The sequence below is a fragment of the Pseudorca crassidens genome, chromosome 3 (genome assembly GCF_039906515.1).
Source record: "Pseudorca crassidens isolate mPseCra1 chromosome 3, mPseCra1.hap1, whole genome shotgun sequence".
Classification (NCBI taxonomy): domain Eukaryota; kingdom Metazoa; phylum Chordata; class Mammalia; order Artiodactyla; family Delphinidae; genus Pseudorca; species Pseudorca crassidens.
Genome location: NC_090298.1, coordinates 5,832,512 through 5,976,690, shown reverse-complemented (window position 1 = coordinate 5,976,690; position 144,179 = coordinate 5,832,512). Strand labels below are relative to the sequence as shown.

Below are 144,179 nucleotides of genomic sequence, written 5' to 3'. Positions count from 1 at the left end.
TCAGTTCTGACAAGCTGTGGGTGACTCAGCTTTGCCCTTGAGAGGCTTAAGTTCAGCTCTCTGCACTCCTGACCCCCTCACTCTCAGCCCTCATAGAGCTCAATCCCTGATTAGAGTTTGGAAACTGACCTCCTCTCTCAATATACTTTCACAGTATTTTAGATACAATATCCAGCTTACAGAAAAATCACGAGGTGTATGAAAAGAAAGACCATATGCTATGGGCCTTCCCAGAGCAGACTACCCCTGCCCCCGTGTCCTCCACCCGCCTCTTGTTTGTAAAAATCTGTAGCCTCCTAGGTCTTCCCTGAGTTCCAAAGAGTAAATTTAATCAGAGAAGTGAGAAAATGTAGAAAGAAGGGAAAACAGTCAAATAAGACAAAATAATAGTTTAGCCATTAAACAAAGTCAAGGACCTCTAGTTCTTCCTCAAGAACTATAGATAATCTTCTGAGCTGTGTTCTTTGAGCTGTTTTGCAGATACTGAAACCCCCACCAGGTGGAGGAAGTTAACTGTCTGCTGTCCACAGACACGTAGACCCCAGACCAGTTGGAACCAGAAGGTTGATGATGTTGACTCCCAATTACCTCAGCACCAGCCAATCAGAAGAATGTTCACAAGCTGATCACACACCTAGCAACCCCTTCTCCCTCATCTCATCTTTAAAAACCTTTCCCTGAAAGCCTTCGGGGTCTTTTAAGCACTAGCTGCCCTGGACTTCTTGACTGGTGTCTGCAATAAACGCTGCACTTTCCTTCACCACAACCCGGTGTCAGGAGATTGGCTTTACTGCATGTGGGCAAGCAGACCCACATTTGGTTCAGTAACAATAGCAGACAATTACTTTAAAAATAAGTATGATTAATATGTACAAGACAACAGAGGAAATGAGAGGCAACATACATGAAATGATAGCAATTTGCAATTGAGAACTGCAATTTGTTTTTTCAAATAATGGGTATGGCAGAACTGAAAAATACAAAATCCAAAGTTAAGAATACAATGAAGAGTTGTTACAACAGACTGCACACAGAAAACACACAGAATTAATGAACTGAAAGGTGCTAAATAAAAAATATGCAAATTGAAGGATAGAGATCAAAAAGTAAGAAAATTTATTTTAAAACTTGAGAGATAGGTGTAACATATTCAAAAGACCTAAATTAATATAATTGAATTACCAGAAAGAGAGGAGGGAAAATGAGACAGGAGCAATATTCAAAGAGATAATGACTGAGAATGGCCCAAATTGATGAAAGACATCAACCCGCATGTTCAAGAAGTTCAGCAAACTTTGAGCTAAACAAATACAAATAAAACTACATGTAGGCATGTTATCAATGTCAGACTGCTGAAAATCAAAGACAGAAAGAGAATCTTAAAAGCAGCCAAAGAAGTAACACATTACCTTCAAACAAGTCAAGATAAGACTAACAGTAATTTCTCAAAAGAAATGATAAAAGCAAAAAGGAGGGAGGGGACTTATAACGTTAAATGCATGTATTAGAAGAAGGCAAGCTGAAAAGTCAAAGATTTAAGTTTCCATCACAAGAACCTAGAAAGAAAAATCAAATCTCACTTAAGAAGGAATATAATAAGAAAGCTAAGGGCAGAGCTTTAATAAAAATTTTGTAATCCAATTAAAATATCAACAAAGCCAACAGTTAGTTCTTTGAAATGATAAGTCCCAGCAATATAGAACAAGAATGAAACACAAATGGCCAAATAAGAAAAAATGAGCTAAAACTATAAATCCTACTAACATTAAAAAGATATTATGAACGAATTTACTCCAAAAAATTTGACAATTTGGATGACATCAAATTTCTCAAAAAATACAACCAATTCTAACAGAAGAATAAATAAAAACTATAGATAGTATGATGTATATTAAATATGTATCTTGTATAGATGCAAAAATAAAGAAATTAAAAAATATATATTTATTTTATATATAACATATGCATATTTACAGCAGTGGTAATTTTATTTATCAAGTTGTATGTTACATCCCTAGTACTTATTTATCTGGAAGTTTGTACCCTTTGACTGCCTTTATCCAATTTCTCCTCCCTCCATGCTCTGCCACTGGTAACCACAAATCTGGTCTCTTTTTCTGTGAGTTTGTTTGTTTTTGAAGTATAACTGACCTAAAACACTACGTTAGTTCCTGTTCTACAACATAGTGATTTGGTATCTCTATGCATTTCAAAATGATCAACATGATAAGTCTAGTTACCATCTGTCACCATACAAAGATATTACCTAGTTCTTGACTGTATTCCCCACACTGTACCTTTTATCCCCATGACTCATTTATTTTGCAACTAGAACTCTGTACCTCTTAATCTCCCTCACCTATTACTTTCCTCTCCCCATTGCCCTCCCCTGTGACAACCACCTGTTTGCTCTCTGTAACTCTGTTTCTGTTTTGCTATGTTTGTTCATTTGTTTGTTTTTTAGATTCCACACATAAGTTAAATCATACAGTATTTGTCTTTCTCTGTCTGATTTATTTCACTTAGCATAATACCTTCCAGGTCCATCCAGGTCCAACCCAATATATATATATATTGAGTTGACCAGAAAATTTATTCAGGTTTTTCTGTGTCTTCCTATTCTGCTATCTTGGCTGCTCTCTGTATTTTAAAGACTCTTGATCACACTGCCAGATTGCTTTTCTGAAAAAAACATACTAAAGTACACTCACACAAAGAGATGAGAGAGGGCCTAGGTCAAGACTGATGGATGAATGGATGGATTGGTTGATTGCTTACTTAAATAATAATAACGTGCATTTGTAGAGCCCTTTGCACTTTATAAGTAACATTCATGGTCTCATTTCTAAGAGAGGTGTTAACAGCTCTAACATATGAATAAGGAAACTGAGACAGGAAGAGGTATGATGTGCTAAAGGCACTAATGCAAGTCAGCAGTGTCCAGTAGTTGCTGAAAATCTCCCTCAATGACAGTAGCAAAACAAGCACAGTACGTGCACGAACAGGGCCCGAATAGCTCCTCCACACTCTGGGGTGCAGGGTCCTGCTCGGGCTCCAGAACTGTACCAACGTCATCAGGGCCTTGGTCTCTGTCCAGTTAAGGCAGGTCACAAACTGCAGACATGTCCTTTTTTCTCTTAGTGCCTCTTCTAATACATGAAGCCTGCTTCTCGTCCAAGCTGCCTGAGTGTACTGCCAACGTTTGGGATTGCTCCAGCTGATTTATGGTTTCTGTGCATCTTAGGTCAAATTCCTGACAGAAAGAATCTAATTGTAAGCAAGGGCTGTGCCTGTTGGGTTAGATTTCACCCATTGTTCTATGGGGTAGGAAGGATGGGGTCATAAGGTACATTGAGTGAACTGCCTGACACGTCCACCCAGGGTTGCCTGGGATATTATGGACCGAGAGGGTGAATAAAAATTGGTTTCTAAAGTTTTCTAAAGAGGTTAGTCTTGAATTGCATAGACTGACGGATTTGGTACTTGGGCTATAGGGTGGGAAAGTAGGATCATCAGGAAATCAAACCAGGAGCCAAAATTGAGGAGGGTTCAGATCTTACACATGAAAAGAAAACTCAGGTAAAACCACTTTAAAGAGAAAAGTAGTTTATTTGTAAAGATTTGCAAAGCATCCCAGATATACAAGGACTGGCTTATTAATTTTAAAAAAAGCAAGATTAGATATAAAAAAAGAAGTCATCCCCATAGATAAAGAAGAGCTTTAAAGAAACAAGAGAATACCTCATCCAATGTTATATCAATAAATTTTAACACTGGAGGAAATGGATGCTTTTCTGGTCAAATATAAAAATAAAAATTTACCCAGGAAGAATTACAATTGTTAAATAGTCTATAAAAGTTCTATAATTGAAAAAAAAAAAACCTGATGGTTTTACAGCTGAATTCAATCACTCAAACAAATATTTATTAAACTCCTGCCATAGGCCACTTCTATTCTAGACACTAGAGATAGAGCAATAAGCAAAATTAAATCCTTTGTCTTGTATCATTTATAATACAGTCAGAGAAAACAGGGCAGGAAGAATGGATGCACACCGTGGCAGATGGTTGTAAAGGCTAGAAGGAAGGCAGACATCACGGGGGGCACAGATGCTAGAGGAAGTGCTAGTCGCATCAGCTTTCCAGGACCGTTTGCACGTTGACACCCATCTGCTAGCTAAACGAAGTGACAGAGGGAGCGGTGTAGGCCTCTGAGGAAGGGATTCCTATGTTATCCAAACACAGCAAAGAATTTGCAGCAACATGGATGGGCCTAGAGATTCTCATATTGAATGAAGTAAGTCAGAGAAGGAAATATTGTATGATATCACTTATATGCTGAATCTTAAAAAAAAAAGATACAAATGAACTTATCTACAAAACAGAAACAGACTCTCAGATGTAGAGGACAAACTTATGGTTACCAGGGGGGAAGGGTGTGGTGGAGGGGGAGAATAGCTAGGGAGTTTGGGACTGACATATACAAACTGCTATATTTTAAATAGATAACCAACAAGGACCTACTGTATAGCACAGGGAACTCTGCTCAGTATTACATAACAACCTAAATGGGAAAAGAATTTGAAAAAGAATAGATATGTGTATATGTGTAACTGAAAAAAGAATGTACTACAATCTTAGGGGGGAAAATCACTAAATTGTATACTTTAAAATGGGGGGATTTTATGGTATGTGAATTATATCTCAATAAAGCTGTTATTTTGAAAAGAAAAGAAAAGAATTCCAATGTTATCTAACTCTTCCAGACCATAGACAAAAGTGGAAATCTCCTCAACTTGTTTTATGAGGCCAACATGACACCAAAATGTGATAAAGAGGATTCCAAAGAGAAAACAAAATACCTAGGAACCTCATTCTGAATATGGCAGCTCAGGCAACAGCAGAGCCAAGCTCTGTGGGAGGCAAAGTGGGACGACTGGGGGTCACTCCCTGGGTGGGTCTCAATGAACTCGACCCTGAAGGAATCCAACCTAGCACCCTCTGCACTGGAAAAGCCATCAATCAGATCAACACACAGACAATCTGATGATTTAAATTTCAATGACAGAGAAGGATTATTGATTGCTGAATCCTTATTGAAGGATCATTAAGATCATTAGAAGCAAAGAACACTGCATGCTACAAAAGCTGAGACATGGAAACAACCTAAATGTCAACAGATGAATGGATAAAGGAGATGTAGTACATATATACAATGGAGTACTACTCAGCCATAAAAAAGAATGAAATAATGCCATTTGCAGCAACATGGATGGACCTAGAGATCCATCCTGAGTGAAGTTAAGTCAGAAAAAGACAAATATCATATGATATCACTTATATGTGCAATCTAAAAACATGATACAAATGAACTTATTTATAAAACAAAAATAGACTCATAAACAGAAAACAAACTTATGGTTACCAAAGGGGACAGGTAGGGGAGGGACAAATTAGGAGTTTGGAGTTAAAATATACACACTCCTAAATATAAAATAGATATATTTATCTATTTTATAAGAACCTACTATATAGCTCAGGGAACTATACTCAATATCTTGTAATAACCTCTAATAGAAAAGAATCTGTAAAAGAATATATATATATATATATATATATATATGTAACTGAGTCACTTTGCTGTCTACCTGAAACATTGTAAATCAACCATACTTCAATTAAAAATAAAAAAGAACACTGCATGCAGTAGTGCCCCCAGCAGTTGGCAAAGGAGAGCCATGACAAAAGGAGCTTCACTCTTGCATCTAACGAGGTTTCCGCACACTTCCTTTGTTAAATAAGTGACTGAGGATTATAGAGTAAAGGTCTCTCCATTTTTCCCAATGCAGCCATAAACCTGGAAAACTTCTAGAAAATATAGTCATTAGCTCTAACTATATGGTTTTCAAAATTCATCTTTAAACACTCATTTTATTTTTCAAAAGGCAAAATTGAACTCGAGCAGGAAGCATAGTCTGAGCTGTGGGGTTGCCCTCATGCACTGTGGGCTACACATCCATAATCCACACATGTTCCAGCGGTGGAATTTATCTTCTGCCTTCACCCCATCTTACGTGTCACTTCTGGCTCCAACCTGTCCATCTCCCAGGTCCAGGGGAGTGGGAATAAGCCACAGCAATGCCACAGTTACTCCTTGCTCCGTACCAACTCCATTCGTCCACTTTTTAGTAGTACAACAAAAACTAAGCAGCTCAATTAAATCTGAATGCAATGATCATGCTTCATTCTGCACTTTGCATCAAAACCAAACAGAATTCTTGTGGGCTCTTTTCCTGTACAATCTTCCTAAATGTCCAGACCAGCTTTTCAAGTTCTAATGAAACAAATCCAGGCTAATACTGTTTGCTAAAAATTAGAGATGAATGCAAGAATGTTACTAGCAGCTTTAAAACAGCCCCAAACTGGAAACAACCCAAATGTACATCAAGACAAAGGATAAATCTGAGACTTCCCTGGTGGCGCAGTGGATAAAACTCTGCATTCCCAATGCAGGGGTCCCAGGTTCGATCCCTGGTCAGGGAACTAGATTCCACATGCATGCCGTAACTAGGAGTTTGCATGCCGCAACTAAGGAGCTGACGAGTCACAACTAAGGAGCCCGTGAGCTGCAACTAAGGAGCTCACCTGCAGCAACTAAGATCCGACGCAACCAAATAAATAAATAAAAAGGATAAATCTATTCTGGAATATTCAGACAATGGAGTATGGCATAATATGTTTGTCAGTTCAGGCTAATAACAAAACACAGCAGACTGGGAGGCTTAAACAGCAAACATTTGTTTCTCACAGTTCTGGAGGCTAGAAGTCCAAAATCAAGATGCCAGCAGGTCCTGTGACTGGTGAGATTCCACTTCCTGGTTTGCAGATGGCTGACTCCTCACCGTGTCCTCACATGGTGGAGAGAGAGCAAGAGCTCTGGTCCCTTCATCTCCTTATGGGGGCACTAACCCCATTCAGGAGGGCTCCACCCTTATCACCTAATTAATCACCTCCCAGAGGCCCCTCCTCCTCATACCATCACACTGGGGATTTCGGCTTTGACATATGAGTTTTGGGGGGATACAAATATGGACTAAGAATGCTGCCTGCCACATCAGTAAACAAAGGATGTCGCAGCCATCAGCAATTGAAGCCACCCACAACAGTGAGCCCTGAGGGAACTCAGGATGGAAACAGGAATGCCCACCATCTAGGAGTCATCAGACTGCAGCCACCCCCAATGGGGTGCAGCTTGAGGAAACTCAGGATGAGAAAGCACAGGTTACTGGCCCCAGACAGCTGAGGTGCATCTCAAAGGAACGATTTCAGTAAGCCCAGACTCTTGCATCCTCCCATATAGAGAAAAGTGCTAAATTCCTTAACTTGAGATGTCTGGTTTTCTTTCTGGGGGCTGGCAAAGCTCATATCTTGCTCTGGCCAGCAGATAGGGACATGCATGTTGTCGGTATGCGAAAATGCATGGGGCCGCATGCTCGATGATCAGGGAAATAAGAAACAACACATAAATGAGCTCACCAGGACTTTAGACATTCCCCTGTAGGCCTCTTAATACAGCCAAAATTAAAATGCCATTTGGGGAAGTTTTGTGGCCTCCAGCACTGTTAGGATTCCCATAGCACTTGAACATCAGGATCATAAAACACTGGGACTAGCCAATTCGGGAGATCACAGGATCCGAGAGCCTCAGTTTGCAGATTCATAAGCTGAGGCTCTGAGGTGTCTGTGGATCCACAAATGTTATCTGGGAAAGTAACGCCTCGGATCAGTGGGACTCAGCCCGAGCTGCACAGCAGAAATGCTTTGAAACATTGACACCCAGGCTCAACCTCAACCTGATTCCATCCTAGTCTCTGATGTTGAGGCCCCGCAGCAGTGGTATCACCAGCTCCCCAGGTGAGTGTGATGAGAAAACCGATGCATCACATTCTTACAGCCTGAACTTCGGCTCCTTTCAAATCCATCTGCCAGCCCCTTTGCAGAGCCCTGCGCCGTGGAGGGGTGAGTTTTGTTGGAGTGAGCATTGTGGGAAGTGGAAGAGCTCCACCCACATGGGGGCCCTGCCTCCCAGAGGCTCCTGACCGGGGCGGGGGCGGGGCATCACGATCCCAGCCCCACGGGGTCTGCAGCCCGTCACCAGCGGCCCTGCAGCAGGAGGACAGCTTCTCTGCTCCGTGTCCAAGGTTTCCTCTCACCTCCTTCCATCCCACATCCAGTGCGATGCCAGTTACATAACCCGAGAAGCTGTTTTCTTAAAGTTCAAAGTCGAAATGGATCTGGCACAGCAGGAAATTCTGGATAAATTTAGTCAAGATTGCAGATCTCTCCACAGAGGCACGGCGCTGACTCGGCTGTGCTGCGCATCCTGACACCCAGAATTCCCAGGCTGGAGCGTCACACCTAAACATCCGACTTCAGCCAAAACCCAGCAGTTACGCAGCCCCTGGGCCATGTCTCCCGCTCCCGGGAGGGATGAGCTGGCATTGCCACTGCACGCCATCTCTGGGTTTAGCCACCGGGAGAGATTCCCAGGCCAGGGGTAGCTTCCCTGGGAGGGACCTGCTGGCTGGACCTCTCCTGACTGGCTCAGGGTCCTCACCCCGGACGGGGTTAGGGACTCTGCCGTGAGACCCCTGTGGAGTCTGGTCTCTGGGTTGGGCTGGAGACCCCTTGGAAGCCCCTGCAGAGCCTCCCTGCTCCTGGGGTCCTGAGAGCGACACCCACCTGGCAGGTGGCCCAGAGTCCTCACAGGCTCTTCCACGGAGCCAGGAGGGAGCCGGGCCTGGAGGAGTCGCCCTGGTGCCTCCCCGGCTCATCCTAGCTCCCTGGGAAACCAGGGCAGGTGAGACAGTGCGTCCTTGACTCCTGGCCACCTCTCTGCAGCCCTCCCCTCTTGATGACCTCAGGGAGGGAGGGCTCAGGTAATTCTCCCAGTCCAGTCCCAGCACACCCCATCCTGTGGTGGCATCATTAGAAAACTCAAGGCCTGTTGACTGCACGATGAATGTACAGTGGGCTCTCGGTGGTGAAATTCCAGGTATTCACCTCCTCAAGGAGCTTCTCTAAAGCATCCTCCATCCTCCATCCCCCATCCCCCACTAAGCTCTTTCCACAGGTAGAGACATTTGACCCCTCACATACATCCCTCCTCTCTCAGAGTCACCCCTGAGACCCCTCTACTTGGCCTGCTGGCCTTGAGGGGTTTTTAAAAATTAAAAACTACTATTCCTTTAACACTTGATCTAAGAAAAATGACGGAACAGTTAAAAATCACACAACTGGGGCTTCCCTGGTGGCGCAGTGGTTGAGAGTCCGCCTGCCAATGCTGGGGACGCAGGTTCATGCCCTGGTCCGGGAGAATCCCACATGCCGCGGAGCGGCTGGGCCCGTGAGCCATGGCCACTGGGCCTGCGCATCCGGAGCCTGTGCTCTGCAGCAGGAGAGGCCACAGCAGTGAGAGGCCCGCGTACCGCAAAAAAAAAAAAAAAAAAAAAAAAATCACACAACTATCTCATTAGGTGGCCCTAAATTTAAAACATTCAAAATACTGGCATCCAGTTCTAGTTTTTGTTTTTTGGGGGGTTTTCTGGGCCACTTAATTCCCCAACCAGGGATCGAACCCACGCCCCCTACAGTGGCAGTGCAGAGTCTTAACCACTGGACCGCCATTTATTTATTTTAAATGGAGGGAAATTTATCGTTAAATTCTAAACTAAGTTCATTTCAATGCCTTTTTAAAATTAAGCATTTACTACCTAAACTTCTTAAGATATGCATCTCTTTAAGTCAAACTCCATGCTAAAATACAGATTCACACAAAATTGGGTTGCAATTACCAACTTTGTAAAATGATTTGTATGAAAATTTCTCTCCCTAGGGTTTGTGATTCTTTATGGCAATTAAAAATATAGATTTTATCTATATGCACATTGAGGCAACAGAACCTATATGTAAATCAATGAATAATACCATATTAAAATTCCTTAATATATGAAGCAGCATCTTGATTCTAAATAGATCTGTAAATCACTAAGACTACACTCAGATCGATATTGAAGTAATGGAAAAGGAACCTTCCAGTAGCTAATGCCACCGAATCAGGGGCTAGTACCATTACAGAAATGAATTTAGCCCCATGGAAGAAATCTTTTACGGGTGGATTTTTATGCTTTGGGCACACAATTGTTCAGCACACTTTTTTATTCCACGAAACACGTACTGTCTTCCAGAACATTCTGGCTGCTCCTACCACCTCCTCATCTGTGCACCCTTCTCCTCACCACCATCTGGCAGGCATTTCTGTGTAGCATGTGTGAACACACATCTCGCTAACCGCCCACTGATTTCCAGTCCCGTGGCCCCTGCACACTCAGCTCTGTTGCCTTGTCTGCAGCATTTGTCGCTGCTGGTGACACTCCCTTCCCGGGAGGTAGGGTTCCCTGTCCCCTTCCTCTCGGACCCACTTCCTACACAAGAACAGCTCACCACATAGAAACCCCATAGCCCGTCACTGGTCTTTCCTTTCACTCTGAAGGTCCATCCTCATTCACGCCCCCAGCTTCCACCATTACCAGGACACTCCATGCCCTCCCGGACCACTCTCCTGGCTCCACTCCCCAGGAATATCTCCCCAGCTCTCTCCGGGGCACCTACCTCACACCCAGCATGGCCAAAACTCAGCTCAGATGTCCCCAGAAATCTTGAAACTAGTTTCTGGTTCCTGGTTCCTCGTCTCCACTTCAATGTGTCTGTCACATGTGCACTCACACCCCACCCCCCAAGATAAAGACTGCCCTAAGCAGGGGTGGCCAAGCTTTTTCTCTACAGAGGGCCACAGAGTAAATAACTTAAGCTTTGCTGGGTGTGCAGTGTCTGTCACAACCACTCAGCTCTGCCACCACAGCTTGAAAAGAGCCCTGGAAAATACGTAAGCAAATATCTGTAGCTGCATCCCAATAAAACTTTATTTATAAAAACAAGCAGCAGGCTAGATGTGACCAACGGGCCACAGTTTACTGAGCCATGCCCTAAAATACACCAACAGTTATTAACAGTTATCAATGGTTATCAACGCATGTTGGACTTCTAGGAGGTTTTGGTAATCTTTATAGTGTTCTATATGTTCCAACTGTGCTATTATGAACATGCACATCACATTTACAATCAAAAGTAGGATTTAAGTTGATGTCAGTAGCAAATGGCTGATAACTTGATCAGCTGTACTGATTGATGTTTACTCCCCAGTTGCAGGGAACCAGTATTGTGGATCCCAAACACTGGTTTGTTTCTTTGTTTTATTTTTTGTTTGTTTTCTTAATAAGATGAAGCTATTTTTTTTCTTTTTTCTTTCTTTTTTTTTTTTTTTATTTATTGGCTGAGCCATGTGGCTTGTGGGATATTAGTTCTCCAATCAGGGAATGAACCCGGGCCCTCAGCAGTGAAAGCCCGGAGTCCTAACCACTGGACCACCAGGGAATTCCCCCAAACACTGTTTTACAAGTAGCCTGGGATTAAACAGGTCATACTTGGCTTGTTTGAAGCTCTAACATAAAGATTTTTATTTCTTTCACTTCTTGTCTTTAATCTGTGCAGACACTTGCTCTCTCTCTCTCTCTCTCTCTCTCTCTCTCTCACACACACACACACACACACACACACACACACACACACGCAGTGATTCTCCCGGGGAAGTGAATGAAATTCTCTTTTCCAGTACATTTCCCTCAAATGACTTTCTTGTCTCATTGACAGTGTATAAGTCCAAGAAAAAGAGTTATTTCTTATACTATAAACTCAATAGGGATGGAAAAATGAGACAGACTGAGATGTTTTTTCTCCTCTCCATGGTCTGTTCTATTTCGCACAGCACTGATCAAAGTCCTGCCCGCAGAATTCAGGGGTGGCCACGCCCCCAGTGGCACCTGGGGCCAGAGAGAACTGAAGCTTCTCCCCCAACGTTCCACCGACACATGTACAAAGCAACTTGCTACTCATCCTGTCACTGGTGCTTTCACTTTCAACCATTGCTCCCTGCAAGTCATTGTGTTCACATATAAAGTTTAAACAAATCCTTTGAAACAGTGGACATTTTTATTAAATTAAATGAGTGAAGTAAAATTCCAAAACTGCTCAAGAGGTCAGATCCCCGACCCCAGTCATGTGGTGCTCCCTCCTCTGTGGGTCCGCCTCCCCCCGGGGTAGGGGTGCGAGCCCCTGGGTACCAGGATGTAGCAGCTATCCCAGCTTTCCTGACAGGCTGTGAACACATCAAAGGCAACATTGTTCCTCAAAAGAGGTTAAGAATTAGTGAATTAAACTGACTCTCTAGAGCCCACCAACCATGCTCAATGTCACTGCACTCGCTGAATAGAACACAGACCTATGTGTCACTTCTGCACCTGGCTTTATTACCATGGCAATCCAGGTCATAGCTCTAGATTGGGGCTTCTCAACCTGGGCACCGCTGGAATTTGGGTTCAGATCATTCTTTGTGGTAGAGGTCTGCCCTGTCCATTGCAGGGTGTTTAGCAGCATCCCTGGCCTCCACCTCTGAGATGCCAAGAGCAGCCCCCCAGTTGTAACAACCAAAAATACCTCCAGACATTGCCAAATGCCCCTGGGTGGGAGGAATCATCCCCACTGAAAATAACTGGTGTATGTTGATCAAACCCACCCTGAGAGCATGAAAGCTCTTGTATTTAGTGACGGATGTCTTATTTTTAGGGAATCACCTTTCTTTATACAATACCTGTTCCACCACCACCAGTGAGAGGCCAGGGAAGCCTGACTCATGGGCTTCCTTGTGAGGTCTTCCAATGGTAAATGATTGCACATCATATTGTGACCATGAAGTGTCCTCCCCCTATGAGATGATGCACAGACCTGCCATTGGTCCACTGTGGACTGAACTCGGTTTGCCAGGAGTGGTGATAGAGTATCCTAATCATCTCATTTTCTCACCTGCAACCCATTGAATTGATGGCTCAAATTGATAAGGTTTTCCATGATAACCCAAGAACAAACACGGTAAATTATAAGCCTGGGTTGAACTCTGAGCCGCTATTCTGCTTTGCTTGGCTTGCCAAGGGTCTACAAATGTTCTAACTACAGGCAGACCCCAGAGATATGGCAGGTTCAGTTCCAGACCACTGCAACAGCGAATATGGCAATAAAGTGAGTCACAGGAATGTTTTGGTTTCCCAGTGCTTATAAAAGTTATGTTCACACTCTTCTGTAGTCTATTGAGTGTGTGATAGCATCATGTCTAAAAAAGAAAATGCACATACCTTAATTAAAAATAATGCTATTGGGAAAATGGCATTAATAGACCTGCTCAACACAGGGTTGCCACAAAGCTTCAATTTGTAAAAAACACAGTGTCTGTGAACTGCAATAAAGCAAAACACAATAAAAAAAATATGCCTATAGTTTCTAACACATAAAAATTAGAAAATGTCTCACAAAATTCCAGATTTCAGGCTGTCCTTAAAAAGTGGAAAATTGGTCATGCTTGCCTTACATACAGCAATGCAGTAGTAGAGGTGGGCGGCTCCTGCCCCTTTGCACCCAGCATGCCTTTTCTAGATGCCACATATATGTGTTAATAACAATATTTATTTTTCTCTTTCTGGCTTACTTCAGTCTCTGTGACAGACTCTAGGTCCATCCACATCTCTACAAATGACCCAATTTCATTCCTTTTTATGGCTGAGTAATATTCCATTGTATATATGTACCACATCTTCTTTATCCATTCATCTATCATTGGACATTTAGGTTGTTTCCATGTCCTGGCTATTGTAAATAGAGCTGCAATGAACATTGAGGTACGTGTGTCTTTTTGAATTATAGTTTTCTCAGGGCTTATGCCCAGTAGTGGGATTGCTGGGTCATATGGTAGTTCTATTTTTAGTTTTTTAAGGAACCTCCATACTGTTCTCCATGATGGCTGTATCAATTTACATTCCCACCAACAGTGCAAGAGGTATTTCTCCACACCCTCTCCAGCATTTATTGTTTCTAGATTTTTTTGATGTTGAGCAGAATAAAGAAAAAAGAGTGAAAAGAATTGAAGACAGCCTAAGAGACTTCTGGGACAACACTAAATGCACCAACATTCGAATTATAGGGGTCCCGGAAGAAGAAGAGAAAAAGAAAGGGTCTGAGAAAATATTTGAAGAGAATAGAGTGGAAAACTTCTCTAACATGGCATTGGAAATAGTCACCCAAGTCCAGGAAGTGCAGGGAGTCCCATACAGGATAAACCCTAGGAGAAACACACCAAGACACACATTAATCAAACTAACAAAAATTAAATCAAAGAAAAAATAGTAAAAGCAGCAAGGGGAAAGCAAAAAATAACATACAAAGGAATCTCCATAAGGTTATCAGCTGATTTTTCAGCAGAAACTCTGCAAGCCAGAAGGGAATGGCAGGATATACTTAAAGTGATGAGAGAGAAAAACCTACAACCAAGATTACTCTACCCAGCAAGGATCTCATTCAGATTCAAAGGAGAAATCAAAAGCTTTTCAGACAAGCAAAAGCTAAGAGAATTCAGCACCACAAAACCAGCTTTACAACAAATGTTGAAGGAACTCTTTAGGCAGGAAACACAGAAGAAAAGGACACACAAAAACAAGCCCAAAACAATTAAGAAAATGGTAATAGTTAATTATATTTAAATTTTGGCCTTTGAGAATTTAGTTGAGGAGGACACGTGCAGTTCTATTGTCGCAAATAATGGTTACTTGAAAGTTCCATGTTTCAATTTAGCCCAATCCCAAATACTCTGAGAAAATAAATTCTAAGGTGTCAACAGCAGACCTCTGGTCCTCGGAGACATCTCCAAATGGATTTTCCCCTATGTGATGCTCTAGGTGGTGCAGGATGGGTGGGGCTGCCCACTCATCTCTGCAGCTGTCAAAATCTCTGCCCAGAGTGTCTGGTTCCCGGAACCCTCATGACCACCAACGCACGCACTCAAGAGCTGCACTTTTGAGAAGAAAGCCCTGCATCTTCGGTTAAGTAAGTGACGTGTGCTGGTGGGCTGGGGGCTCTCATTGCAGCAGGAGGGGCTCGGGTCAGAAGGCAGGGAGACATTCCCAGGCAGGTGTCCGTCTTCACCCCGGGGGAGCACACAGACGCGCACAGGGAGGGTTGGGGGGCGAGGCAGGACTGTTTGACGCCAGGGGACCTCTGACCCCACCATTTCATCATCCCATGGCTATAGGCGGCTTTCCAACCCATTCTTCCTTGCTTTCTAGATTGTTCCAATACATCTGTCTCCACCCTCAGCCTCTTCTTTGCAGTGTTTTATATGCACTATTTTCCATTCAGGAGCAGAAATTTGAATAATCATCCATAATTTATGCCGTGCATGGAATGTTTATGTAATTCTCTTTGATTTTTTTTAAGACCAGAAGCAACTGGCATGTAGCCAAGATGAGAACGGCCACTGAGTGTTTCTAGACAAGCCCGGATGACACACATACCACACACCCAAACCACATCATACATACACACACACGCACCGTGGCTCTGCCCTCCATGGGAGCCCATACTCTGCTGTGGCCTAGAGTTAGTGGGCGGGTGGGTGGAGCGGTGCAAAGAGATAGAAAACTGATTTTAAGCCCCACTCACTGTGGGCGCCTGGCATCACTTATTCATTGCCTCTTTCCATGGTATTTTTTAAATTGCCCTATTACAAGTCAACTCACTTTTTGGCAACAACTAAGTAGGCAAATTATACGTCCATTACAGTCTTTGTAAATCCCCTCTTGCACACACTAGGTGCTTTATTTCATTCCTGTCATTTGTGGCATCACTATTAGCACAGCTCAGATGAACCAGATAGCAGTTCTCTGAAACATAAGGCATCTTTTGGTTAATGTGTCATATCTGTCTTATCTTTCAATTTAACCTGTCAAATTACGAATCCACCTTTAAAGTGTCAAAGAGAATGAAACTTAACCCAGGATTTCTTAAAGCGCCGTCCTCAGAATCATCTGGAGTGTGTTTTAGAAATGAAGAGCTCTGGGCTTTACCCCCAGACCCACAGAATTAGTGTCTCTAGAATCAAAAAAGCAAGTCTGCATTTTTCGAAAGTGCTCCAGGGATTCTTCATACTGAGCAAAAGCTGAGAAGTGCAGCCTTAAAGCTGGACTCCGATGGTGACCAGCTGCAGGGTCTGTGTGTGCCGGGGGCTCAGAGTGGGGACAGTAGCAGGCACTTTGCACTCAGGCACTGTGGAGTTCACCCCCAGCTGTCCTGGACAGGCGATGTGCCCTCTCTCAGCCTGGCTCTCCCCATCTCTAAAACGGGGACCACAGCACTGGTCAGTCTTCTGCTTTTTAGCTCTTCTGGAGCCCTGGACAGACATAGCCACCAACTGGGGTGTTTTAGAACAGCTGGAGTCCATCACCTGATGGGATTTCACCCAGCTTCCAGCTTCCTCTTTTGGAGGGGACCTTGATCTCCCTGCTCCCAGGGTGCCCGGCTCCCCACACTCCCCCCACCCCGTCCCGTCTGAGAACCAGGCGTCAGAGGACACATTTATGCCACAGTCTCCCAGTGTGAACTCCCATCTTATCCAGCCCCTCCCTCCAAAAAGGAGTCCCTCTGCTTCCTGCATTCGCCCTACAGCTTTGCACAATGCAGCTCCTTCACCACGTGTGCAAGCCTGACTGTTTGGAGTTCCACTGCCTCGTAAAATCTGCACAATTTCCCTTAGAAAATAGCATTTAAATAGATCATCGTATTTGAAACAATAGCTATAAAGAGAGTCCTAGTCAAGATCAACATTTCTTTAAATATCAAGTTTTCTATACACTTTAAAAAACCAATTAGGTGTGTAATAGAAAGGAACAGTCTCTTGACTAATAAAAATTAAAACAATGAATCTACAAATAAACTTAACAAGAACTGGGTACGACTTCTACAGAGAGCACCATAAGACCTTATGGACAGACATATTTGAAAGACCAGAATATATTATGGGATGGACTGTTCACAAATGAAAAGACCCAACAGTGCAAAGGTTTTAAAGCAACTGAACAAGCTGAGTTTAAGAGTATAATGGGAGGTGGAGTCAAGACAGCCGTGTGGGAAGATGCAGAGTTAGGTCTCCTCACAACTAGGGCGCCTGCCAGCTGCTGGTGGGGGACTCTGATGCCCAAGGAGATGGGAGGAACCCCAGAGTGAACCGGTAGGATGTAGGGGGACTGAGGGGAGATGAGAAGTGGAGGCCAGACAGGATCAGTGCCCCCGAGGCCAGGGAGATCAGGAGAGGCAGGTGGGAAGGACTCCCCGGGAAGAGCAGGGGAGGAGTGGAGGGAATCGCCTGGCCCACTCAGGCCAGGGAGCCTGCTGAGCTCCCAGGTTGGTACCCCCCCACCTCCAAAGCCCCTTCCAGGTAGCATGGGTCCTGGGGGCAGAGGAGGGAGTCTGGGGAGATCAGGAGAGGCAGATGGGAGGGGCCCTCCAGGAGGAGCGGGAGAGGAGGAGAGAGCGATTGCACCATCCACTCAGGCACAGGAAGCCTGCTGGTCTCCCAGGTGAGGTCCCCTGCCCTCTGAGACCAGCGGTGGGGGGCACACATGGGCCCCTTCTGTTCGTTAAGCCTAAGCCCCTCCCCCCACAGCCCCTAGGCCTTTTCCACCCTGTGGGTCCTGAGCATTGGCCCAGTCCACCACCCAACCCGCACCCTTGCTTAGGCCACTCCCTCCACAGCCAAGGTCTCCCCCCGCCCATTTTTTTTCTTTTCCGTCCTCCTCTTTTTGTTTTTTTTTAATTAATTAATTTATTTATTTATTTTTGGCTGCATTGGGTTTTCGTTGTTGTACTTGGGCTTTCTCTAGTTGCAGCAAGTGGGAGCTACTCTTCATTGCAGTGCACGGGCTTCTCATTGTGGTGGCTTCTGTTGCAGAGCATGGGCTCTAGGCACACGGGCTTCAGTAGTTGTGGCTCGTGGGCTCTAGAGCACAGGCTCAGTAGTTGTGGCACATGGGTTTAGTTGCTCCATGGCACATGGGATCTTCCCAGCCCAGGGCTCGAGCCCATGTCCCCTGCATTGGCAGGCAGATTCTTAACCACTGCACCACCAGGGAAGCCCCTACTCCTCTTTTTTACTCTTGTGGTACTGATGTACCTTCCAGTTATTGATTCATCTACATTTTTATTTTTATATTCTTTCTAACATACCTGTTAGTTTCCTAGTCTAATTTTATTTTTTACTGTGCTATTGTTCTCTCTTTTTTTTTTTTTTTTTTTTTTTTTTTTGCCACCCCATGAGGCTTGCAAGATCTTGATTCATGAGCCCAGGGTCAGGAGGAAGCTCCTGCTGTGGGAGCTCCACTGGAGCTAACAGAGAACCACTGGACTAACAGAGAACCTCAGACCCCAGGGAATATTCATCAGAGTGAGGTCTCACAGAGGTCCTCATCTCAGCACCAAGACCAAGCTCTACCCAATAGCCTACAAACTCCACTGTTGGAAGCCTCAGGCCAAACAACCAGTAAAACAGAAACATAATCCGACCCATAAAAAAAAATATTAGATGGCAAAAGAATATGTCACAGATGAAGGAGCAAGGTAAAAACCTACAAGGCCAAATAAATGAAGATGAAATAGGCAATCTACCTGAAAAAGAATTCAGAGTAATGATAGTAAAGATGATCCAGAATCTCAGAGATAGAATGGAAGCACAGATTGAGAAAATACAAGAAATGTTTAACAAAGATCTAGAAGAACTAAAGAACAAACAGAGATGAACAACACAATAACTGAAATGAAAAATACACTAGAAGGAATCAATAACAGAATAACTGAGGCAGAAGAACGAATAAGTGACCTGGAAGACAGAATGGTGGAACTAACTGCTGAGGAACAGAATAAAGAAAAAAAAATGGAAAGAGCTGAAGACAATCTCAGAGATCTCTGGGACAACACTAAACGCACCAACATTCGAATTATAGGGGTCCCAGAAGAAGAAGAGAAAAAGAAAGTGTCTGAGAAAATATTTGAAGAGATTAAAGTGGAAAACTTCCCTACCATGGCATTGGAAATAGTCACCCAAGTCCAGGAAGTGCAGGGAGTCCCATACAGGATAAACCCTAGGAGAAACACATCAAGACACATATTAATCAAACTAACAAAAATTAAATCCAAAGAAAAAATAGTAAAATCAGCAAGGGAAAAACAAAAAAATAACATACAAAGGAATCCCCATAAGGTTATCAGCTGATTTTTCAGTGGAAACTCTACAGGCCAGAAGGGAGTGGCAGGATATACATAAAGTGATGAAAGAGAAAAACCTACAACCAAGATTACTCTACCCAGCAAGAATCTCATTCAGACTCGATGGAGAAGTCGAAAGCTTTTCATACAAGCAAAATCTAAGAGAATTCAGCACCACCAAACCATCTTTACAACAAATGCTAAAGAAACTTCTCTAAGTGGGAAACAGAAGAGAAGAAAAAGACCCACAAAAACAACACAAAACAATTAAGAAAATGGTAATAAGAACATACATATCGATAATAACCTTGAATGTAAATGGATTAAATGCCCCAACCAAAAGACACAGATTGACTGAATGGATACAAAAACAAGACCCATGTGTATGCTGTCTACAAGAGATCCACTTCAGACCTAGGGACACATATAGTGAAGGGATGGAAAAAGATATTCCATGCAAATTGAAATCAAAAGAAAGCTGGAGTAGCAATAGTTGTATCAGATAAAATAGACTTTAAAATAAAGAATGTTACAGGAGATAAGGAGGGACACTACATAATGATCAAAGGATCAATCCAAGAAGAAGATATAACAATTATAGATGTTTATGCACCCACCATAGGAGCACCTCAATACATAAGGCAAAGGCTAACAACCATGAAAGGAGAAATTGACAGTAACACAATAATAGTAGGGGACTTTAACACTCTACCTACACCAATGGACAGATCATCCAAACAGAAAATAAATAAGGAAACACAACCTTTAAATGGCACAATAGACCAGATAGATCTAATTGATATTTATAGAACATTCTACCTAAAAGTGGCAGAGTACACTTTCTTCTCAAGTGCATATGGAACATTCTCCAGGATAGATCAAATCTTGGGGCACAAATCAAGCCTCAGAAAATTTAAGAAAATTGAAATTGTATCAAGCGTCTTTTCTGACCACAACGCTATAAGGTTGGAAATCAATTACAGGAAAAAACTGTAAAAAGCACAAGTACATGGAACTTAAACAGTGCACTACTAAATAACCATGAGATCACTGAAGAAATCAAGGAAGAAATTTTAAAAAACATAGAAACAAATGACAATGAAAACCCAATGACCCCAAATCTATGGGACACAGTGAAAACAGTTCTAAGAGGGAAGTTTATAGCAATTCAAACTCAACTCAAGAAACAAGAAAAATTTCAAATAAACAATCTAACCCTACACTTAAAACAACTAGAGAAAGAAGAAGAAAAGCCAAAGTCAGTAGAAGGAAAGAAATCATAAAGACCAGAGCAGAAATAAAAGAAATAGAAATGAAGAAAACAATGGCAAAGATCAATAAAACTAAAAGCTGGTTCTTTGAGAAGATAAACAAAATTGATAAACCCTTAGCCAGGTTCATCAAGAAAATAATGAAGAGGACACAAATCAATAAAATTAGAAATGAAAAAGGAGAAATCACAACTGACACTGTAGAAATACAAAGGATTATAAGAGACTACTACAAATAATTATATGCCAATAAAATGGACAACCATGAAGAAATGGACAATTTCTTGGAAAGGTGCAATTTTCCAAGACTGAACCAGGAAGAATTAGAAAATATAAACAGACCTATCACAAGTAATGAAATTGAAACTGTGATTAAAAATCTTCCAAAAAAAAAAAATCTTCCAACAAACAAAAGTCCAGGACCAGATGGCTTCACAGGTGAATTCTAACAAACATTTAGAGAAGAACTAACACCCATCCTTCTCAAACTCTTCCCAAACACTGCAGAGGGAGAAAAACTCCCAAATTCATTCTATGAAGCCAGCATCACCCTGATACCAAAACCAGAAAAAAGATAACACAAAAACAGAAAATTATAGACCAATATCACTGGTGAACATAGATGCAAAATTCCTCAACAAAATGCTAGCAAACAGAATCCAACAGCACATTAAAGGGATCATACACCATGATCAAGTGGGATTTATCCCAGGGATGAGAGGATTCTTCAATATACACAAATCAATCAATGTGATACACCATATTAACAAATTGTAGAATAAAAGCATATGATCATCTCAATAGATGCAGAAAAAGCTTTTGACAAAATTCAACACCCATTTATGTTAAAAACTCTCCAGAAAATGGTCATAGAGGGAACCTACCTCAACATAAGAAAGGCCATATATGACAAACCCACAGCAAACATCATGGTGAAAAACTGAAAGCATTTCCACTCAAGACAAGGATGTCCACTCTCGCCACTCTTATTCAACATAGTTTTGGAAGTCCTAGCCACAGCAATCAGAGAAGAAAAATAAATTAAAGGAATACAAATTGGAAAAGAAGAAGAAAAACTGTCACTGTTTGCCAATGACATGACATTATACATAGAAAATCCTAAACATACCACCAGAAAACTACTAGAAGTAATCAATGAATTTGGTAAGGTTGCAGGATACAAAATTAATGCACAGAAGTCTCTGGCATTCCTATACACTGACAACAAAAAATCAGAAAGAGAAATTAAGGAAACACTCCCATTTACCATTATAACAAAAAGAATAAAATACTTAGGAATAAACCTGCCTAAGGAGGCAAATATTGTACTCAGAAAACTATAAAACACTGAAGAAAGAAATCAAAGATGACACAAACAGATGGAGAAATATACCATGTTCTTGGATTGGAAGAATCAATGTTGTGAGAATGACTATACTACCCAAAGCAATCTACAGATTCAATGCAATCCCTATCAAACTACCAATGGCATTCTTCACAGAATTAGAACAAAAAATCTTACAATTCATATGGGAACACAAAGACCCCAAATAGCCAAAGCAATCTTGAGAAAGAAAAACAGAGTTGGAGGAATCAGGCTCCCTGACTTCAAACTATACCACAAAGCTACAGTAATCAACACAGTATGGTACTGGCACAAAACTAGAAATATAGATCAATGGTACAGGATAGAATGCCCAGAGATAAATCCATGCACATATGGGCACCTAATTTACAACAAAGGAGGCAAGAACATACAGTGGAGAAAAGACAGCCTCTTCAATAAGTGGTGCTGGGAAAACTGGACAGCTACATGTAAAAGAATGAAATTAGAACAGTACCTAAAACCATACACAAAAATAAACTCCAAATGGATTAAAGACTTAAATGTAAGACCAGACACTATAAAAATTTTAGAGGAAAAACACTCTTTAATATAAACCACAGCAAGATCTTTTTTGACCCACCTCCTAGAGTAACAGAAATAAAAACAAAAATAAACAAATGGGACTTAATTAAATGTAAAAGCTTTTGCACAGCAAAGGAAACCATAAACACGACAAAAAGACAACTCTCAGAATGGGAGAAAATATTTTCAATGAAACAACAGACTTAATCTCCAAAATATATAAACAGCTCATGGAGCTCAAAATCAAAAAAAAAAAAAAAACAAAACAAATAATCCACTTAAAAAATGGGCAGAAGACCTAAATAGACATTTCACTAAGGAAAACATACAGATGGCCAAGAGGCACATGAAAAGATGTTCAACATCACTAATTATTAGAGAAATGCAAATCAAAACTACAATGAGGAATCACCTCACACTGGCCAGAATGGCCATTATCAAAAAAGCTAGAAACAATAAATGCTCGAGAGGGTGTGGTGAAAAGGGAACCCTCCTACACTGTTGGTGGGAATGTAAATTGATACAGCCACTATGGAGAATAGTACAGAGGTTCATTAAAAAACTAAAAATAGAACTACCATATGACCCAGCAATCCCACTACTGGGCATATACCCTGAGAGAACCATAATTCAAAAAGACATGCACCATAATGTTCATTGCAGCACTATTTACAATAGCCAGGACATGGAAACAACCTAAATGTCCATCAACAGATGAATGGATAAAGAAGATGTGGCACATATATACAATGGAATATTACTCAGCCATAAACAGAAACGAAACTGAGTTATTTGTAGTGAGGTGCAAGGACTTAGAGTCTGTCATACAGAGTGAAGTAAGTCAGAAAGAGAAAAACAAATACCATATGCTAACGCATATATATGGAATCTAAAAAAATTGTACTGATGAACCTAGTTGCAGGACAGGAATAAAGGGGTAGACATAGAGAATGGACTTGATGACATGGGGTAGGAGGGCAAAGCTGGGGCGAAGTGAGAGTAGCATCGACATACATACACTACTGAATGTAAAATGGTTGGCTGGTGGGAAGCACAGGGAGATCAGCTTGGTGCTTTGCAATAACCTAGATGGGTGGGAGAGGAAGGATGGGAGGGAGGCTCAAGAAGGAGGGGGGTATGGGGACATGTGTATGCATATGGCTGATTCGCTTGGTTGTGCAACAGAAACATGGTATTGTGAGGCAATTATACTCCAATAAAGATCTATTTTTTTAAAAAAGAGTACAATAGAAGGGTAATTGTGTAAAAATAGTCAGGACCTTTAAAATAGCTAGGACCTTTAAAAAGAGGAATAGAGAGGGGAGTTTTGCTCTACCATATATGCTCTGCCTAAAAAATTTCAAATTTATATAGTGATGGGTGGACTCAGGAGGAGCTGAGTATCTCAGCGGAACAGATAAAGCCCAGAAACTCATCTATTTGTTCACTCAAGAATAAATAACAATAAAAATTGACAGCCACTGTGTTTTTTGCATTGGGAATACAGCAGTGAAGAAGACACAATCCCTTCCTTCCTGAGGCTTATATTCTAATGCACTGTCTGTGTGAAAGGTGTTACCTCAAATTGGGGGAAGGAAGGGAAGAAAGAAATTGTGGACAGGTAATGAATGGTTTGTGCAAAATTAGCAAGCTATTGGGGGAAAAATGTTAAATTCCTACATTACAACATTCACAGCTGAAACTAACACAACATTGTATATCAAGTATATTTCAATAAAATAAGCAAATTTAAAAAAAAAGTTTCACATCGATTAAAGTCCTAAATATAAAATACAAAACTATGAAAATAAGAAAAAATATTGTATAGGAGAATGATGTTTAAGGTATTGGAGTAGAAAAACCTTTCTAATATATATATATATATATATATATATAAAAGGAAAAAACATTCTAATTTGTCTCCTTTAAAATTTAATTTACACATACATGGTCAGTTGATTCATGACAAAGAAGCCAAGAAATTAGAATGGGGACAGGATAGTCTCTTCCATAAATGGTGCTGGGAAGACTGGCCAGCTACATGCAAAAGAATGAAACTGGACTCCTGTCTTATACCACACACACAGATCAACTCAGTATATAAGTTGCAATGTGTGAGTGTATCACATCAACACATTGTACACCTTAACCTTACAGAGTTTCTGAACAATGAGAAAAAGAATTTACAAACAGACAACAAATCTAAATAGGCAACTCAGATATAGAAATTCAATTGACCAGTAAATATAAGAAGATGTTTAAATAGTAATCAATGAAATGAAGATTAAAAGAAAAAGAGAGAGATGTTTCAACCATCAACCATCAATATGGCCAAGAGCAGGGATGGGGATGAGGTGGGAAAGAGCCCCAAACCAGAAAGAGCCCTGCCTCTCCGGCCTTTCTGGGCAGCCTCGGACCTGGCTAGCAAAGTCTGGAAGAGGGCTATAAAGTCCTAGGGCTCCTGTAACAAAATACCACAAACTGCATGGCTTAAAACAACAAGAATTTATTTTTTCACTATTCTAGAGGCTACAGGTCCAAAATCAAGGTGCAGCAGGGCTGGGTCCTTCTGGAAGCTCTAGAGGAGACTCCTCTCCACGCCCCTCCATAGCCTCTGATGGTCGCCGGCAACCCTTAGCTGGTTGACGCATCACTCCAGGTCTCTCCAATTGCTGCCTCTGTCTTAACATGGCATTCTCCTCTCTGTGTGCCTCTGTCTACATTTCTCTCTTCTTATAAGGAGACCAGCCATTGGATTAAGACCCACTGTAATCCAGTATGACCTCATCTTGACTTGATGACATCTGCAAAGACCTATTTCCAAATAAAAGCACGTCCACGGATTCCGGGAGTTAGGACTTCAACTTATCTTTTGGGGAGCACAATTCAGCCCAAAACAGAGACTGTGGTCTCTACACCAGCCAGACTGAACTAGAACCTGCCTAATGGGATGCATCCTCAGCAACAGGCCCCTGCTCAGACATGAGGAGAACTTCCCCCTCCACACCCAGGAGGCTAGTGTCTACACAGCCAGGGTCACTCCAGTGGGGACAGATGGAGATAAGCCTTCATGGCAGAATCACCCCTTAGCTCCACTTAGGACCCTGAAGGGTCTGGAACACACTGAAAGAGGCACAAGCTGAGTTCTACCCCCAGTTTGGAGACCGCAGCCAACAGAACCCCAGTTGCCAACACACAGAGTAAAAGTTCTTCCTCCAAAAAGAGTCCAGGGACCCCCGCAGACACGAGGAGCAGCAGGTGGTTCTAGGCCCCCAGGTTCCCATACATCTGCAGTCCCTCCCTGGACACCAAGGATCAGCCTTGGCTACCGTTCTGTTCTCAGAGGTGAGTAGCCACACAGAGGAACGGGGCGGACTTCTTGAGTTCTTAGTTAGCCCCGACCCCTGACCTCTGTCTGTCAGTGTCCAGGCAGGGGAGCCAAGCTGAGGAGAGAGGAACACCTTGCAGGGGGTCAGGACCCCCCACAGAAGGATGGGAAGCTGATCGTCTTGGGTGAAGAGAAGGTCTTGACAACTCCCAAGGGAAAGAGTCCTTCATGGGGATTCTTAGGTTGCCGTGGACATAAGATTGGTCCCCACGTTGAGAATCAGACATAATTGTGTGGATTGAGTAGTCACCTAAGAAAGTGGACAGTCACAAACACAGGTGAGCTCCCGGATCCTTCTGAATGGAGCCCCTTGGCCCGCTGTTGGTACACTCCCGCCCCCTCGCCAAACACACACCCAGGGCAAGGCTTCAAACAGCAGGTACTGTGACGTCCTTCAGGGTTTGGAGCAGGGATCTGGGGCACATCCCCTGTGTTGGGGCCGCCAACACCAGGCTGAGGTTAATTTCCTGCAAGTGACAGCAATATCTGTTGTAAAATAGCATAAAGTTGCCGACCTTTTTCTGAATGGCAGCGTGGAGAAAAGAAGTGAATAAAAGTCAACTGCAGGTTCCTTCCCTCAGGCTGTTTGAACTCTGTCGTGGTTTGAAAGTCCAGAGCCCAGTCGATGTGTGTAGCTGACACATCTCCCATGCGTGAGGGTTGCTGTGAGCGGGCACACCAGGCTCCATCCTCACCAGAGGAGACGGGGGACCAGGGACTCAGGACAGACTCCATGCTCCATTCCCCAAACCTGACTAAACCATGAGTCTGTGTCATGTTTCAGAGAAATTATCCCAGCTTACCTGTGCAAGAATCACTTTGGAAAGTGGCATAGATGTTTGTCTCCTAGTTTTAAAAACTACCTAAGGGAAAGTTTGATGTATTCTTTCACAAACACCCCTGCACACTACGTGGAACAATTCTCTCAGCTGAACCGCTGTCCTCTGCTGCATGCATTTCATTTCCTGTTTCCTGCAGAAGATGAGCATCTTGTCACCGAAGCAGCAGTGAGCTCTGCTAAGTCACAGCGTCTCAGGAAGTTGAGCATAAAAAGCACTCTGGTTGTGATGGTGATGGCTGAGTGAAACCTGTCTTTCATCCCAGCATAGTTGTCGTGTGACTGATTCATGCAGCCGGGTGGACCTCACAATTAGTGGAAGCAGACAGCTCGGCCAGCTTCCTGGGTGCCTTCCTGCCACCTCTGTTCTCCAGGGGGAGTGTCTCCTCACTCATCCGTGGGCACCTCCAGCCACCTGGGAAACACACAAGAGCATCAACTCTCCCTGTGGTGCCAGTGGCACTGCCAGGGGGCTCAGCACAGCTGTCAGACACCTGGATATGGTACCCAACAGAGGCTGCCCTCGAGGATGCAAAGCAATGTACTCGGGGCCTCCAGCCTCCATGGTCTGCTTTCAAACACAAGAAGCTGCCGGAGAGGACAAAGGATGGAGTGAGTTGTGAATCAGTCCCATTCTCTGGACCCTGTCAGTGAAGCCAGCAACTGTGCCTCCTTCCAGGCAGGGGAGCTGAGTAAAAGAGAGAGGAGCTCACAGAGGGCCAGGGGTCCCCCTATGTAAGGATGGGAAGCTACTTGTCTTGGGTGAAGAGAAGGTCTTGACAACTCCGAAGGGAAAGAGTCCTTATGGGGATTTGTAGGTTGCCATGGACATAAGATTGATCTCCAAGTTGGGAATCACACATAATTGTGTGGATTGAGTAGTCACCTAAGAAAGTGGACAGACACAGGTGAGCTCCTGGATCCTTCTGAAGGGAGCCCCCTCCACTAGCTGTTGGTACTTGTTGCCCTCTCTCTGGTGCTTCCCCTCATCCACCTTCTCAAACCAATATTTGACCTCGTAAGACATCAGTTCTTATGAGAATTTGAGCTAATTAATAAATTTAATAAATAAACTTAAATAAATGTTTTCCTCCAGGAACTACCCTTATGAAAAAGAATATCTGTCATTGTCTTTTATAAACATTAGAAAAATAATAAGTATTGCAAAAAAATGCATGCTAAATTTAGAAAACTTGAGAAATGAAGTTGATTTTAAAAGATGAAATCACCTTTAATCCCACCACGCAGATAAACACTCATGTATGGAATGCTTAAGACACCATAGCACATGGGTGTTCTGTGGTATTTGACATGAGTTCATCATGGATTTGCCTATTAGACGAATGCAAATCAAAACCACAGTGAGATATCACTTCACACCCACTAGGATGGCTAGAATCAAGAACTCAGCTATTCATACAACTCAGTAACAACCACAACAAAGAAAGCAAACAACCTAATCAAAAACTAGGCAGAAGACCTAAATAGACATTTCTCCAAAGAAGACACAGGCAACATGAAAAGATGTTCAACATCGCTAATTATTAGAGAAATGCAGATCAAAACCACAATGAGGTACCACCTCACACCATTCAGAATGGCCATCATTAAAAAGTCTACAAATAACAAATGCTGGAGAGAGTGTGGAATAAAGGGAACCCTCCTACACTGTTGGTGGGAATATAAATTGGTTCAGCCACTATGGAGAACAGTATGGAGGTTCCTCAGAAAACTAAAAATACAGTTGCCATGTGATCCAGCAATCCCACCCCTGGGCATATATCTGGAGAAAACTCTAATTCGAAAAGATACACGCACGTCAGTGTTCATAGCAACATTATTTACAGTTGCCAAGGTATGGAAAAAACCTAAATGTCCATCAACAGATGAATGGATAAAGAAGATGTGGTACCTATATACAATGGAATATTACTCAGCCATAAAAAAGAATGAAATAATGCCATTTGCAGCTACATGGATGGACCTAGAGATGATTATACTAAGTGAAGTAGGTCAGAAAGAGAAAGACAAGTAAAACATGATATCGCACATATGTGGAATCTAAAATATGACACAAATGAACTCATCTACAGAATAGAGTCACAGACATAGAGAACAGACTCGTGGTTGCAGGGGAAGGGGGTGGAGGAGGGATGGATTGGGAGTTTGGGGTTAGCAGATGCAAACTATTATATATACAATGGATAAACAACAAGGTGCTACTGTAGAGCACAGGGAACTGTATTCATTATCCTGTAATAAACCATAATGGAAAAGAATATGAAAAAGTATATATATATGTACATATATATGTGTAACTAAATCACTTTGCTGTACACCAGAAACTAACACAACATTGTAAATCAACTATACTTCAATTTTTAAAAATTCAGATAATCGCGAGCGTTGGTGAGTATGTGGAGAAATCAGAATGCTCACACATGGCGGGTGGGCCTGTGAAATGCAGAGGCCACTTTGGAAAACTGCTTGGCCGTTCCTCCATAAGTCGTACATCGAATTGCCACATAACCCAGAAACGCCACGCCTAGGTATATACCCGAGAGAAATGAACAATATGTCAACATAAAAACTTGTATATGAACGTCCATAGCAGCATTATTCAAAGTGACTAAAAAGTAGAAACAAACACCAAATCCATCCACCGTTGACAGGGTAAATGAAATGTGGTACCCACACAAGCCAATGTTATTTGGCCATAAAAAGGAACGAAGCACTGATACATTATGCTCAGTGAACTAAGCCAGACACAGAAGGTGACATATTGCATGATTCCCTTTATAGGAACAGGACGTTAGCAGATGGAGAGTGTGTGAAAATAGTGGGGAAAGTAATAACAACAGAAACAGCTGCATTGAGTTCTCTCTCTGAACGGGAATTGACTCTTCGTCCTCACAACACTGGGAGGTGGATATTATTTTACCCCCATTTCACAGATGCAAAAGGTAAGACCCCAGGCCAGGACCCCACCTCTGGGAGATGACGGGGTGGTGAGGATGAACAGGCAGTTCCTGTCCTGACTGCACGTGCCCCGAGGGAGGATGGAAAGGGTCCCACTCACACTGGCCCCAAACGTCTGCACTCACACCCCGATTTCCACAAAGACCAGTCGAGAGGCTAGATCCTGCACCACCATGATCTCTCTCTCAGAGGATGGGAACGCTGGAAACCCACGGGAGCAGGGGAGCGGTCCCCAAGCTGATTCACATGCCAAAGACTCAGACCCATGGTCCAACGCCCGATGAGGTTGACCACACATCACCGCCTTGGCATCACAGACATGACATGCGGAGAGCTGAACAGGTGACCCGCCTCAGCCCCTCGAGACACCCCAGTCCTTCGTGTCCTCCTCTCCATAAGCCCCATCGCTGGACAGTCCCTTCTGTACCGTCAAGGAGGCAAGGTCTACAGAAGCTGGCATCTGGGCCATGCCCACTAGGAGACCCCTGCTTACCTCCTCCGAGGGACAGTAAGCGAGCACTCTGGGCTGCAGGTTTGGGACCCCACAATCCATGTGTGGAACCCTAACCCCCAGTGTGATGTCATTTGGAGGCGGGGCTTTGGGGCATGGCTAGGGTTAGATTAGGGTGGAGCCCTCATGATGGGATTGTTACCAACTCTAAGCTCGTGCGGCTCACGTGAGCAGTTGGGGTGCAGATGATGTGTTGGAGCAAGGAATAGCAACTTTATTCAGAAGGCCAGCAAACCAAGAAGACGGTGGGCTCGTGCCCCAAAGAACCATCTTTCCTGACTTAGGATTCAGCCTCTTTTTATACTACAAAGGGAGGGAGTAAAGTCAAACATTTCCTGGTTCCCATCAGCTTCCGGAGGGGATGTGTTCATTTCTTCCTTCCTGCAGCCATTCACCGGTGGGCCTGGTCAGGATGTTTCCTGTGAGCTAAACAAAGGTATTTCAGCTTCATGCTCATTACATGGGAGGCAGGGTTCCCAGAGGTGGGCCATGATGTGTAATTTAAGCTTGTAGGCGACATCCCTTTAGTGATGAACTTGTAAGAGAATGCAAAATGTTCTTCCTATTACAGGATTAGTGCCCTCCCAGGAAGAGGAAGAGAGAGATCTCCCTCCATGGGCACACACCAAGGAAAGGACACATGAGGACACAGTGAGAGGATGGCCGTGTACAAACCAGGAACAGAGGCCTCCCGGGAGCCAAATCTGCTGGCACCCTCATCTTGGACATCTGGCCTCCAGGACCGTGAGAAATAAACGTCTGCTGTTTAAGGCGCAGAGTAAGCTGTGGTACTCTGTTGTGGCAGCCAGGCTGACCAGGACGGGGGTGAGCGAGTAGTTGGTTGGTGTACTGGGTTGAAACAGTGTCCTCCAAAAATCCAGGTCCACCAGGAACATCAGAATAGGACAATAATTGGAAACAGGGTCTTGACAGATGTAATTAGATAAATTAAACTCATCCAAAGCTGGTGTACTTATAAGAGGAGGGAAATTTGGACACAGACACAGAGGAAAGACGGTCATGTGAAGACGAAGTGATGCTTCCACAAGGCAAGGAACGTGATAATTGCCAGCCGCCGTGAGAAGCTGGAAGAGGCAGGAGGGCTCCTGCCCCGGAACCTTCAGGGACAGCGTGGGCCTGCTGACACCTTGATCTCAGGCTTCCGGCTCCAGAATATGAAAAGATTGCTGTCTGCTGTCTCAGCCCTCCCAGCCTGTGGTGCTGTCACGGCAGCCCTAGGACACCAGCATGGCCTCTAGTGAATTACTGTGCACATGCCCTCATGCGTCTGGACCACTGGCTCACCAAGCCTTCAACCCTGATGGAGCACCAACTTCGGCTGGCGGCATCCCTCGCCCGCCCCGTGGGTGCTGCTGTGCTGGGGGAGGGGGAGGGGTGTTCCAGGGGGCCACGGGAGCAGCCACGGAGCCGGAGTCCAGCCTGGCTTGCTGCCAGCCAGGAGGGGAGCGGTTCATGCACACTTCCCTCCTCTCTCCCCCCACACACACTTCTGACAACTCCAGTGCCCATGTCCTAGGATCTGCTGAGCGTTAGATAAACCGTCCCTTCCCTGGTGCTCGGAGCTGCGCCTGGCGCCTAGCAGCCTCCGTGGAGACTGCCCGCGTGTCCTATGGGGCCACGAGCAGGGCTGTGCTTTTGGCTGAGTTGCCTCTGCTCAGGGGTCTGAGACCCCAAACACCGAGCACCCTCTTTCCATGGCCCAGGGGAGCTAAATGTCCTGTTTGTTCTCCCAAGCAGCGCCTCTGCAATCTCCTTAAATCGATAAGTCAAGAGCCCTAATTTCTTCATTTATGTCAAGAAGGGAAAGGTTAAGTCAGGATGAAAAGGTTAAATTGGAAAGATTAAACGTGTTCCTGTCATTTTCTGGGTTAGATGGGTTTCACTTGGTACCTTGTCAAACAGAAATTTAACTGGAAATTGTTTCGGGGAAAAAAAATGTAATTATAAGAGAATAAAATCAACAGGCCCCATTGCAGGCCCCTGGGTGATTGCCTAGAAGCATCTGCATTAAGTCTAAGGGTGTGTTTTCCTGCATGTGTGCAGGTAAACACACATATACACGCACACAGGCACACACGTGTGTACACACACACATACACGGTTCCCTCAATTCCATCATCCACGCCTTTCCCAGGTTGAGTCGTTACTGCGCGATGCTGTCCCAGGAAGGTGGGGATGAGGGTGCATTTCTTCTCAGAGTCACTAATTCTGTCTGTGAGAGTCCGGCTGGGGCAAGTCCCTTCACAGCGGAGGTGACATCGGGTGGCTCTTGGAGACTCAGTAGAGCTTTGCAGACAGACAAGGAGAAGAGCTCCCAGCACAGGGAAAGAAACTGGGCCTCGTGGTGAAGCCAACATGAGCTCCCACCCAGTCCCCTGGACCCACAGGTACACTGGTCAGCCTTACAACCAGTCCTCATGGCCGTGGTCACCAGCCCAGGCTTGACCTTCCCGTCTCTTTGCGGGTGCCTCCAGTCACCACCCTCAGCAACGTCGGGACTGAAGGCATGCCTCCCCGGGGCTGGCAAGTGCTGAGGGAGAGTTCTGAGAGCCCCCGGCAGCGCCAAGGCCCCTGCCTCTTGCACCCTTAGTGCTGTGGCTACACCAGAGCCGGCAGGAACAGCCCAGGATCCGGGCCACAGACCACCATCCAAACGCCACCCGACTGTGCTTGGGTCCCCCTGCCCCGCTAGGCCACACACGCCTCTGTGACAACTAGGAGGAGATGCCCCTTCCTCTGGGAGGACACAGCCCCGCCGCAGGTTGCCCCCAGCCAGGCCCCTCGTGCAGAGAAGATTCTGTGTAGCCCGAAGCATCCGGAGGAGCCCATCAAAATCCCAGGCTCCCGGGCAGACACACGTGCTGGGAGGGCCAGAGTCGGTCCCAAGGGGCAGGGGGTCTGGCCCAGCGGGGGGTCACCCTTGCAGGACAGGACAGTCAAAAGCGGCCAGAGGAGCCCCGTGGCACCAACGCCCATGGAACGGGACCACGGAGAAGCTGGAGGGCAGATGGCGAGGCAGAGGGAGGCCCGGGCCTGCGAGCTCACGCAACGGACGGCAGCACCCGCTCCAGAGAGGACAGAGCCCAGCGCTGGCCAGCCGTGGCTTCAGCCTCTGGCTGAGGAACAGGGAAGATGGGATTGCAGGTCTCCTGCTGGCAGAGATGACGACTGGCCGGCCCTCCTGCAGCTGCCGACCTCCCCCACCCCCGACTCCCGTCCCCAGGGCTGCTGGCTCCCGCCTCCCGGAACAAAGAGGCGAAAGCTCAAGGCAGAAATCAGCCCAGGCACACTGACCACAGAGGACGGCCAGATGTTACACCCACAGAGCACAATTCTCCCCGGGACAGCCCCACCCCACAGGACCTCTGGTTCGTGAAGGCATGCTCCCTTCTCCCCCAGGCTCCAGGGAAGCTGGGGTCCGAGCTGAGCCAATGGGGACACACCTGCCTCTAGTCACAGAGGACTGGCGCTTCTCAGCATCTGTGTGCTGGGCAGCGTTCAGGACTCAGCCGTGGAGAAAGCAACGTAAAAGGCTTCTAAAGCCCTGCTTCAGGGCTCCCACATCAGGCAGAGGGGGCCGGTGAGTTGAGTGTGGTCTGAAACTCCCCATCCAGCTGGGGCCGGGCCAGAGCCGGGCTTCGTGGGGCTGAGGGATTCTGCCAAGGTGCACGGGTGGAGGAACAGCCCCACGGAGTGTTCTGGAAGCCAGCCCTCTCCCTCCTTCATTCTCTCCCTTCCTGACGAATATATGCTGAGCACCCACCATGCCGGGGGTTTGGGGGGTAGGTCAGGGATTAAGATTCAGGATTAAGTGCCGGTGATGCCTGCTGAGCTCGGAAGGACCAGAAGGAGCCCAACGGCACGTGCCCTGCCCGCTCGGCCCCTGCAGGTACGTTCCCACACAAACAACTCTCCTGAGGGCGGGGACGAGGCACCGCGCCTGCTTCTCCCTGCGTCCCGGGCTGCAGGGTCCCACCACCCTTCACGGACCAGAGGGGCTCACTGTCTCCAGACCATGCCGGCAAGAGCTGCTTCCTTCTGGGGTCTGGAATTTCCAGCCCTGCTGGGCAGTGGGTGCCCACGTGACCAGCCCCCAGGAAAAGCCCTGGGCACCGGGGACAGCTGAGCTTCCCTGGAGGACAGCACTTCTCGTGCGCTATCTCAGCTCCTCCCTGAAGGAATTAAGGCCTCCCCCGCCCACCGTGGGGCTCCCCCGGGAGGGGCTCCTGGCAGCTCATGCCTGCTCCCTTCTGGACTGCACCCCGTGCACCTCTTCCCTTTGCTGGTTTCGCTTCGTATCCTTTTGCTGGAATAAATCTGAACCACAAGTACGATCGCATGCTGAGTCCTGTGAGCCCTCCAAGCAAATCCCTGAGATGGGGTGGCCCTGTGGAGATCCCACACAAGCCCCCCAAAACCCCAGGCAGACAGTGTTAGGGGCTCACAGCGGCTGAGCATCTGGCTCTCAGAGCGTCCCCGTCGGGGTGAAGCCCCACACACTACCCAGCTTAGCTCACCTCCAGCTCGGCCACCGCAGCAGTGCTGGGTGACAAGTGGTCAGAGACGAAGCACATGTGAGCCAGCTCTGCCAAAGCCCCCGGCCCCGCCCTTAGCATCCACCCAGAGGCTCGGGGAAAGCAAGCCGGTCTCTGCCCCGGCAGTGAAGGCGGGCGGTTAGAGGGCAGGGGGTGCGGGTCTGTTCACAGCTGTGCGCGTGCAGAGAAGTGCCGATGTCACAACATAAACCAGCAGCAGACTCGCTGCCTTGTATCTAAAAGCACTTCTAAGACCCTGGGAAGAGCCAGTCTGGACACAAGGGTGATTCCCTTGTTCTGGGTACCGTCTCCTAGACGCTGAGGGGCGGCCGGAGGGCAGCTCCTCTCTGCTCCCCTGGGACTTGCCTCCGTGCCCAGGACACGCCGTGATCGCTCCATCCACGTGGTGGCGCCATGTCTGAGCGAGTGAGGAGAAAACCCCGCGAGGCTGGGAAGCGAGGCAGAGGCAGGTCCCGTGTCCTTGCAGAGTCAGATCAGAGCAGCCCGAGGCCGGCCCTCCGGAGGACACAGGACACACACGGCTGTGACCCCCTCGTGACTGCTGGTGAAGACCAGGCAAGCCGCGTGCTAACTTGTGGATGTTGACAAGTTGTAGGGATTTCTGTGAGGCGGTGGAAGCATCCCCAAGGCTAGAGCTTTACTACCCCTCAGGACATGGCACACTTTTCACCTAAGTGAACCAAGCTCATTCTAGAACCTTCTTTCACTGACTCTATCAGTCTCTCATGTCCTCCTCTGAACCAACCGGATGGAAAAACCAATTTAAAGGAGCAGGTACGCAGCTCCAGGGCCCTTCCTTCTGCCTCAGGAAGAGGAAGTGGTGCCGTATCAGTTCCTACAGCTGCTGTAACAAATGACCACAAACTTGGTGCCTGGAAACAACACAAATTTATTCTCTTACAGTTTTGAAGCCCAAAATCAGTGTCGGGGGCTAACGCTGAGGGTCGGTAGGGCTGGCCCCTTCTGGAGGTTCTGGGGAGAGAGATTCCTTGCCTCTTCCAGCTTCAGGTACCACTAGCGTCCCTCCGCTGGTGGCCACATCACTCCAACCCTTGCTCCTATCACTGCATTGCCTTCTCCTCCTCTGTAGTCAAATCTCCCTCTGCCTTCCTCTTAGGAGAACACTTGCAATTATATGCAGGACCTACCCAAACAATCCAGAATAATCTCCCCATTGTAAGATACTTAATTTAATCACATCTGCAAAGCGCCCTTCACTGTGCGTGGTAACATGCTCAGGTTCTGGGAATTAGGACATGGGCAGCTGTTACGGGCTGAATAATATTCCCTCCCCAAAATCATATGTTGAACCCTGACCTCCAGAACCTCGGAATGTGAACTTATTTGGAAATAAAGTCGCTGCAGATGAAACTAGTAAAATGAGGTCAGACCGGAGGAGGGCAGGCCCCTAATCTGACAAGTGTTCTTATCAAAAAAAGAAGTTTGGGCACAGGGACGGACATGAAGAGAGACACCACTTGAACATGAAGGCAGACATCCAGGTGATGCTTCTGAGCCAAGGGTTGCCAGCAGACCACCAGAAGCTGGAGAGAGGCCTGGACCAGAGAGAAATGCACCCTGCCCACACCGGGATCCCGGACTTCCGGCCTCCAGGACTGAGAGACAATAAAGCTCTGTTGTCTAGCTGCCCCGTCTGTGGTGTTTTGTCACAGCTGCCTCAGGAAACGGACACAGCATCTTGGGGCCATTCCTCAGACCACCACTGTGTGCCCAGCACTGGGCAGCCAGCCCAGCATGATCTGGGGCACAGGACCACCTTGCCCCGCCCCCAGATTTTATCCTCCACAAGCTGAGAAGCAGGGGCTGTGCTTCTCCAGCATCTCGACCCACAGACTGCACTCCAACTGCCGTCTCACCTGGGCCAGTGTCGGCACCAGATACAGAGCTCAAACTGCATCAGCACGCAGAGATTCCCCACTCAGGAAGCTCCGTACAAGCACTGAGCGTGGTGGGCTTGCACCTGTGCCTGTCACTGAAGAGGAGGCCCACGGATAGCCCCTGATGACAGTGAGACCCCTGCACTTCACCTCCAGAGCCCCCGTCCCTGGAGCTGGGCCTCCCTCACCAAGACAATTAGTGGTTGTGTCTCTGGAGGAGATGGCTGGACCCCCAGGAAATCCCTGCATCCCAGCAACATGGATGTCAGTGTGTTTGTGCTGAACCTCCTCCCTCACCCGCCTCTTCCTATCTGAAAATGACAACAAGCAGAAGGGTCCCCACGTGTCACAGCGGTCCTCAAAACCACCTTGAGGTTCAGTGATTTGCTGGAAGGACACATGGAGCCTGGAAAAGCTGAATTTACGAGAGCAAAAGGATACAGACCAAAATCGGCAAAGGCAAAGGCTCCTGAGAGAGTCCAGGGCAGACAACGCATAAGCCTCCAGCTGTAGTGTCCACGGAGCTGTATAGACAGTGCTGAACCCTCCCAGCAGTGACAGGGGACCACAGTGTGAAGTATCGCCAACCAGGGAAGCTTACCTGGGCCTTGTGTCCCAGGTTTCCCTGGGGGTTGACCTTGGATCCTCAGTCTCTGGACCCTCTAGAGGTCAAACTGATTACAGCGTGAACCAAGGACCCCAGGAATCACACTGCCAGCCCGACAATCTACCAGGGCCCAAAGCCCCAGAGAACCGAAGACCCCCTCATCAGGCAGGACATAGGGGCTTAGAGGTGACCCCCCTAGGATGGTCAAGGACCACAACTTTTGGAAGGATGTGCTCACCCTGCTGAGTGAGCCTTTCCCCGTATACTGAGCCTGTGCGTCTAAAAGCCCTGTCACGGCTGATCCTGCTGGGAGATGCTCTCCGCAGAGCCCAGCTCCAGAGCTTTTATTGCCAAAGCCACGGCCACCAGGATCCAGCCCCCCAGATGAACCACATGTCCGGACCTGCCCAATTTAACCCCCTGTGTTTCTGTGGATGTGAGGCACCGACTGGGCTTCTAACATGATGGAACCTCAGAAGGTTTCTTCTTTGGATGGAAAAGAAGCTCTCACCCACCCGGGTCCTGTGATTAGAGCCTTGAATAGCAATCTCACAGGTAGTGAAAAGTAAACATGCTTCATAGCTTCATTAGTTTTCATCCCACATCAGTTGTAGATTTTTATAATAAAAGCAGTATAAATATAAGGTTAACGTAAAAACTCTTATGAAGCTGTGACCACAAAACTCACTGCCCTCTAGGACAGGGATTCCCAATACTGGTGATAATCAGAGCAAATTCTGAGTCCACAGAAACTATTACTTCACTGTATTTTTATAGTACGTTTGGGTAAACTGGAAAAAATTGGGGGCATCGACATGAAGTGTGGCAAAAAAGTTTTTCCCTTTTGTATATCATTATAATTTTACAATGAAATACAGTATATGGAGATAATAAATGTTGCATTTGTGTGAAATTTCCAAATAAAAGCTTTTACTATGTTTGTAATAGAAAGTTGGGATGGATTTCTCTGAGCCTGACTTTTTTATATCAAGCTATGTGTTTGAAATGGTTGTGTGATCCCTGTTCAGGACTTTTTAGTGACGATGTCTTCAAATTCTTTTTGACCCCATGGGTGAGACACTTTGTTAACGTGATTGGGGAACAGAGTTCAGGAGGGCATTCCCCATCACCCTTCAAACGGTGACCACCCTTGGAATGAGGGTGAAGCACCTGACAATCCTTCTGTCCCTTCGCTGATAAACGTAACGTGAATTTCTCATGTGACGATGACTATGATCACTGAGTCCAGCGGACTTTTCGCAAGTAGGGATTTGAGTGACAACAATGCTTTGGTCCACCTAGGCTCTGCCTGGTTAGGATAGTCTCCCTGAAGCTGTTTTTGAGCCACCGTGAAGACACATCTCCTTCCAGCCAGTGACAGAAGCGGGGTGGGAGCCCCTCCCGGCCCCTCCCAACCAGAGGCCCTCAGGCTGGGCACCAGCATCTCGGATGTCTGGAACTCACCCTGTGGATTCCAGCGTCACCTGAGCTCACTGCCTGTGGGGTGCGCTGGCCACACAGACCCCACCCTGCCCTTTGTCATCCAAGGAGCCCCCAGGCCAAGGGAACCGGTGTCCCCAGCGTGCTGGTCCTCGAGGGCAGCACTTTAGCCACAGGTGGGAAGCCTCAAAAGAAGCTTGGTTCAGACAAAGGGTCAGGCCACACTCACTCCCGCCACTTACAGGGTCAACTCCCCCTCCCCCCTCCCTCTCTCCTGGGTCACCCTCCCAACTGGCATGCACCCCCGGGGTCCTGGGTGCTGCGCCCACCTTTGTCCTGAAGTAGGGGAGGGAGGAATGAGGCCGGCAGGGGGAGGCCGAGAGGCCGGCCTGGGCTGTGACTTCGATAACGTCACCAAGAGCAAGAAGAAGTTGGACATTTGTGAAGTAAGATAGCTTTCATAGGGACTTCCCTGGTGGTCCAGTGGTTAAGACTCTAAGCTTCTGCTGCCGGGGGCCCGGGTTCCAGCCCTGGTCGGGGAACCAAGATCCCACATGCCAGGCGGTGTGGCCTAAATAAATAAATAAATATTTTAAAAAAAAATAAAAACACAAACACTGTATATTAAAAACTAGCTTTCATAGTTGTTTGCTTCAAACTGTCAGATACACAAAAAAACTGGATTCCGGGATGAGCTGGGTTTCTGAGAAGAAAGCAGGACTTCCTGGAATCCCTCTGGTGGACTGGGGGTGGGGGTGGGGGCTGTGCCTGCTGGGGAGGGGAAGGGGCTGGGAGGCCCCGGCCCCATGGAGGCACCTGGCCTGTGGGAACAGGGCCTCCAATGCGCCCCAGAACTTAAATAGGCAGAGAGAGGCGGAGGTCCCTGAAGGAAAAGCAGAGAATAAGAAATATTTCTTCCACCAGCTCAGGCTCTGAGCATCTATTTGCAGAGTGTTTGCCGACGTGGCTGTTCTCAGAAGGGGTTTTTAACCTAACAACTCCCCGAGTTACCAGCCCCCAGCGTCCTTGGCTGCAGGTCGGGGCCACAAGCAGTCCCTCCAATGGGGCCGAGTGACCCTCCCCTCCCCGCGGTGGCGGCCGCAGCTCCAGATACCTCTGTCCACCCGCACTGCCCACGGGCTCCCCAGGGCCACGCCACCCCCAGGGCCAGTGCCCCCTCTCTGCGTGGGAAACTCTTCTCCCCCCAGGAGATGCTCCCCGCTCTGCTCTTGCGGGGCTGAACGCCGTCTCCACTACGGATCCCTCCCCGAGGTCCAGCCGCTGTCCTGCGGCAGCTCCCCCCTCCCGGTCTCCCTCGCAGCACATCGTCGCCGTCGGGGACCTGTGGACAGCAGGGCCACCAACCCCCTGCCCGGGCCAGACACGCCGTCGGGTCTGCACGGAGGGTGGACGCCTGATTTCGGCAATTCGGGGCGCCCCCTGTCGGACCCGACGGGCATCCCCGGAGACGCAGGAGCGGCCGCGGTCCCACCCGCACTGTCACTGCTGGGAGGTCCCAAACCTCTCTTGGTCGCGGTAGAAGAAAAGAGCTGCTGCCCCGCTTCCCTGTGCTTTTGTAAGACCTGGGCACGTGGTTTCTTTCCAAATATTAACTGAGCTCACAGCCCGCCGCAGGGGGCCGTCCTCCGTCGGTAAAGGGACCCTCCCGCCGGGCGGAGGGAGGGAGGGGCCGCGGGGTCGCCGGGCGGAGGGAGGGAGGGAGGGAGGAAGGGGCCGCGGGGGTGCTGGGCCGGGGCGTCGGCTTTGAGCCAGCAGCGCCCCTCCCTCCTCCGCGGGGCGAGGCTCCCTCAGGCCTTGCGAAGGGCCGGCAAAGCAGCCCCCAGGGGACAGTCCCGGGCCGGGCACGACAGCGAGGCCCGCCCAGACCCCGGTCGTCGCACAGAGGTCCCCTCGCCGGGCAGGCGGCGGCGGCAGGACGGCAGGAAGCCCTGGAGCACCTGTGAGGGAGGCAGATCGGCCGCCAGTAGACACCCCACCCCGGAACTTGGAGATGGGATGGGGTGAGATGGAACAAAGCGGCCAAACAAAACGTTGACAATCGTCTGGCTTCACTGTGGCTCCAGCTTTTCTTCCTCCGGTTCGACTAGCTGGCAGGCAGGGTATCAAAGAACCAAACAAAACTCCCCAGGACAGGAAACACCGCAGTGAGATGTGTTACAGCTAAAGGGAGGACTTGACATTCTTTTAAATTCTAGTGTGCATCTAGACTCCAATTTTCCTAAAATGAACCTGGAGTCTTACTATTTATTTCCTGCTGCATTTTTCCACATAAAAGCATTTTTTTTAACTCACTGAAGCTTTGCTGTCTATTTGCTTCTTTCCTCCCTGTGTAACAACAGAAGCAGGGAAGAAGCATGTGCACCTCCCCATAAACCGGTGAGATCTCAGCAAGCAGTTTCGCGATGTCCCGCCTGGCACTGAGGCTGTGAGGGACACACACAGGCACGCACACACACTCACACACCTCAGAAAGCTCACGATCTACTGAGTAAAGAAGATAAATTTGAAAAAGTCAAGTAACAGCCTTCTTACCATGGCATAGTAAATATAGTAAATATCAGAAAGCAAGTTGACTGACTGACCAATGACAATTACGGGACCCAGCAAGGTGCAGACAGCCCTTCTGACCCTCCAGGAGGCTCCAAGCAGAGGAGGGAGCCGCTGGGTGTGGACGGAGGAGCCGGCCCTGGAATAAGTGCACAGAGAAGAGGAGGACCCAGTCACCCCCAACCACAGCCAACATTTCCCTATGCCAAAGAGGGACCTGGGACACACAGGTGGAGGCCAGGGGTGTCAGGGCCTCCCACACTCAGGAAGGCCCCCCTGCCCTGCACCAGACCTACCTGGGCTTCTACACCTTCACAGCGAGCTGGAAATTCAGGACATGAGGAGGGAGGGAAGCCAAAAAAACTCCCAACTGCTCTTTGTTTTGCACCCCAAACAGAATTCAGCAGCATTTAGACTGTGACCACAGTGTCACCTCCAGCCAATGAGATGCTTCTCAAAGGGCCAAGCCCCTCAGACCCCACCCAGACAGTTTCTCTTGAAAGCAGCACAGGGGATGCTGGTCTGGCTCAGGGACCCCAGGAAGGAGCTGCATTCCGCTGGCTTCCCACCCTCCTCGACCGAGGCAGCTCGTGTCCTCTCTGGGCTCCAGGGTCTTGTGCTTCAAATGATGGGTCCAGACCATCAGGGCTGGCGGGAGAGATGCAGTGGGTGAGGCCACCAGCACTCTGTTTTGTTTTTATTTTTTAATTTTTTATTGGAGTATAGTTGATTTACAGTGTTGTGTTAGTTTCTGCTATACAGGAAAGTGAACCAGTTATATATATATATATATATATATATATATATACCCACTCTTTTTAGATTCTTTTCCCATATAGGTCATTACAGAGTATTGAGTAGAGTTCCCTGTGCTATATAGTAGGTCCTTATTAGCTATCGATTTTATATATAGTAGTGTGTATATGTCAATTCCAATCTCCCAATTTATCCCTCCCCTTCCCCCCCCCTTTTTTTTTTTTGCGGTACGTGGGCCTCTCACTGTTGTGGCCTCTCCCGTTGCGGAGCACAGGCTCCAGACGCGCAGGCTCAGCGGCCATGGCTCACGGGCCCAGCCGCTCCGTGGCATGTGGGATCTTCCCGGACCGGGGCACGAACCCGTGTCCCCTGCATGGGCAGGCGGACTCTCAAACCACTGCACCACCAGGGAAGCCCCTCCTCTTCCCCTTTTGTTTGTTTGTTTGTAATGAGCTAGAGCAGGATAGAACAGAATCGATCCCACATGTAAACATGGGCAGTGGTTCATTTAACTTGTAGAGTCATATGTACGTGGCGGCAAAGTAACATGTATTCCTTTTGGTGAGGTGGTCGTAGAAATAGGACACGTGATGCTCTGGGCAATGGGTCTCATCCTGACCCTACAGGAGAATCCCCTGAGGCTTAAAGCTGGTGGGCACAGGCTCCATCTACACAGTTAATTCAGATCCCTACAGGTGGGGCTCAGGCAGCCAGCCTCCATGTAGACACCCACACAGATCTTCCAATCACTTTTGTCAAGAGCAGTGGTGTAACGTGGGCACTTGATGGCCACCCACAAGAAGGAAACACCACAAGTCGTGTGTTAAATAAGTGTCATGGGCCTTCCCAAAGGATAAATGCTCCCCAGGAGGGCCGTGGAGAGACCTGAGGACAGGTGGGAGCCGTGGTTCAGAGCAAGGTGAGGGACCAGTTGGGTCCCCAAAGCCCAGCCACGGCCACATAGGGAGGTATGAACATGGATGGGAACAGTTAGACACCCGAACACCTGACAGCACAGCTTTGGTCTGACGGATCCAGTAACGAACCACATGAGCTTTTAATCTGTATATTTATAAGCAGGGTTTTGTTTTTCCACTTTTCTTTTCCTACTAACTCATTTTTTATTGTATTTTACATGACTATTGGTAATGGCTGACCAGATATTAAAAAATAAACAACTCACAAGTCCTTCAGTACAGACCATTTGAGAGACAAGTGTTCAGAGGTCATCGGAAAGGGCAGCCTTCTCTTCAAAAGGGCTGCCCGGCCCCCTACAGGGGAGCCAGGGTGGTCCTACCAGCCAGCCACGACTGTCCAGGGCTCTTGAAGGCTCAGGCCGAGCTCTAAGGGAAACTTATGCGGCGCTGTGGTGAAGCCAGTGCCCCAGCGCCCGGGCTGGCCAGTGTCCCCTAACTGAGAATGAGGAGGCAAACAGGAAATGAGAGGTGACTGGCTTCCTCCCTGTTCCTCTCTGGACCAGGCGCATTTGGGGGTACAGAACCCCAAGAAGCTCCCAATTCCAGTCACAGGATACAGTGCTCTGGCCAGCCCCACAGCATTTGTACGACCTGCAAGTCTCAGCCCCAAACCACTTAAGGGGTATCTTTTCCTTCCTACATAAATGGACCTGCGTTAAAAAAAGGAGGTAAGTAACATTTCAGGAACAATTCAGGCAGTACACGCAGAGAGATAAAACTGGGAAGGAACTATTCAGTACTATAAAGCCTGATGTTGGGGAAGGCCGTCCTGAGGACCCCGGAGAGACATGCCGGGATTTGAGAAGCAGAGACAGGGTTGAGGTTGTGTTTTTGAAAGATGGTGCTCCGTGGAGGGAAGTTGGAGAATGGACTGAAGGCTGACCCCTGGAGTGGCGTCCAGGAGAGGGAGAGGGGGAGGGGAGGGGGAGGGGACGGCCGGGGGAGGGGGAGGAGAGGGCGGGCCCAGGGCGGGGCGTCCGGGAGAGGGGTGGGGATGAGGGCGGGCCCGGGGCGGGGCGTCCGGGAGAGGGGCGGGGATTAGGGCGGGCGGGCCCGGGGCGGGACGACAGGGAGAGCAGGGAGGGGGAGGCGGGTAGGGCAGTCCCAGGCAGTCAGGTTGAGAAGGAAGGGATGGGTCTAGGTCCTGAGGAGTTGTAGGTAGCAGATTTAGAGGCCAACAGATGCCCAGTGGGTGAGGTAGGATGATCGAGGAAGGCTGAGGGCAGCCACCGTGGAAGCAGGTGAGGTCACAGGTAGAGGAGAGACCAGTGTGGCCTTGGGAGTTGCTCCTGGGGAATCCAGCCAGGGTACAAGCAGAGCTGGGAGATGGGAAAATGCGGAGAAAATATCGTCGAGGAGGCCAAGGAGGTGAGGGCGTCCTGGGAGCCCAGCCCAAGAGAAGCAGAGCTGAGGTTGCCCCGAGGTTTCACAGAGTCGCAGGGATGCGAGCCCAGAGGGGAGGCAGAGGGTGGAGAGAGCCATGCAGGCAGCTGGTTCCAGAAGAGGCCAGGAGCCTCCAGAGAGGGAGGAGACGGGGGAGACCTGAAGGGTTTGGAGGCTGGTGGGAGACAGAAGCAGGGGTCTGAGACAGAGGACAGGACAAGTGGGCCCAGCAAAGGCCGGGCTGCACTTCCTGTGTTTATTTACAACGTCGGCGAAGGAGCAGGGCCGGTGCTGCAAACACCCTGGGGCCCCGGCTTGCTTTCTGACCCAGGAGGCAAGGCCATGTCTGAGAGGGGAAGGAGGGGAGCAGGGAGGTGGGGTGTGGATTTGAACCAAGTAGGGGTCGAGACCCTCCTCGCTAAGAAAGTGGGAAGGACCACCTGAGCCCTGAGGGTACGGGGAGTTGTGTCCCATCTCACCCCACACCTGTTAAGTGACCCTGGCCGAGTTCCTTAACCTCTGCACCTCCCCTCACTCACCTGCAGATGGGACGTCACCTGTGCCCAGCGTGGAGGCATGCAAAGCCACAGCGCTGGTGGCGTCACAGGGTGATCCGGGCCCACTAAGTACTTAGAACGTCAGCCTCGTCTCTGCGGGGCCCTCGGCCCCGGCCTTAGCGGACCCCCACCCCCGCCCCCGCTGTTCCTTCCCCTGCGCAAAGGGCCGAGGGGTGCGGGTCTTGCCAGGAGAATGCAATTGAGAGACAACGGTGAGGGATCTGACCACGAGGGCCTGAGTGCGCTTGAAGCTGGATGAGAGAGGAGGCGCCAGGGGCAGAGGAAGATGGGGTCCGTCAGGAAGGAGCCGAAAGGACCAGAGGGCGGGATGAGAGCGCACTTTCCAGAATCCGTCTTTATGAGGGCCACTATCTTACGACATAAACACTGGCCATGAAAACCAAGTCCAGGTGGTTTTCTCATAACCATTTGAACACATCAACCCAGGGGGCTTCCGGCTGGCCCTCAACACCAGTGTGAGGCGAAGGGGTTCAGCCTGAAGTCAGCAGTCTCTCGGGGGATCACGGGAGACCTTGAGGCGCTCCGGGCTGGCACGCGGCTCCAATGAAAGCAGAACTCACCCTACCTTCTGAAAACCCCACTAACGAACACTGGGTTTATCCATCTTGCCCACTCTGGGGCCTGTGAATCATGAATTGGTCCTTCTCCAGGACCCTGTGATGCTGGGAGACTGACAGCAAATGACACCAGCCGGTGTGGCCAGGGTGCCTTCCTCATCAACTGCTGGGGAACCGCCCTGCCCGCACGCAGCCAAGGAAACACAGTAATGAAACCTATCCTTGAGTCGCCCTTAACCAATGGGAAGTAGCCCCAAGGGTGGGGTGTTTGGGGTTCTGTGCTTCATGGTAGCCACTATCCACTGTAATCAGCTTGCTCTGGTCATCTAAGTCGCCTAAAGATTGGCAAGAGCTTTGCAAGTTCTGAAGTGTAACGATAAACATCACACCCTCCTCAAAGTTTCATCAAATCATCACAGGGGGTGAATGCAGCCAATATTTCATAATAACTTTAAATGGAGGATAAGCTACAAAAATACTGAAATACTATGCTGCACACCTGAAACTAATATCGTTAAGTCAACTATACTTCACTAGAAAAATAAAGAATACGTTTTAAAAAATCATCACAAGGTGACTGAAACAAAAACGTGTACGTGTGTCTGGATTACCAATGTCACCGCCACCGTGCACACAGGCTGTCTGGGGGCAACGTGCCAGGCACCTCGAACGGGGATAAGACAGGGCACGAGAAACCCTGCAGCAACTCGAAGAGGAAATCCTGGAGGGAATTCCCTGGTGGTCCAGTGGTTAGGGCTCCACGCTTTCACTGCTGAGGGCCCAGGTTCAATCCCTGCTCAGGGAACTAAGATCCCACAAGCCACGAATCTCAAACAAACAAACAAACAAACAAACAAATAAATGAAAAGGGAAGTCCTGGAGATGTGGCCGCGAGGGGTTTATCTGGAAGCCTGGGAGTCAGCGCTGATGGGCCCTGAGACAATGTGCTGGACGGGCAGAGGGTCACACTGAGGCCGAGCTGCAGTGGGACCCTCACGACAGCCAACGCTGGCTCGCCAAGTCCCGGGAGGACGCAGGGCCCCGCCGGGACAGCACAGGTACTGCCTCCCCGCTGAGCTCCCCGAGGCCCTGCTTACACTTCAGGTAACCGCAGTCTCCACGCCCCCGGGTTCCAGGCTCCCGGTGCAACTGGCCTGTTCAGCCCCTGCTCCTGGGGAGGCCTCAAGTATCTGCGGTCACACCATCCGAGCTCCCGGGGAGAGCTGTGGGCAGAAACCCCGAGGCGGCCAAGGGCGACCCCGCCCCCCACCCATCACCCCGTCCACCAGGCGGCCTTACCAGCTCCACCTCCAGGTCGACCCCGGATCCTAAACCCGCACTGCAGCCCGTCCAGTGCCCCGAGCAGCCGTCCTCTCTCGCCTAGACCATCCCAGCACCATCCTCCAGAGGTGGCAGCAGTGGCACGGAGAGCCTCCCACCTCCCCTCGCGGCCTCCAGGCGCTCGCCCAGCCCACCGCCCTCCTATCTAGCTCCTGCACCCCGCCTCGGCCATCAGGCCTCCTGCTGTGCCCCTGATGCACCCAGCTCCCTGGCGCCACTCAGGCCCCGGGCTCCAGGCTGCCCCTGGCGGTCCTGTTAAGAAAAACACACCCGTCACTCTTCACCTCCAGCCACGGCATCCTGCCCTGCTGAGGCCACGTGGCGTCGGCTGCTCTCGGAGGTCTCCTGCGACCTCACTGGAACGTGGGTGCCTGAGGAGCAGGCCTGGCATCTCCAGACAGCACCTGCCCAGGGCACCCTCGGAAGGTGGAAGGACCCGAAGGAACACTGGACCCGTGACACCAGCCTTACAGCACGCCAGGCTCTACCAACCAGGTCCTGGAGCACCCCACTCGCGGGCCTCGCAGCCCGGGACAAGCGGCTCAGTCACTCGCCGGTAAGAACTGTTACACGTTTCCTTATAAATCCTAATCATCAGCTACATTAAGCCGCACCGTGATGTTCGGTGGTTTAAAATGCGTTATTCTGAAGTGATAATAACGTTGACCTCAGAGAGCCGTGGAAGAAACAGATGAGTCGTCAGGAAGTCAGTACAGTGTCACAACGCGCACAAAGAGCATCATTTAAGTGGCTTTGGTGCACCCTGCCAGCCTAGCCCGTGGCGGGTCTGGTTCTCCTGCGCTCAGCCTGCAACCTCACCAGGTTCTGAGTTCACCGAACCAGTGGTAACACGACGGCCCGCCCTCCGAACTTAGAGAGGTCAAGGACATAAACTGCAGGAGCCGTAACGTAACATAGACCCCGCAAGGAAAGACACACTCAAAGGCGACACCTCCTGGTTTCCAAAGTTTATTAAAAATCAAAGAATAGAAAAACTTTACATAAAAATATGTCAATTTTAGCTTCCACATTGTTGTCCACACACACAAAAAATCGAAACATGATATCCTGTTGTCAGGCCCGCGGCGTGTGGCCACAGGCAGCCGGGCCAATTCATTGGTTCACCGTGACGGGGCTGGAGCCTGGCGCCCGGGTCAGGGACTGAGGGTTCCGAGGCACACCCGAGGGCGCTCCCACGGTACCCCGCGGTCCCCCGCAGCGTTTCCTTGGAGGAGGGTTACAGTCAATATTGCTAATGCGTAGAGATTAGTACAGGCCTACGGATCAGTTTTTATAAATATTTCTTTATCAATAGGTTCATGATTTAAATATCTTTAAATACTTTTGATAACCTCCGATCATCAAGAACTGCAGACAAAGTGTGCTGCTCGGCTCTGGGAGCCTCCCAGGGAGCCCTGCAGGCGCGGCTGGCCACTCTCAACGCACGGGGGCCAGTCCTGCTTCCAGGGGGCCCGCAGATGCAGTGAAGCTCTCTACACTCAGACCCCACTTGAGGACGCCCCGCTTCTGCATGTCACTGGGGTCACGGCAGTAAGCTTCTCGTCCCAACCTTCTCTGCTAGTGGACTTCAAAGACCACCCCACCTGTAGCGTCAGCAGGGCCAGGACTCCCATTTTAAAAATGGGAGTCGGATGACCTAGAAGAGGCACCTAACTCCCAGGACACCTGTGGTGCTCCAAAAACTCAGGGTGAGGCAGGATGGGTATATTAGTGTTCAAAAATGGGTAACAAAGACAGTGGCTGTCATGGCGGAATACACTTGCATAGTATACCTGTATGCTTCTCAAGCCGGGCGCCAGCCGCTCCGGGGCCCGACACTGGGCTGTGCTCTCCTGTGATGTGTTAAAAACCCCTCCACAGCGCACTGAGCAGCTCAAGTGCTTCTCCTATATTTGCTCTTAACAGAACGAATGCATACTGCTACAGATTCCACAATGGAATCAACATAATTCCTTTCTCCACATTCCTAAAACTGGGTACCATTGTCCGTGACGCTGTTCACCAGACCCATCATTTACAGGCTATGTTACTAAAACTGAGGCGTTTCAAAGTTCACATTTGCTTAAGATTTCATCATGTGACAACCTTTCCTCCCCATAGAAAGTTATACACTCTGGCACTCTAAATGCTGGGTCTGTTGTCTAGTTTAAAAGAACCAAACCCAAAACATTAAAACTCCACGGTCAGAGCAAGACAACAGACAGGCCGGACGGCAGAGCCGGCGGGCAGCTGGTCAGAAGGCTTCGGAGCCAAACCCCTTCGGAAACCCGCTGGGGGGGCGGGTGAGGGGGAGACTCAGCTCCTTCACCACGAACTGAGAGGCCTCACGTCTGACCAAAAGAAGGAACATAAAAATAAACCCCAAGCCCCTCGTTCGTGGTGTTCGTAACAACGCTCATCAGACAACCAGCCGACAGGATGAACCCAACTTAGAAAATGCAACTCGGGAAAGGATCTAAGCTCGTTTAAAAAAATTCCCTTCTCCCTTAAATATAACTTATGTGAAAATATGAAATTAAATAAAAAATATCTGAGTTATTGCACAAATCATAAATTTCCAATATTTACATAGAAAAACAGTTCTGAAATTTGAAACAAAATGTGAGGGCAGTAAAACAAGGATGACCTCCCAACAAATAACGGGGTTCGATCTCCGTTGCTCTGACAACGTGGAATGAAGTACCAACGCAAAGGACAGACACGGTACCGAGAAAGGCCAAGGCCCCGTCCGTCCCCGCAGCTCCTGGTCCAGCACTGAAGGGAGACTCCTGGGAAGGCAGAAGGCAGCGTCCACGTCCAGTGAGGCTCCACAGACGAGCACGGGAGCCGTTCTTCATGACGGACGTGGCCACCGCACAAGGAACATGCAGAGCGAGCAGCCGAGGGCGCCGGGGGCCCGGCTGGCGTGCTGGGTGCTGGTCTCAGGTCCCGGGGGCGCCGAGGCCACCCGGCTCCAGTCTGGGAGGTGTGGGCCGGGTGGTGCCACCAGGAGTATTATCTGCTGAGACTGACGGGCAGGCTGTCCCTCGTGTGTGTGTGTTTTCTCCTCCTCCAGCCGGCGCGGTTATACTGGTGGTGCCCCCGGTTGCCCACGGGAGGCCGCACCCCTCCGCTGCCCACCGCACTGTAGCTGCCACCTTGGCCGTGGCTGTGGGAGCCCTTCATGGACAGTTTCATGCCGCTGTGCTGCTGAGGGGACCAAGAGGGACACAGGGTTGGAGGCCATCCTGGACAGGGCCCACGTGGAGACCCGCCGCCTCCGCGGGCTGGGAGCCCGAGCGAGAAGGAGGCACGACCCCGCTGGGGGGTCTGAAGGGCGGCGGGCCCGCGGGCAGGGCTGCAGGCTGCGCACGGTGGCCCGCTGCGCGTGTGCACGTGACCCCAGACGCGACGGGACGGACAGCGAGCCTCCGCTCGCGCCTCACAGGGACCCCTGTTGCTACCTCCAGACACGGAGAACCACCCCTGACCCAGAGCTTTGGCAACACGAGGACTGTGGGCCTGTGTCAAACCACACGTGTTCATATCCAAATACGTCTGGAACCTCACTTCTAGCTGCTTCTACGTGTCCACAGAGATAAGAGGGTCCCTCTCACTTTCTCCCCCAGACTTCGACCATGACATTCTGGAAACACACGAGCGGGTTCCGTGTCCGTGGGGTGTGTGCAGGCTGCTCCCAGGCCGCCAAGCCCCACGCACAGCAGACCAGGGAAGACATGGCTGGTCTCAGGAAGGTTTCAGAGCAAAACCAGCAAAAGGGGGTTAAGAAGGAAAGCCAAAATGCTATTATTAAGGAAGAGCACTTTTGCCCTCTGCAAAGTTGTAATTTCATCCTGAGTATTTCTAACAGATCAGCGTAGCAAGCCAGGTAGCGACAGGATGGGTAAATCCAGGAAGGAACGTTCTATTACTTAACTCTAAATGAAAAAGATAAGCAGGACTCAGTGACATAGGTCCAAAGAGCCAACCCTCAGGGATCAAAACTTACTGGCAAATGTGATTAGACAAGCAACAGAGAGCGCTGACCAGCGCGGAGGTGGACAAGCGCCGTCAGCCTGGGCGCGTTGGCCTTCGGGCCTCGCACCCCAACCCCCATGCCTGGACACGGTCATGGCTCTTTCCAACATCCTGGCACCTTAACAACGACCTGTCTTCCTGATACTAAGTTTCTAATGTGTGGGATCTGGACTTAGAGCAGCCACAGAGCAATGGACAAATGCATTCACAGGGACCACCCCGCCCCGGTCACTAGAAAACCAATCGCACGCAGGCCCTGCCAGGCCCTCTGCCCAGGGCACCCACGGCAAAGAACAGGGAGGGAGGGAAACTGTGGGAAGACAACACTGCTCACGGCGTGATCGTTCCTGGTTTCATCATCTGCTTCTTGAAAACCAAAGTTCTTTTAGCGTGTAAATTAACAGAAAAATGGGAAATCAAAATATTCTTCGCTTCAAACATAATTTTTATGCTAACAAATTCAATAGAAAAAAGAGATGCATGATGAATTAAACTATACGAAATTTTAAAATAATTTCTTAACACTTGTAAAGTTTTGTTTGTTACAAGGGAAAGCAAACATGAAGCTGAATGATCAGAGAAGAAAAAAAAAAAAAGAATCTCTGTGGAATTCCCTCTCTCGTGGAGAAAGCATTAAGCACCGGGCTATCACAAACCTGCTTGGTGGGAACCCAGGACCCGGGCGGACAGGACTCATACCTTGTGATACAGGTGAGGGCTGGAGAGCGCGTTGGGCGGCGCAGATGGGACGGCCGGGGAAGACACGTGGTGGACAGCTTTCAGCGCTGGAGCTCCTTCGATGCCAGCTGGTCTACAGGGCACGGGGGCCACCCCGAGCGTTGGTGGAGGTATAGTAAACCTGGTCTGGGAGAGAACGAGCAGAGACGTCCGTGAGGCACCAACGCAACACAGGCTAAACCAGCCCGTCCTTACCATGGGTGCCGACGAGGGTGCCATTTGCAAACAGGCCCCTTAGCTTGTGCCCGACTACAACATCTTATTTTGAATCGGACACATTCTATACTCTGAAACAGCAGCGACGATGTGAAGTATGTCCAGTCACCCAAGTCGTGAGGTTTTAATATTCACTGAAGACCAAACAATTCAAAAACATTACCTGTACCCCCTGGTCTCCAGAAAGAGCCCTCAGCAAGGCAGATGACAGGCGTGAGGCTGGCCCGAGCGAAGGCCCACAGACGGGGTGGACACCCTCCCCGCTCTCGTCAGAGTCCCCAACGCTTCCGTCTTTGCATCACTGGCCCGTCACGGGGCAGAGGTGCTGGTGGGAGCCCCTCCACTCACTTTCAACAACCTCACTGCTCTCGTCTTAGAAGTGGATGCATTTGCCCCAAAGACCTCTGGAGCGTGACCGTGGCCACCGGGGCAGCGGCTGCAGCAGGAGCTGGGGCCTCAGGGGTGCGCTCGGGGGCTGCAGGGCACACACAGTGCCCCTTCCTCACACCTCCTCCCCCCCCACCCCGGGGCCTGAGCACACCCGCGGCCTCTCCTCCGTGGGGGCTCTGCGGCCCCAGCTCTAAGTCCCCACTGCACCCCGAGTGGGCAGGGGAGACTGTACACGTGAGGTTTTCAAGTGGGATTTCCCTTAGTTACCCCACTGGAAGTAATGTTTGAAGTTTGGGACTACAATGAGAAAGTGGGCTTTGAGCCTCGTCTTAAAACTTGAATGACCTTAGCTTCTGCCTCACTCACTGTCCGTGCGGGTGACAGATGGGACCCGGCACAGCATGTGGCCCTGACCATCCCCCCGACATCCCCAGCGTCCTGGAGGGAGAGCACTGGCAGCACGGATCGGCACGCAGCTCTCGAGGGAGCTGAGCCCGAGGAAAGGTTAGAGCCAAGTTCATCATTTGTGGCAGTTTACTTTCCCAGCGCAGGCACCTGCCTCTTCATTTCACGCTTACGCAGCAACTGAAGGTTTCTGGGGGTGCTATGCTGACGGCCGCCTCCACGCATCCTGGGCCAGCTGCCCTCAGTCCCCGCGGCCTGAGGCGTGTCCCGAGAACGCCCTGCTGGATGGAGAGCCAAGCAACGCAGAGGAACCTGGCAATACGTTCGCACGCACCCGCGTTGCTTTACGCTCAGATCATACCCCACACTGTGGAAACGGGTTCTACTGTAGAAGTCAATTAACGGGACGGGCTTTATATACGTGTAATTGATGTATATTTGGGAAGTAGGTACAAATTTAAAATATTTAAAATTAACTTTTACGCTCTAATTTTGTCTGAATTTTTTAAAAGAGGACATATTCAAATAGAAAAAAAAACCTATAAATACTGCCTAATGGATAACGTGGAGAAGTCAAAGTTTATATCAAAACTTAGTAAGAGTGTAAACACTGAGAATCTAGGGGAGAGCAAGGGCAGTGTCCGTCTCTGCCCAGGGACGGCAGCGGAGTCCCTCTCTCAGCATGGCCCCAGGGAGGTGGCCTCACGCTTGCAGAAAAGCCACCTCGGTGCCTGGGAACCAAGAGTCCCCTCGCTGCAAACACAGGGCCTGGCGGGCCTCAACTGCACGGACGTCCCTTGAACAACAATTACATCCTATCCACCCACAGAAGATGAGAATTTCCTACAAGACAGAAGCGGAACTTCCAGAGACTTCTAAAGTTGCTTCTGTAAGTTCTACCATACCAGCCAGTCCTACAGCGCAGGCAGCAGCTGGGAGCTGGTCCCGGGGCTGTCACCAGCCACGTACCTGGGTGTTAGTTGCCATGACCAGCGTCCTGGGCGTGGCCGACTGAGGTCTGCCGCTCGGCACGGGCAGGGCGGCAGGCAGGCTGGCCGGCAGAGGGGCAGGCACCTGGAGGCTGAACTGGCGCACGTTGGGTGTCGGGCAGGGGGGCGTGTCCGAATCCTGGGGGTGACAAGAGGATGGCTGCACCCGAGGCCCATGCCCCTAACATCGACGGGAGCGGCCAAGGGTGAGCCCCCAGGGTCCTGGGATGTGGGCAGCCCCAGTCTGCCCAGGTCTCCCCCGAGTCATAAGACGTGGGCAGAAGAATGTAAGCGAAGAAGAACGTAAAGGAGATGCAGAAGAGACGCCCAGACTGCAAGGTCTCATCTCCCAGTAAGTGGGTGAGACACGATCCGCGGCAGCCGCGCTGCGCGGGCCCACCGCTCCCGAGGGGCCACGTGCCCGCCACCTGAGGCTCTAGGCACAGCGGGGACCGCTGGGCGCGCACGCGGGGTGGCCTCAGGCACACAGAGCAAGCGATAAAGCGAGGGGGCAGAGTTTAAACTCACTGCTGCGGGCGTTTTCCACACACACACACACACCCCCCAGCAGAAACACTCACGATGTCGCTTCCGGAGAGCGAGGACACAGAGGAGGCAGACGAGCCGGAGGACAGGAGCTGGGGGCTGGGCAGGGACAGGGCCAGGCGTGGGCCGCAGGGCGACTCGGGGTCCCGGCGCGGAGGCTGCTCCCCCTCGCACGTGCCCGTCCGCTCGGTGGTCTTAATCCTGTCGTCTGTGGAGGGAAGACAGAGCTGTCACGCACCTCAGCCCGAGGGCCCCGCCGCGCCTTAAACGCTGCTCAGGGGCCTGACAAACCGCATTTCTAATTTACTTCGTTTCGATTAATTTTTAAAATTACACTTCAGTTACTGGAGAACATTTAAATAGGCCTGGAACAACGTGGATGTACAGTTTCATCTGGAAATTGCACAAACCCTGATCACGATGTGCTCTGGGTATAAAAACACACTGGATTTCAAGGGCACAGTACCGAAAAAAAAATCTCAGTAACTCTGTGTATTGACTACCTGTTCAAATGTTAATATTCTGAACACTAGAAGTTGAATGAAATATATTATCAAAATTAATTTCACCTGCTTCTTTCCACGCTGGCAATGCAGTTACTAGGAGCTTTAGAACTGCACGTGTGGCACACACGTTATTTCTACTGTACAGCACTGGCCTAACCTTAACAGTTTTAAATGAAACTCTCACAGAAAGCGAGGTGCCCCTGGAGTGAACAGTTTACCACCAAGGGACAAAGAGACACTGCTGCACCGACGGGTCAGGCGGCGCAGCAACGGCCCTGGGCTGGCCTCTCACCGGCGTCTGGCGGCGCGTGGGCCCGGCCGCCCCACTTCTCCTTGATCCACGCCCGGTAGTCGATCACCTCCTGGGTCACCTTGATGATCCTTCCTAAGGTGCTGCAGCAGGAGGACACGGGCAGTCAACAGTCCTTCCCAGCAGCTACTTTACATTTTAACACAGAACCTCACTAAGCGAAAGGCGGGCAAAGAGCTGAAATAATTTTACAAATCTGTATGACTTCCGGGGTTTGAGCCCAAACATACTTTGCAATCACAGTACAGAAAAAATGGGTGCTCTTAGGCAGAAATCCTTGGACCTACGTCTATCTACAAAAGACCGCTGAAGCCCGGGGCCGAGTAGGGAAGCCCGCCCTCCCCAGCCCCAGTGACCACAGGGGTCCCGTTTCCCAGCACTCGGGCGAGACAGCGAGATACCAGCACGGGCCCAAAGCTCTGCCTGCAAACGCTGAGTGGACTGAGGCCGCAGAGCCCTGTGCCACCACCGCTGGGGCCAGGCCTCAGAGGCCACTGTCTCCATCACCTGCCAAGGATGGAGGTGCCGGTCCTGCTGCGGTGACCACTGGTGACCATCACCTCAGCCTTCCTCTCAACTCCCCCCCCCCCCACCAAGTCCCTCCACCTCCACCACAGCAGCAGCATCTGGGCTCAGAAAGAAATATTGCTCATCGCCAATCAAAGCATACACCACGAGGGTGCACACTCAAAACGGGGAATGGGGGACAAGTGTGCAGGAAGGGGCCGGGGCCGGGGGCAGACGTGTCCCTCGGAGCTGAGCACCCACATTTTGAAGACGGCCTGAGAAAAAGCACCACGTGCCACAGCTTTAAAAGCCAGAAATGAGCTCCCCAAAAAACTAACACCTGAGAAAATGTTAACTCCCTAAATAAAAAATTTTCCACCCTTGAGCACGATGACCATCCTGAACTCCTGAAAGGCCTTCCTTTACCAGTATTTCCCAGTTCTCCCAAGATAGGGTGGCACACCCGTCAACAAACGACAGAGGCCAGGGCGCCGGTGCTGCAGAGGCTGCGGCACCCAGGACAGGGCTACCTTTCGGAATCTCTGTTGGGATAGGACCTGGCGAGCGGCGACACGGCGTGGCTGAGAACGATGTAGGCGTAGTCGAACACCTGCTTCACTTGCATGGCCCCGTAGGAGCTCCGGCCCACGTCGTTCCCTGAAACAGAAAGGTTGCCGTGGGAGCTGCTACCCAGCCGCGTGGTCCTCTCGCGTGAGCCTTTCCCACACAGGCTCCCAGCCCTGAAACACCCTCCAGACCCCCCAGCACAGCTGGATCGGGCGCCAGGAAGTGCACAGCGCCCACCGCCGTGGGCAGCTGGGGGCGTTGCAGCCCGAGGGCCCCTCTCACCATCAGATCAGGATCCATGTCCGTTAAAGGAGCCGTCATTCATGGAGACGGAGTGACAGCTCCTCAAACGGTAGGGTCACCCCCCGGATGGCAGGAAGCACAATGGAGCCAAGGCACAACCTTAACCAGACGGCCAGGGCCTGCCCGAGAGGACAGGTCAGCCTGAGCCCCGCACCTGTCAGCACTGAGGGGGCCTGAAGGAGCAAACCCTCGAGGACAGAAGGTGCCAAGCCGAACTCTTGGGTGGATGGCAAATAAAGACGAAGCCGCCACTGAAGTCGGCAAGAGCCACAGGCAAGGAGCTGACTCTTGTTAAGAATGGCAGGGTTTCCAAGTTTAATTTTGACACGTAACTCGTTCTTCACAATTCAGGTGAGGGTGTTTTTTAGGAGATATATCCTTAAGTATTGGAATTGTCTCCTTTCCAGGTTTAATAATAATGTAACCCAGTTAACTGTGTGGGTTTTCATTTTTCAGTTATATTTCAGCAAACACTGAAGACCAAGGAATTGCCTGCCATTTAACTGATCCAAACAGACAAACCGGTGAGAGAAACCTGTCCTGCTGGGCTGAGGGATAAGCACCTGTGTGGACTACAGCGCTTACAGATCACAGAGGAGAGTCTTTCAAAAGATTTTTAAGAAATAAATTTCATACCCCAGAAGCCACAAAACAAAACAGAAATCATAAATTTGAGGATGTTGGAAAACATATACAGGAGCAAAACAATAAAAAATACCAAATACAGACACAAGAGACAAAAGTACAGCGTGTCAACAAAGAAAGGCTTCCCTGACGCACAGAGGGCCTTACAAAGTCAGTGAGGACAGGCCAGCAGACAGATGGACAAAGCACATGAGCTCACACAAAAAGTAACACAAAGGGCAGTGGACCTGGAGCTAACCATCTCCACCACCCTTCCTGTCACTTGTCTGTCACTGACTTGATCACCAACAGTAAGTACACTGTGTCACCTAATAAATGCTCGATAAACATTTTGTGCAATTGATAGTAACCATGTGTTTAACCTCACTCATCATTAAAGAACTGTAAGGTACGTGACAACGTGTACTGCACGGTCTCATCAGATCGGCAAAGATTTAAAAGACGGTCACCAAAGGTGTGGGTGTAAAGCATCCTAACCTGCCTCGGGGTCTGCAAGGAGGAAGCCCTTACAACGAACACTCCCCATGCACAGAGGAAAAGGGTCTCGCGTGCATTGTTTAAATAAATGACAAGCTGCAGTCTGTTGGTATTATGTGACGCCATTCCATTAATAAGGAGGCAACAATCAATGTTAATATCCACGTATGGAAAACTGGAGAAAAACACATCAAAAGGGAGGGGATTATGGCATACTTCACTTTTCTATGTGACAAACTTCCGGGAAGCAGATGGTTTATGATGGATACGTAACACTTTTCTATTCAGAAAAAATAAATTTTTTTTCTTAATTCTCACTTTCTATGTTCTTCTGATTACAGAAAGTAAACAAAGTTGCAACTTTACAGTACGTTAATGAGAAGCATTAAGAATGAATTCTGAACGTGCCACCATTGACTCTGTCAGTACAGCAGGAACCTACATCAGATCACATGCCCTCGGCTCAGTGTGTGTGTGTGGGGGGGCGGGGGCCTGTGGATGCCCCTCCACACCCGGCTGGCGCGCGATGCCTCCAGGCTGGGGCGGGTGCAAGGCGAGGGTCCTTACCAGGCAGCAGGGGGTCCTCAATGCACAGCATCGACGGCCTGTACCCGCTGGTCATGGCTTTCATGATCTCCTCTTTGGCGATATAGGCACCTCCTTCTTTTATTCTAATACCAGTTTTCAAGTAATTAAAATTTCTTCCGTAGAGTTCAAAAAATTCTACAAGAAGCATTCCAAGGTTTTCATCAGCTCTCCGGGCATCAATTCTTGGATGCAACTGTAAAAGCAAGGCATCCACGGTTTGTTCGGATTCTGGTCACTCTCTAGGGACAGCTGCGCGAGGCGGCCTCGGCTAGCCTGCCAAGGGCGCGCACAGTCGGTGGCCCTCCCTTGCGCACCAGCACCATGAGGACACTCGCAGAGGCAGCCAGGAGGCACCAACAGAGCCTGGATATCTTTTGCCAATCAAGAGTGCTCAAAAGAAATAAAAGTTTCTCCTCTGAATTTTTATATTATACTTTAATTCTCTGAAATCTGTAACCCATATAGCTACCTCCTACACAGACATCTGATGAACCGCAAATTCCCCAACACTGATAAATAAGTGGACCACATTCTGCACAATTTAGAGTCACCCAGATGGTGGAGGTGCTTTCACGGATTCTAATCTCAATTCCATTGTTCTGAAATACAGCCAACAGGGGGCAGTGTGAGACTGAACAGTACCACAGGGCAGCGTGAAACGGTTAATGTTAACTGTGTATGGTAGTCAGCACCGCACCAGCACCGCATCCTGATATTTACAGCAAACTCACATCCCTGCCCGGGCATACGGGTGCGCGTCAGCCTCAGCTCCACACCACGCTTTCTTGAAGCAGGTAATGGATTTATTCTGAAGCTCCAAGCCCCTGTCTACAGACCCCACCCAAGTGTCACTAATTTAAGAGGCTCACGAATGTGAGCAACAGGGACCTGCGCTGCCCACTGTGACGGCCACGAGCCGTACGTGAGTGTTTGTATTTAAACGGATTAAAACAAACAAACTAAACATTTAGCTTGCTGGTCTGCTATAGCCACACTGCCAGCGCCCCGTAAGCACACATGGCCATGCTGCTGGACCGAGCAGACAGCACTGCCCTCACACAGCAAGTCACACTGGACAGCAGCAGTCAAGAAAGGACGGTCAAGTCCAAAAGGACGTAAAGGTCCGAGTCCTAGCAGTAGCACAAGGGCTGAAAATGTTTATAACACAGGGCTCCTCAAGGAAATACGGTTCCTAAAGCCTGCAGGTGTTTTCAGGGTTCGGAAGACCTTACAAAGGCACAATGCTGCATTCTTACTTTTGCCTTACCTTCTCCCTTCCTTATTTTCCTGGCCTTAGTCAAAAATCATCCAGCTGAGAGCCCACCCAGGGCAAGGCTGGGCCTCCTGACCTCAATGAGCCGTGAAATGAACACAGACGCTACAGCAGTCACGGCTTTGAGGCAGGGCGGGCAAGGCACCGAGGGATGGGCAGGGGATAGCGGCAACCCCGCCCCGGCTAGGTGTGGCCTCCATGGTCACTTCAGACGGGGAGCCCAGCACCACAGAAGGGGGCAGTGGTCTGTTACAAGGCTACTGGAAGAGTTTCAATCAGGAAAACAGGAGGAGATAAATTAAGCGCACAACGTCGTGCTTTGTTCAAAATAATGTCCGGGGCTTCCCTGGTGGCGCAGTGGTTGAGAGTTCGCCTGCCGATGCAGGGGACACGGGTTCGTGACCCAGTCCGGGAAGATCCCACATGCCGCGGAGCGGCTGGGCCCGTGAGCCATGGCCGCTAAGCCTGCGCGTCCGGAGCCTGTGCTCCGGAATGGGAGAGGCCACGACAGTGAGAGGCCCGCGTACCGTAAAAAAAAAATAATGTCCGAAAACTCGGGAAGAACGGCTACAAGGGCAGCATCTCCGAGGTGAAAGGGGAGGCCAAGGCAGTGTCATTAGAACGGTAAAAAAATGGGCGCGGAACTCCATTTTCACTGTTCTTACAGCACCTCTGCAAAAACATGCCAAGGAAATCAACATGGTGAAAGGCGCTGTGACCAGCAATCCTACTGTCAGCTGTGCTAATGACACTGAGAATAATGACCAAATTCTGGACATAAAACCACAAATGCAAACCTGCTGATAAATATGGAGGACGGTGCTGTGCAGCTAGAACACAGGCGCAGTCCTTCATTCCAGTAAATTTAAACGGGGCAATTCATGTCTCCGTTAACTTAGAGAATATATGTCTAAAAAGTAGTATAAGTATAGTTTATCACAGCATTTAATACTTAGGCAGGTTCTCTCTTGATTGATTTTTCCATGGTACTCAACAAAATAAGCACAACAGATAATTAAAGACAAAATACTGACTTTTCATCACTCAGAAAAAAGCCCTCTTCAGTATTTTTTTACCTTCTGTGGTAGCCAACTATTTTTCTGAGACAAATTTTGCAGTATAAATCATAGTCAAGAACCGAGAAAAATAGTGTTTAACGGTCCCTCAAGGCATGAAATTTTTCTAAATATAAAGAGTGTTTCTTCCAGGTTAGATCAATATACACCCGATTGACAGAACGAGATAAGCCCTCCCTCCAACAGTCAAATCGGATACAAAAATAAGCTACAAAGGAGCAAAGGAAATAGTATTGATCAAAACAGAGTTTTATGATGAAGACTAGAAGTCAATTTCTACCACACCAAACAGAATACCGAAGGGACAGCGAGGAGCTGGGACCCATGAAGCAGCCGGTAAGAGCGTCAAGGAAGGGCACTCCCACGGAAGCCTCAGGGTCAGGGGTTCTCTCGCGAGAAAGCACACTCACCTGCAGAAAGCTGATGGCCATTAAAATTAGGCTGTACGAGCTAATTCCACCTGTAAAAACTTCATTCAGGTCCCTCTGCAGGAGGAACTGTTTCAGTACTAAAATCAAGTAAGGCAGCAATGAATATTTCTGCAAATTCCAGAAGAAAAACATCATCTGGTTAGACTCTGTAGCTTTGAAGACTTCTCACACAGCAAATTCCACATGGCAGACAGGAAGCTCCCTTCATCCTCTTGCCCCTCAGAAGGCTCGAGGCCAATCATCCTCACACCGTAGGGGCCTGAGAATGAATTATGTGAGGGGCTCGTCAGGGCCACGCTGGGCCCCCCCCCCCAGGTTATGGCTCAGCAGGGGTGAGGTGGGGAGCCTGCATGGAGACCCCAAGCCCAGTGGGGCTGGGGAGAGAATGAGCCTCTCCTCCCAGTGTCTCCCCGCTCGCCGGCGCCCAGCGCAGGGCTCTGCGGGTGGGTGTGCGGCAGTGCGCAAACGCCAGCACTCAGAAGCACCCGTGAGAGGGGCAAGGGGGGCAGCAGGAGGCCAGCAGAAGGCAGCATCGCCAAACGCAGGGCGAAGGGTGGAGGGCAGAAGGGCTGAGAAGTGGGTGGAGGGATGTGGAAGCTCCTGCTGCTTTTCCTGCTCTGCTGGGGTAGAAATGACCCTTCAGGCAAGCGGGATGGTGCAGAGGGAAGGGGAGCACGTGGTCCCGAAACTGTGGGCAGAGGCAGGGTCCAGATGATGGGGCTGGGGTCGCCTCGCCACCTCCACGGCAACAGGAGGGAAGGACTCTCCATTTAACTGCACCACACACCTGGTCAGAGTCCAGTGAATGCGTCCCACCCTTAGGCACTAAGACCACCCAAAGTAAGCAAATCTACATACACTCCACTATGATGTACTCAACTTGCCATCGGGCACGCTGAGCTACAGGGATGGTCATTTTGTAATAACTAGAAAGAATATTTCAACAAAGTGCTCTAAAATAATGCTCGAGTGTATGAAATGGTTAGCCAAGGAAGGCAAATCTGCAAAACAGCTCTGTAGTTTCGAAGTGTCTCTGGAAATAGTACTGCAGGATAAATTCAACTGCTACAGTCTTTGTCATTAAAGATTATCACCCCCTGGATTTTACTGTGCTAACTTGCTGAGACAGCACCTTCATGTAATTCTTGATGAACTCTGCTGCCCGGACCCCAGTCTCCATGTTAAAGCTGATGTCGACTTTAACTTCCGTCTCCTGGTCTGTGAGTTTTATTATCGGCACCTGCAAGGAGTTAATTGTGCTTTAGAAAACAGAAAATTGTGCTTTAATAGGCAACGTCTTCCACGGTCAGGCATCAGATGTTTCCCAAGTTGTACAGAGGGTTTTTCTCCTTATACACAGAAGGGGCTTAGAGATCATGAACCCCAGATTGTAAAGATGAGAAGAAAAGGGACTTTCCCAGCATCAACCCCATGAGCCCCCAAGGCCGCCCCCTCATCCGACAACAGCTAGCGCTCATCTCTGCCCGGCCCTGCTGGCCTGACCCGGCGCCTCGCTGGTGACCGAGCGTCAACCACGGGCTCTCTGCAGGACCTGTGCTCCCCAAGCCTGCCTACCGCGAGGGGAAGCCAGCTAAGGCCCTGTCCCCCCATAAGGGCCTGGGGATGGGCAGAGCTTTTGGTCCCCAAATCACATTTGCTAGAATTTCTGAAAGCATTCAAAGTAACTTCAAAGCTGTTTTTTAAATTATATTTTGTACTGATATTGTTTTTCCAAACAACTCTATTGTGGGTTTTCATTCTTTAAGACAATTTAACTTAAAAACATTTTTTTCCCCTGAAAATCAAGTAAAAGGCTATTCTCTAAATGCTCTCAGTAACAAGAATCATCACCAAAAGGCACCCAAAACCGGCCTCATAAAAGCTGCCCAAGCAACCACTCAGACCACACCTGCCCCACACAAAACTGTTCTTCCAGAAAAAAGGCGCCTCTAAGGACCAAAAAAGGACGTTCCCTCCGCCAAAACAATCGGGGTCTCACGAAAGGCTTAAAATGTCTGGAAGTCAACAGAGGAACACGCTCTTCAGTGCACACCTGCTCTGGGCTCTAAAACATATACACCTGGGGGCAAACTGCCCAGGACACGTGTGAGAGGGACAGGCAGCAGGTGGTGACAGTCTCTCCTGGAGATCACCTCCACCACCAGGCAGGGCGAGGTCCAAGGAGGCAGAGGAAACAAAACACTTTCCCAAAGAACCGATCAAAACTGCTTCAGAAGGAGCCTGTGGTCAAGGGCCCACACCTCCCGGACGTGGTAAACTCCTCAGGAGCCAGCATCTTCCCCGGCACCTCTGGACACAGCTATGAAGCCCCTTCTATACGCACAGACTTTTCTCCCCAAATCACTCCTGGCACCCTCCTGCCTTACACACACACACACACACACACACACACACACACACACACACACACACACTCCCCCTCTCTCCCTCCCCCTCCCTCCCTCCCTCCCTCCCTCTCTCTCTCTCTCTCCCTCTCTCCCTCCCTCCCTCTCTCTCTCTCCCTCTCTCCCTCCCTCTCTCTCTCTCTCTCTCTCTCCCCCCCCCCACCCTCGCTCATGTGTTGAAGCCCCAGATTCTGGAGATTAGTAGTAACACCGCAATACTTATTTTGTGGTGGTTGTTCAAAATAGACCAGTTTCCACCTTAAACACAGCTCTCACGCTGGGCTCAGGGCCCGTGATGAGATGCCGGTGAGGCTGCCCGGCAGAGAGGGCTGCCTGGCAACAGCTGACACTCGTGGAGGCCTACGACGGGCCTCCAGCAGCTGAGGAGCTGTGTGACAGCAATGAGGCCACCTGACCATGCAGCTCCTGCAGCATCTATTCAGCACATGGTCTGTCCTCCAGAAAGTTCTGGAACCCAAGACATTCAGGCTGAGCCTCCTCAGCTGCTCTACACCTAAACAAGGACACCTGGTCAGAGACCACCGGCCACCCACCGTGCACTCTTGAGGGGCCAACACGACGGGGCAAACGGCAGAGCCACAGAAGGGCAGAGCCGAGACTCTGATAACCCGCACACCACAGGCAGGTAACACGGAGCTCCTGAGCTGTCGGCGGCCCTGGACCAGGGTGAACCTGGGCCCGCGCTTCCAAAGCCGCCTCATCTTCCATCTTCTCCCGAGAGAAGCACAGTTTTCACGTGTGTACAATTTTGGAACGATGAAAGGAACAGGCAAGCTTCTCTCTCTGAAGTATAACTTGGCAAATGGTAATCCTTTTCTACGTGATAAATGCCACAGTCTAATCATTCTGCCACATTCTCCACAAAAGGCAGCCTCTGAATCTGTCTCGTTTCGGGTATTAATATCTTTTCTTTACGCGGCCTCACAAGAGACGACCCCATCATGCATTTTAGAGCAGGAACAGTTTGGTGCTCTCACAACTTGTACTTCAGATGGTGTCTAAACATACTCAGCTTCAACTCCTAACCACAAAAAAATACAAGCGCGTTTACACTACAAGTAGGGAAGTCTTCAAACACGCAGCCAGAAACCGCTGGCCACATCAGCTAACCCCACGGGACGCAGGCTGCCTGCAGGCGCGCAGAGCCCCTGCACCGGCCCGGGGCCCAGAACCCGCGCTTACCGTCGCCTTGTCGAGGACCTTGATGGAGCCCGGCTCGGCCACGCTGTGTTTCCGCAGGGCCTGCTCCAACAGCTGCAGCGGAGGGCGCTCCCATTTTCCAAAGACCACTAAGTCGATGTCGCTGGGTGGGAGAAAAGCGAGTGTGAGCCCTGCTCGCCTCCCCACACAGCGGCACACACGGCCAGCAGACCCGCGCCCCGGCACAGGCCCGCAGGTCCTCCGAGAGGCAGACGGCGTGCCGGGAAGCCCCTCCCGCTCGGTGAGAGAGCGCAGCTGACGAGCCACTCATAACAGAGGCAGAAAGCAAACGCTGACCGAGTCTCCCGCACCCCGAGGCAACCGAGGCCCTCACGGCTGCACTGGCCCGGGCTCCGGGACACCTCGAATCTGTCCAGCTCCCCGCTGGCCCTGCCGACGCCAACCCAAATCCTGAGACTGTGGCCTCTTTAACCTCCAAGCGTTAACAGTGGCTTGGGAGAATATAAGCTTTTAATAAAACGATGCACATAAAACTAAGATACTGAAGCGTCCTTGACGAGGGTACACTGGAGAACGGCTTTAGAATGCAAACTTCTTTGACGTTTTTCTATCCAATAAAAATCCTTACAAAATACTGTTCAAGTAGAAGTTTGCTTGAATCTTCATTAAAACATAAGATGAACTTTTCAAAAACAAATCCAAAAGTCTCAGACCATCTTCTACCGCGCTTGCTCCCACGGCTCTCACTTCCCCCCGCTCCTAGGAGCCAGCGCTCTGCATCCCACCACATTAAGTGCAAGAGGAAGAATGCAAAGCAGTCAGTTACCACAACGGTCATTAAATTTTTATTTCCTGCAATCTCCCCTCCGTGCTCCACCGTCTCTTCCTTTCGCTCGCGTCTCTAGCCTTAGCTTTGAATGCAAGGAACCTACTTTAGCCTTAACACGCGTGCAGACACCCACCCGGCTATGCAGACCCAACCCTGGTCCTCCGCGCGGCGGTGCAGCTGGGCCTCACCTGGTGGGAAGATAGAGGCCCGTGCTGAAGCTGCCAAATATCTGCACCTGCAACAGAGAGGGAGCGTCTCAGACGCGGCCACGCGGACGGCCCTGCCCCGCCCCTTCTCACACAGCAAAGCTGCGAGGGCCCAGCGGTCAAACAAACTCCTCTCGGTCTGTAAGGTAAACGCCAGCCCCGGAAAGGAATCTTCAACAACTCAGCACTAACGGGCGTAACAATTCCTGGCCTCGCCCACAGCCCACAAAGCCAGGGCCTGCTGAGAGCCCCGCAGCTCAAGCCCGTGGAAGGCACAGGGCAGGGCTCTGTCCCAGGGCACCGAAGTGCAAAGCCGGAAGTGCCGTGTGTCCCTGTGCCCTGGAGGGGAAGCCCGGGGCCGGCCAGAGGGCCGTCTCCCGCTGGCCCCGCACTCCAAGTGCCCACGGACCGCATCTCAACGTACACACGTTCGCTCTCTGGAAAAGTAGTGTGTAGTTTCACAAAATGAAACACACACTAGGATGTGTGACGCAGGGAAGAGGTAAAACTTCTCATCTTAAGGTAAACTTAAACCAGGAAGAATAACCACACTGTTCCAAAAAGGAATTCCCTCGGGCCGATGGTCCTCACACTTGAAGGTGTCAGAACCACCAAAGTTCGGCAGAGATCCCACCTGGGCAGGCCCAGGGTTTCTGACTGGGCAGGGGCAGGGCGCGTGCGTCTCTAACCAGCTCCTCGGTAAGGGCGGCCACCCATCTCAGGACCCCCTGGAACCTGGAAGCATGGCCTCGGCCACATCTGCACTGATCCACAGACACAGGCGGCCACAGGGTGCTGACATGAACTTGTAGCGACACAGAAGTGCAAAGGGTATACCCACATCAGCCGTCGGCCAAAGATCTTTAACCACAGTTTCGATCCTTTTCACCACCTCTCTTCTCATGGCTGCTTCTTCAGGACAAGGGGACATGAAGTTATAAAAGTCAATTATTTCCTCATGAAGTCTAGTGGACAAAAGAGAAACAAACTAGAGTTACAATTAAGCTTAACCACACTTCTCATTCTGCTGTTAGAGCAGCATGACACTAAAATATATTTCTGCCCACTTAAAATCCAGTTTCTTGTTCCCTCTGAAAGTATATAATGAAATGAACACTCTGTGGTGGATGAAATTCCACGGTACGGTTTAGCACCACAGAGTAACACGAGCAAATTTTGTTGATATAAATATCAAAACTTTCAATTGGCATTTAAAGGCTTATTCAAAAGAAACATTTCAGGGACTTTACATGAACGAACTGAGAGAACTCCATCCGTGAAAGATGGAGGGTGATCCCAACTGAGGCAGCGCAGGGAAACCCAGTGGGTTTCTCACCCTGTCCGGGCTGTGCTCTGCACCCGTGGGCACCCTCACTAAAGGTTCTGAGACAGGCCAGGCCAGGAAGACGTGTGTCCTCGGGAGCCTGGCGGCCCCAAGTCTCGACAGCCAGGTCTGCCTGGCCCACCAGCGGACAACACCCTAGACCCCGCACCCAGGGCCCACGACCACATCTCTCGGGCAGAGAGCCCCACTCAACTCAGCACTGGAGCAGCCCCTTCACGATTCCCGCAAGGAGGCCAGCACCAAGGTGTGCAGGGACACGAGTCAGTTCGGCCCTCTCTCCCTCTCGGTCTTTCCTAACAAAGGTCTAAACAGCAATGGTTTCAGGAGAAAGGAGCGGGCTCCAGAAGCTGCCTCACACCCCTGCCCCAAAACTCACGTCTCCGCCAGTCCCCGGAGGCGGTGACGGGGAGTTAAGTCTCAGCTGAGGATCTGGGCCGCAGACCCAGGAAGGAAGCACAGGCCGCCCTCGGTTACTTTCAGGGATTTAAAGACGGGCAAGCAAATAACGCGATCCTAGGAATTACGTCAAGTCAAAGCTAGCTGCTTCCGTTCTAAGTTTGATCATCAGCACGGAAAAGAGAAGACAAAATGAAATTTGTTCAATAATACTACCATGTTAGTTAGCTCAACAGCTAGCAAGACAGTCCACCCGACAGCAGACAACACTTAACAGGACCTTCCAGCACCAAACGACAAAGGTAAGGACAGGAGGTCTAACATCTCACCTGCCCTTGGCTCTTGTTTGAGGCCAACCTCACTCTCTCACCTTCAGGACTGCCACCCCCACTACTCACTTGAAGTGACCATCCTGACACTCAGTTTAAAAGCTACTCGAAGCCGCTGACAGCACACATGGGACACACACAGGAAATAAACGCCCGACACGCTTGTTCACGGTGCATCTGCAAGGTCAGTGAGGCCATCACTGATTGGAGCCCTGACGTTATCACGTTTAATTTTTTAAAAAAAATCACGCAAAACTTCACCCCAAGCGTGCTGCTGATTCAGCCATGAGTCCCGTTCTTAGTAAGCCCAAAAAGGTAGAAAGTCATGCAACATTAAAATGCAGTAATTTTTCCAAAATATCTACCAACTCCACGATTTACCAGGTCGAGCTTCTAACATCTCAACAACTACCCAGTGCCGACTACATCCTAAGTCTTCAACTGCATCTCTTCCAGCAGCTCAGCAGGCACGTCACGTCCGCGGCGTGGCCGATGGTTCCCAGCGCTCGGCAACGTCGTCAGCAGGACCAGATGTGTCACGTTAGTGACCACACCGGGGACCTCCCCCTGTTAACAAGTGACAGTAACACTGTCACCAGGCAGCTGTCAGGAGACAGCACAGGGCTCCTCGGGGCAACAGCATGTGCCACTGGACCAGCCGTCACCTCGCTGAGAAGTCAGTCCATCAAAGCACTAAGAGCACACGCTCTCCTGCAGCTCAGCGCTGCTCTGCTAACACCAGGAGTACAGAAGCATAGAGACGTTAGATAAGGATATGGGCCTAGAGCACCTAAGCAACTGGCCCAGAGACACGGAAGAAGGACAGCAAACCTGGTGTGGCAAAACCCTATCCACACCCCACAAATGTAACACATTAAACCATCTAGGAAACAGGCCATTCCGATTTGCCAAAATGTCACTGCCAGTCTGCGCCTGCAGGGTGGAGAGAACTGTCACATGTGAAAGAGCAACATGAAAAGTCGCCCGTCAGCTTCCCAGGAGGCACGGACACAGCCCAGTGTGACAGTGTCAGTCTCGTCAGATGTCTGTTGACTTGCCTGTCACAGAGAAGGGCGCCCCTTCTCTGTGACAGGCAAGCACGCCTCCCCTCCTGATTCAGGAGAGATGAGTAACGAGGCCGCGGCGTGCCCACATCCCAGAGCGGAGTGCCAGCAGAGCACACGCCTCCTGATTTCAGAGTTGGGTTCCACCAATAAGATACACTAATGAAACGCCTACCTGAAATTTGTATTAAACTGCATCTAAAAATTAGCAACGGCTGTAACAAATATTAGGAAGAGTATTTTTGCTTTGCCTTCTGGGAATGGAAGGGATCCTGCTGGCGGCCTGGCTGGACAGGGTGGCTCTGGCCCAGCCCCTGCAGGCTCTTACTCAAGGCAAGCAGGGACCGGGAGGCACTGCGCGACCGCTGGGGCCACCTGAGGACCGCGTGGCTCTGGAGGGTGATGCACCACTGGTGCAGCAGAAAGACACGAGAAGGTCTAACGACCATCATGAGGCCCGGGCAGATCCAAAGAGCCCTGCTGCTGCCTCCTCCGGCTCAGGCTCTTGGTGGAAGGAACGCAGAGAGGAGAGAGGAAGCACAGAGGGCTGGGAAGGGTGGGGCAGGCAGTGCAGTTGTGGGTTGGGGCAGCCCAACAGAGCCTGCAGGCGGGAGAAGCAGCGCCCCGCCCTCCAGCCGGTGTGGTGACCCGCCCCGGGCTCTGTCCAGGGAAGGTGACCTCCAGGGCCCTGATCTCAGCGCCGAACATCGCTTGCTTACGGTGAGCATTCAACCAGTATGTGTGGGATGAATCAAGTTTTGATAAAATGCATATTTTGCTTATGACTTTGTCACTTAAGATCTACCTTCCCTGTACAATGTCATCAAAAATCAACACCCAAGAAACAGTTTACCCCTGTACCGGATAACTTGCTTTGTTAGCAGAAATTACTTAAATGGCCAACTGTCCTTTTAAAAAAATGTAAACGGTGATAAATAAAACAGCTGGGATTATTTATTCAGTACCACATTACAAGTAGTTTCCTCACTTTAAGAAACGACCCATGATGGTTAGGACAACACACTTTCACAGTAAGTGCCAGCGGCCGCGTGTGCGGCCATCGCCTCCGGCACTGAACATACACACGCGCTTGGTTCTCCAAAGTGCTTTGCTGAATTATGTCTGTGAAAAGTTTTGATCTTTTCTACTTGAAAACGAGGACAGTTACTCTTCTCACATATCAGAACCTCAGAGGAAGCTCACAGATGACAAGACGTCTACATAAAACCACACCCAAGTCTCCTCCATGGCTCACAATTTAGTCACCGCATCTCCTAGAGCTCACGTCACTCCACTAGCTTTCAGCCTCCAAATCTTCCCAGGAAATTTCTATGCTGTGACCACCATGGAAAAATTCCTCCATCATGGGTCAGAGAGGTGGTATCTCAAAACCAGCAGGAACAACGATCGCCTGGAGGGCCCAGGCCACTTAAGAGGCCAGGGAGCACCTGCCAGGCCCCAGCAGAAGGCCCTGGGGAGACCTTCTCGGAGGGTTTCCTAAGGGGAGAGCTCCCACAGCCCTTTCCCCTTCCCCTTCCCTAGTCCCAGCGTGCTGGCCTGTGGCCGGCCTCCAGAACCGTGATCCCCGCAAGGCTGAGAAATGCAGCAGAGGGAGAAGGTCGGCTGGTCCCCTGGAATCAGGGCACCATCACTCTGTTACTTTCACTCTTTGTAGCCAAGCCTAATCCTGACACAGCAGCGGAAAACCAATGAAGTTAGCTTCCTGCCTTGTTCTACATTTGAAAACATAACACAGACGCAGAGTTAAATTACTAAATGAAAACATCAGATAGAAGAAGTCAGGGGAAAAAAGCAAGGGAAATCATCAGCTACCTCGAACTTGAAGGAGGCCTTTCCAGACTCCAACACAAAAATGACAATCGCAACGCAAAGACTGAGAGAGTCAAATAATTACCAAGAAATTCTAACAAAAGACATGCGGAGTGTAAACAAATTAAAAAGCGAACGTCAAGTGCACATGTCAGAAGCAGGAAGGACTTGTTCAGAAAGACCAGGCCTCTCTCGGGCTGGACCTCACGCTCTGGGATCAGCTGACAACGTATCTCAAGAGAAAGGCATCCCTCGCTGAGCCCGGAACCCCACGCCTGGACACCTGGGCTCCAGACCCCCACACACACGCTCGCGGCAGGGCCGTGGGTCAGGACGGGCGCCGTCCGCCCACCAAGAAGAGCAAGGGGAGGCTCTGTGACAGACAGGTGACAGACATGCCCCACATGCACGTAACCCAGGAGAAGGTCTACGAGGCCACGTGCCAAGGCGGCCAGGCCTCCTCCTGCAGGTGACGGATGAGCTGGTGAGAATGGCCACCTCCTACTCCACACGCGGGCGCTGCTGGAATTCTGGGTTTTTACAAGAATGTACTCATCATATGCATAAATTTAAAAGTGAAGTGGAGAAAAGATGATACATTTTAGAGGGAAAACAACTGCCCGAGAGGATATTCATTACACCAGTGATTATATTTAACATTTGGAAACAACAAAACATTAAATACAACACAAAAAAGTCAACTATATTTCTAGATGACAAGATTACTTGTAATTTTTAAATTCTTTTTGCTTGTATTCATCTCCTAATTTTAACAGTGAATATTGATCGCTTAATTTAAAGAAAAGAACATCAAGTTGGTCAGGCTTCTAAGCCCTGACGCCACTCTTCCCATCCCGCCCCTAAACAGCAGCGAGGTTTCCAAGCCCCTCAGTGTACCTGGTGCCGACACCTCTGCCAGGCCCTAAAATCCATGCGGAGTGGGGAGGCACAGGCTGCGGACAGGACTCCTGTGACAACACAACGTTCTGCAAGCGGCTACCGGGCACCTGAGGCGTGGCTGCTACGCCTGAGGGCCTCAGGTTGTAGCTTCACTTAATTCAGTCCCAACAGCACGTGGGGCTCGTGGCTGCAGTCCTGGCCGCCGCTCCCTCGTCTCCACCCCGGTGGCCGAGCAACGCTACGCTCAACACAGGCAGAGCAGGCGGCCCCAGGACCGCACGTGGTCTCTGCAACCCTCACTCCTTCCATCCCGTGAGACGCCACTGTCCAGGAATGAGGGGCGGCTTCCCCAGGGGGCACAGGCCTCGCCTGGGGGCCTGGGGAGAGTGCACCCTGCCCACACACCTTCCAATGGGAGACAAGGGATAAAAACACACCCTGGTCCTGGGGCTCTCAAAGGTTCTCTAAGTAAACGTTTTAGAATCTTAGGGCTAAATGTGGACAAATAAGAGCCATGTCTGTCAAAAGCAAGCATTATAGTTCTTGATATAATTTAAACACATACTCACTGCTCCATTGACGAAACTAGGATTTAAGAGCCCGACAAGATGTTTGTAACAATGGTGCCTGATTAGAGCATTTTCCAAAGTAACTGATGTAATTGTGGAATTGAGCAAGGCTATTCTTTCATCATCACGAAAATGTACTCTTTTTTCCTTAACATTTCAACATGTCTAAAATTGGGATACATCTTTCAATCAATGGCTGAGCATCAAATCAATGCAAAACTAAATATTTTTCTTTCTTCATGGTACATTTCATAACAGTGCATCTCTTTAGGTTGGCTGATCTGCAGGAAGTTGTCTAGATGAAGTTTATATGGGGCTGGCCACAAAGTTCGCTCGGTTAATGAATATGTTGTTCAGTAAAGTTCTTGGTGAAAATGAAAAAGGCGTCTCTTACTTAATACCGAATGAACTTTTTGGCCAACCCAATATTTCTGCCCTGTAAGAAAAAGACAACTTCGAATGGGTTGGGTTTTTGCAAGTAATAGCACCTCAAATCCAAAGAAATATGGGAATCAGAAGCTGACCACAAGGCATCTTGTGGGGAGAGGGCAGCAAGAGCAACAGAGAGGACCCACTGGCATGTGAGGCCCGTGCGGCCACTTTGCAGCCACGAGGCCGAGAGCGAACTCTGGAAACCTCCGCACAACGCAGCCCTCATCCTAAGCTGAGGACCCGAGTGCCCGCACCACCGTGGGCCCTAAAGGGATAAGGCCGGCAAGGAGCGGCGCTCTGGATGGCTTTGTGTGGTGGTGGCTTGAGCCTCTCAAGTGGTCTCATCAGGTGGGGCACGGTGGGAAAGGTCTGCTGTCTGTGTGCAAAAGCAACCCTGCGGGCAGCGGAGGCAGGAAAGCGCCGCGCGCCTGATGCCTTGTCTCCGAGCAGTGGATTCTGAGACACTCTAGCCTTGGCTACTGGCCCATACAGACCACACGCAACTCTGAGAGTCAATCTGGAAGAATCTCAAATTGATACAACGCAGTGGAGCAAACCCTGAACTGATTCACTTCCTGGCTATTTTAAGAAAGATGAAAATGGTGAGACCAGAGTTTTCAGTGCATTTTAGTTTTCATCATGAAACTACTGGAAAACAAACTTCTGAACATTATTACCAAGCATGCTTTTAATCTAGATACTAGAAAATAAAGTTCACTGAAAATGAAAAAAGACATTTCTCATTTACAATCGCTCTCTTGTAAGAGGCCAAACCCATTCAAAAGGTAATGACTGACTTTTCAATTTTTAGTACATGTCCCAAATTAATTTTTGCTTTTGGTCCCAACTTATCAAGATCAGCAATGTTTCCGTATCTGTCTCAGCAGCTGGTATATGGTTGCTGTGAACATTTATGAAATCCAACTCAATGAGCTTTTTTAAAGAGCAAAACATGGATTGTTAAGTTAGAGAACCAAACTATCTACTTTCATAGCTAATAAAGCTATTCATGAAAAGAGATGACCCATTTCAGGAGGATGATATTCGATTTCAGAAGCTGGGCTGGCAGGGTTGCAGGGTCCCCGACTCTGTCTAAATCTGAACGGAAGCCGGGGAAGGCTGGCTGGTTCTGCAGGGGGCACCCACTGCCGGCTTTTCCCTGCCTCCTGGCCTGGGAGCCTCGGTGTCCAGCCCCAGGCACAGCTGCTCCCTCTCCCATTCCCAGCCCAGCGCCACCTGCAGGTTGTTCCACGGGGACGTCTCTGTACGCAAACAAGGAGGACAGGCAGACGCACTACAGCAGGAAAGAGACACGATGACACAAGGGACCAGAAGCGAGGACAGTGAAGTACATTTAAAATAAAACAGTGTGGACAGAAAAGGGGCAAAGCTAACAAGCCAAGCAGTTACTGACGCGGGTCTGCAAGGGGGAAGCACAGAGGGTGGCCTGTTCCCCTAGATCTGAAATCCACACAGCTTTTTCTAAGGAAAGCCATGGTCAGAGGTCAGATTTCATTCACTGCTTTAAAGAACAGAAGAGCCAGATGAATGAACGCAACCTCCTCCGACGTGGTTAGACGTGTCAGCACCCAGTCCTGGAGGTAAGAGCTGTGCTCTCAAGTATTAACTCATCCAACTCTCCCAGCCCACCGTCCCCAGGGCCCCGCCCTACTGCTGCCCTGAGTCACGCCTCCCCTCCACACCCTCCAGGAACCTGCTCAACTCCAAGTGCTTGTGGAAAACCAGGCTTTTTGATTACAATGTAAAATGCCACAGAAAACACTAGAAACTCACTTCAACTGTTAATTTATTCTCTCCCTCTCCCACTCCTTCCAAGTCTTCTTAAAACCCTCAAAAGCCTTGAAAAGCCAGCGGTTTCTCAGAAGCTGGAGCTCCCTCCCCTCAGCTCCACAGTGTTCACTGTCTGCATTTTTGCCAAAAGCAACGGCTTGGGGAAAGTATTTGGAGTTATAACTACTGGAGTTTTACGGTAGATTTTCAAGCCCACATGGATGCACTTACACTAAGACAGCGGAGTCCGAGCGCCCCGGGGGCCCAGGCGGCCCGAGTTAGCAGCTGCCTCTCCACCAGCTGCAAAGAAGGGCTCTGCCGGGCAGCGACCAGTGAGACCTGCAGCGAGTGACTGAATCACTTCTATTTTGGGGATGGACGATCCTTTTTTTTTTTTTTTTTGCGGTACGCGGGCCTCTCACTGTTGTGGCCTCTCCCGTTGCAGAGCACAGGCTCCGGACATGCAGGCTCAGCGGCCATGGCTCACGGGCCCAGCCGCTCCGCGGCATGTGGGATCTTCCTGGACCGGGGCACGAACCCGCGTACCCTGCATCGGCAGGCAGACTCTCAACCACTGCGCCACCAGGGAAGCCCAGATGATCCTTTTTAAAACTCCCATTTCCTGACACAGTTAATGAGCTAATTATAAATCATTTTATTTATTTTTAATTATGTTACAGGCCAATTAATGTCTGTACCACTATTTAGAAAGTCTTGAATCAGACCTTCAAAGGTTGTTTATAATCTAAGTTCAAAAGTGTGAGGAAGCTGACTGAAACTGCAAAGCAGAAAGCCTGTGTGTTTCCAGAGCGTTCCTTCCAGCGCCCCCATCAGCCTGCCCGCGGGGTCTGCACCTCAGCCTCTCTCCGCTCCTGCAGCGCCCACCTGTGCACAGCTCCTTCTCTAGAGGGACAGAGCCTCTAAAGAGCCTCTAAAATGTTAACGGGAGAGGGAGGCCCTCAGAGAAGCTGCTGCACAGGGAGGGGCCTGAGAGCTGAGTGACAGACAAGAGGCGGCAGCGGGAGCCGGGCTGGGGGCGCTACTGCACCCGGCCCAGGCCACGGCCAGCCCAGGAAAGAAAGGGCTCAGACCCACAAAAGAGCCGGGAGCTGGAGCAACCTAGAGGGAAGCACCCCACTCATGCGGTACGTCCTCAACCCATCATGGGCAAGAACGACCAGTGGGCCTCAGCCCCCCAACACTGGTGTCCTACGGAACCCACAGTGCACTCCAGGACCCCCAATCTGGAGGAGCTCATGGCCGGGAGGGCCGCTGGGACACAGGGGTGCCAAGAAGGCACTTGGCTGGGCCCCGTGCACTGCTTCAGGCCACCGGCCACGCAGCCTCGCCGGACAGCCACAGCACAGACCCCTGCAGGCCACGGTGCTCGGAGGGAACCGCCAAGTCTGAAAGCAGGATGGCCCGGCCTTGCTCGCTAGCTCAAGTAGCTGGATCATTTTTGAGATGAAAACAGCTATATCCTCTGTCCTAATTTCCAGAGATGCTTACCCTCGTGAAGGTGAGCTGGATAATCTTTTGGGAAGCAGTATGTGTGAGAGCCTGAAAAGATGACTTCCCTGAGATACTACAATACCACCCATACTACCAGCATTTTCGTTAGTCTCCCAAATAGTCCTTGAGGCAAGTATTATTCAATATTTTCTCCATTTTACAGATTTTAAGATTTTAAGAAAACTATTCATTAGACAGATGGTAAATGGCCCAAGATTCCACGACCAGGACTCAAACCCAGAGCTGTGCAGCTCTCGATCTTGACGTTCAGCCACAGGGCTGTGAAGCCACACTCAGGAAGTGGCCCAACATACAGAAGCATGCAGACACATGCACTATGGGCTGTCTACAAAAAGTGAAAAGCTGTAAACATCTCTCCCTAGTTATTTAGGAAATAATATACATCAATTCCATCTTTAAAAATTGTTTAAAAGAGTTTTTTTTTTGCGGGCCTCTCACTATTGCGGCCTCTCCCACTGCGGTGCACAGGCTCCGGATGCACAGGCTCAGCAGCCATGGCTCACGGGCCCAGCCGCTCCGCGGCATGTGAGACCCTCCCGGACCGGGGCACGAACCCGCACCCCCTGCCTCGGCAGGCGGACTCTCAACCACTGCGCCAGCAGGGAAGCCCTAAAAGAGCTTTTTAAGACAGGAGGAATCACTTATCTAGAGTCAGATTTAAACAAACAAACAAAAATGACACATTTAGGGCTTCCCTGGTGGCGCAGTGGTTGAGAGTCCGCCTGCCGATGCAGGGGACGCGGGTTCGTGCCCCGGTCCGGGAGGGTCCCACATGCCGCAGAGCGGCTGGGCCCGTGAGCCATGGCCGCTGAGCCTGCGCGTCCGGATCCTGTGCTCTGCAATGGGAGAGGCCACAACAGTGAGAGGCCCGTGTACCATAAAAAAAAAAAAAAAAAAAAAAATGACACATTTAAAGTAGCATTGAAAATAAGAGAGACATATGCTTTGTTAAGAACAGAAAAGTGTTAACAACAGGAAAATTATGGGTAGTTTCCTTTCTGTATTTTCCAAGTTTCTTCAGTAAGTACTTTATTGCTTTTATAATCATAGCCAAGAAAAAGTGTCATCACGTCAGCTTTACTGACACTGACTTTACTCCAAAGATCAAAGGGCAGACATCACTGTGCTTAAGTCTTCTTTGAGACTGGCTGTCTTTGGCCTTTACATTAAGGCCAAACCCGCGTGGGCTTTCCCTTTGGCTCGGCCCATGCCCGGCACCCTGGGGGCCCAGGAACTACTCGTGTGACTCTGCTCAGCTCCAAGGTGCAGCAAGGCTAAAGGCCCCTTCACCCCTAAAGTTCTGGTTCTAGTACCACCCCAATTCACTGGTTTAGCATACACGCCCCCCTCAAAAGACAGGGCTCCTGAAAAAGCTAGCCTACAATCCCAGAAAAACCTCTGCAGATGTAGATGACTGAACCCAGAGACCTGTGAGGAAGGGGGTGTTCTCTCAAGTACCCCAACCCTCCCTGGCCACACCACACCAGGGACAGCTAACGGGCTTCCCCACTGTCCCAGCGCCCATTGACGGCACTGCTGTCAGACAGCTGTGTTGAGTAGGATTCTGAGGCTATATTCAGACTTAGAAACTTAAAATTCATTAGTGGTACTATCCTACCAGTATTCCTATTATGATGATAAGTAACTGACACGTACCACCTGCCTGCTCTGTCCAGTCAGCGTACGACACGCTTCACGAGGATGATCCTGAGAACCACCACCACCTCCCGTCTTACAGATGCTCAGAGGCTGGACAACCAGCCTGAGCCTCACGTCTGGTGTGAGACTTCCTGGCACAAACCTCTACAGTGTGTCTGTGCTCACGCTGCTCAGAGTGCGCCCCAGAGCTCCACACCCCATCGACTGCCCCTCCCAACTGCCTCCTGCAGACTTCTGGGGCCTCAGCTCCACTTCCACGGCGCTAGCTGCTCCCTCCCTGGCCCTGACCCCTCGGTGGTGATGCTAGATGATGCTAGACGGTGATGCCAGGTGATGCGAGACGTGCGCAGCCTCTCCCCAAGACACTGTCCTGGTGGGATAAGTCATCCCAATGACCCTCAGGACAGGAGAGCCCATGTGTGTAACGCACCTGACGGAGGGCATGCCAATCACCTTCCACATCACCAAGAGTGGCAAAGCACTCGTTAAGCCTGTGTCCAGTCCCGTGCGGCCTGCAGATGTGACCAGAGTGGGCGCTCGTCATCACCAGGTGCCAGTGCGCATGGCCACACGAAAGCCAGGTCTCCCCACACACCCGAGTGTCAGCATATCTGAGCGTCTGCTATAATTAAAGCTACTTAACGTCCCTGTATCCAATATTTGCATATATATCAAAGCTTGATCTACAGTATTAGAAAAATAAAAACATAACTTTTAATTATCAAATGTTTACTTTTCACTCAATCAGCAGGAATGTCTCCATCCAGTGTAAAGGAGGCCGTAAATCATTTGTACCAATTCTGCTCAGCATGAACTAGGCGTGTCTACCTCTTCAAGTCTCAGGAGACAGGCCAGGCTCCAGGGTTCTGGCTCAAGATGGCAGGAAGAGCACACATCAACCTCCCAAGACCCCACCATGATGACCAGAAAAAAATGTTAAGAAAAAGGACAACACAACAGCGCTGGAAAACTAGCAAAAATAGAAAGGCAGGGAGGAAGGGAGGGCAAAGCAAAGAACTTAACGGATCCAAAGGTTTAAGTCAATATTGAAGTACAGAAAGCAGACGCAAGTCATCACTGCACAGTTATTTACCGCCAACCCACGATGGACCAGGTGGTGCTCTGACACAGGCTATAGAGTGAGCAAGACAGAATCAGTAAGTCCCCCATGCTTGCTGAGCTGGGTTAGAGGCACGGAGAAGAGAGCAAAGTAAATAACCAAGATCAACCCCAAGTATAAGCACACTACGCCGAGATTCCAAATGGTGGCCACGGCTGTCTTTATGGCTACTTTAAATCGTATGGTCAGGGACGGCCTCCCAAAGAGCTGATACTGGAGCCAAGACAGAAGGGCAAGAGGCAGCCAGATGTGCAAAGATCAGGGGACGAACCTGAAGGCCCTGAGAGGAAGTCAGCAGGGCCTAGAGGACAGGGGGAGCCTGAGTCTGACACACCAGCAGCGAGGGTCTTCTGTTCCCCGGGCTGACTTCAGAGCACACGACACCAGGCTTCTGAGGACCCCGAGGCCATGAAAGGACCGGGCCAGATGAGCTGGGCCCTAAGAGGCTGAACTAATTCAGAGAACAGACTTCAGGCCCCCAACAAGGTGGCCCACGGACTCGCCCCAAGACTCGACTCTCCACATGGGGGCCGACGGGTCCCAGAAGGTCGGCCAAAGACACAGCAGCCCCTCAAACCTGCAGCCTGACCTGAGAGTGAAAGTTCTAGGGGATGTCGGAGGGCTCAGAACACCCTCAGGTCGCATCAGCAGAGATGGCAACCCATGAACGTGGCACAGCAAACAAAGAGGAAGAGAAAGGGGCCCAGGACATCATGAGAACAAGGACCCCAGTGTGGGAGCAGACGCCAGCCGGGATCAGGAAAACCCACTCCCACGCTTCGTTGCTACAGAAAACCTCAGTGAGAACGTGGTCGTAAACACAGGGTGAAAAGGGGGCAAGGAGCTGCAGGAGAGGACAGCGAAGCCACTGTGCCAACACCTGAGAAGGGCCCGTTTAAGGAAGACGGACAGAGAGGAAAAGAGAGTCAAGCCGTCCACGTGGAAAAGGTGGAAGATGAAACCAGGGCCGCGCCGAAGGCCCGACAGGGGACCAGCCCCTGAGGTCAAGGCAGAGCCCGGCCTGCGGGTGGAAGGGCAGTTGCGGTCCAGGAAGGGCTGATGCAGGGCCAACGCTGCGGAAAGGACCAGGTGAGCACAAGAGGAAGGCGCGGCCAGGCGGGCATCCAGAAGAAACCACCTCCCTGAAGCGGGATCAGTCCCGCCCCAGATCTCTGACAACATTCGCAGCCAGAGACATCGGGGAGCATGCCAAGGTCGTGAAGCGGGGACCCTGTTCTCCAGGCACCCAGCAGGCTTCGGGGAACGCGGAGCACATGAGCTCTCCTGTACAAACTCGACTCCCAGCACGCAGCACAGACGGAACGCAGCAGGGCCGCATGGACCCGTGGAGCGGGCTGAGGGCTACCAGGCCGGGCCGGTCAGAGTGGAGTGAAGGGCTGTACACAGAGCCCATCCCGCAGGGGGGCCAGGCAGTACGGCCCTTGGAGCCCTGCCGAAGATGTCTATCAGAACGTGGAAAGCTGCCGGCGTCCCGGTGAGAGCCTGGCACACAGCATGAAGTCTACGCAAAGACAGAACCCAAACTAATCGACTGCAAACTGTAGTGTTCAGGGCCAAGGCAGGATGGCAGGATCCGCTACGAAACCCTGCGGGACCCTCAGCTGCTCTGGGCTTCAGTCTCCTCATGTGAAACATGAGGATGCTGATGGTGCCCCCTCACGTGGCACTGTCAGGAGGATTTAATGAATACAGACAAAGTATTTAGAATGGGGTCTAGCACTCAGTAAGAGCTCAACAAATGGTAGTGATCATAATTGCAGAACAAAATACAAATGCCTAACTCATGGTGGCAGACAAACAACATAATGCAAATCAGGAGCTGGGCGGCTACATAAAGGGTTGTCTTAGTCTGCTTGGGCTGCTGCAAAGGGATACCACAGACTGGGCGCCTGAAACAACAGACATTTATGTCTCACAGTTCTGGAAGCTGGAAGTTCAAGATCCAGGTGCCAGCAAGGCCGGGTTATGCGGAGGGCCCTCTTCCTGGCTCGCAGACTGCCGACTTTTCAATGTGCCCTCACATGGTGGAGAGAGAACGAGTGAACTCTCTGGTCTTTCTCATAAGGGCACTAATCCCATGATGAGGCCCCACCCATGACCTCACCTAAACCCATCACCTCCCAAAGGCCGCACCTCCTAATGCCACCACATTGTGGCTTCAACCTACGATCTGAGTGGAGACAACTCAGTCCATAGCAAGGGCTAACATCGCTAACCTACATAGCAGCAGACAAACTGAAGTGATTTCATTAAAACTTTAACTTTTCTTTGCACTTAGCCACATAAGGTTTTTAATCTTCTTTATATTCTTAGTCTCAGCAACATCTCTTAGAAACTATTATTTCTTTTTGAAGTTGAACATTACTTTCGCTTTCAAGCAAAATTAATAATTTAGTAAATTGTATTTAAGGAGAACATAAATTGTAATAGAAGTATTTCTGTTGATCAATGCATGTGTCCGTCCATACAGGGCTTAGAGAGATGCCTACAATGGCAGTCACCTAATGGGTCCATGGTTATTTCTGGGTGGTGGGGTTGAGTGATTTTTAAAGCTTTCTGCTTTTCACCGAAAAATACACACAAATCTGTTTTATAAAAACAATATCATTATTTAAAAATCAGCATAAAGCACAGTCCAAATCAGTCTCTCATTTTAAAGCAACGAGCAAACAGAACCATAGAGGCACGGTGTCACGCAGAGCCGTGCTGTCACCGGTTCATAAAGGAGCCACTGGAGAGCCGCAGGGTGATAGACCAGGGCCTGCTGCTGGCTCTGCAGGAAGCTACTCAGATTCCTCTTGGGTCCATCTGCGGGGTGCCCGAGAGATGTACAGGGATGGGGCGGAGCTTCATGATGTCGTGTGCTACCCCTCCTGAGAAGCCAGTAGTCATTTCTCTTGACCTAGAGACTGGAACTCAACGTAAGCAAGTGTTTTCTTCCTATTGTTATTCCTCTTTGGACAATCCCCTCTTTGCTCCGAGGGTCCAGCAGTTAAATAGACGGGCTGTGGCATCAGACTGCCTGTGCTCCCGTGCCAGCTCTGCACCTATGGGCAGTGTGAGCCTCACACCCTCTCCCACACCACCCCCTGCTACACAGTAAGGAGACAAGAGCCCCTCCCTCTCCTGGGAGGGGCGAGGGCTCAGTAGGGCCAGCGACGATTAACACCATGACAAGTACTGAGGACCATTCACCTGATGGGAGCAGAGGAAAAGGTGAAGCATCCAGCTGCTACGGAAGGCTCCGGAACACTGAGCCGTCTTCCCAGCCCAGCTTTTTACTTACTTCCTAGGGGCTTACTCTGATCCTAAGAGGCCCTTTTTACTCTTACCAATTTTGCAAGCTTCCCTTCATTCCAGGCCTTAGCCTATGACAATTCTCACAGGTCCCCATTCTTTGGAATTTGGTCTCAGTTCTATACTCTTATTTCTATCCATCATATTGTACTTAGGTTTTGTTCGTCTGTCTCTTGTGAGGCAGTCTTCGAGAGGCACCGACTCTTTAGACAGATTCCTCACCCACGTTTTTACAGGAGATAATTTCTAACAACACTTCAGAATTTCTTTGCATTTCACAAGCCTCTTTTCTATTTCAGTCATTTCAGAGTTATACTTCAATTTTTTGATCCGTTTGCTTACGTTTAGAAAAGACGCCAGTAACCAAAATCCTCCTTACTGCGTGGCGCTAAGCCCCCTGCGCCCCTGCCAGTTCACCAAGTTCCTGCTTCTGGCTCTTTTCTCTGGGGGCACCAACCCCTTCCTGGGAGGCACCAGTGAACACAGGGGCTTTCTTGTCAAGCAGGCCTGCGCTGAGGCGCCCGTTCTTTTACCTTCTAGTAGCACCCTGGGCGGGATGCTTCTTCATCTACCAAGACTTAAAACGAGTTACTGTCCGGGGGAATTGGGAGAAAGCAGGATCTGCAGCGAAGGCAGCGCCTGACACCAAGGAGGAAGTCAGCAAACGCTCGTCAGTCCTGTTTCTCGGCCTTTCCACTGTCTTCCAGAAAAACACAAGCCAACGATTCATCGGATGCTTCGTTTTTCATAAAGTGTAACTTCTAAGAATAACCCAGATGGCAGGAGCCCTGCTGCCTCCACCACGACTGCCCCCAGGCAGCTTCGGACGTCTGGGGGAAGCAGGAACTCCTTGTACTACAGCACCAGGATGGGCTTCTGGTCCCCCAGCGCTCCCCCACCCATCTCCCGCATCTCTGTCATTGGTCACCTGACTGGCAAAGTCCTTATGGGAGGACCTAGGCCCCCTCCCCCAGTCTGCTCTCTCTAGGAAGGCAGAAAAGCAAATGGCCCTCAGCAGACACACGAAAGCCAGGTCTGCAGAGCAAGCTGCTAGTTTCCATTCCCGCGTCTTGGGGGCGGCTCCTTCGTTTCAGGAACTTCGTTTAAGCTCTTCACTTAAGAACTGTTTGCAGCTCCCCAATGTCAGAGCTAGACTGACATTTCCACATGCAGCACCTTTGGCCAGATCACATTAGCCTGTCTAGGCTTTGCTTTTCTGTCTCCAAAGCAAGAGAAAAACTACCCGTTTCATGGGCCTGCTCTGAGAACTCAGGGAGGAACCTCGTGCAGAGGGCCGACCCCATGCTGGAGTCCCTGTGCTCTGCTGCTGCTGCCCAAGGACACTGCCCGGTGGGAAGAGGCTGGATTATGTCATTAGCCCGTGTGCACAGGTGCAGAGAACCACCACCTGCCTGCTGGACCAGACACCCCGAGCCGTAGGAACCCATCTTATACTTCATGTGTTACTGAAACAGCAGCCCTCTGAGAAGGATTTACACTAGAAACGCAGAAACAATTTCTGGAGCTTTGCAGTGGCGACTCGCTGAGTAGCACAGCTTTCGCTGCTGTTGGAGTTTGACTGAGTCAAGTAAGGAATCTAAAGTTACTGCAGTTCGGTGCTGTCCAAACATAAGACCATTTAAATTTCAACTAAAATTAAAAACAATTAAACTCCAGTTCCTCAGTCCCATCAGTCACATTTCAAGTGCTCAGTGGTCACACGTGGCCAGCGACTACTATACTGGGCAGCACAGAACTAGAGCCCCCCCCCATCCTCACAGAATGTTCCACAGATGGTGCTGTTCTAGTTCTGACCTTCCCAGGCCCTCACTTTTGCTTCCTGCACTATACACAGAACATGTGCTAAAAGCTGCAAAGAGCTCAGAGAAATAGGATAACATCCACTCCTTCCACTCTGCAGAGAACAAGACCAAAATCCCAAACAACTCTAAGCAAGTTACACAGGGCAGCACACACATACCTGATAAATACATCAGGAAAACCCTGAAAGCTCTGGGAAGACAAGATTCTTACTTAAAAATCTAGAGGACACACGACTCAGGCATTGTTTAAATTTTTAAAAATAGAAAAGTTTGCCTTGGCTCAAAAGGAGAAAGCATTTCCACGCATCAGGTGGGTCTGTCTCCAGCTGTGCCCGCTGCCTGCCCTGAAGACACCAACTGCAAGTCTTCAGCAGTCTCTCCAAGAGAAAAGTTTTGGCCTGAGAGGGAAAGTTGTCCGTATCCGGTTGGCAACAAGAAGTTTGGTTTCCATTTCTTTAGAGAAGAGAGGAGAAAAGGAAAGGAGCAGCCCTCCTAATTCCCCCACGTGACCACTCACACAGCGAGCCCACGTCTCCTTTCTCTAATAAGCCCTGCAAGGGCAATGGGGCAGGCCCTGCTCCACGGGTGGGACGCTGAGGCTCAGAAGTGAGAACCCTCGATGAAGACAGCCATGTCCAGACCCGGGAGCCAGGCTACCCGAGATGCAGGCTAGCCGGCAAGCTCAAGGCCTCGCACATGCTTCCCGATGCTAAAGGGATGGAAGAAAAACAAACGCACAAGTAGTTCGATTTTTCATTTCCCTTTAACTACTAGCATTCTAGCCATTCCTTCAGATTCCCAGGATTCCAGAAACGTTAAGATCACCTGAAATCTCTTTCAAACATGAAAAGATATAAACTACCTACATCCACGTGTTATCACTCAGGAAATTAACTCTGATCTCAAACCACAGAGAGCTTAAATGATTGTTCGGAGCAGCTGATTTGGGAACTAAAAAAGAGCACAAACCCACAATAAAAAGGCACGGTGCTGATCATCAAAGCCACTCCCCACCAGGGAGAACCTCAGAGCCCTCAGTCAAGTCCACCCTGTCGGTGCAGAGAAGGACAAACTTCAGAGCCGAGCCTCGCTGGCCAGGGCGGGGCCCAGCCTCCGTCCCCTCCCACCAGCAAAGGGAACACAGGCCTTGGAAGCCCAGGCCACGTGCGTGCGAACAGGTGACAGGACGCTCACCAGGTACCAAGTTTTCTAACTTTTCATGTCAGGTATTAATTTTATAGTAAGAAAAAGACCAGTTGGAACTAAATGGAGATGCCTTTCTAACGGAAAATAGAATTTTTGTTGAATGTTTTGTTTTTACATTCTGTCACAAGGCATAAAACTGATTTAACCGCACTCTTCAGGAAGGCAGGCAGATACACTGCAAGAGATTTCACTTCATTCTGCATTTAAATAACTTCAGAGTTGGCAATCAAGTCTGCAGAAATTCTAAGACAAACAGCAAAAGTTATTTTTAGCATTTGGTTTATTTAAACTCTGCAGACTGGCCGCACCTCACTTGCCCCTCTAAGCTGCCAGCGTCCTTCTCTCTTCCTTTCCTTCTTTCATTCACTCACTCACCAGACACTTACTCAGCAGCGGCTTGGTGCATGCTTGGCACTGGGAATGCAGGCTAGGCTGCAGCCCATCCTCCCCCGAAGAGACCCAGCAGAGCAGGGGTCAGTTTTTAAGAGTAGTGGTGACTCCACAGAAAGGGACAGAGCTCTGAGGCGGGGCTTCTGGGCAGGACACCACTCCCATTAACCTGCGCTGCAGGGTCTTCTGCAAAGCAAGGATGGACTGTGGGGATCCACGTACTGACTACGGAGGCGACTTGGGTGAGTCACCGACCTTCCTCCCCCAGCACAGGAACGGCACCTTTCCTAAGCTGACCAGTGCAGGATACCTCACAAACGGGACTTTTCAATCACTGTAATTTCCGTATGTTCATCCCCATGGCTTTCACATAACCTCTTCTCAGATGACATATTTTAAGAAGAGTCCACGTGAGAAAGGCACAGAAAGGCACTCGCAGCTATGATCACTCTGGCTGTCCCTGAGTTCAGGGGTGACAACCAGGCCAGAGGACAGACAATCTGCAAGAGTCATCGTGATGGGCTGGAGTCCAGTCAGAGGAGAGAAGTGCTGGAAAAGAAAAACACAACCTGTGTTCCCACAGCATAGAAGTCTACGTATGAGAGAACACCTGCACGCGCAGCAGGCAGCCCCCAGAAGATTCTGTACCCTGACCCCCGGCACCTGCGGCCGTGATGAAATTGTCACTGCTCCTGTGATTATGCTGTATGACTACGTGCCCTAAACACAGACAGTCACTTGGGTGGACCTGACCCAACTCCATGAGTCCTTAATGCAGAAGGCTTCCTTCAGCTGGCAGCGCCATCTAGAGATTCAAAGCCCTGTGGTGGGTTTGAAGATGGAAGGGCCTCGAGCCAAAGGATGCAGGTGGCTTAAAGGAGCTGAGAGAGGCCCCAGCGGGCATCCAGCAAGAAATCAGGGGCCTCAGTCCTGTAACTGCAAGGAATGGAATCATGCCAATGACAGGAGTGAGCTCACAGGAGGACCCTGAGCCCCGGCAGAGAACACAGTGGGCAGCCCCGAGACTTCAGCCAGCGGGGTGCCTGCGCAGAGAACCCAGCCCCCAGCGCCAGCCTCTGACCCACAGAACCTGTGAGACATCAATGAGTGCTGCTGTAAAGCCACTGAGCCTGTGGACATTTGTTACACAGCAGCAGCAAACCAGTGCAGCGTGGAAATCCTAGCATAAGATATTTCCTTTTTAGTGCAAATCCCAAGTCACTGGGGAGAGGCACCTGTGAGCACCTCACTGGGAGGCTCGTTCATACTGGGGGCAGATGTCTGGGGCACCTGTCTCGACTACGGAGACCACCCACCTGCCCTTCCTCGGGTGCCACACCCACTCAGCACCCTTCTGAGAGGAGAAATCCCTGACAAGCTGACCAGAGTCTTCTAGGCAGGCCTCTGCACAGCTGTGCTGGCCAGTGGCAATTTCCAGGTGACGCCGTGGCTTATGACAACCTCCTATGACTCCAGTGAGAGATTCAGTCACCCCTCCCCGGTGACCCTGCCTTCTGGCTGTACCATCAAAATCAAGTTTCTAAATCTGAACATCACAGGTTTTTGTTTGTTTACTACAACCCTCTTCTACTTCACAACCCAAAACCCAAATCTTAAACCATAATGACCTAACCGTGGCGCACAAATCCTTATTTTCCAAGGATGACTGTTATCTCTCCTTCTATTTACATGAATCCATTTAAAATGGGGGCCAAAATTTCATATTAAACAGCAACCAAAAGAAGGTCTGAGACTTTACTTTGAAAAACAGATCTTAAATTCTGAAAAACTTGTTTACTTTAAAACACTTAAAAATACGTTTAGGAGCAATCAAGTCACAACCACGTGTCACATCTAAGAGGCCACAATGGCACTGCCTTGGCACTGCTTTTCCAACCAGAGCTCACAGCAGCAGGACGTCCGCTTTATCCCACCCTGACCTCCACAGCAGGAGCAGTCGGGAGGCCATTCTTCACAAGATCATTCGAGAGTCCACTTTTCAGAGGACTCCTCATATCCTGACCCTCCACTTCCAGAGCTCCGTCCCGCCCCTCCCCCTCCCCCTCCTGGGCAGCCCCGTCTCAGAGCGTCAGCTGTGCTAGCTTTGCCCATCCTCCTTTACCAGCACCCAGGCATCACTTTCCCCGACTGTCACAGCCACCATCTTGTGCTAGATTTTCAATTTCACTTTGCAGAGAGACTGGTCATGGCGCGAGGGGCAGGGACAAGGATGCAACTTTCACACAGGGAGGAGTGTCCGAGCAGGAGCTAATTTCATGAACGGTCAGTGCAGCAGCAAACTCGTGCCCAGCGCGTCACCCTCGGGCCCTCCAAGGATTAAACACTCAGAAAACAAGGCCCACGTGTGCCACCATCTCACAATAACCATTCCTGTGCATCCCCGGATGTCTGCAGGAAGACATGAGAATGAGACAAAGGCAACAAGAGTGGTGACAGCCATGGTCCATGGCGGGTCCTGCTGGCCCTTCACCTGTGCCCTCCCACTGGTCCCCTAAGGACGAGCCGTGGGAGACCATTCGTTGGACTGTAGGTAGTGCCACGTCAGGCTGGAGGCACAGAGGGAGAGAGGAGGGATCCTGAATCTTCTCCAGGCACTGACTCGGGAGAAAGAGGAAAAGAGAACATGTGTGGAGTTAGAAAGAACCCAGGCCGGGGCCCAGCAGGGCACGCTGGCCTCTCCCCAAAACAACATCTGTCGGCTTCTCACAAACTTCAGGCTAAGTGAATTTTCTCTGAAGGAACAGAAGATGTTAAAAAAATGAAATACTGTCAAGGGACCTGCAGGGAGGGTGCTGCGTGTGACTCTGCACACTGCAGGCAGGCCTCAGAGGACAAACGCTGAACCTAAGCCAGGGCAGGGCCCGGACTGCAGGCATCCGCCAGGGCGCTGGGTTCTCTCCCATTCCAGGATCTCCTTCCTGGGGGTCTGCAGGCACCAGGAAGGATGCGGCAGAGTACCTGAGGTCCACGCTCCCACTCTCACTTATGCAGGACTTCTCTTTACCTTTGATCTGGGAAGGTTTCTGAAGCTGTTGAGACTGACCCAGGCAAAGTCACAAAGTACTGCTGGGTCAGGAGACAAGGGCCAGAGAGAGTGGCGGCAGCCAGAGGCCGGGACACATGCTCAGGGTCAGTCTCAAGACTGAGAGCTCAACCAAAGAAACTGACTAAGAACTAGAACCAGCGGCAGCTCCAAAACAAGAATTTGACCTTCTCCACTCTGAAGGTTCTCGCACTAATTCCTGTGCACTTTCACCTGCTTTTTCTTCGTCTTAGGATGCAAACAGGTTGGCCACCTTACAAGGCGGCTGCCAGGCAAAGTTCCCAAGGGCAGAAACCCCCCCAAGAAAGAAGGGATGGTGCCAGCTGCTACATGGGCTACCAGGCAAAGGCCCAGTGGGGTTCAGCTGACGCTACTCACACCCCCCCACCACCAGCAACTGCTTACCCTTTCTTGAGGACTGCAGACACTGTCTTTCCAGAAATGCTGTCCTGAGACTAGATGGGCTGAGCAACATCTCATCAACAAGATTTTTTCCTGCTGGCTGGCCTAGGCGATCTCTTATCCTCAGTTCTTTCCCTGTCTAAGCCACAAGTGAGGGACCTTCTGGTGGCCTTCCTCATCACTCTGGGTAGGCTGGAAGCCTAAAGAAAGTTCCAGACACAGCTATCTCTTGATACCAAAAAGTCAGTTGGAGAAGCCCAGCAGGCCCGTGGCAATGTCTTTTCACGAAGGACGACGCCTCCCTCCGGGGCACTCTTCCTCCGCTCCGCCCTTCTAGATGGGCAGTCCGCTAGGATTCAGAGCAGCGAACCAAGCGTAGGGTATTCACCCTTCCAGGCAAGTGACAGGCAATCCTAGCAGACTCCTCCTCTAGGCAGGGATGGTAGAGAGTGGACAGGCCCAGGGCCACCCATAGAGGCGGGCAAGAAGGGCGGCCAACACAGCCCGCCTATTTAGGTGGGCCGAAACACAGAACTCCTGGCCGCTTCGGAGCCCACTCTTCAGCCCTACACGACTTGGAGCCGACTTCTAACAGGCTGATGGGGGTGGAGGCGGGGGACCCTGACAGAGAGGGAGTGGAGACCCCAGGCAGGGCCCAGAGAGGCAGCACCCGGGAAGCAGGCCGGGTATCAGGCTTTGCCTCTAACCTAAGGGGGGCGAGGGAGGTGCCCGGGGGTGGGACCTGACCCAAGCTGCTGCCAGAGGAGAAAAGCCCACTGGCCGTGCCGGGAACAGTCCAAGGGGGGCAAGAAGGCGTGATGACCACCTCGGGGTTCATGAGCAACCTCACTAGAGACGACGACAGGCCACGTGACAGTGAGGAGGACAGGCAGAGAGAGACTTGACAGGCAGGGCTCATGGGCCCTAGGTGCGGGCAACCCGGACTCAGGTTTCCAAGTCAGGGTCCTGAGGCTGTGTCTCCCATGCCGACCCCATCCCCAGATCCCAGGGCAGCACCTGGCAGGTAGTAGGCTCATTTATTAAGGAAAGCGACAGCAACCTATGTACTGAGGCATACTAGAAACTATGGGTGAGGAAACAGCTTCCAGAGCCTGAGGAGTTTGCACAGGGGTATCACACTGGCACTGCTGGCAGCTCATGAGAGGAAGAAGCGGGACTCCAGACGGTCTGGGCCCAAAAATGCTCTACGAGCAAAGACCACGCGCCTTCTGTTTTCCAAGTGCTAAGACACAGAGTCAATTCCAGTTACAAGACAGGCTGGAAACCTACAGGTCCCCCAAAGAACTCTTACGTTTAACGCCATACATCAAGAAACTGTGTCCGGGACTTCCCTGGTGGCACAGTGGTTAAGAATCCGCCTGCCAATGCAGGGGACGTGGGTTCGAGCCCTGGTCGGGGAAGCTCCCACATGCCGCGGAGCAACTAAGCCCGTGTGCCACCAACTACTGAGCCTGCGCTCTAGAGCCCGCGAGCCACAACTACTGAGCCAGAGTGCTGCAACTACTGAAGCCCACGTGCCTAGAGCCCGTGCTCCACAACAAGAGGAGCCACTGCAATGAGAAGCCCGCGCACCACAACGAAGAGTAGCCCCCGCTCGCCACAACTAGAGAAAGCCCACGTGTAGCAATGAAGACCCAATGCAGCCCAAAAAATAAATAAATGAAAGAAAGAAAAGAAGAAAGGAAGAAACTGTGTCCCCACCACCTCTTCTTAGAAAGTTCTACAAGTAAGAACTGTAGAAAGAGAGGGAAGAGGAGTCTGGGCTCCTCCCTGGGGCTGAGTGCATGCTCAATGCTTCAAGGAATTTAAGAAAGTAATGCTTCCAACCCACACCAGGTGAAACGAGTTGCAGAACGCAGCTATTACTGTGTATCATACACTCTCTAAAGTAGTATCAACTTAAGTGTTTTACAACACACTTCAAAGCAGAATAAACACAACTATGAAAAGAAGAAGTTACTTGAAGAGATAATTTTAATACCAAGCAATTGAGGAATTTCTAAGCCTCTAATGTTTTCCAACCCTAACACCCAGGAAAATCATTAGATGCCCTTTAAGTCAGCATGAGATTGTACAAGGAGAGTTTATGATTTAAGTCCTGAAATACCAACATAAAACCTACATACAGATATCTTGTTTCCAGTGCTCAGTAAAGCACAGGAAGGTAAGAGGGCTGGGTAAGTAGCACTCACACCTGAGCAGCGTCACCTGGGACTGCACGCACGCGGACACACACACACACACACACACACACACACACCTCTTTTTCACCAGTCCTTGCGTCTGTAATTGCACTAACACACACACACACACACACACACACCCTCTTTTTCACCAGTCCTTGCGTCTGTAATTGCAGAACTTCTAATCCCCTTTAGGCTGATGTGGAAATACGTAAAGCAGAAGTGACGCTTTCCAGAGAATAAGTATTTGCTACAAACGTTTTTTTACTTTCTTTGAATGATACTAACTTGTTTAAAAAAAATGCAGATGATGCTATTTGTCACTTTCGGCACAAAATTAAACTGTAACATTGAAACCCCCTCCCGAAAATGTAATTTTTAAATTCGCTGTTGGTTAAATTGTATCGTTACAAAAAACCTAATCCTCTTTCAAATGTATTTCCGCGGAGAAACAAAGTTAACATTTAACCAATGTTTACCTTCCACTTAATTCAAATTCCTGGCAATACTATAATTCTCTGCAAGGTAACAAACTCCACACCTATCTGCACCCCACTTTGACAAAAGGTCCCTAACCTGTCGGGGTGGGGTGGGAGGAGATGGAGAGAAAGTTAGGCGACCTCCTTTCCAGTTTCGCCAGGGAGAAAAGGAAAACATCTGCACAAATCGGACTCAACGGTCCCTCTCCTACACTGTTAGTGCAAGAATCCGGACATTTCACTCGTTTGTTAAGAGGAGTTTAAAATGGAAATAACAACCTCCCAGGGAGTCGGACGTTGGCCTCCAACATCCACCCTCGGGAGCCCGGATGGGGACCTCCGAGCTCCCGCGGTGCTGCCCGGGGAGCCGCGCGGCAGGGTGGCGCGCCCGGCCGGGCCGGGATCCCCACGGGCGGGCGCCGCCCCCCCCCCCCCCCGCGCCGCGCCGCGCGCACTCACCCCTGGATACCCGGGCTGTACGCGCGGCTCTTCCACGGCGTGCCGGGCCGCGGCGCCTGGGGCCCGGGGCCGCCTCCTCCGCTCAGCGCGGCCGCGCGGCTGCCGGACAGCAGGTAGTTGAGGCCGTACGTGCTGGCCTTGTTCTCGCGTTTCCGGCGGCCCGGGTGGAACTGGTGCTGCGGCGGGGAGCCGGCGGGCGCGGGGCCGCGCGGGCCGGGGTGCCCGTTGGCCGCGCCGGGGCCGGTCGAAGGACCGTCGGCGAAGTGGAAGAAGGCGCCGCCGCGGCCTCCTCCCGCCCGGCCGAGCGAGGCGCTGCTGGAGGACGACGAGGAGCAGCCGGGGCTCTCCGTGCCCGACTCGGCGTTGGACGAGGACGACGACGACGACGACAGAGACGGCGACTTGTGCAGGCGCCGGGCGCCCTCAGCCGCGGGCCCGAGCGCCGTCAGCAGTGCGGGGGGCAGCGCGGCGGGGCCAGGCGCGGGCGGCGGGGGCGACGCGGCGGGCAGCGCGGGCCCCGCCAGGCCGCCGCCGCCCAGCCCGGCCGTCCCCGCCGCGGCTGCCGTGTCCAGTGCCGGCGAGTTGAGGCAGAAGTAGGACGCGAAGCCCGAGCCGCCGCGGCCCACGCCCTGCGAGGTCTCCCAGATCTGCATCCACAGGGCATTGGCTGGCCCCTTCTGCTCGGGCTGGATCCAGGCCACGCGCGGATCCATCCACGCGCCGCCCCGCGGGCCCGCGCGCCCGTCCGCCCCGGCCCCGCCCCCGCCGCGCCCCGAGCCCCGGCCGCGCCGCGCACGGACGGACGGACGGGCCGCGCGCGGCCGGGCGGACGGACGGGCGGGCGGGCCTGCGCCGCGGCTCAGGCCGGCTCGCGGGCGGCGGCTCCCGTCGGGGTCCCGGCTCGCGGCGACCTGGAGGGGCCCGGGCAGGCCGCGGCGGGCTGCTCAGGCCTGTCGGGCTCCCTTCACGCGGCGCGGGGCGGGCGCGGGGGCCGCGGCGGCGGCGTTCCACTCGGGCCGGCGGGAGAGGCCATCGGAGGGGGCGGGCGGCAGGGCCGAGGGGGCGGGCCCAGGCGCCGCGCAGCCCGGGACCCGCGGGAGGGCCGCCGCCGTGCGCCCGGCCCTCGGTCACGCTTGCGCCGCTTGCTCCGCGTTCCTGCAGCGGCGGCGGCGGCGGCGAAAAGACACTCTCAGCGGCGACAGGGCGCGGGGGAAGGAGGGGGCGCCGCCGCCTCCGCTCCAATGAGGGGCGGGGAGGGAGCGGGGCGGGGGCTGGCGGGGAGGAAGTGCGGCCGCCCTTGCCGGGACCGGAACGCCAGTGCGCACGCGCTGCCGATTTCAAATCCTCACTAGACACCGCCGCCTTGGTTACCGCGCCTGCGTACTGGGGTTCTCCTCGGCGAGGGCCGGGGGGGAGCGGGGGGGCGCGGGGGGCACCGCGACGGAAGGATACGCGACAGGGAGGGGCTGGAGTGGGGCGGCGACGGCGGCGGTTTCGTGGGCCTTTCTAGACCAAACTGGGCTGCGGTGGGGCACGGAGAAGCCGCGAGGCGGCGCGCAGTCCTCGGCCTGGCAGCGGCCGACAGCCCCACCTCCCTCCGCCGCGCAAGGCTGAGGCGTGGAGACATGCGCGCTGGCCTTGGGGTACCGGCAGCCGCCTAGCCGCGCCGCGCGTGCGCAGGGACGGGAGGCCGGCGCTGCCGGTGGACGTTCTGCACCCCCGTGCGGGGTCCTCGCCCTCCGCTGGCCGACCTTCCAGACCTGCGTAGGGAACTGACAGCCCCCACTGCGGTCCCGTCGCTGCTCCAGGGAAAGGACAGAGATGCGCGAAGCCCCCTCCCGTCCATCAGGGTCCTGCGTGCCGCCGGTCACGCTGCGGTCCCTCGTGTCGGCGCCCTCACAAGTGCTCGCCGGCGTCCTCCCGGAGGAGCAGGTCTTACACCCTGCGCCCGGCCGGCACTGGCCCCTGAGCGGCTGCCAGGAGCGGGGCCCAGGGGTGCCCTGGCAGAGCCCTAATCTGCCTGTTTCCTCACAGGCTTTTTTAGTTTCATTTAAAAATGACTTTCTATGCAGAAACGGGTGTTAAAACTTTCAGTTTAGCTCACTGGAGCGATTTCCCGAGGCAAGCTTGGCAGTGCTGCCCATCAGAGAAACAGCCCGTGTACGTGGGTGTCGGACGCGTGGCCTTGGCTGTTCGAGCTGGCACGGGTTCGCAGGATGCATTGGAGAATTGCCCAGCTGTCTGCTCTTTGAGTTCCCCATGTCCAGAGGATGCTCTGAGCCGGGTCTGACAATAGTATTGTTTGGAATACAAAGCTAACCACGCAGTCTGTGAGATCCAAAGCAAGCCTGCCTTTGCCATGGCAGCCCAGACTGCCTGCCGGACCCCGCGGACCGCGGCCCCCCCGCCCCCGCGCGTCCTGGTCTGAGTCCGGGGAATGCGTTCCCGGGCCAGGCGACTTCACGGCACCGAGCCAGGGACCTGAGGCTGTGTGCCTCACTCCCACAGCGCCTGGGCGCCATTCCTGTTAAATATGTGGGAATGAGGCGAATTTCAAATGGTCTGTTCCTCGTCTGTGTCAGAGGTGAGTCGACGTTACCAAGTGCTTGACGCCTCAAACCTTGTACCGACATGAAAAGTCCGTGTGTTGCATACTAAGGTTTTTTGCCAGATGATAAAAGTGGCTCTTTGAGTTCAGACGTTTTTCAGTACCTGTATATTGTACATGTGGAAATTATGATCAAGTATTAGAACATGTCCAGTTAAATAAACTACAGAAAATCGCACACAAGCAAGTTAGGCGCCATTCTGGAACTCCTTGCTTCCAGTGCCTCAGGCCAAAACCCCTGGAGTCATCCCAGCCTCCTCTGTCTCCATAACCAATACGCCCTCTTGGCTTCACCTTCGGAAACAGCCAAAGCCCTACAGCTACCCTCAGTCCACCCTACCCCCTACCTACACCCCCCTTCAAGCCACCAATATTTTTAGCCTATTTTAAACAGTGCCTTCTAGCTGGTTTCCCCTATTCCATTCTTAGCCCTTTGGCATTGTCTCCCTACAGCCACTTGAGTGGTCCTTTAAAAAACGAATGTGGACTTAAAAAATAATAATAATAAGATCATGCCACTTTTCTGCTCAAAACCCTCTGGTGGCTTTCTTTCTCACTCAACCTTACTGTGATCTACAAGTCCCTGAATTGTCTGGTGCCCTATCCTAGCCTGATCAAGTCACAAGCCAGTGGGCACACTCCTACCTCAGGGCCTTTGCACTTGCTGTTACATCTGCCTGGGATGCTCTTCCCCGAGATGTCCCTCCCCACTCTCAGGTCTTAGTGAGGACTTCCAAGTGGCTCTGTTTAAACTACAAAGCTAGCCTTCAACACTCCCTGCTACCCTACCCTGCATTATTTTTCTTAGCATTTATCTCCGTTAGTTTCCTAGGGCCACATAACAAAATACCACAAACCAGATGGCTTAAAACAACAGAAATTTATTCCCTCACAATCCTGGAGGCTGAAAGTCTGAAATCAAGGTGTTGCCAGGGCCGTGCTTTCTCTGAGGGCTCTGTGGGAGAACCTTACTCTTAACTTCTGGTGTTGCCAGCAATTCTTGGTGTTCCTCGGCTGGTAGGTACATCACTCCAATCTCTGCCTCCATCGGTGCATGGAGTTTTCCCCGTGTGTGTGTCTCTTCTCTTCCTATAAAGATACCATTTACATTGGGTTGGGACTCACGCTGTTGACTTCATCTTAACTTGACTACATCTGCAAAGACCCTATTTCCAAATACAGTTACATTCTACTGGTACCCAGGGTTAGAGCTTGAACGTATCTCTTTTTTTTTTTGGTGGGGGGGGCGGACACAATTCAACCCGCTATACCATCTAATCTAAATTTTGTTTACCGTGTTTGTCGTCTGTGTCCCCTCACCCCATTGGAATATAAGCTCCACAAGGAGAAGAAGTTTTATCTGTCCTTTTCCCTGCTGGGTGCCAACTCAAGGACGGTGTCTGGCACATTACAGGTCCTCAATGAACGCTGGTGGGGTGACCAATGTTCACCTAACCGACCCAATGGGAATGAAAGCAGGAAGTTGCCTTGCCGAGCTTCCAGGAACTAGTACACGGGTTGTCGTTGTTTACTTGTTTTCAACATTTCAACCTCCCCCCCATGACCTCCCACTCTGTCTTTGCCTCTAGCTAATCCCCCTTAGTTTGATTCATCAGCCACCAGTCAACTTCTTGTAATTATATCCAGATTTTGATATTTATGCATTTGATCAGAAATCTTTTATGTAAATTAGAAGCAGTATATTACTTTATGTAAATCAAGAAACAACACTGAGGGCAAAATGCAGTCTCTGAGACTCTGGGCAGGGGAGGTCTTTCTCTTTGCTTATCAATTTTCACAGTAAGCCCAACATTTACCCTTTTTGGCCAAAACCCACTCTTCTCTCGCTCTCCTGATATTAAAGGAGAGGTGATATTTGAGATTACATTATGGTTTTAGTGTTCTCACGAACAAATGGTTTCCAAAGTGTGTTTCATGGGCTTTCTGTACCAGAATCAGACATGCTGGTTAAAATGCAGGGATCTGGGGCTCATCCAATCTACTGAAACTTTCTAGAAGTGAAACCCAGGAATCAGTATTTTAAGTAAATTCCCTGAACAATTCTTAAGCACGGTAAAGCTTGAAAACCTCTGCCTAATCCAAGATTTCCAAACTCAATTGCTCACAGGAACTGACTAGGTAATATAAGTAACTGACAAAAAAATCAGTGTGTGTGTGTGTGTGTGTGTGTGTGTGTGTGTGTTAGCTACTGCTGAGTAACAAACCACCCCCAAACTCAGTAGCTTAAAATAAGTGTTTGGTATAGCTCACAAGTCTGTGGACCAGCTGAGTGGTTCTGCTGATCTGGGTCAGACACAGCTGAAATTGGCTTAAGGTGACTTAGGTGCTTCAGTCAGCTAAAGGATACCCCAAAGCCTGGCTGACCTAGAGGGGCCACACGCACAGGGCTGGCAGTTGGCTGGGTAGCAGTTGGCACACCAGGGTTGACTGGCCCATGTGTCTCTCATTACCTCTCAGGCTGGCCCCAGCTCATTCTCAGGGTGGCTGAATAGGATTTCAAGAAAACAAACGGGCATGCACGAGGCCAGACTGGCATGCCTTCACTTCCTCCCAATTCTGTGAGCCCAAGCAGGTGACAAGGCCTTGGCAAGATTTAAGGGGTGGAAGAGTAGCCTTCACCCCTTGATAGAAGAGCTGAAGTCACATTTCAAGGGTCATGGGATGCTATGAAGGGAATAATTAGGGCCCCAGAGTGACATGAATGAGGAATGGTGGGAACGAGGGGCCCTGGAGAGCACCTGCCTGCCGTAAAGAACCACAGATGCTGCTCTCCAGCTGGCAGGAATACAGGACTCACCCAAGGTACCAGAGATGGCCTTTCTCACAGGAAACTGGAAATGCAGACGTGAGCCTGAAATGTCCTGTTTTGAAATGTCAACCTGTAGGCGAGTGCTGCTGGTTGCCCATTCAAGTCCTTTGGCCCTGCTGCCCCCCCTCTGTTGTAGCAGGCAGAGCCCCCTTTCTGCCCAGGTGTCAGAATGGCCAGGTAAACAGGAAGGGCCCACCTTCCTTGGATCAGAGGCTGAATCATGCCGCGTCTACGTCACTCCTGGGGGTCTCATTCTTCCTGCCAGCACCAATATAAGCATGACACATGACTCTGTCCTAGAGGACAGGACCTGTGGGAAAGGCTGCTGGACACTCCTGGGAAAGTCTTCAAGGTGAACATAAAAGAGACATCCAAGAGGAAACTCCCCTCTTCACCGCTGGACACAGTTATATAGGATGCCTGGCACTGCTGCAGCCACGCTGAGGCCAGTAAAGAGAGGGGACCAACGCTCTGGGGGCCGAGCAGAATGATGGAAAGAAGATGCCCTTGGTTGCCTCACTGAGCAACAGAATGAGCCACAGCACAGCCTCCCTCTGCAGACCCCTTGGCGTCCGAGGTGATGACCACCCTCACTAGTTGAGGCATTTTCTGGACGGGTCACACTTTGCTGCAGAAATCACCTTGATACAGCAATTTAATTCAGAAAATGCCACCATACAGTGAGAGCCAGACTCGAATAGTCAGTGGGTTACATGTAGCTTATGGGTAATCTCTGGTCCCTGGGAGGCAAATAATATGATGGAGAAAAAAGAGGTGAGAGAAAGCGAGAGAGCGATCCACCTGTGCTGTGCCCTAGTGATTCTGTGTTCGTGAGCAGAGGTTTCCTTCAAAGAGCTATATTCCTGCAAAGGTGAGTGCTGGACTTTTTGAAAGTTGCAAGCACTGGGGCCACTCATTAAAGGAAATCTAGAATATATATATATATATATATATATATTCTATATATATATAGATAGATATAATGGAATATATATATATATATATATAATGGAATCACTTTGCTGTACAGCAGAAACTAACACAACATTGGAAGTCAACTATACTTCAATGTTTTTTTAAAAAAAGGAAATCTTGGAAGTGAGCATTTTGGTATAATAAATGACCTTCTTCTTATCATTAATTATGGAAATTTTCAGATTTATACAACAGTAGAGAGAATCTATATAATGAGCCCCTGTATACCCATTACCCAGATCCAGTAATTATCAACTTGTGGTCAACTGTGTTCACTCATATCCTCACGCACTTTCTTCCCTTCCAAATACGTTGAAGCAAATCCCAGCTAATATATCATTTCATCCATAATATTTCAGTAGGTATTTCTAAGTTATAAGCACACTTGCTTTAGAACAAAACTATGATATTGTCCCATCAAGGTAGTAATAATAATGTCTTGATATCATCAAACGTCTGATCCATAATATAATGAATATCTTTGATTATCTTACAAAAATTTTAATAGGTTGTTTTTTCCCCAAAGTTCTGTATATTGCAATGGTTGATTTGTGTCTTCCCAGGTTTTTAATCTATGATTTCTCCCTCATCTTTTTCTCTTTTCTCCTGCAAGGGTTGAGGGGGTTACCATCTGTTGTTGAAGAATTTGGTTCCTTTGTCCCATGGTCTGGATCTTGCAGTTATATCTCCCTGTGGTAACATCTAACGTGTTCCCTGTCATCTCTCTTTTCTGTAAATTGGTCTGTTGGATCTAGAATCTTGATCACATTCGGCTTTGGTCTTTTTTGGCAAGTGTGACAACGGCGGAGGTGGATCTGTGTCCCTCAAGTGCCTTTGATGAGCATCACCTAAGACCCTCCGTCCATTATTCCACCAGGGCGGGGTCACCACAGTTCAACAGCACAGCCGTCCCAAGATGCCCCTTCCCACCTGAGACGCAGAAGGTGCCTTGCAGATCGTCTGGTCTAACTCCTCACAACCCCGGATGAGGACTCTGAGGCTTTCCTGAAACCCAAACTTCTAATCTTCTGGCCCAATCGGGTCGACTGGAGTGGGGGGCTCAGCAGAGCAAGTCCTGGCAGTTAGACCCCATAAGAATTAACTTCAGTATGTCACGCAAATATGACATAACGGAATACGGAAGTATTCCTGTGGAAGGCATATGTAACAGAATTTGGGAAATGGTCTGTAGGGAATCTATAAACAGGGAGCCCCATAATCATGCTGTGACTCTCTCTTGTCCCAGGATGGACACCCTGACCCTGGTGGACACACATGGTCCTTCACCATGAGATTTGAGGGGGGCAGGGAGATTTTCAAAAGGCTACACCTAAAAAACCTAAGGTAAGATGAATATGTCAGCTTGGCTGTAGCAATTATTTTACTATGTACAGGTGTATCCAATCACCATGCTGTACACCTTAATATGCACAATTTTTCCTTAAAAGTAAAATAAAGAAAGAAATGAGGTTGAATTTTTAAAACTTTATACGTAAGTTCAAGCATATTGAAAAAAATTTGGTTTTGAGAAAACAGAAAATATACGTTTCAGAATGCTTCAAAATTAACACTAAATAAATGTATAATTGACAATATTAGAAGTGTGTGAGCATAAAAAGTGGTAAGCCTCAGTTTTCTGCAAAATCATTTTATGTGGAAAATCTAACTTCCTCACAATGTAAGATAAATGAAGTGTATTCCATGAATGTTGTTCTCCACCATTTTAATGTCTCTATGATAAATAATAAAAAATAGATCAGTGGTAAATATTTGGAGCCAATTTTTTTTAAAGGCTCCACCTAGACATGAAAGAAACCAGCTTCATTTTCCCTAGAACAACAGCTGACCTGCTCCTCTCCTTCCCTTGTCTTCAAACAAGCACCCTGGAAATTAAATCTCCCAGTGTGGTTTTTAAGTTGGTTTTTCCATCCATGTCTTAGTGTATTCATTGAGAATAGTTTCATCTAAATGGATAAAGACGATGTGGTACATATAGACAATGGAATACTACTCAGCCATAAAAAAGAACGAAATAATGTCATTTGCCAACAACACGGATGGACCTAGAGATTATCATACTAAGTGAAATAAGTCAGACAAAGAAAGACAAATATCATGTGATATCACTTTTATGTGGAACCTAAAATATGACGCAAGTGAACTTATCTGTGAAACAGAAACAAACTCACAGGCATAGAGAGCAGACTTGTGGTTGCCAATGGGCGGGGAGGGATGGATTGGGAGTTTGGGGTTAACAGCTGCAAACTATTACATATAGAATGGATGGACAACAAGGTCTTACTGTCTAGCACAGGGAACTATATTCAATATCCTGTGATAAACCATAATGGAAAAAAATATGAAAAAGAATGTGTGTGTATGTATATATAAATAAAACTGAGTCACTTTGCTGTACAGCAGAAATTAACACAACATTGTATATCAACTATACTTCAATAAAAAAAAATTTTTTTAATTTTTTAAAGAATAGTTTCATTTAAAGCAGCAGAAAATTTCACTAACAGTGGCTGTATTTGTTTCCTGGGTCTGCCTGTAACAAATCACCACAAACATGGAGGTTTAAAACAAGTGTAATCCACTCCCTAATAGTTGAGGAGGCCAGAAGCCCAAAATCAAGGTGTCGGCAGGGCCGCGCTCCCTGCTTCCTCTAGTTCCTGTGGCTCCTGGTGTCCCGTGGCTTGTGGCTGCATTGTTTCCTTCTCTGCCTCTGTCTTTCCACGCAGCCCTCTTCCTGTGAGTCGCCCCGTGCTCTCTCCTCTTCTTATAAGGACACCAGTCACTGGATTCAGGGCCCACCCTAAATTCAGTATCATTTCATCTCAAGATCCTTAACTAATTACAACTGCAAAGACCCTATTTCCAAATGAGGTCATATTCTGAGAATCTAGGTGGACATTAATTTGGGGGTCAGGGGAAAGATACTATTCAACCCACTGCAGGGTCTTACATGAAAACAAAGAGTTCTTTTTCTCCCATAACTAAGAGTCAGAAGAAAAAGCACCCCTGGCAGGGTGGTTCAGTGTCCGAGGATGTCCGAGCTGACCCACCCGTGGCTCCGCTGGCCTTTGCTCCAGGGCTGCCCCAGGCCCACTTTTCATGTTCACAGTCAAGGATGGAGGGAGGTGAAGCAGGGAGGTGTCTCCTGCTTGTGGCCCTTTTTATCAGAAAAGCAGACATTTCTAAAAAGAAACTAGATTTTGCCTTATATCTCGTTGACTAGAACCAGTTATAAGGCCACCCCTAACTGCAAGAAAAGCTGGGAAATTATATTGAGACACAGAATGATCAAGAAAGGCCTAGACTAATCGTGAGACATTGCTTGTGCTGGGCGTATGGCCGTGTTGACAAAGACCGGGGTCTGTTAGCTCAGAAGAAGCAGGCAGTGGGTACTGTGTAAGCCCAGTGTCTGCCACCCCAGGCTCTTCTGAATTTGGTCCCTTGAGAGCTTGTTTTGATAAAATCCAGGTTCAGGTCAACATTGACCAGGGTGAGCCCACCGAGATAACGTGCCCTCTGATTTCTTGTCAGGATCAGCAGATGGTCCCTTCTCCCACCTGACTCAAAGGCAGGGCTTCTCAAGTGGGGTGGATTTTGCCTCCCAGGAGACATCTGGCAACGTCTGCAGACACTTGTGATTGTCAGGTCTCAGGGGTAGCTGCTGAGCCTCTGCTGTGTGTCAGGCACAAAGATGACCAGCACAGTCTCTGAACCACATGCTCTGGGTGGAGAAAACACAGTGATATGCGTGGCGTGCAGGTTGTTGAGAGGGATACAGAAAAAGGGAGCCTGGAGCAGGTGTTGCCAGTGGATCCTGCGGGATGCAGAGAAGTAAGCCAGCAGAGGGAGGTAGAGGCAGGCAGACGAAGGATGTTCCAGGCCTGGGGAGAGAAACAGCCCTGAGGACAGACACGTCTGCCGTCCCTGCATCCGGGCCCAGGGGATGGCCACAGAAATCTCACACGAGGCTGGCGCTGTAGACCAAGGCCAGGCCTGGGAAGACCGTATTCCACGCTGCAGCACTTTGGAGGCTATCGGAGTCCCCATGAAAAGATTTGCACTGAGGAGTGACAGGGTCTGAGCTGTGTTTTAAGAGGCTCACTCTGCCTTAGGAGATGGAATTGTGATGCACGAGGGACAGAGGTGAGGAGAACGTGGCCTGGGGAGAGAACTAGAAAGTCAGTAATGGGCACAGTATTAGGTTTGCACAGGAATATTTAGGAGAAGATAAACTAGTTCGGGTCAGTAGCTGTAGATGGTGTAAGAAACACCCTCAGATCGCAGTGGCAGGACGTAGTGAGTTTCTCTCTCATTCACATCCCCATCCAGCTGGGCCTGATGGGGCCTGGGTGTCGGGAGGGGAGGGACTTCACGGGGTCCCTCAAGGATGCAGGCTGCCTAATTCAGGAGTGCAGCGGTTCCCTGGCTCCTGGCAGGCTCCGCTGGTTCTCGGCAGCGGGCTGGCAGGAGAGGGAAGGAGCAGGATGGCGGGTCCTGCAGGAGGTTTGGGGCCAGGCCTGGGGTGGCCGGCGCATCTTCGGCCCACATCCCAGTGGCCAGAACTCAGGCTCACGGACCCACCTAATCGGAGGGAGTCTAGAAAGTGTAGTCGAGCCGAGAGCCCCAAACCGAAAGGAAACGGGTCTGGTAAACACACAGCACTGACTCTGCCGTAGAATACTTTTCAGAGGTAAAACCCTCGGCCCTGTAATTGATTCCACCTGGAGGAAGGGACGAGGGAAGAGCCGGAGAGCTTCCAGGTTTCCAGCGAGGAGCCTGAGGACAGACCCGCTGACGGAGCCCGGCCCTAACGACGAGTCTGACCAGGGCTATCCTAAAAGCACCGCAGAACACTTAACAGGCACCACCTGTTTTGCTGTGTGCCCTGCATCCCATTGGAGGAGAAATATGGACATAAACGCATGTAAGTCTACGATATAAAAGACACCCTGCATGTGAAACCGGAAAACTCTCGTTTTTCAGGATCTCATTCTGAGCTAGAAGAGGCCCCTTGGCTTCGTTGTTTCTCCCACTCCCTGGAGAAGCCTTTACAACCAGAAGCACCTACTGAGTGTTTATTTTACACACCAGAGTCTCAGACACTTCCCGCAGCTGAAGTCGCCAGGGGCTCTGTCCCCGCCCCTGACAGAGGTCACTGGCAGCCAGGTCCACACGTTACTGCCACAGCCCCTGGCGTTCGTAAGCTACGGCTCCATACAGGGAGGCAGTCGTAGGCAAGTAAACCCAGACGCTCTGTCTCACAGAGTCTGCTGAAACTTCCCTGTGCTTTAGGACTGTAATGGGGCATACAGCCCATTCTTAAACCCAGATCTGTTTCTCTGGTTAAGAACAGGGGCTGTGGAGCCAGCTCACTTTGCAAACACTCTGCCATTTCCTGACGGCTAGGCCTTGGGCAAGCTGATTAACCTTGGTGGCCCTGATTTGCTCATCTGCAGAATGGGGACAATAGTTGTAACCTATGCGTAGGATTGTGTGCAGATTAAAAGAGTCATACATGTGAAGTGCTTACCGGAGTGACTGGCACAGAGCACAGGTGCTACATGTGTGTTCGCAATGTTATTTCACGGAGATTCTTAAAGAAGCTAGAATTTTCCTGGCATCCTTAGTTTCCTAGTTATCTCCTCCTCTAACTGAGGGGAAGATGCAGTCAAAGGCCATGCTCTCTGCTTTCGGCTCTTGGTCAGGATCCAACATCCCTGGTGATGGAAGAGAAGAGTTTATTGCTCTGCAGGTCTGAAGAACTCATTCATTTTTCTATTTCTCTTCAGTCCCAGACAAACCCTCTGGCTGTCTGTTTTGTTCTATTGTGCAAACCAGGACTTGGACGGGTGGAATGGAAGCATCCCTATTTCCAGTCATTGCTAAACCATCGCTTGAGTCAAGATCTCCTGTATATGACATTTAATAGCTAGAGACGAGAGGGGCCTCAGGACCCACAGACACGTGTCCTTCCTCACAGGCCAGGGCGACAGGATTCTGGGCCCAGCAATGGAGACGGCGCCTACACCCCCAGCAGGTCGCCCCGCATGCTCTGTGACGGGCAACCGGGCAGAGGGAGGAATCCAGGCAGGGAACCAGTCTGGCGCCACGGCAGCTCCACGGAAGAGATACGGGCGCTGGTCCCAGGATGTTGGGGGCTGACGGGGACCAGTGGGCAGATCCAGCATGGAGTTTGAAGGTAGAATTATTAGGATTGACTGAGGAGTGAGGCAGAGGGAAGAGTAAAGGGTCCACCCGGGTTGGTGGCCTGAGCAGTTGACAGCCTTCCTTTCCCAGATGGAGACACAGGGAAAGCAAGAAGCATCCCTTTTGGAAACGTTAGGTTTGAGATGTCCCTGCCTGACATCCTGGGGAGATACCCAGGAGGCGGTTGGCCACATAAGTGCTGTGTTTGGAAGAGAAGCTGGGCTGAAGAGGCGTGTCTGGGAGGGAACTTCACTGCTGGCCTGTAGTGCCGATGGGTGAGCTCAGCCCCGTGGGTGTGGTTGGCAGGGCAGCCAAGGGGGGATGGGACCAGCCTGATGGCACAGGGCGAGGCAGCTCGTGTCACTGTGCGAATTCGCTGCATGGCGTTTTAAACCTGTTCAAATTTCTGAGTAGATTTAAGATGTGTGTTGTCACTTTTCAAGGCCGTATTCAATAAAATATTTCAGCAATTACTACATACCCTCGGGTAACTGGCTTAGGTCCACCGAGGCCTAAAAATAGAAAGTTACAGACCTGCGGGTTCTCTTCTCCTGACTGTGAGGCCTCGCAGGCCCAGCCAAGCAGTGCTGGAGGTGAAGGCACAGCTGGGCCCGGAGACTTGTCGGCAGAGGCGTTTCTGGTGAATTCCATGCTGCCAGGAGGGCAGATGCAGGCGGTGCTGGGGATCTCCTCGTCCAGCAACCCGCTACTTGTTGAGAAAAACATTCTCATCCTAACGTCGCCTTCCTTCTGAACTTGAGCCATGACAGGATCATGGCTGGAGTCCCCCATCACGAAGGGCCACAGCCCTTCATGAAAGAAAATGGGAGGTGGACGGTCACAGGACACAGGACGGTCACCTTCCCTAAAGCACAGGGCACCCTCCTGCCCGAAAATGAGGGAGCAATCAAATGAATCCGTTTCTGAAGTTTCAAACCAGTACACGATGCCGCAGTGCTTCCTTAACAGACCACAAGTTGTGAAAAAGGCATGGGTTTCACCCCCAGCAAAGAAACGATGACAAGTACCGTGGTTTAAAAAATGTATTGGGCTTCCCTGGTGGCGCAGTGGTTGAGAGTCCACCTGCCGATGCAGGGGACACGGGTTCGTGCCCTGGTCCGGGAGGATCCCACATGCCGCGGAGCGGCTGGGCCCGTGAGCCATGGCCGCTGAGCCTGCGCGTCCGGAGCCTGTGCTCCGCAACGGGAGAGGCCACAACAGTGAGAGGCCCACATACTGGAAAAAAAAAAAAAAATGTATAGGACAGGATGCTAATCATTGTCGTTTTCCGTTTATTAATTCTCTTGAATTGGAGGAGTGTTTAATTTTAGCCATGAGGTGCCTTAGTGCAGCTCAGAGAGAACATGGTCATTCTATGGGAAGTATTTTTGGGCCGGACTCCTGCTCTGGACTTACAGTTGCATTTCAAGAGTTTGGGATTTGAAGGGAGTGGGCAGGGTTATCAAATACCCCTACACAAGGGGGCTGGAAGGAGGGTGCTCCAGCCTGGGGGGCTCTGCATGATGCATTTGCCTGTCCTGGCACAGACGCTTTGAAGGAGGACCGTGCCCTAAGGTAGAGATGGGCCAGCGTCACCGGAAGTCACTTTAGCCTTCCTGGAGGGGAGGGTGTGGGCACTGAGCTGCAAAGAACACGCTGGCCTGATACACGCTTCCTTTGGCCTACACTATGTTGTTCAACGTTTTAAAATATAAATCGCTGGAATTCCCTGTCCTTCCAGTGGTCAGGACTCAGCGCTCTCACTGCCGGATCCCTGGTCAGGGAACCAAGATCCCGCAAGCTGAGCAGCGTGGCCATAAAATACCATAAAATGAATAAAATAAAATAAAATTCACTTGATTAGTCAGCTTTGCTCGTTTATGCTGCAGTAACAACCCCCAGCCCCCGTCTCAGTGGCTTCTAGGAATAACACGGCACACTTCGGCAGCACCTCCCAGCACTGTTCCACATCATACTTTCTTCATTCAGGGACCCTGGCCGGAGGATCAGTCCCCAACTCAGGCACACGGCGAGGGAAAAGGAAGACATAGCCAAGCCGCACCTTGGCTCTCGGGATTCTGCTGGGATGTGGCGGTGCCGCATCAAGTCACACCCCACTGGCTGAAGCCACGCCCAAGGGAGAGGATGGGATGCGTGATCCTCTGACAGAGGACGGAGAACAATCAGGGATAATGGAGATCCAATACCACCTCCGGACAAAGGATGTCACCTTGCACGCTCCACATCTCACCAGTGGTCCACCCCACTCATAGACAATGCTTCTGTGTTCCAAGGTGGCGCTGGAATTTGCAGACTCTGGGCTAATAAATGCAGGGCTGTTCATTGCCTCAGTCTGGCTAAGTTTAAAAACAGCCATTAACAAGTCCATTTCTTTTTATCTTAAAAATATTTAAGACTAGTGGATGTTCTGACCTCAAGATGTTTGGAAACAAGAACGAAACCATTTCAACTGTCAAAGTTTTGCTTTGTCTTTGTGGCCGTGTCTTTCTCGGTTCTTCTGTAGATAAATTCGTCCCCTTGTGCATTCATTATGCAATGACTGAACAGACCTATGTGGAGTCCTTTTGCCCCCATGGGATGGGTACAGGATGGACAGCAGGGAATACCGCAGGGATCATCCTCCCATCAGAAAGTCAGAATGAGGACTCGAGGTCAAACACCTTCCTCAGTCCCGGGGAAGGTCCCACCCCCCGTGAGCAAAAGGCAAATGCCTGGGAAAAGGAGGTCAAAGTTCTGGGTAGAAAGTTTCAGTGTGACCGACTCTGTGCACAGGAGATGGGCCATGAGCCATGTCAGAGTGACGTGACCTTGGTGACGTCCCCTTCTGCTACCCCGGCTGGGGACAGGGACAGTGCCAACCTGCGCACCCTTTGGCACAGCTCAGCGGGGTGTCCCATACACAGTTGTCAACTGAATAAAGCAACCGACATTCAAGATCCTCCCAACCGGACCTCAACCTCCAGACCAGCTTCCCTCCAGGCACTCTGCCACTTGCTGGTGCCCAGGGTCTCAGAGTTCTTTGCTCACAGCCCCTGAGCTTAGCGAGCCGCAGTCTTTCTTGTCTCTGACCTGCGTTCAAGGTGCACCAATTTTCTGGAAGTTTCTCTCAACCTCATCTTTCCCTCTCCCAGTACAACTCAAACCTCCCAGACCCAGGTCCAGCCAAAACCTTTGCAAGGCTTTCCTGGCCACATTAACTCAAAGTGATGGAATCAGGAAGTGGAGATTTACAGTCATTCTGAACGTTACTGTAGTGATTTTGAAAAGGAGTGATGGGCTTCTCCCACTGCCTGGAATCTGGCAACTGTGGGATCCCTTGATTTTTCACCCTTTTACTCGGTGTCCCAGGTGGACCATAGGCTTCATCACAGCAGGAGTCTTACCTCCTGAGCATCTGAGCCCTGCACTGGCCCCAGCCCCTCAGCTGGCCGGCAGGAGGCGCTCAATCCACGCAGGTGTGACGTGTTTCCAGCTGCTTCTCTGCTCCTTTGTAACTCACGGGACAGGCACAGGTCCTTCTGACACTGCCTGGGATAACCCAGTATCACAGGGGAGGAAATGTCCTTAACCGCAATTGGGTACAGATCTTTTAAAAGAACTACAAAAGTTTCAAATTAACAGAAGACAGACACCATTCATCTCCAAGTGCTCCAGGCAGCAAAAGGGGGAATCTGTAAGTATTTAAGGAGTAATCACCGCACATCAGGGTGCCAGGCTCTGAGCTGCCCACTATCCGGAAGACCTCAACTTAGTGGACAAGAGAGAAGTTTTTCCACACTGGTTTGAAAACATAAGCTCTTATTAAGCAAAAATCAAAAGATTGAAACGGGTCGCTTGTAGGATTCAGTGAACTCAGCACAATTGCTGACATGGATTATCTGGGTGCTAAAATTCCAAAAAATTGTCCCAGAGTAGAGGGAGATATTCAATTTATTTTGTTTTCATCCTTAGCTCAATCAAATAATATTTCTAAAATTCACTTCCAGAAGCCAGACAAAGATAAATATACGATATCACTTATATGTGGAATCTAAAACAAACAAAAAATCCCAAAAAAGATACAAATGAACTTATTTCCAAAACAGGAAGAGACACACAGACATAGAAAACAAACTTACGTTTACCCGAAGGGCAAAGGGGGGTGGGGGAGGGATAAATAGGAGTTTGGGATTAACAGATACACACTATTACATATAAAATAGATAACCAACAAGGACCTACTGTATAGCACAGGGAACTATACTTAGTATTTTGTAATAACCTATAAGGGAAAAGAATCTGAAAAAGAATATATATATATATATATATATATATATAACTGAATCATTGTGCTGTACAGCTGAAACTAACACAATATTGTAAATCAACTATACAGCAATAAAATTTTTTTAAAAAATTTGCTTCCCATCCTTTTGAAACAGAATATGTGCTTTATAATGAAACACTACATTTTATCATAAAGTTCGCAAGTGATCTTGGCTAAGTTTTTTCCCAAAGAAACTGGCTCTTTTTCAGGACAATGCACTCAGCGTGTTTTAGAGACACAGACCAGAGCGTGTGTTTTCCACCAGGCACACAGCTATTGGAGGGAGATGGGAGAAACTTTGACCTCGTTTCTTTACCACTAATTTCTAAGAATGAGTTTGTGAAAATTTGAAGTGTCATAGAAAATATATGCATGAATCCTGTAATTAGGTCATTACTTAATAAAGGCCTGTGTAGTAACAGACAGGTGAACACATTTCATGTCTAAACAATAAAATGATAAAATCATTTTTTTTTCCAGGGGAGTTAGAAAGTTTTATTCCAAAAGCATCTTGTTTGCAAAATGTCTAAAGCAAAACAAACATGCTGTGGAGACAAAGACATTTCCAGAATTCAAAAATTTTAAATTGCTGTAAAGAATTATTGCCAACACTGGCACATTACTTACAGCTGCTAGTTAAAATTTTTGAAAGCTAGACATGTTTAAATCCAAATTGTGACCCCTTAGGATCCAGTCTCCTGACGTCTAAAATGTGACGTATAATTTCATGGGAGAAAAAATATTTACGGTAAAGTTAAGCCCAATACTGAAAAATATCTTCTACATTTGTGAATTTTTTATGAAAAAGTAATTCGAGAGAAGAACATGTATACTGTTTTCAACTGGTGGATCATGAAAATAAAACAAGGGTTCAATGGGTTAGTATAATATTTTGAGAATAATGCTCAACCACAGTGAAGGGATAAACAATTCATAGAATACTTTTTCTGACTGTGAGTCACACTTAGAATTTCTTCACCCATTCAAATACATATATTTATTTCCACCATATATGTATGCATTTATATTATGCATACACAATGGAAATAAATATATGCGTTTATATTTCACATTTAAAACTTTAATGCATTTGAATTGATTTATGTGTAAACTGTGAGATAGGAAATCTGATTTAGTTTTTCCAAATAAGTAGTCATTCAATCCAATATTTCTGGGCTTCCCTGGTGGCGCAGTGGTTGAGAGTCCGCCTGCCGATACAGGGGACACAGGTTCGTTCCCTGCTCTGGGAAGATCCCACATGTCGCGGATCGGCTGGGCCCGTGAGCCATGGCCGCTGAGCCTGCGCGTCCGGAGCCTGTACTCCGCAACGGGAAGAGGCCACAATAGTGAGAGGCCCGCGTACCGCAAAAACAAAAACAAAAACAATCCAATATTTCTCTGACTACTCTGATTGTGACATACTACATTTTTACAAACACTTGATATGTTTCTAAAGTTTCTTTTTGTATTGATAATTAGTCTGTCCATTCTTAAACCAGAAAATTACCATTTTAATTATTAGATCGTACATTGGTATGTCTAATGTCTGGTAAGGGGGGCGGTTCCTCTCCAAAGTTTTATGTTACTTTACAAGAAACAAATTATCTTGTATGTTTCAGTAAAGGTATTGTTCCAGGTAAATCTTAGAATAATTTTGTCAAGGTCAAAAAAAGACCCAATAGAGTTCTATAAATCCAAATGTATTAAATTATATTACATTTTTAGATCCTCTAAATCAATTCTATTACATTGTATTAAATATATATAAGAATTAATGTAAGTCTTCCCACCCTGAAGAATGTTATTCTCTTCACTTATTCAAGAATTTTATATCTTGGGACTTCCCTGGCGGTCCAGTGGTTAAGACTCTGTGCTTCCAATGTTCCAACGCAGGAGGTGCAGTTTCTATCCCTGGTTGGGGAACTAAGATCCCTCATGATGCAAGGCGGGCCAAAAAACAAAAAAAAAGAATTTTATGTCTTGAAGTAAAGTGCTAGTAGCGACTTGACAGGGACTCTGCACATTCTGTGTTTTACTAGTATCTTTATTTTTTTAATTGAAAATATGTAGATGATTTTTTAACTTTACTGCTATTGCTGCTATTTCAGAAAGATATTGATCTCTGTGTATTGGATTGCTAACCAACCACTCAGTTTGAGTTTGTCATTAATTAAAACAGTTTTAATAAGTTGATTCCCTTGGGCTTTTCAGGCAGACAGTCAAATTGCCTGTAAAATGAGATAACATTGTCTCCTACTTTGCAATATGCAGCTTCGTGTTTTTTTCATCTTATTTCATTGTCTAAAATTTTCAAATGAATGATTAACCATAGCAGTGATTGTAGGCATTTTTCTTGTTCTTGATTTTAATGGGAGTGCCCATATTTTTTCACTGCTAAATAAATTTACCTGCTTATTTCCAATAGGATTTTAGATTTTTAAGAAAATGACATTCTAGCTCTAGAAGCTTTTTTTTTAATTCAGAAATGAATATTATCAAACACCTTTTTTATATTTATCAAAAAATCATAAAGCCTTTCCACTTTTTTTTGTGCGTGTGTGATACGCGGGCCTCTCACTGCTGTGGCCTCTCCCGTTGCGGAGCACAGGCTCCGGACGCGCAGGCTCAGTGGCCATGGCTCACGGGCCCAGCCGCTCCGTGGCCTGTGGGATCTTCCCAGACCGGGGCACGAACCCGCGTCCCCTGCATCGGCAGGCAGACTCTCAACCACTGCGCCACCAGGGAAGCCCAAAGCCTTTCTACTTTGACCTATTTATTCATTCAAGAATTATAGAACAAGGACTTCCCTCGTGGTGCTGTGGTTAAGAATCCACCTGCCAGTGCAGGGGAGAGGGGTTCAAGCCCTGGTCCGGGAAGATCCCACATGCCACGGAGTAACTAAGCCCATGCACCACAACTACTGAGCCTGCATGCTGCAACTACTGAAGTTCACACACCTAGAGGCCATGCTCCACAACAAGAGAAGCCACCGCAATGAGAAACCCACACACCACAATGAAGAGTAGCTCCCGCTCACTGCAACTAGAGAAAGCCCGTGCACAGCAATGAAGATCCAACGCAGACAAAGAAAAAAAAAAAAAAAAGAATTGTAGAACAACTTAATTTATGTTAAATCTTACTTAGACATGGTGGATAATTACTGGAATAGACCACTAGACATTAATATTTTATTAAAGTTTTTGCATCTGTGAGACTCATACGTAGTTTAAATAGTGACATTTGTTCCTTAAGGATTTCATGACAATGATTTGTAAAATTATCTTGTGACAGCAATGTTACTGAAGACAGATTTCTGATAACTTTTAAAATTTCCAGAGTTCTTTGCTGGCTTTCTATTTCTTATCGAATCTATTTGAGTTATCTGCATCTTTCTAGCAAAACATCAGTTTTCACATTTCTATAGCATAAAGTTGTGTTTCTATCCATTTCTGTTTTGTAGTTCTAAATAGTTGTTGCCTTTTTTAAGCTCTGTTGTTTGGTCACTGAAGAGTCATTAAAGTTATATATTTGTTCTGAACTGTATAATCTAACAATGTAAAGTGACACCCCTGTGCTCCATTCAATCCGCTTCTTCTCGCTGGTGAGTCAGCATTCTATCAGGATAACAGAGCCACTGTGAGCATTATGAGAATGAGGGACTTATTTTAGGACCCAGGGCTGACAGGTGTGGGAGAGGCTCGGGCACTGAAGGTCTGTGAAGGGGGATGAAGGATCTGAGAAGCGGTCACTCACCAGCTCATCTGAAGCTGGTGGACATACGGGGGCTTGCAGGTCTTGCTTCCAAAGTGAAACCACAAAGGGCGAGTCCTTGGTGAGGGCCAGGGATACTTCTGCCTCAAGGGAGGCGCTGCCTCTGAGTACAGCCATCTGTACCGGTCTACAACCAATTGCCTGGTGGTGGCCTGGGGACACGGTTTCTCAGCAGGACCAGGAGTCAGGAGCACAAGTTGGACCCAGAGCCAAAGTTTAGCAATATATAAACATGATGATACGTCAGGTCAAGTTTGGGGTAATTACAATAGAAGGTTTAACATTTGAAATCAATCCACCTAGTTTACCACATTAGCATAAAAAGAAGAAAAAGCATATGATCATCTAGATAGATTCAGGGAAAAAAAGCATTTTATGAGATTTAACACCCATTCATGATTATAAAAAATCCCCAAAAAACTAAACTCTTGAAAACCAGGAATATAATGGGCCATCTTTAATAAGAAACATCAACAAAAACCTTGAAGTAAACCTCTTAATGATAAAATATTGGAACTCCCCCCATAAAATCAGGAATGAGACAAGGATGTCCATTGTTACACATTCATCATTATATGGTAGGTCTTCCGTTTGTGACAAGCCAAGCAAAAAAAGGCAAGAGAATTATAAAGAAATAAATAAACCTCATTATCTGCTGATGGCATCATTGTGCACATAGAGAAGCCAAAGCAATCTACAAAGTATTCAAATTAATAATCAAATGGGGCTGAGTGACTGAATACAAAACCAACACACACACAAAAATCAATTGTATGTCTATATGCCAGCAATAAAGAAGCAGAATAAGAATTTTAAAAAATGTATCATTGACAATAACATAAAAATAAAATACCTAGAAGTAGATGTATCAGAATATGTGCAGGAATTTTACATTGAAAATGATGAAGCATTTCTGAGGGAAATTAAAACAGACCTATGTGAGTGGAAAGGTACATCATGTCCATAGATGGGGAAAACCAATATGCTAAGGATGCCAGGCCTCTCAAATTGATCTGCGCCTTGAATCCAACCCTAAGTAAAATTCCAGCATGTCTACTATTGTGAAACTTGGCGAACTGATTCCAAAATGCATATGGAAACGCATAATGCTGAAACAGCAAGAAAATCTTGAATCAGAACAAAGCTGGAGTCCTTCTCCGCTTAGTTTCTTCCTTTAACTTTCAATCTGCTAATATCAGATTTTGTAGGCATGACTCTCATGAATAGTACTCACATTTTCAGAACTTCCTGAAAATTTTCTTTCTGATTCTGGGTTATTACACCATTTATATTTTTTATTCTAGTTGATAAATAATTGCTTGCTTCTGTCTTCTTGTTCTTTGCATTTATCTTCTACGTCTTTGTTCTTTCTCCTCGCCTTCATTTTTTTTTTCTTGATGGTATGGAGGAGAAGCTTTATATTTCGAAGTTAGATATCCTGACCTTTAATTCTGGAAATGGTTATATTGTTGATTTTTAATACAAGCTCATGAGCTAGCCTTCTCTAATTTTCAGAGTAGAGATCTAAATGTTACTTTTTGATTTACTATCTATTGCTCCATCTCACCTAATCCCCCAAATACACATATGCACACATACACACACGGACACATGCACACCTTTGCACACACATACACATACACAAACACACACCACACTGTTTTTCATCCTATCTTCTCCAGTCCATGTTTCCACATTTTAAATGTAATCTTATATCCACTCATTTAATTTCACCATTTTTCACTTTCTAAAACTTCTCTATTGAGAATAAACTCATTATTTACATTCCAAGAGTCCTGTGCTCACTACATCACATCTGCAATTTTCTCATTCTCAGGCCCCAGCTTTGGCTGTATGTCCCAGCCAGCAGGAGCCCATCTTCCTGTAACTCATTTCAGTGTCCTGCACTGAGAAAACCTGAGTATTTACTACACACTGGTAAAGTGCATTATGGGGTGTTTTTGGCTCTTCCATTGGCTAAAAATTAAAGTGGGATCAACTTAAAGTGACATGAAATAACAGAAACAATACATTTATGGAAGCATTGTTTTTTTAATTTTAAAGAAAAACATTTTTAAAGAAAAATAATTACAGGGGACTTGTCCTTCCAGACATCAAACAACACTGTAAGAGTATAGTCTTCCAAGAAATCTTGTATCTAGTAAATTAATAAGCAAAGTAGAGAACGCCAAAACAGACCCTAGTAGATTCGGAATCTAGGAAATGAAAAGAAGTGGTATTTCAAAACCCTGAGGAAAAGATGAAATATTGGCCTTTCCCAGGAAAAAAAAGATACCCACGACGCCCTGAGGCAGCAGGTTCTCAAACCTCAAATACTTTGATCTCAGACTTCCAGGCTCCAGAATGGTGAGAGCATGAATTTCTGCTGTTTAAGCCACCCCGTATGCAGTATTTTTCAAGGGCAGCCCCAGCTGACTAAGAGAGTGAGTCCTACTTATTATCCCACCGCTGGTCCCGGGGGCTTCAGTCCTGCCTGAATCAGACATTTGTGCAAACCACACATCTATTTACGTGTGTACTGACTCATTAACAACTCCCTGCGAACGGGGCCTCCGCTGACTCAGCAAAGAAGGCTCTCAACAGATGACAGTTACATAGTGACGACTCATTAATTCTCCCTCGAGTATAAAGGCTCAAACCTGAAATATACAAAGAAATCCCGGTGGGTTCTTCAGTTCTCTGATTCCTAAACATGTCTGGATTGATTTTTTAAAAGACACTCAGCGAATTCAGGCGGCATTGGACTCGCTTTGCATCTGTAATGGTGATTTTCATCCTTTTTGGAAATGTTAAATGCCATGTTGCTTGATTTTTAATCACTTCCCCCAACTTGCTCAATTTTAAGTGGCCTCATAGTACTCTCATGAAATGAGTTTAAATTCTTCTGAAGAGATTTCTATGACCTTCCTAAAGATAATTTCAGATGACTTCAAGTCAAAACACAAGAATGGGGAAATTCCCTGGCAGTTCAGTAGTTAGGACTTGGCATTTTCACTGCTGTGGCCCGGGTTCGATCACTGATTGGAGAACTAAGATCCCACAAACTGTATGGCCAAAAAAAGCACGGGAATGGGAAAAGGGTAAGCAACTGGGATTGGAAATTGTGACACTCAGCTGGAACTATTTATGTAACCACGTTATAGAAAAATTCTTAGGTCTTTCCTGCAATCATTTTGAACCTTAGCAAACAGGTGCAGGTCATTTGTGGTTTGATCTTTACAAAATTGCTGGAGGATTCTCAAGACTGTCCAGGGGTCACCTCCTCCGAGAAGACTTCCCTGAACTTCCTGGGGTGTAGGAACATCCCTCCCCCGCTAACTCTGGAGCTTCCACAGCACCCTGAGGTTACCCTAACTCTGCCATCACCGCCTGGCAGCCTCCCCCTTCTGACTGTGGGTTCAGCTTCCTGGTCTTCACATTCCCAGGGCCCACTGCAGGCCCGGCCCCAGCAGGTGCTCAATGAATATGAAGGATGGAATAATCCACCGTGAAAGGAAGAGTGACACAGGTGGGGTTTTAGAGAGCAGGAATCTGCCATCCTAACTGTTGGCGCCCCTCTGGTCCAACCCCAAGTACGTAGCAGCAGGCAGAAACCCAGTAAGCCTCTGTGATTGATGACAGCCCCCCAGTGGGGATGGGTGGGTGAAGGAAACAGAGCAGGTGCAGGCCCTGTGTCCTGTGCCCTGGCTCTTCCCTCCGAAGCGTCCCTGATTCTCCAGGCCGCCTACACCACCCTTAGCTCAGCCTCTGCACAATTCCCAAAGCCTCAGATCTGCCCAGGACTGTTATAAACTCTTATTATGAATTTCTCTCCATTAAAGTTTGGTGTTATTTTAAGGACTTCCCTGGCGGTCCAGTGGTTAAGACTCCGTGCTTCCACTGTAGGGGGCATGGGTTCGATCCCTGGTTGGGGAGCTAAGATCCCCCATGCTGTGCAGCGTGGCCAAAAAAAAAATGTAAGCTTAGTATTTTTTTTTTTTTTGCATATATGTCATCTTTTCAAGATCTGAATTCTCCAGTGGAACTCTGGTGTGTCTAGGGGATAGGTATGGCTTATCTGATCCATAGGGGCAGCACCCTTGTCTCTGGCTGGGCCATTTTGAAACTCTATAGAGATAGGAGTTAACATGCACAGAACTGAGGAGTCCCCTTATTAAACATGCAAGTGAATCTTGTCCTGTCAAGATACAAGTGCTTTCTACCCTGTAGAAAGGATGATTCCAAACATCCTAGGGCCTCAATTGGCAAATTCATCTATATATATATCTATTCTGCAAATTGTCCTTTGAGCTGATTGTAACGTCTTAGCAGTTCTCTCACTAATAAGAGCCCTGAGTAAAAAAAAAAAAAAAAAGATCTGAATTCTCTAAGAAGAGCAGGACCCTTGCTTGTGAAGTGTGCTGGGAGGCTTAATTTTATGTGTCAACTTGGCAAGGCCATGGTGCCCAGTTGTTTGGTCAAACATGAATCTAGGTGCTCCTGGGAAGGTATTTTGTAGGTGTCATTAACATTTACAATCAGTTGACTCGAAATAAACATTCCTCTTGATAATGTGGGTGGGCCTCATCCAATCAGTTGAAGGTCTTAAGAGCAAAAACTGGTTCTCCAGAGAATAAGGAATCCTGCCTCAAGGCAGCAGCAGCAGCTCCTGTCTGCGTTTCTAGCCTGCCCTTCCTGCTGGTCTGCCCGATGGAGCTCAGACTTCTCAGCCCCACGATTGCATAAGCCTATTTGTTCAAATAAGTCTTTTTGTATCTATTTCTCTGTATGTGTGTGCCTGTCCCTCTGTCTATCTATCCATCCAACCATCCTAGTGGTTCTATTTCTCTGCAAAATCCTGACTGATATAGGTACATATTTAAAATATAATGCAGGGGCTTCCCTGGTGACGCAGTGGTTGAGAGTCCGCCTGCCGATGCAGGGGACACAGGTTCGTGCCCCGGTCCGGGAAGATCCCACATGCCGCGGAGTGGCTGGGCCCCTGAGCCATGGCCGCTGAGGCTGCGTGTCCGGAGCCTGTGCTCTGCAACGGGAGAGGTGACAACAGTGAGAGGCCCACGTAGCGCAAAAAAAAAAAGAAAAAAAAAAGAAAAAAAATATATATAATGCAGGTTTCCAAACAAGTGCACCTGTACAAGGCATAGTCATTCCAGTGGAACTGTCTGGTTGACTTTCTCTCTCAATTGAATAAAATGTACGGGGAAATTGCTTTACTTTCTGCTTTTCTTATACCTCAGAAACCTGGCTGAGATTAAATCAAGTTGCTAGTATGTAACTGACGCTTCTTGGCTACAAGTTATAAAAAGTTTTGACAGACAATATTAAACTATGACTTTTAACTTTTTATTGCTTATGCATATGACATCATGGCTACAACTTTCATTACTGAATCCTGTAGTTTTATGGGGAAAAGTAATATCCTTCCATTGTTATTGGAGAGGGGTCTGCAGACCTGGGGATGAAGTCACTCTCTGAGAGGGAATCTAGGCAGAGTCATGAAAAGCAGAGGGGACCAGCTATGAGTAGATACTTCAGATCCAAAATGCTTAAATCTGAAGCTGCATCACTGTTCACAACAGCCAGGACATGGACACAACCTAAGTGTCCATCGACAGAGGAGTGGATCAAGCAGATGTGGCACATATATACAGTGGAATATTACTCAGCCATAAAAAAGAATGAAATACCATTTGCAGCAACATGGGTGGACCTAGAGATTATCACATTAAGTGAAGTAAGTCAGACAGAGAAAGACAAATATCATATGATATCACTTATATGTGGAATCTAAAAAAAAAGTGATACAAATGAACTTATTTACAAAACAGAAACAGACTCACAGACATAGAAAACACATTTATGGTGATGAAAGGAGGAGGGAGGAGGGATAAATCAGGAGTTTGGGATTAGCAGATACAAACTACTACATATAATGTAGGTAACAACAAGGTCCTACTGTATAGCACAGGGAACTATATTCAATATCTTGTAATGAACTATAATGGAAATGAATCTGAAAAAATATACATATACATACACATACATATATATGAATCACTGTGCTATACACCAGGACCTACTGTGTAGCACAGGGAACTATACTCAATATCCTATGATAACTTATAATGGAAAAGAATCTGGAAAGGAATATATATGTATAACTGAATCGCTTTGCTGTGCCCTTGAAATGTAACATTGTAAATTAACGATACTTCAAAAAAAAGATCTGAAGCTACTGCTCCTCCCAAGAAAGCCCCCGTTCCTTTAGCCCCCATCTTTGCTAACAATAGCACCTCCATCTTTCCAGTTGCTCAGATCAAAAACCTTGGAGTCATCCTTTCTTCCTCTCCTTCTGTTTCACTCTGGCTCTTCCTTCCCTGTGCACCCAGGACCCACCCCCTTTCAGCATCCCCGCTGTGAGCACCTCAGTCCCAGCCACCATCACCTCTGCCTTGAGTTCAACCATAACAGCCTTGTTACATACAGACTGAATCTGTGCATCCCCCCAAATTCATATGTTGAACACCTGATGCCCAAAGTGATCCTATGAGGAGGCGGGACCTTGGGAGATGATTAAGTCATAAGGGTGGAACCTTCATGAATGGAGCCAGGGCCCTTAAAAGAGGTGCCGGAGAGTTCCCTGGCCCTTTCTGCCATTGGAGGATGTGGGAAGTCTATGACACAGAAAAGGACTATCAGCCCACCATGTCGGTACCCTGATCTCGGACTTCCAGCCTCCAGCATTGTGAGCAGTCAATTTCTGCTGTTTATGAGCGCCCCCAGGGGTGGTATATTGGTACAGCGGCTGGCCCAGCTCCCCCTGCCCTGTCTGCCTCCTCTGCCTAGCTCTGGCCACATTGGCTTCCTTGCTCTTCGCAAGCCCCCCAGGCTCCCACCTTAGATCTTTGCCATGGCCCCTCCCTCCGCCCACCCCCCTCCTCCACATATTCCCCTGGCTCCTTCCCTCCCCTCCGTCTCAGCCACGCCCGCCTCGGTAGCCCTGATCAGTACGCCTTTCTCTCCTCCACGATCCTGATGCCCCCAGTCCTGCCTGAGTCTGTCATTCTTCTCCCTACAGCACTTTGCAACTCCCAGCGTGCTGTGGAATTCACTTCTTTACTGTGCTTATTGTTTCTGTTCTGTCTTCTTCCACAAATGTGAGCTTTGTTCACTGATGTTTGCACAGTGCCCGGAACACACACACAGTAGGTCTTCATTAACTGTTGGTTGAGTGAATAAATGAAGGGTGAGTAAAAGTACTTTGTACTTGGCATGGGCCTGGGGCAAACAGGGACTCTTCCTACAACCACCTGTGATGGACAATCAAGGATGCACTGGTCAACCAGACCAGGAGCAAACAGGAAGAAAGGATGACTCCAAGAGATGAAGAAGTTGGCACTGACCAAGGGAAAAGGAAGCTCCCTGGCAACCAGCCTCTCGAAGGCCAAGCGATGTCTCCTTGGAGAACACCTTCTCCCCTTTGCGCTTATTTCACATTCAACCAAGGAAGTTCTGACCAATAGCAGAGGCTTTGGGGTACCAGAAGGGGTGCTGGGACAGGAGGTCTTGTTATTTTGGCTGATGGACAGAAGGATCCCAAGTTGGATGTCTCTCGGTGGCGCTCTGATGGGTACATTGTCCCCGTGGCTGGTCCTGCACTTCCCCTAAGCAGACCTGTGGTTGTGAAATATTGCACCCCACTCTCTGCCTGCCCAACAGCCTGTGGCCTCCTCTCCACAGTGCCTGGTGGTCGGGGAAGAACAGACACTTTGGGAGAGCAGTTCTTGAGCCCAAGGCGCTGCCACTGATGCCCTGACCCCTTGGGTCAACGTATTACAAGGGGAAGCAACCACAAAGCCCAGCATCGGCCTGCATGCTAGGTTCCCTGCAGGAAGGGAGGACAGTCGAGTCCCCAGCTCCAGAGATTTCGAAGAGCCGTTCCATCCTTGGGCCAGGTGTGGTCCCTGCAGAGATGCAGAGAGCTGTTTGTGTGGATGGAAGGTAGCACCAGACCTGAGGTGGGCAGCCTGAGCTGTCACAGCTGAAGCCAGAACCCATTGTGCCACTGCCCTGTGTCCAAAAAGGTGGAAGAAAGGAAAGAGGGAAGGAGGGAAGGAGGGAAGGAAGGAAGGAAGGGAGGAAGATAGGAAGGAAGGAAGGCTGGAAAGAAGGAAGGATGGAAGGAAGGAAGGATGGAAGGGAGGAAGGATGAAAGGGAGGAAGGATGGAAGGGAGGAAGGATGGAAGGAAGGCAAATAATTGCTCACCTCCCTGAAATAAAAATAAATATCAATATTTATTACCAATATTGAATATGAAACTAACAGCTGTTCTGTGTGTGTTATTGGTGAAAACACAGAAGTGCGTGGCACGGCTCTTACAGTCACTTTTCTCTTAGGGGGAGAACATGAGAAACAACCATGGAAGAACCCACTGAATCACTCTGTACAAATGACAAGTGTTACTTTGAAGAAGGCGAGTGAGGAGAGGTCAAGTTCACTGAAGAAGGCTTAATAAATATCAGAAGCAGACCCTGAACTGGGCTAAGAGCCACCTTGCTTGCGGGGTGTCCCTGTTTTGGCTGCTCAGATACTGTCTCATTTAATCTTCTTTTTTTTTTTGCGTTACGCGGGCCTCTCACTGTTGTGGCCTCTCCCGTTGCGGAGCACAGGCTCCGGACGCGCAGGCTCAGCGGCCATGGCTCACGGGCCCAGCCGCTCCGCGGCATGTGGGATCTTCCCGGACCGGGGCACGAACCCGTGTCCCCTGCATCGGCAGGCGGACTCTCAACCACTGCGCCACCAGGGAAGCCCTCATTTAATCTTAACAACAACTCTGCAAGGGAACTACTATCGTTCCCACTTTACAGACAAGGAAACTGAGGTGCAGAGCAGTAAGGGATGTGAGGAATCCCGTAACTGGTGAGGCGTGGGGCTGGGAGTCTGTGCAGAGCTCCTGGCTCTTACTGTAGCACCACACTGGCCTCCACCAGTGGAGGGCAAGATGTGAGAAAGGGATTCTAACCTGGCCTTGAGGGGAGATGCTATGGCAGGGGTGCACCCCTCCCCAGGGCCTCTGACGTCCTTGCCCACTGCGTGGCCTGCAGCAGTGGCCAAGGCGAGCTCCAGGACGGTAGTGGCCACACAGTCGGTAGAGAGAGGAAAAGAGAGTGGGCCCTCAACACACACACACACACACACAGAGCAGCTCAAGGCCCAGAGAAGCCCCGCTGTTCCGTTGGTTCTCTCCCTTCACCATTTTGAAGTAAATTAACTATAATGCATCAGGTTAAAATGTTCCCCTACCTACTTACGCCCTCTTTTGGAAATTACAGTTGCCAGATCCAACACAGTGAATTCAGGCAGGGATATAAATATTTAAAGAAATTCAAAAGCAATGTCTTTGAAAAGTGAAGAATTACTCCTTGAAAACGATCACTACTGCATTTATTATGGGGGTCACAGATTAAGGTATTTTATAATAAAATATGTCTTAAGGGTATTTTTATTTATTTTTTTTAAGAAAACCTATTTCCTTTTCAATTTTTATTATTTATTTATTTATGGCTGTGTTGGGTCTTTGTCGCCGCGCGCGGGCTTTCTCTAGTTGTGGCGAGCGGGGGCTACTCTTCGTTGTGGTGCGCGGGCTTCTCATTGCGGTGGCTTCTCTTCTTGCAGAGCACAGGCTCTAGGTGCATGGGCTTCAGTAGCTGTGGCTCGCGGGCTCAGTTGCTCCGCGGCATGTGGGATCTTCCCAGACCAGGGCTCGAACTCGTGTCCCCTGCATTGGCAGGCGGGTTCTTAAGCACTGCAACACCAGAGAAGTCCGTTAAGAGTATTTTTAAATCCTCTTACAAATGGAGAGAAAATTTAAGATTTCCTTTTAAATGCAGGTAAGAAATGATTCACGGCAAATGGATGCCTCAGGCATATGTCAAATCTCAAAGTGGTTTTTAAGATTCTCGGGGAGGTTATGGAGAGTCTTTGATGGCCAGTGACTCATCTTATTCATCAATCATTTCACTGTCTGTCTCCCATGGATAGGGGGTTAAGAATTATGGACTGTGGGCCAGGTCCAGCCTGCTTCTTGTCTTTATAACTAAAGTTTTATTGGGGCATAGCCATGTGTATTGGGGCCATATTGTCTCTGGCTGCTTTTGTATTAGGACATCAGAGTTGAGCAGCGGTGGCTGGGACTCCCCTGACTGGGCAGGCGTCCACATCAAGGGTTTCTCCACGTTGTGTAGAACCAACTATAAAGCAGGCATGAGGGCTTCTCCCCAGTCAACTAGACATAACAAATCTCCCACGAGGAAAATGAGGCAGCTCGGCAGGGACGGAGGTCAGAGTCTGAACCACATACTCATGCAACTTCCTTGTGCCTTCTATACCAGCCAGGGGCCAAGCACATAGACACAACATCTACTTGGTAATGAAATACTCATGCATCCACCCACACCTGGTAGCTTAGATAGCACCTAGTCCAGAATGAGGCATTCAGCTCTCAAGGACACTGATCCTGTGGTCAAAGTTCCATAGTTTCCAAGGCCTATTACCAAGCCAGGTGCTTTTATTCAAAGAGAAGTCTGCTGCTCTGCAGAAGAGAGGTCTTTTCTCCAAAAGTGTATGGTTCTGTCCCATGGTCCTCTTGTTGGAGTTTCCCAGAGAGGCAACACACAGGGAACATCACCCATCTGCTCTGTCCTGAGGCTCAGGTGGCAGGGCAGTTTGGATTGTAATCTGCACCTGCTACAGAATCTTCTCTCGCTCTGAAACCCCACTGAAAACTGGTGGTCTTTCTGGTTATTCTGTAGATAGGTTGGACTAGCAAACTCAAACGTGGAATGTGTTGCCTCCAAATTCTGAAAGTGCCCCTAAGTATTGAATCTGTTTTTATTTTTAAGTAGAAGTTGTGTGCAGCAACTTTTCTTTAGCCTTCAAAGAGTATTCTGGGGCTTCCCTGGTGGCACAGTGGTTGAGAGTCCTCCTGCCGATTCAGGGGACACGGGTTCATGCCCCAGTCCAGGAAGATCCCACATGCCGTGGAGCGGCTGGGCCCGTTAGCCATGGCTGCTGAGCCTGCGCGTCCAGAGCCTGTGCTCCACAACGGGAGAGGCCCCAACAGTGAGAGGCCCCAGTAACGCAAAAAAAAAAAAAAAAAAGTATTCCGATGTGCTATAGACCATAGAGGCCTAGGGACATTATCAAGGTAATGGGCCCATGAATTTTCTTTGTATTTATCTCACCTGCTCTAACTGTCATGGTTCTTATATGACATCTGCTATACACTGAATTATGTCCCCCAGATTCATATGTTGAAGCCCTAACCCTCAGTATTACTATAGTTGGATATGAGGTCTTTAAAGAGGCCTTTGAGGTTAAATGAGGTTGTAAGGGTTGGGTCTAATCCTATATGACTGGTGTCCTTATAAAAGGAAGAGACATTAGTGCTCACTCCTTCTCTCTGAGTACACAGAGGAGAGGCTGGGTGAGGATACAAGCAAAAGGCAGCCATCTGCAAACCAGAAAAAGAGATCTTGCTGGAAACCAACCCTGCTGGCCCCTTGATCTTGGACTTGTAGCTTGCAGAAGTGAGAAAATAAATTTCTGATGTTTAAACTGCCCAGTGTGGTGTTTTGTTATGGCAGCCTGAGCTGACTGAGATAGCACTGAAGGTACTTGTTATTTCTTGATCAAATCCAATCTGCATAATTCCAGGCACATGCAGGGTCAGTGTGATATTCTGAAGGATATCAAAATAATCAAGTTCTCCACAGACTAGATTATGGCAGAGAAGACAAGCGAATACAATGCTGAGGCAAGATTGTGAAGGTATACTGTTGGCCCTGCCAAGTAAAAGCAAACTTCTTCTGGTACTTGCAAGTTGGAAAATAATCAATGAAAGCATTTGTCAGATAAATAGCTGCATATCAAATGCCAGGAGCTCTGTTCATATTTTCCAGTAAAGGTACCATGTCTGAAAGAACAGCTAATATCGGAGTCACCATGTAATTAAGTTTGTGGTGATCCATAGTCCAATTACCTTCTGAAAAGATCAAGGCTTGGGCTACCCTGGTGGCGCAGTGGTTGAGAGTCCACCTGCCGATGCAGGGGGTGCGGGTTCGTGCCCCGGTCCGGGAATATCCCATATGCCGCAGAGCGGCTGGGCCCGTGAGCCACGGTCGCTGAGCCTGCGTGTCCGGAGGCTGTGCTCCGCAACGGGAGAGGCCCCAACAGTGAGAGGCCCCAGTAATGCAAAAAAAAAAAAAGATCAAGGCTTGTGTATCTATCTTCCAGTTTGACAGGATCAGATCCTAGGTGTCCAGAACAGTGAATCTTGACCATCTCTCAGCCTTCTTTTTACCTAAAGACAGACCCCTTTTCCCTGTTTACCTCACTGCCTCGTGGTATTCTTGGCAAAGCAATCATCTCAAAAACTTAATGACTGCTGATATATTTGCCTCCAGTCACTCTCAGGTACCTATAACTGCACCCAAAGACATTTCCTAAGCACTGTTCTGGAATCTCCTTTGTTTTCTGGCCTCCTCACTCCTGTGACTCTCTCTCAACAAAGAGGCAGCCTCTTGGAGGCCACTGGCTTGAGGGGCAGTCTACCCGCTCACTCACACCTTTGTCCCAAGTCATGTTATTTCACTCAGAAAGTTCACCAAAACTGAAAAGTCAGCTCAATTACATTTTATTCCCATATTTTACTGTTTGGGGACTAGAAACAGTTACCTTTTGCAGCCTTACAAGTTCCTGAATTTCTGGACTCTCTATTACCTTTCATTTTCTGCTTAAAAACAGCCAACTATTTCCTGAGTTCATCTCTTCCTTGGATTGCCTTGCCAAACAGAGCTAAGTCCAATTAAAACACGCTTCTAACATTCCATTTTCCAGTACACCCCCTATCATGATGGGGTCTGCCTTCCAAATCTCTGCAGGTGACCCTTTGGTCGAATGATTTATCACTACATCACATAGATGTCCAGCCACCCAGCATGCTGTTTCTTCACCCTCTCTTGCCCAGCTGCTAAGAAAATAGCCACCTATTTTTTGTCACCCAAACAGCCCACTGCAAAACAGCAATTTCCATGGTGTTAAATAAGCTACGGTAGTTGTTGTAAACAACACCCAAATTTCAGTGGCTTGACAAAGTAAAAGTTTCTCATGCACTTGATATCCAATGCAGATTTTCCAGCTGGGGCACCTCCCTCAGGCCGTGACTCAGCAATCCTGGCTCCTCTGTCTTGAAATGCTGCCATTTCTAACATGTGGCTCTAGATTTGCTACAGCAGAAGAGGAGAAAGGATCCGGTGTGCAAGGTATTTTATGGGCCAGCCTAGAAGTATCATCTATCATATCTGCCTACATCCCACCGGCTGGAATTAGTTTCAGGTCCCCAATTGTGTAAATGGAGCTGGTAAATGTCATCCTCCTGGTTGCACAGGAAGAGAATTAAATGGTTGATAACAATGAGAATTATTTCTGCCAAAGACTGGTCTGAAATGTTACCTGCTGTCTTTGCAGAATCAAACGTTTCCCCCTCCACTTACACATGTCTTGAACATAATTTGTATCACATACCTGCCACCTTGTGTTAAAAATGTATTTTATTGACTCATCAGGTAATGAGTGCCTCAAGGTTGAGAACTGTCCTGTATTCATCTCTGTAGCACCTGAGCCTGAGCTCTGCCTGCCACTTGGCAAGAGCTGAATGAATGCTTGTCAGGAGGATGTTGAGAGGGGAGGGAGGCGAGTGGAGGAGAGTGGACATTGAATCTATCCTCTCTGCAGGGTAGGATGGGTGTTCTCTATTATGTGGACTAAAAATGCTGCCTGCCATATCAATAAACAAAGGATGTAGCAGCCATTAAGCCATCACGTTACAGTCTCCTGACGGTGAGCCCTGAGGGAACTCAGGATAGAAACAGGATGCCCGCCATCAAGCCCTCAGTCACTGCAGCCACCCCACAAAGATGCACCCTGAGGAGACTCAGGATGGGAAAGCACAGGATACCGGCCCCAGACAGCTGAGGTGCACATCAAAGGAACGATTTCAGTGAGTCCAGACTCTTGCATCTTCCCATACAGAGAAGAGCACCAATTTCCTTAACTTGAGATGTCTGGTTTTCTTTAATTAACAATAATCTTTTGACATTCCCACTACCCAGTCTTTTTTGCAAAAACTCCTCTATAACCTGGCTCCCCACCTTGTCTCTTCAGAGTGATCTGAGATTCTTTGTCCCCGGCTTAAGTCCTCATTTTTTGTCCACCGGATTAAACAACTCTCAACTTTTAGGTTGTGCATTATTTTCAGTTGACAGTTTGAAAGAGAAAAATTGGGAGCTATTATAAGGCATATTTTCTAATAAAAATGAAAGTAGTGACCCCTGAGAACATGGCTCTGCGAGCAGCGCGGAGTGTGCCAGCCGTGGTCTGCAGCCTGCGCGCCATCTCTGTGCCCAACATGCCCTGCCCGCCGTGGCCCTGGGGACTGAGGGTGGGCGCCGGCGGGGCGCTGCGCACCAGCCCCGCTCTGCTGTCGGTGCGTAAATTCACAGACAAACATGAATGGGTAACAACAGAAAACGGTGTTGGAACAGTGGGAATCAGCGATTTTGCACAGGAAGCTTTGGGAGATGTTGTTTACTGTAGGCTGCCTGAAGCTGGGACAAAATTGAACAAACGAGGAATTTGGTGTTTGGAAAATGTGAAAGCTGCTAATGAACTCCATTCTCCTCTATCAGGAGAAGTAACTGAAATTAATGAAGCTCTAGCAGAAAATCCAGGACTTATCAATAAATCTTGTTATGAAGATGGTTGGCTGATCAAGATGACACTGAGTAACCCTTCAGAACTAGATGAACTAATGAGTGAAGAAGCATATGAGAAATACATAAAATCTATTGAGGAGTGAACATGGAACCCCTAAGTAAACTAGTTTGAAACAACTTAATCTAGCATAGTTGTCTTAAATTAGTAGCTGATAGAATTTTTAAAAGCAACTTTTAGCAAAAGAAACTACTTGTTACAATATTGCCTGAAGAAAATACCCCTTAACTTCCTAATGATGTCAGATAAACCCTATGCATCTTTTTCTCAACAGCCTATGATTTTTAGGCTAGTCTCCAGTTATAACATTCAGAATTCCTGAAATTATCTGTGGTAAAACTAGTTATAAAAATTATGTAATTCAAGAATAACATTGTTATCTTACCTTATACAATATTGTAAATTGCTTACAGCCATCCCTGGATTTGGATCAAAATACTCAATGATTTTCCCACTGGAAATAAATGGCAGTGGAGAAAAGTTTGTGAGTTGTATAGTGTCCAATGAAGAGCATTACTCTCTTAATTTTGCAATATACTGTATTTGCTTGTACTATTTTTGTACAGTGAGGCAACAGCCTTGCAGGAAAATAAGAAACGGTTTAATAATAAAATATTCAACTTCTTAAAAAAAAATGAAAGTAGCAGTATGCTCCTTTTCATTTATTCAAGAGGGAAAATTGTCCCCGAGCCCCACCAGCCTTGGCATTCACTTGCCAATCTTGAAACTCCCAGTGCTTTATTCTCAACACAATGAACATTCTTAGTAGAGGCTATTATTTATATGTCTTTGAATAACATCTCTTGTCCTGAATTAAATTATTACCTATAATAGAAAAAACAGCTGTAAATTATGGGCATTGGACATTCTCAGGACCCACGTTGCACTCAGTACTGGGAGGGTAATGTACGGGGAGTCTGTCCCCTGAAGATTTAGGATGGCACCCCAAGGCTTCTCTTCTCAAGGAGCCCAAGAGAGAAAACCTTCTTATTCAGGCAGAACCAAGTCCAATTAACTGATGGAAATAAACAGAAATGTGGAACAGTAGCCCATTTTTGTGCTATTAACCTAGGAAACTCCTAAGGACTCCTGATGAAGCTGCACGAAGGGATTCTGAACATCATCTGTGAGGTCTCCTGGTCCCTCAGCAGGGACGAGTGAGTGTGGAAGAGGATGCTTCCTGGGGGACAGAGGGGACCAGCCACCAGGATGGATATTCCAGGAGCTGTCGGGTGGTTGGGGAGTGCGGAGGTGGGCACCACGTCTAGGAGGTACCATCAGAAGCGTGGACAGTGCAGGTTTGTACTTATCTTGACAGTTTTCTAGCAGATGCAAGTGTCTTGTTCTAAAATCAGAACAAGACTGGTGGTCCAGTGGTTAAGACTCCGTGCTTCCACTGCAGAGGGTGCAGGTTCCATCCCTGGTCAGGGAACTAAGGTGCTGCATGCCTTCAGGACGGCTAAATAAATAACTAAATAAGTAAATTAAAAAATGTGTTGAGTAGATAGACTACACTTAAAAAACTGGGTGACTATTATTGGTATATAAATTAAAATAAATAAATAATCAGAACATGTGACAATTTTCTGACAGGTAGACACGAAGTGTCTTGAGGAAGGGCACATTTTTATAACTTGCCCAGCCCTGGCCATCCCCACCAGCCCTCCCTCCCAAGAGCCCAGCTTGGAAAGCGGATTAGCTGTGCAGATGGGGGCCACATGTGTCCAGCTCTGAAGAAGGCACTCCCTGGCTGGAGTTAGGCACCTGCCTTTGAGAAATTCATCCAGCAGAAAGCTCTGCGAAGCAGCTCATCAGTCACCTGTCCATTTTCCCTGGGCACCTTCAGCTGGAGGCAGTGGAGCTCAGCCCTGGGAGAACCAGAGCATCAGAAGCTCAGGGTGCGGGCAGCCTCTCTTACCTACCGTGGGCTCCGCCCCAGGGCATCACACATCACACGTCTGAATGGTCTGTCCGAATGGGCAAAATGCCCTCTTTCCACTTAGCTATTGTTTCTTTAATTAATTGACTTTACTTTTTAGAGCAGTTTTAGGTTTACAGAAAAAAATGGAGCGGAAAATGGAGTTTCTGTATCCTTCCCTCTCTCCACACATAGTTTCCCCTATTATTAACATCCTGCATTAGTGTGGTGCCCTTGTTACAATTAATGATATTAAAAATATAATTTAAATAAAGTAAAACCTAAATAGCATTTACATTTGACAATTAAATTATTATTTAAATGATGAATTAAAATGAATAATTATAATAAAATAATACATTATTATTAACTAAAGTCCATAGTTTATATTAGGGTTCCCTTGATGTTGTACATTCCATGGGTTTGGACAAATGCATAATGACATGTGTCATACAGAATAGCTCTATGGCCCTAAAAATCCTCTGTGCTCTGCCTACTCAACGCTCCCCTCGCTCCCAACCCCTGGCAAGCACTGATCTTTTTACTGTCTCCATATTTTGCCTTCTTCAAAATATCATATAGTTGGAATCATACAATATGTAGACGTTTCAGATTGGTCTCACTTAGCAATACGCACTTACGTTTCCTCCACGTCTTTTTGTAGTTTGAGAGCTTTTTATCTCTGAATAATATTCCATTGCATGGATGTACCATAATTTCCTTATTCATTTATCTTTTGAAAAACATCTTGGGGGTTTCCCTGGTGGCGCAGTGGTTAAGAATCCGCCTGCCAATGCAGGGGACATGGGTTCGAGCCCTGGTCTGGAAAGATCCCACATGTCCCCGTGGGGCAACTAAGCCTGTGTGCCACAACTACTGAGCCCACATGCCACAACTACTGGAGCCCACATGCCACAACTACTGAAGCCCACACGCCTAGAACCCGTGCTCTGCAACAAGAGAAGCCACTGCAGTGAGAAGCCCATGCACTGCAACAAAGAGTAGCCCCCGCTCGCCACAACTAGAGAAAGCCCGTGCACAGCAACGAAGACCCAACGCAGCCAAAAATGAATAAATTAAATAAATAAATTTAAAAAAAATCTTGGTTGCTTCCAAGTTTAGGCAAATGTAAGTAAAGCTGTTATAAACATTCATGTTCAGGTTTTTGTGTGGACATAAATTTTCAACTCATTTTAGCTAGGTTGGCAAACGTCTAGGAGCGTAGTTGCTGGATAGTATAGTAAGCGTATGTTCAGCTTTGTAAGAAACCGCCAAGCTGTCTTCTAAAGTGGCTGCACCATTCTGCATTCCCTCCAGCGATGATGAGACTTCCTTTTTTTTTTTTTTTTTTTTTTTTTGCGGTACGCGGGCCTCTCACTGTTGTGGCCTCTCCCGTTGCGGAGCACAGACTCCGGACGTTCAGGCTTAGCGGTCATGGCTCACGGGCCCAGCCGCTCCGCGGCAAGTGGGATCTTCCCTGACAGGGGCACCAACGCACGTCCCCTGCATCAGCAGGTGGACTCTCAACCGCTGCACCACCAGGGAAGCCCGATTAGAGTTCCTGTTGCTCCACGTCCTCACCAGCATTTGGTGATGTCAGTGTTTTGGACTTTGGCCATTTGAATAGGTGTGCGGTAGTATCTTGTTTTAATTTGCAATTCCCTACTGTTTTAATTTGCAATTCCCTACTTGATATGCTATCAAGCATTTTTTCATATGCTTGTCACTCATTTTTTCCCTATGGGCCTAAGGGAGATATTTGTAATTCAAAGCAGAAATAATTGGCTTGTCATTATGGGAGAAATACTTTTCTAGACTGATTGGGCCAAACACTCCCTTAACACATCTTTCAAAAGTGATGGGAAATGATACTAATGCCAAGTAACATTTTCTTTTTTACATGCTTTCAAATTAGACGGTACAATCAATGTTAAAACAATGGGGAATAATTGATGCCCTCTCCAGAGGATCCTAGCTGGGAATGGAGTTTTCTCAGCCATGTGGAGCCTTTGAGACCAAATCTTGCTGATGTGCAATGTGCGGAAGCAACCAATCTAGACTGTTGAATACTTTGCAAAGAGCTAGACACTAATTAACTTGAGATAGTTCTACAATACTGCCTCCCACTTGTGTATTTTAGGTCATGCAAGCTAGAGTTTTAAAAAGAGAAAGGCAATTGTCACCTCATTGAGAGAATTGGCTTGTTTTCAATTCTATCAAACTGAAGAATTTAAATTTAGTGTCTGCGCTTGCTCCAGCAAATTCTCCATGAGACAATATTTATTAAGATGTTAACGTTATCTCTTAAGGACCACCCTGTCAGCCACAGTGAGAGACGCAAAGAGCAAAGAGTGGTGGCTCCCTTGTCACCTTGATGGGAAGACGGGATTAATACACAGACAACAGCCCGGACAGCAAACATCTACAAACAGGAATGCAACTGCCAGAAGTTTCAACGTCCAGCTTGACCATGATGCTCGAGCTCTTTCTGTCTCTAGTTTGACATTGACAATGGAAGCTGTCTGCCCTGAAGCGTGCCACCCCAAAGAAGGACCTCCTCTTAGTGGGACTGAGTGACAGAGCCCAGTGGCTGTCTGTCTGAGATCCTCAATGTGTCCTTGCAATGGTCAGTGTGTGGGCACCATGGTTCCTAGAGGCCCCCTACTCACAGCTTGAGTTTTCCTCCTTAAGCTTGGGGGATAATGAACTGTCAGGTCTCTGGAATGTCTAAGTCAGCGTTTCCAGGAATTCAGGCCAGACTCTTCCCAAATGCACCCAGACTGTGGAGCTCGACTGTGAGCTTCGTTGCTGCTCATCTTCATCCTGGCCAAGCTCTGTCGAGCATCGCTCTATGAGGCAAGACGGGAAGTGAGATGTCTTTAACACCCTTGGGCTTTGTCTTTAGCCCAGGGGCCCTTCATTTATCATGGTTTTCACTCCGCTCTGGGTATTACATAAAACTTTTCCAAATATTCCCTCCAAAATATAGAGTTTTAACAATCTCATTCATTCATTCTTCCTCAACCAACTCATTCATAGATACTGAAGAACCCACTCTTCCAGTGTAATCTATACAAAGCAGCTGGGTTTCCAGTATCTTCCTAGAGGAAATGCAAACTGAGGGAGGTACCCTGGCAAAGGGCAGATCTCTTTGACCAGAGGGCTTCATATATACAGTCTTCAAGAGATACCACCTCCCCTTTTCCATTTGGAGCAGAGCAAATGCTCACCGGGGGACTAGCTGCATGGATGATGTAAACCCTTAGTCCTCAGCCTAATGCTAAGGCAGCCCTCCCCAGCACCCATCAGCTCTCCATGTTCCAGTCCTGTTGAATCCATCTTGCTTCATTTCTGGTGGGCTAGAGAGTCCCATCATCCTTCCTGAAAGCAGGAGAATAGTATCTAATCCTTCCTGTCCTTCCCTATATACAGACACCTGTCCATCTGCCAACAGACGTCTAGATAGACCACTAAGTGCTGAGGGATTTTTATACTGCTTCTTTAAACATATCTTCATTTTATGTAAAAACTGACTGCTTTAGGAGACCCAGGAATTGATGAGGTAACAATCTAATATTCCATTCGTATTGTATTTGACAAAGGTGAGGATTTTATAAATGAAGGTGAACATTCTGAAATATTACCTTTGAGTTCCATTAGTCAGTGGCAATATAAATATGATTTTCCAACCCCATTTTCTTCAGGGAAAAGTGGAGAATGTCATTTAAAAAAAACCTGCTTTCAACAGTTTTTAAACTGGTTCGTAGTTGAATGATAGTGTTAATTAGATTCCATCATTCTGTGGACAAGGTCCTAGAAGTTCAGAAAGACTATTTTACTGACTTAGCAGTTCCATTTACTATCTTCTGACAAGTTGGGTTTTGAAATGACTTAAAGCAGGAAGGACATTTTGACCAAACCTGATGTTAGCACTGGGGTTAGAACAAGGCAGTTTTACAAAATGTTCTGGTTCTTTGTGAGGTTAAGAGGATGTCCTGATATGTGTATATTTGTCTTAGCTGCTCTGAAAAGTTTTCCATCCTCAGTCCATTGTGGTTTTCAAACAAAAAAGCAAACCATCATACTCTTTATAATTGTATTAGTTACCTATTGCTGCATAACAATTGTACCACAAACTTTAAGGTGTAAAACAACACATGTTTATGACCTCAGAGTTTCTGAGGGTTGGGACTCAGGGGCACAGCTTAGCAGGGTCCTCTGCACAGGGTCTCACCAAGCTGCAGTCAAGGTGTCAACTGGGTTGGGATCCCATCAGAGACTCTAATTGGAAAGAATCTGCTTCCTAGCTGGTGTGGTTGTTGATAGCCTTCAGTTCCTGTGGTTGTAGGACTGAGGGCTTCAGCATCTTGCTGTGAGTCATCTGGAGGCCATTTTTACCTCCTTGTCATGTGGACCTCTCCATGGGGCAGATTCCACCATGGCAGCTGGCTTCTTCAAAGCAGAGAGAGCATCTTACAAGATGGGTGTTACAGTCCTATATGTCATAATTACACATAAAAGAAATTGAATCAGTAATCAAAACCTCACAAGAAACAAAAGCCCAGGGCTTCCCTAGTGGCGCAGTGGTTAAGAATCTGCCTGCCAGTGCAGGGGATGTGGGTTTGAGCCCTGGTCCGGGAAGATCCCACATGCCACAGAGCAACTAAACCCGTACGCCACAACTACTGAACCTGCACTCTAGAGCCCACGAGCCACAACTACTGAAGCCCACATGCCTAGAGTCTGTGCTCTGCAACAAGAGAAGCCACCACAATGAGAAGCCCGCACACCACAATGCACAGTAGCCCCCACCCGACACAACTAGAGAAAGCCCGCGCGCAGCAGTGAAGACCCTATGCAGCCAAAAATAAATAAAAATAAAATAAATAAATTTATAAGAAAAATAAAAAGTCCAGGACCAGACAACTTCACTGATGAATTCTACTAAACATTCAAAGAATTAATATTGATCCTTCCTAAACTCTTTAAAAAAACAGAAAAGGAAAGTAATCTTTCAAACTCATTTATGGGGCCAGAATTACTCTGATACCAAAACCAGGCAAAGCTGCCACAAGAAAAGAAAATTACAAGAAAATTTCCCTGATAAACACAGATGGAAAAATTCTCAACAAAATATTAAAAAACCAAATTCAACAATGCATTAAAAGGATCATACGTGGACTTCTCTGGTGGTGCAGTGGTTAAGAATCCGCCTGCCAATGCAGGGAGCACTGGTTCAAGCCCTGGTCTGGGAAGATTCCACATGCCACAGAGCAGCTAAGCCCATGCACCGCAACTACTGAGCCTGTATGCCACAACTACTGAAGCCCACGCACCTAGAGCCCATGCTCTGCAACAAGAGAAGCCACTGCAATGAGAAGACTGAGCACCGCAACAAAGAGTAGCCCTCGCTCACCGCAACTAGAGAAAAGCCAGCGCGCAACAATGAAGACCAAATGCAGCCGAAAATAAATAAATAAATTAAAAAATTTAAAAAAAAAAAGGATCATACACCATGAACAAGTGGGGTTTATTCCAGAGATGCAAAGATGGCTCAATATCTTCAAGTCAGTCAATGTGATATACCACATTAAACAAAATGAAGGATAAAAATCATACAATCATTTCAATAGATGCAGAGAAAGCATTTGACAAAAGTAAACATCCTTTATGGTAAAAACTTTCGACAAAGCAGGTATAGAGGGAACATACCTCAACATAATAAAAGCCGTATTTGACAAGCCTACAGCTAACATCATACTCAGTGGTGACAATCTTTTCCTCTAAGGTCAGGAACAAGACAAGAAATCCTACTCTCACCACTTTTATTCAACATATTATTGGAAGTCCTAGCCAGAGCAATTAGGCAAGAAAAAGAAATAAAAGGAATCCGAATTGGAAAGGAAGAAGTAAAACTGTCATTATTTGCAGATGACATAACATAAATATAGGAAACCGCTAAGACTCCACCAAAAAACTGTTGGAATTAATAAACAAATTCAGTAAAATTGCAGGATATAAAATCAATACACAAAAATCTGTTGTGTTTCTATACACTAATAACAAGCTATCAGGAAGAGAAATTTAGAAAATAATCCCATTTACAATTGCATCAAAAAGAATAAAAAACCTAGGAAGAAATTTAACCAAGGAGCTGAAAGCTCTGTATACTGAAAACTACAAAATATCAGTGAAAGAAATTGAGGAAGAACGCAAATAAATGGAAAGATATTTTGTGCTCATGGATTGGAAGAATCAATATTAAAATGTCCATACTACCCAAAGCAATCTACAAATAAATGCAATCCTTATGAAAATTTCAGTGGCATTTTCACAGAAATTGGACAAGTAATCTTAAAATTTGTATGGTACCCCAAATAGCCAAAGAAGCCTTGAGAAAGAGCAAAATTGGAGACATCATGCTCCCTGATTTTAAACTATATTACAAAGCTATAGGAATTATGGTATTGACATAAAACTATGGGTTCGACTCTAAATTTTGTGGAAGCTTGATTTGAATGAGGTTTTTAGAGCTGAAAGTCTTGTCTCCAACTCCCAACAGTAACTGCAAATCTCAGAGTTTGTGTTGTAAGTATGTATTAGAAGTGGGCTTGATCTGCAGGCACTGTCCGCGATGCTGGGCTTACCAGGGGAAGGTGAGGTAGCCTGCTGGAGATGCCTTCTCCATGAGCTGACCCATTGGGTATCCATCTGCTTTGGCATTTCTCTTCTCACTGAGATGTAATATCAAGAGGGTCCTACCCCATAAGACAGAGGTTTCTAGAAATGGAATCAGTGGGCAGAGTGATTCAAACTGCTGTGCTGTGGAGCCCGGGACAGACATTCCCTCCTGGATCCAGCAGAAATGGAAGTCACAGGAGGAAGCCTGGCCCTGGAGAAGCAACCTCTGAGGAGGGCAGGTATAGTAAGCTCTCTGCCTTGTTGGATTTCGGATTTAGCCGAGACAGCCAGTGGATTGTTTTCCCATAAATAGCAGCAGACTGAGTGGGTAGCAGAGAGCAGATGACTGACGCCTTGCACAGTCATGGGAGGGAGGAGCCTGGGACTCAGGTGGTTTGGATGAGAAGCAGGTAAAAGGTAGAGAGAGAAGTCCCTGCCAGGCAGAGTGCCAACTGCTGCCAGGTCAAGTGAGGAGAAGCTTGGCACTGAGCCCTGGGGGTTGCTGGAGGGATTCTGAGTCAGTGAAGGAAAGGGACCGTCTGTTGGGGCTGAGGGAAAAATCACTTGGGGTTAAAACAAATAAGGCAGCTGGCAATTGTAAAAGATGACAGCTTCTGCAATACCGCTTGACTTCAGCCCCTTCATGCTAAACAAGTCCCGCATTCTGTCCTCCACCTTGTGCAGCAGCAAGGCTTAACCACAAAGTTGAAGGGCAGAAAGAAAGCCCAGTTAGGCAAGTGAGGACAGCGTGGGAAGCCTGCCTCTTCCAGACCTGGGCACAGTGAGGGGAGGAAGGAGGGGCTCTTTGAAACTGCCCCCGGCTTGGGCCCCTGCTCCAGCCCCAGGGCTGCCACAGCAGAGTGATTTTGGCAGAGGGAGGCCAGATATGGGAAAGCACGCTGCTTATAGGAGACTGCAGATGCTGAGAGGCAGCTCAGAAGGCAGCAGGTCTGTGGGCAGGGCGGCCAGCTCCTCTCCATGCTGAATGAAGAGCTGTGGGTTGGACCCCTGGATGCACCTGGTTCCCCAGGGATTCTGAACGATGAGGGAAGACTGCCCTGGCCACTAGAGAGAGGCTGGGACGCTGGTCCCCGAGGAGAGGCTATAGCCTCAGCAGTAGCAGGGCAGTTTCCCTGCAGACCAGCCTCCTGCCTGGGATGGGCGGACAGCGCCGGAGTCCCACGTTGAATCTCAGCTAAGAGTTGGTCCCAGTGGGGGAGGGAGACACATGTTCCGATGGGCAAAACAAAGACAGCGGATTCTCCCCAGGGGCGTAGCGGAAGTCTGGAGGAACCGGGGGCCCCTGAATCACGCTGGAGCTACAGGCTGTTAAGTCGCGACTTATTTGGCAATCTTGGACTTCATCATAGCGCAAGGATACCCCAAATCTCATCCTTAGTGATGCTAGTCAAGGCTGAGTCTGCGCTTTGAGAACAAGATCCAGGTAACAGAGCAAAGAGGCAGACGTAAGGGCCCCAAGCTGGCCCAGAGTGGGGTCTTAGCTTCTGGAAGTTGCTTCTGTGCAAGAGGGGTCACCAGGGGACACCCCCAAGAGCCATCAATCATGTGTACCCACTCACTCGCTTCCAAGCATACAGGATTCCAAGACGATTATGGGTCTAAAAACACACAGGCCAGCTGTGCTCGGCAATACACTTGAATGACCTCCAGCCAGAGGCAGCGACAGGCACACTTGTCCAGACTGTCTGTGTGAAAGCCACCAATTCCCCACAGGACACTTATTTCAGGATCCAGACCCTCGGCCCACGTTGGCCCGTCCTAAAGCATGGAGCTTTTCTACCTTGGTTTTCTTGTTGAGTGAGAAGCAGTGTGGGAGTCATTGTTTCATTTAACAAGTGTGTTTTGATCCCTGACTATGCCCCAGGTTCCCTACCAGGTCTTCAAGTGGACCTCGACGGACGGGCCCTGGGATAGTGCTGTCCAGGGGGGATAAAACGTAAGCGGCGGAGGCCACGCTGTGCTCATATCTAATCCTTGGAACCCAGCCTCCTGGGCACTGATCAGCCTGGGTGAATGGAACACTTGAGGTTGACGTCTCTGTGTATGATGGCTGCTAGCCTGCTGTCCAGACAATCACTTGGGAAAATGCCAGAGATCTCTATCATAGGAAGGCATAAAATGTCTATCAGAGGAGGATTTGCCTGCAGAAAGTGGGAAGAACAGCTAACCCTCTGCACATTAAAAGAAGTAGTCTCCTGGCAGCCGCTACCTATTTTTTATGCTGGTGAATCCATGTTCTATGTAAATAATTAGCATATAACCAACCATTTGATGTCTGAATAATTTTAACAGGTTAACAACCAGCGTACTGGTTTCGTTGCCTACGTGTCCAACAGGCTCATACACTGTCATCCCCATAACTCATTCTGCAAATGCTCTTCTGGTGTGTCCGAGAGTGATTTCGTGAGGAATTCTGAGGCATGTGGTAGAAAATGAAATAGAAAATGACTTACGTCTCTTTCACTGTGGTTTGGAAGAGATGCATCTTTACAGGAAAAGGCCATTTTTGGACTAGCTTTTTAAATTAAATTTTCAAAAAGAAGGTTAAAATGTTGTCAATAAAGATTATATTCTTAGGAAGGTTTGCTTTTCTCTGGTCAAAGAAATTTGCATTGTACTTGGAGAACCTCCACTTTGAACAGACCTAGTTTTTAAATGATTTGAAGTAAATGTAACAGTATTTAATGGGGGGAAGTAAATAAGTTATGACTTATGAATCTTACTGAGGAAAATGTTCATTCTTATTCACTACTTGACCAGCTTCAAGTCTCTAGAAAGAGCAGAGGGACACTGTGAAGTAAGGATTCTTACTGTGCACACCATCCTTTGTGGTGCCAAGGCTTTGAAAATGAAGTTATTTTTATTTATCCAAATTGAAAATTTATTTTCTTTTTAAATACAGCATTTTAAGTCTAAATTATATTTTGCCTGCCAACTTGAACTGGAGTCTCTTATGGTACTATGGTCTTTACTTCGTATGTGATAAACAGTTTCCAAATCCTCTAATGGCACATTTCCAGTTCAGTATGCCATGAAATCAATACTTCTGAGCTTTGATAATGAAGGAAAGCTTTCAGTAATTTTAAGTCCAGGCAAGATAAATATTAGGAATGTAACTCCTAAAGCTTCCAGCGGTGTGCTTATTAAATTCACACTGTCAATGGTCTTCAAAGAACAAGCAATACATTTAAAAAATTCAATCACTTTTACAGTTAAACATTTCCTAAAATTCAATAGAAATTCAGCTTAACCTTCAAACTCAGAATTAAGAGCCTAAGAATATGTTACGGTGTTTTTGTATATAGATAGATGGTATGTTGTAGACCAACAATGTTCTACATTCATGATCAAATAATGACAAAATGTAAGTGATAAAATGTAATAGTGATAAAAATGTAAGACCATTGGGTCTTTAATTAGCATTAAATATTTGACAATTCAAAACAAAATAAGGAAAAAAGGAAGGGAGAGAGAGAGAAAGAACATAAGAATGAAAAGAAGAAAACAAGGAAGAAACGAAGAAAAGACAGGGAGGGAGAGAGAGAGAGAGAGAAAGAGAAAAAAAAGAGAGGAAGGAAATTTCTGGTTTTCCAAATTGGTCTTGCTATTTTCCATTCCCCCCAGCCAGGTGGGTGAGACTTTGAGTTGCTTCACATCCTCTCCAACACTTAGTATGCTCAGGCTTTTCATTTGAGCCATTCTATCACATGTGTGGTAGTATGTTTGTGGTATCAATTTGCATTTTCCTAATGACTAAAAATGTTGAACATCTTTTCATGTGCTTATTTGCCACAGGTGTATTTTCCTTAGTGAAGTTCAGATCTTTGGCTCATTTAAAAATACAGCCTTTCATGGGACTTCCCTGGCAGTCCAGTGGCTAGGACTCAGTGCTTCCACTACAGGGGGTTGGGGTTCGATCCCTGGTCGGGGAACTAAGATCCCACAGGCTGTGCGGTGAGGCCAAAAAAAAAAAAAAAAAAAAAAAAAATTAAAAAGAAACACAGCCTTTCAACTTCTACTCCTCGGTATTTATCACGCCCACCCCTCCCCCAACACCTGTCTGTGCAGGTCTACCCCTCCCCCAACACCTGTCTGCGCAGGTCCACACCTGCTCTTCTCCTGACTCCTCACCCATCTCCCAGTCCTGCCCACTCCTCTGCATCACGCTCATGGCTACCAGAGAAACCTCCGGAGCCTCCAGGTCTGATGTCATAGCCCCTCTCAGGCATGTCTGTGGGCTCTGAACGACGGGACTTTCTGTCCTTTGCCTGCCACATGGTGTCTTCCTCACACATGCCTCACCTGTTTTATCTTAGCCCCTCCAATTCCCCCTTTCTCACTTATTTTCACCAACATTGGACTAAATTCGGTCCCAGAAGCCTCCTGGCCTTCCACTCCTCTGGCCTCTACAGATATGGCCTCTGCCCAGACTGTTTTCCCCAAATTGTAAACATACAATAGCCACTGAGCAGACTGAGGGCCCTCTGTCCTTTTCATTTCCCATAATGCAGCGTCCCATTGTATTTTCCTTCTACACTAGACCCCAGATCTACTGGGGACACAACTACATTGTGCCTTTTAGCCCCCTTGTCTAATTCCGTGACTGGCCACGGTGGACCACAGGTTTCTCCAGAAACGTACTGAGTAATCTAACCCTGCATTTCTCTTTTGGGATACAGGGATACAGTATCTGTCATCTGTTAAACTTCCTCATTCAGTGTGTAGGAACTGTCGTCAAATCTCAGTGGTGTTTACGAACTCCTTGTGCTGCTTCTGACGCCCCCAACAACAACAACGACAGCAAAGGAAGGTGTGAGACCCTCTGCCCTAAGAACAGGATGGCTGCCTGTGTGGAGCTCTCCAGAGTCCTGTGAGTTTCCATGTGTACGGCTGCTCCAACTCAAGGCACGCCTTGCTTACAGCCCGTTTTCTCCTTTCCTATTTACAGCATCCTGGCTTCACTTTCCTCACCATCCAGACTCCACTGTCCACTTCCGTATTTTTCTTTTTTTAATTAAAAAATAAAAACACATAGAACTGCAAAGTATAACATAGCCACCCAGCATAAATATTATTTGAAACATAGATTTGATATATTTGCTTTAGATCTTTAGAACAAACATGCCTGGAAGCCTGAAGTAGCCCAGATTCTCCTCCCCATTTCCAGTCTCCTCTCCTTGCTGCCGAAATGTTGGCTTCCCTGTGCACCTAGGCTGAACAGAAATACGGAGATAGGGATTTTGGAGGAAGAGAGAGATGGCTTTATTTTTCTGCCAGGCAGAAGGGAAGATGCAGCAGGCTAGCACCTCCAGAGCTGTGTCCTCCCTCCTTGGGAATCAGGGAAGATTTTATATGTGGGGCTTGCAGTCCAGGGTATATGATAAGGATCAAAGTAGTGAAGGTCTTGCATTCTTCCTTTCCTTTGCATTATTTCAAAACAGTCATAGCTGGCGTCAGGCCGCCCTGTAATTGGGGTCCCGCTGTCTGGTAATTGCAACCGTTTGCCTCTGGTTTATTGCCCGGTGACCTTGTTTCTGAAATGCAAAACCTATAGGGGGTGATTTGTTACGAGGGGCGTACAGAATGTAAGTGCTGGACATAATAAGATTAGGGAGTGAGAGGCAGGGGGTGTAACTCACACAGAGTTAGGGGTGATGGGTACCGAATGTAAATTACACAGTGTCAGGGAGTGAGGGAGTGAGGTTAGCTTTGTAAAGTACAAATCTAGTTACTCCAAATTAGTGACAGTTAAAGTAAACCAAGGCGTGATTAACTCTTTCAGGCCAGGTTATGTTTCTTCTCTAGCCTGTTCGCTGTCCCTTTGTTTTCCTTGCTCTCAGGGGAGGGAGGACTTCATTTCTATTTTTTTTGCTGAAACATCCTCCTCAAAGACAACCATGACCAAGGACTTCTGTGTATCCAATCCCTGTTTTTATGCTTTTACTACATGTGCACGCACATTCTCCACAGATACAGCGTTTTGTTTCCCTCTCAACTTGCAAACACTGTATCATTCTCCAGTGATTGTCCTGCCGCTTGCTTGCTTCCTTCACCAGAAGGCCAACCAGGGCTTCCTGTCTAGTCTGAGTCCACCTTGTTTCACAGGTCACCTTGAAGCAATCCTCAGATCAGCTTATGTGGACGGAGGTTCTTGAAATCATCCCAGTTAGGGAAGAATTGGGGAGAAGGCTTTTCTGTTATGCCCATGAGTCAAATGTGGGACCGTCTACGTGGTGCTGTGTTTCCTTGCTCTTGGTCGTTATATTTTCTAGGACAGCCTTGATTTTGCCTTCTACCTCTTCTATCAAATTCTCATTTTCTAAGTTCCTAGACTCATTGTTCTCAGATAAGTTCGTTTTCATAGCATTCTATTGTTTTGCAAGTGTAATAACATGATTTTTTTTTAAAAGCTCGAGGTATAAGGGACATACAATGAACTGCATATATTTAAAGTGTATCATTGGATGCACACAGCTTCACATAACCAAGATAACAAACATCAACCCCAAAGGTTTCCTCATGCCCCCTCCCCCTTGCCCTCATTCCCAGGCAAACGCTTATCTCCACACAATGCAGGAGGTACTCTTTTTTATCTGGCTTCTTTCAGCCAGCATGATTTTGAGACACATTCATGTTGTTGCTGAGATCCATAGTTTATTCCTTTTTATGCAGGGTAGTATTCCATTGTGTGGATACACAACAACTGGTGGACAACTGGATTGTTTCCAGGTTTGGGCTACTATAAATAAAACTGCGATGAACATTCATGTAAAAGTTTTTGTATAGATATGTGCTTTTATTTCTCTTGGGTAAATACATAGGAGTGAAAATTTTGGGTCATATATTAAATGTACGTTTAAGTGTTTAAGAAACTGTTAAAGCGTTTTCCAAAGTGGTTAGCTCATTCCCCATTTCCTCTAGCAGTATGTGAGGGTTCCAGGGTCTCCACATCCTTGGCAAACCTTGGTTGGTCATTCTTTTTAAGTTTAGATATTCAAAGAGATGGGCAGTGGTATCTCGTTGTGGTTTGATGGGTGTTTCCCTAGTGACTCAAGATGGTAAACACCTTTGCATGTGCTTACTTGCCATTCGAATGTATTCTTTGATGAGTGTCTGTTCAAATCTTCTGCCCATTAAAATATATTTAAAATATCTATTACTGAAGTTTGAGAGGTCTTGACATATCTGGATACAAGACCTCTACCAGATGTGGTTTGTAAACCTCTGTCAGCAGGCGGAGGAAGTCAAAGTATAAGTTCAGCTCATCATATTTAACTGGGAGCTTCTAAGTGAACTCCTAAAAACCTAAAATCATTCCTAAGGTGCTAAAAAATAAAGGGAATTTTAACAATATAACTAACATGTTTGAATTAACTATAGAACAAACAGCACCAACTTTAAAAATGGTGTTGTTATTTTATAAAAAAGGTTTGAGGCTACAAAGGAAAACTCAAAATCCACAAAGGAGAAATCTCACAGAAAATGGTCTCTACTATATCCACACATGTGAAAAGAACAAAAAATGTTTAAATAAAATCCCCCCAAATGGTTGAAAAGTAAAAAGCACCATTTCAAACAAAAAAACTAGTTTCCTAACAATATTTGGATCAAAGCAAATCTAAGAAGTATAGCTGGGACTCTTCAGGATCATAATCATAGGAACTTGGTTAAACTTAAGGAAATGTGGTCAATGTTACTTAGCAGAAACACAGAGCCTTAATAAAAGCCAAAAAATACACATGCTCAGAAGAAAATAAATGAAGCACTCCTTCTCAACAGCTAGGAACACAATGGAAAAATCTCCCCCAAATTAGAGGAGTGAAATTAGAATCGTGAAAATAAGATCAAAGTGAATGTTAACAAATTAGGCAATACAGAGGAAATTACCATAAAAAACATAGAGTAAAACAGAAAAAGATAAACTCCAAGAATATCTAATGAATAACCTACAAGACCAGAATGTCCAAGTGGGCCTGTTCTTAGTTTGCCATCTCCTCTACGCCTGCTGGCCAACCCTTGTCTTCATTCCTGATTTGTATGACGTGCATTTGAAATTCTCAATAAAAAGATAAACAAAAAAAGCAAAGACAAGATCCCAACGGCTGAAGCTTAAACAGAACCATAACCACACAAGAAAATGAGTGCTCAAAATAATCATTTCACATTAGGCATTCCTGTCAAAATTATGCAAGAATC

General features: G+C 48.4%; 2 protein-coding genes and 1 long non-coding RNA gene across 4 annotated transcripts; 2 read left to right on the top strand and 1 right to left on the bottom strand.

Annotated features, from left to right (window-relative positions):
- Window positions 1-47,787: 47,787 nt before the first annotated feature.
- Window positions 47,788-92,527, bottom strand: TENT4A (terminal nucleotidyltransferase 4A). 2 transcript variants are annotated; one of them, XM_067730353.1, is made up of 13 exons: window positions 91,773-92,527; window positions 66,301-66,424; window positions 65,442-65,488; window positions 64,446-64,566; window positions 61,970-62,077; window positions 60,817-60,945; window positions 58,037-58,250; window positions 56,008-56,134; window positions 54,953-55,053; window positions 54,190-54,362; window positions 53,589-53,747; window positions 51,570-51,734; window positions 47,788-50,042 (listed from the first exon to the last, which is right to left on the bottom strand). In XM_067730353.1, exons 1-13 carry the CDS (start codon window positions 92,483-92,485, stop codon window positions 49,848-49,850), a joined length of 2,376 nt encoding a protein of 791 aa, XP_067586454.1. In that variant the 5' UTR covers window positions 92,486-92,527; the 3' UTR covers window positions 47,788-49,847. The 2 variants fall into 2 exon arrangements, with proteins under 2 accessions (XP_067586454.1, XP_067586455.1); XM_067730354.1 differs by having other exon boundaries at window positions 47,788-50,039.
- A 735-nt stretch (window positions 92,528-93,262) lies between these two features.
- On the top strand, window positions 93,263-100,659 carry LOC137221119 (uncharacterized). Its single transcript, XR_010941873.1, has 2 exons — window positions 93,263-94,356; window positions 98,941-100,659. It is a non-coding gene; the product is annotated as an uncharacterized lncRNA (long non-coding RNA).
- A 26,270-nt stretch (window positions 100,660-126,929) lies between these two features.
- On the top strand, window positions 126,930-127,455 carry LOC137220621 (glycine cleavage system H protein, mitochondrial-like). Its single transcript, XM_067730044.1, has one exon. It carries the CDS (start codon window positions 126,930-126,932, stop codon window positions 127,446-127,448), a length of 519 nt encoding a protein of 172 aa, XP_067586145.1. The 3' UTR covers window positions 127,449-127,455.
- Window positions 127,456-144,179: the final 16,724 nt, after the last annotated feature.

Bases quoted from the DNA above. Each gene is read 5' to 3' on its own strand.
- LOC137220621 (XM_067730044.1), top strand. From the start codon at position 126,930: ATGGCTCTGCGAGCAGCGCGGAGTGTGCCAGCCGTGGTCTGCAGCCTG.
- TENT4A (XM_067730353.1), bottom strand. From the start codon at position 92,485: ATGGATCCGCGCGTGGCCTGGATCCAGCCCGAGCAGAAGGGGCCAGCC. The intron at 65,489-66,300 runs GTGGGTATACCC...TCTCTGTTGCAG, and splicing joins ATCTTTGGCCGACGGCTGAT to GTGCAGATATTTGGCAGCTT. The intron at 60,946-61,969 runs GTGCTGTCTCAG...TGGAATTTGCAG, and splicing joins TCATCAAGAATTACATGAAG to AAATATTCATTGCTGCCTTA.